Below are 142,448 nucleotides of genomic sequence, written 5' to 3' on the forward strand. Positions count from 1 at the left end.
AACGCTGTGCATTGCAGCTTTTTTGTCAACCAAAAATGCTCTGAGCTGGTTTAGGGGTACTTGGCTGAAAAAGTTATTTGTACGACTATTTTCTAATAGATTATTTGTACATTTTCAAACAAAAATACAATTTGTTTTTGTAGTTTCTGCTTCACAAATGTGAGAATTAGCTGATTTTTCTGAAATAAACTGATTATCTTGTTGAACTTTTGGCTGAACAAAACAATACATTTGATGAGCTCCAGGGAACAGTTGCGTATGATTTAGTATAGTATAATGCAGTGGATGTGAAAAGAGTTAAACTTAAGCACACCTGTAGGTCAAGAGGTGTGTCGGAGAAAACTTTAGGTCAACAATATAGAAGAAAAACACCTATATATTCCCAAAGTATATCTGAAAGGTTGTTGTATTATTAAACATTTCTGACTGCAAGTGAAGAGGACAGTATGCAAGAGTATCTTTGTTCTATTTCATAGAACAAAATGATATAAAAGAGAGAATAGCAGCAGTCTTGAACCAGCAAATATCTGCCCTTTAACGTCTAGCAACTAGATCCACACATTTAACCTAAATCCTGAAGAGATTGTTTAAACTATGTGCCATGCCATTGCGTATAAAGCACACCAGGTTTAGGTTGTCCAGATTGTGTTCCACTCCAATGGAGAAAAGGTCAAAGGTGAGTGATGTGTTACAGAGGTGGTTTGGAATTAAGTCTAAATTTAGTCCTAAATCCTAAGCCACCTCTGGCTATAGAGAGACACTGAGTTAATGAACTGAAGGCCTTGTCTCTTCCTTCTATTCAGGACACACAGTTTTATACAATTAACTCACAGAATACTCAATTGATACAGATTCTAAATAAAACTGAAACTTATAGTCACATCGTAATGATGAAATCTTTATTCTGAAACTTTTATTTAGATATTTTGCTGATCCTTCATTAAGTAGTTGGCTCTCACCCTCATGAGTAGATTTTTAGAATGTGTTATTGAATACATGAATATGTGGAAACCAATAATGGAAACCTTTTTAAGTGTATCCTGGAGCTTTTATTGGATATGATTGAAGAATATGTTCAGGTCTGTTTCAAAGCGCTTACTCTGTTGTGTTGTTACCGGATGTAAACATTTCAACCAAGACCTTGCTGGACCTTGACGGGACCAATTCCCCCTCTCCTCCTTTCCTCTCAAATGGCCTTTCCTTTCTCCCTCCCTCTCACTCCACTCTTTTCACCCTGATTTTAATAATTACTTTTGTTCGTATTTTCTCTGTAAGTTCCTGACTGTAGCACCATTTCTTTGTTTGCCTCTGTCTCCTCCTGCTCCTTCATCTTCCCTCTCCTTATTGCCTTCTCTTTCGAGGAGCTTGTATCTGTTATGGAGATAGCTGGAGCTGAGACATTTTCAGAGTCAACCTTTGCTCCTTGTGTGCCATTCCCCAGCTTCTCTTTGTGCTTTAACATTTCAGCGTTTGTGTTGTATCTAAAACAGCGGGGAGTCGCCCCCCCCTCCTCCGCCGACCCTCATTAGATACGGTTTCTGAGTCTTTCAGGAAACAAGTGTATCACTGGCAGGATGCGTGTCTGCAGAGGCACAGCAAATGTGTGTGCTTGACGCAATTTAAATTCATGGCTGAATACTGCCCACCTGATCTAGAATGTTCCGCGTCTGTTCTTCACACAGCGAGGTCTGACTTGAATCACCTGCAAGTGTGTGAGTGTGTCAGCAGATGGCCAGACATCCAGCAAGTAGACTAATTGAGATAAGCATGCCAACAAGCTGACCAGGCTAACAGAATTATAAGCTTTTGGAAGGAGGGAACGTGGGAAGCCAAATGTAGCTCTGGCTTGTTTATTAGCATTGCTTAAGGATGTAATTCCCTTTTTTTCACATTAGTAGCTGTAAAGATACACGGTTCTAATTTATTATTAAAGGATAGGTTCACATTTATTTTAGTCTGTCATAAACCAACACTCACATGCTCATATGTATATTTAAAAAAAGATCCTATTGGCATCTTCCAAAGTTACAGCACCAATGTACCCTTTTTCCTTGCTAAGTTGCAGTGGAGGGATAATAGAATTTCATATTAACAGAGACTAACACTGAACGATAGCAATTTCATCTGACTAACTCAACACACATTCATTGTTGTTGTTTTTCTTGTGTGTCTTTTCAGGTGTTCTCAAACAGCGATGAAGCGCCAATTAACAAGAAGCTCCCAAAAGAGCTTCTTCTTCGGTAAGATTTTTAATCACACACACGCAAGCATGCACACGCACACCCACCCAACAAGACAGCGTTACACATTAGCTGAAGCAGCCTTGAACAGTTCACTAAGATGAGGTTTTGTAACAATGTGACCTACAGACCAATATTATTGTCCTACAGCAACATTTGCACATGACCCACAAATCTGACACAACACAAGCTCACACGTTTTCATCCTCCACATTGATTTGTGTGTGTGTGTATGTGTGCGTGAGAAGCACCTGCATGTATCTCTGCAGATGATGTGGACTGTTTATTTCTGCACCCTTGTGATTTGCGTGTGTGTGTGAGTGAGAAACACTCCTGGGCCTATGCAAACTGTACGTCTGTCTATGTTTGCTATAAATAGCTCGTCTTAGCTGGTGGGGAATTCCGCAGTGCTGTGCTCTTCTGCATGCCCAGCTGTGCTCCACAGAGACTACCAGTACACCCATTACCACCAGCACTACTTTAACTGGTGGTCAGAGAAACACATACTTGCATGGCTCGCTAGCTGCAACACATGATCTACTGTCACATGTGGTCATGTTGAAACACTTACACAACATCTGATGTGAGTAAGACTCGTTGTTATAATGGTTAATCTTTTAACCATGGAAAGTGGGTTGACCGGAGCCCTTTTGTTTTTGTATTTCTCATTTTGTTATCCCCAGTCACCTGTCTCACAGAAAGGGACATCATCTTGTCCCGAGTTATTTCATATAATGTTTATGGAATATTAAAACCCATGTGGAATATTAGTTCACACCACTTTTATTTCAAATATAGAGTACATTACAGGTTCCCAGCCTAGGGATTGGCACCCCTACAACGTGTTGCAAGATAAATCAAAGTGGTCATCAGATGATTAATTGGACAGGAAAGAAGAAAAATAACGTTCTACTTTTCAAACAGTAGTAGAACATTCCTAGTACATTAACACATAACATAATTATTTTGTTATCATTAATAACAAATTAATCATTTTGTCAATAAAATGAACTGTCGATCAACAGTCTCAAGCCCAGAGATTTGTAGATATGACAAAAAAACAACATAAAACATTTGAGAAGCTGCAACCAACGAGTGTCTGTTACTTTTGCTTGAAACTTAACTTAAAGGATTATTGGATCATTAAAATAGCTGTTGGTATTGTAAAAAGCTGTTGTTATCTTGGCCATTCAGCATGGCTATAAATTGTGAAAACTGTGCCGTGTCATAGAAGAACCTTGTCTGACAGACGAGCCTCAGAGAGTTCACAGTGGTTCAGGGTCCTCTCACTGAGGAGCTCAGCACCTTCCCCCACCAACACTCAAATTCATGTGCGATTGATTGGCGTTACAGGCAACCACGACGAAGACTTGACTCTAATCTTGTCTCCAAATGGGACTCTGCTCCATTAAAATCCCATTATGGACCATGTCAGAAAAAAAGGCGGAATTTGAGGAAGCAATCAAAGGCAACATCCATATTTTCGGTTCTGTCTGTGTTCAGAGGCGACATCAGGGCTTTCTTGTGTGACGTAAAGTAAAACACATTCGTCGGGCATCTGAATTAGCTCTATCATATTACCTGTTGTGAAAAGTGAGTGATACAGCTATAGTCCATCTGTGTTCAGCAGTGAAAAACTATTATGCTTTTATTATCGAGCGCAAACGTCAAACAAGTTAACAGACTGGCTTTCCTCTGAGTATGATTACAGAGTTCTTCTAGTCGGTAAAATGACTGCGCACACATAATGGAAAGTCAGATTGTGTTTGATTAAAACAGTTAGTCAATAATCAGCGTCACAGCCATTAACCAGTTATTAGAAGGAAGATCGATGAGCGCCTACTTGATAGGTTCGCCCCTCGTGTGTGTGTGTGTGTGTGTGTGTGTTGCTTTGTCGATTGTGTGCATGTACTCCCTGAGACAAGACTCTGGTATAGATTATACGGACATGTCCCGACGTGCCCTGGCCCAACGCACATCAAAACACACAGCCTTTGTCCGCGTCTATATGGACGAAACAATGGCGAGCTCCTGTTTCCTAGGGTTAAAAGGACATTCAGACCCCAGCTGCACTCAAAGCTTTGGCACCGTGACAATTATCTGAATACCTCACATTTTCTATAGTTTGGCCCTTTTTAAGGCACCTCTATGAGCAGTAACCACTTATTCGCTGGGAACTCAGACGAGGTATACGCGTTAGCTTTTGTGTACATTCCTCCTTCTGTACATGTATGTACGTCTGTCTGTCTGTCTGTCCCATGCTGTCTGTGGCCCTGCCTTTCTGTGCCAGAGATTACTCATTGGCAGATTAATGGATTGAGCTGACCCAGTAGCCTGCTGCATGCAGCCCTTTGTGGCTGACCGCCCCACAGCTCAAACACTGCCCGTCTGTGGGGCTCTCCTGCTTCCAACCAAACACCACAGGGGATTGTTCGGCTTTCGACAGACACACACAAAAGCACATATCTTAAATCACACTAAAGGAAAGATATTCAAATAACAAGTGAGCGCTTTATCAGAGTGATTGTGGCAAACTCATGCTCTTTTTTTGTGTCCATTTCTAGAATATTCTCCTATCTAGATGTGGTTACACTCTGTAGGTGTGCCCAAGTTTCCAAGGTAAGCACTTCTCTCTCTACACCTCCAAACAACCCACTGTGGACTAACACACATGTAATTCTAAACTATGGTATTGTTGCATTTAAACCAGTTTACCTTTTATTGAATTCTCTAGAAACGTCTATAATATTGTGCCATCTGCTGGTTAAGTGTAGATGGTCCGCTGTTCAGCCAAAGTGCACCACAGCTGATATTTATGAATGATCTGTGAATAAAGGGCATGGCATGTGCACTGTGAATGCAGGGCTGTGGTGGCTGCTTCTCGTACAACAACGTCAACGTGTTTCTTTTAGGAAAGTGTTATTTCTCTGTAGGTCAAGGCTTTTTAATCTTTCAGTTTATCTGTTGGCCGTTGAGCTCCATGCATGTGTTCCTTGTATCGGAATTTTAGATCATTGTTAAAGTTGGTCAGCAGGCTATTTTCTGTCTTGATATGACTATAAAGTATCATACAAAAGTGAAAAATACCCATTAGAATTTCCTAGAGCTGATCATGATGTCTTCCAAATCCCAAATATGATCAGTTAACAATGATCTAAAACAGAAAAGAAACAAATCGTAACCTTAGAGCGGCTATAGATGTTTGTAATATGTGAAAACAGCAGCTTCTGCACCTGCCTCCATGAACAAAGAAGCAGAGTTCATTTATTTCTTCTGCATATTATAACACAGTCCCCACTCACCGCTGACCCACATGTCTGTCTCTGTGAACAACCTGTCTGTCACCCTCTCAGGCGTGGAATGTCCTGGCCCTGGACGGCAGTAACTGGCAGAAGATTGACTTGTTCAACTTCCAGACAGACATAGAGGTGAGGGTTGTGTTTTTGAGAGGGAATAGGAGGAAGAGGAAAGCATGGCCAGTGTTTGAGTGTATGTTGTCTGTGTGTGCGCTTGTTGAGTAGCATTATCCAGCACAAGGCTTAACGCTGGGTTGTTAGGCTTTGGTGCCGACTGTGACGTCACAGCTGATCCTTTGTCCTGTGGCCCAACTCATATTAGTCTCCTACTCTCTTCCCATCTATCTGTCCATCTCTCTCTCTCTGTGTCTCAGGGCCGCGTGGTGGAGAACATTTCGAAGCGTTGCGGAGGCTTCCTGAGGCAGCTGAGCCTCCGGGGCTGCCTGAGTGTGGGAGATGCTTCCATGAAGTGAGATTGTCATTGTCACTCTGGCATACACTCACATAATGTGTGTGCACTTGCTTTGACTTTTACAAAGCGTTCATACGTTCATTCATCTTCTTTCTTTACTCGCTGTTTTTGTTGAAAGTGATTATGTTTATGTGGAATTATTCAACATTTCGGCAGTTTGAGCCTCCTCTGTCTCAGGAGACTGTGATTCCATTTAATCTCACTTTACTGTGTACACACACAATAAAACTAAAGAATAATAGGGGTGAAACTGTTGAACTTCTTAATCTGTTAATTTAAATGGTTTTACTTAAATGTATCTACCACCTCTATAAGTAACTGTTTTTAAAAAGTACAAGCGGTTCTTTAGAGGGTAAGTCTTTTGTAAAAAGGAAAGCTACAGTAGCTGTACAACGACCTCCCAAAGGCCTGTAGATGACTTGGTTAATTAGCTCCTGAGCAACTCCGAGCATCTGACTTCTTATTTATTCAATGAAGCGACTCTTGAGTAATTCCCTTCCTCCCTCGCTGCTGTTTCCCAGGACATTTGCTCAGAACTGCAGAAACATTGAAGTGTTGAACCTGAACGGCTGCACGAAGATCACAGACAGCACCTGTCTCAGCCTCAGCAAATTTTGCTACAAACTCAAGCAGCTCGATCTCACTTCCTGTGTGTCCATCAGCAACCACTCCCTCAAGGCCCTCAGGTATCTCTATTGCCATTCGGCATAACCTTTTATTATTCCTTAAAGAATTTGGTTTTTAATTCCTCCTTAAGCGCTCACACACACAATATGTAATAATATTATATAATACAAGACTTTTTCATTTTATTTTACAGTATTTGATAGAGACAGCATGTTAATGATCATCAGTATAAAAGCGAGTTAGCGAGAATGTCACTTGAAATGTTTCTGCCTAGAGACTATGGATGTTAATTAGCAAAGTACAGATACAAATATATAATACACACATAAAAAAGACAAAATATATTGTCCAACACGCCAAGTTAAAAGTGCTCAGTGTTCTGCTGTTCCTCATGCCATTGAAGCCACATCTTCATTGTCGGATGTCCTGTGTGTTTTTATCTTCACTGTGCGTGGATATTCAGTGACGGCTGCAGAATGCTGGAGATGTTGAACCTGTCATGGTGTGACCAGATCACACGTGATGGCATTGAGGCTCTGGCTAGAGGCTGCACTGGTTTACGAGCTCTGTTCCTCAGAGGCTGCACACAGGTACAATTTATTTGTTCAATTAGCATTTTAGGCTTTCTGTATTGGATATTTATATGGATTTGGGCCATTTCTTTTATACCACGTTCAAATATTTTCTTTGAACTGCTTTACTACTTTTATGTTTCTGCAAATAGCATGAAAGACATCAAATACATATCTAAATTACTATAACTATTGCTTTTCTTTTAACACATGTTGCCCACAAAATACAAAGATTTGTTTACTTGCTTTGAACACCGTTGACTGCAGTTTACTGTAAACAGGGTCTTCTGGTGGTAAAGACAGCTCTAATGCACCATGCTAAAAACAAATCGTAAAATACAGTTAACTTAAAACAAATATAGATATCATCCTATATTATGAGGATAAAAAAGAAACCACATCACACCCCACACTTCTTTTGCACTGTTGAAATATTGAAGCAGGCCATATTGAGGAGAACTTTGCCCTTTTCTCTACTTACTGTTCCCAACAGAGTAAGTTTTCCATCCCATGGATTTTGAGATTTTCTTTTACATAATCTTATTGGTTGGTATTTTGTTGCTGTAGTGGTTTGTGTTAGGCTGGCATTTTCTTTTTCTGCTGCCTCAGTAGGGCCAATATTGTCTCACAGCCATGTGCTCAGTTGTTGTTTTTTTAACCAAAGTCTAGTCTATTTTTCATGCCTGGAAAAATACTAGGAAACCTACATGAATTTTTTTTTTCAGGACTCAGAGAGGACAGTCAGATGTGAATTGATTTAACTCATTTGAAAAAGAAGATGTAATTGATTAATGATTTCTAACACACAAGAATGCAGACACAATTATAATGGATACATCCGGGTGTGCTGTTAACAATACTGTGCATTATTTTAATCTAAACCCAGCTTGAAGATGGAGCATTGAAACACCTCCAGAAACACTGCCCAGAACTCACCACCATCAATATGCAGTCTTGCACAGTAAGATATACATTTGGTTGTGGAATGGGGGGAGGGGCTGATTGATGATAATGCATGACAGATGTGTCCGTATGCTGCCATGTTTTTGTAATTTCTCTTCTACGTCTGTTGCCTCTAACAGATAACTGACGAAGGCCTTGTCAGTCTGTGCCGAGGATGCCACAAGCTACAGATTCTTTGTGTGTCCGGCTGCAGTAACATTACTGATGCCTCCCTTACTGCTATGGGACTCAACTGTCCCAGACTCAAGTGAGAAAAACACACTCCTCCCACCGTCCTTTAAGTAATCCAAAAGCTTTTTTCAGTATCCACAGAACATACTGCTCAGGAAGTGGGACTATTGTCAATTCCCAAAAATGGTATATAATCAACATGAGTATTTGAAATGTTGTGCTTCCAAGCGCTTGTCAACATGAAAGGTCTTGAAAGATGGATGCATTGGAGCGGTCACTTTAGGGCAACGCAAAAGCTTGGAAATGAATAAATCTAAAAAAATCTTATTAAACAGATAAGATTTCGATCTAACAAGATCTGAGATCTCATCATGCTAAAACATAGCATAGCATTCAAACGTTGTGTTATTCTGTGTCTGTGTTCTCAGGATCCTTGAAGCTGCACGTTGCTCCCATGTTACAGATGCCGGGTTCACTGTGCTGGCCAGGGTGAGTTTCATTTTTCTCTCTTTGTCCTGTTTTCTCGTCCGTGAACCTTTTCTTTGGTCACCCATTTCACCTTAATATCTCTGAGTTCAGTTGAATAATTTCTGCTTTGCTTCACAGAATTGTCATGAGCTCGAAAAAATGGACTTAGAAGAATGTATTTTGGTAAGATAATTTGTTGTTTCCTTATTTATCCCCACTATGGTGCTAATGGTATTTATCTATGTTAAACCTGGAATTATTCTTGGCTTTGATCGATTAGTCTGGGTAGAGATTAGATTAAAAAGACACACAGGATTGTGTGCATGGCAGGGGATGTCTCTGAGAGAGAGAGAGAGAGAGAGAGAGAGAGAGAGAGAGAGAGAGAGAGAGAGAGAGAGAGAGAGAGAGAGAGAGAGAGAGAGAGAGAGAGAGAGAGAGAGAGAGAGAGAGAGAGAGAGAGAGAGAGAGAGAGAGAGAGAGAGAGAGAGAGAGAGAGAGAGAGAGAGAGAGAGAGAGCGCAGTCCAATGACTTATTATTTAAATTGTTTTGGACAAACGGCAGAGGGGGAGACAGCAAAGGAGGCACACAGGAGAAAAAGTTTTAAACTGGATACAAAACCAGACACAAACATGCTTTCTTTAGACATGTTGGAACAGTTCGTTAATCAAGCTTGTCCCCACCTCAGGTGACAGATAACACCCTGGTTCAGCTGTCCATCCACTGCCCTCACCTGCAAGCACTGGTAAACATGTACACCTGCAGTTCAGATTTTTCGCCAGTTTCGGCCTCATCCTGTGTTCATACTTGCTTTAATCCATCTATCTGTGTTCCTTCAACCTGGTTTGCTGTGTCCCGGACAGTCTTTGTCCCACTGCGAGCTGATCACAGATGATGGCATCAGAGCTCTGAGCAGCAGTACCTGTGGCCAAGAGCGCCTCACTGTGGTGGAGCTGGATAACTGCCCCCTCATCACTGACGTGACCCTGGAGCACCTGAAGAGCTGCCATCGTCTGGAGCGCATTGAGCTGTACGACTGTCAGCAAGTCACCAGGGCTGGCATCAAACGCATTCGGGTAAATGGAAATCATGGGGGAGGGGAGAAAGGCTGTTTTTCATTACATAGACTCTGCTATTGTTGGGGATTAGATCAGTCTGTTATTTTTTTGCTGTAGTTTCTACTTTATCAACCTTTTGGGAAATACATTTGTACTTTATCAACCTTTTGGGAAATACATTTGTTTGCTTCCTTGCAATAAACTGGATGAGGAGATCGAAACCACTCTCATATACAGTATGAAAATGTGGTATTGATTATCTCATATAACTCTCAACAAGTATGCTAATAAGTGTATTACACAAAACAGTTGACTGGACACAGAAGATAATTGTTATTATATGCTTTCTTCTGTATTTGTATATGTTTTGTATTAAAACACCTCTCTACACAGGCCCACCTCCCAGAGATCAAAGTCCACGCCTACTTTGCCCCAGTGACACCCCCTCCTTCTGTACATGGAGGTGGCCAGCGTCTGTGCCGCTGCTGCATCATCCTCTGACAGTGGAGGGCCAGGGGGGGCCACCTCTGTCTACAGGTCCTGCTGCTCTGATACGGGCTGATGGGATTGGGGGGAGGGGGAGGGACTGGGGTAGGTGTAGGGGTGAGGAGGGGCTGGACCCACTCACTGCTCCTGATCATTGATCAATAGATAGACTGATTGCCCCTGATCAGTTGAACCCGCCCCTCCTCTCTATTCTTGCTCACCAACAAGGATTGCAGCAGCCCCCTGGGTTTGGGCGTGGAGGAGCGGGTGGAAACAACATGGATGGACTCTCTTTCTTCTTCTCTCTATCTCTCTTGCTCTCTCTCTCTCTCACTGTAAAGACAGAAACAGATTATCCACTCAATCTTGCTCCTCCCATCCCTAACCCCCACCTGTGGGTGAAGAGGGCTGCCTCTGGACAGCTGGAGATGGGGTTAGGAGGGTCTGAACAATGGAACTACAATGCATCATGTTCAGGCAAAAAAAAAAAAGACAATGTTGTCATCTTGGACAACAGTTTGCTCTCTGTGGAGTATCATCTCAACCAATCACATGACACCTATGTGACCATCCTGTGATTCATTCTGCTTTGACCAATAAACACGCAGCACGGAGGGAGAGGAGAGCTGGCTTGTAAGTAATGGTGATCTTCAGTGAAGCTTACGAACAGCCAGCTCAACTCTCTAGTGTGGTAGAGAGAAAAAAAAACAGGAAGTACAAAATGGGACATGTGACATATTTGTGCATCTGATCAACTTTTGTTGAGATTTAGATTGTGTTTGTACAGAGAATGTTTTGCAATGGAAAAAATAAGAATAACACTTCTGGCAATTCACTCAAAATTTTGTATTTTCTTTTTTTTTTTTTAGTGCTTATTGTAATTGTCAATGCCTGTCTATCCAGAGAAGGAGATATGTTTGTCATCGTTTTTGCAGTGGAAAAGAGGCAGTGGTTGCTGTTTAACAAAATAAGGACCTATGATTCTGACCCAAAGCGTCTAAAAGTGTTACGTTAACTCTGTATGCTGCTGGGATGAGTGGCCTCTTCTGTGTTCTACGTGTTTATGTTGGCCCTGATCCAATCCTGTCAGTAGCCCTGTGCACTAGCATCTATTTGACCCCTTAAGCATTTGTTTACATCCTGGATTAGGTTAGCACCACAAAAAACTTGTTTACATCAGTAGGTTTCCAGTCTCCCTACTATTCAGAGTGAGTTTAGTAACACTGATACAACTGTGGTATTTGGATATCAATCAGGGATAATGTTGTGCAACCTTGCTTCAAAATGAAATGTGAATTTGCTTTAAGCTGAGATAATAGTTTTTGAAGAATGTGAGAAAAAAGCACCTCAACTTTTTTGACAATCAAATTATTTATGTATTTGACAGTTCATTTAGTGATTTTTGTGCAATTGGCAATTTTCTGATAGAATATAAAGAAATCCACTTGCTTTTTAATAAAGCAGCACATGGGCTAAAACATGAAATTATTTAGAAATGGCATTTAACATAGATCTGCTTTAATCTATTAGATTGATCAATGAAGAATAATCATGTATCTAATTCTACAAAACACATGTCACAACAGGAATACAGTGACTGAAAAGCCCTAGAACCAACAGTTATTCAGTATCTACAGACACTCCCTCGGGCTTCAACAGGATCTCAACAGTATCTGTCTTGCCATGCAGATTAACACGTGTATTGGGCATGCAATACTACTACTCAAAGCACTGAAAATACAAAAAAACTGAAGCAGCTCACATTTTCGTGCTGAACAAGAGACTGGCAAGTGCTGTGTAGTGCCAACTGCTCAAAGACTGGGAAGACTGGCAAAACAATGGATAGAACTGAAAAAATGAGAGCAGTAAAAAGATGAAGAAAGACTCAGATGGATACATGGCTGATGTGACTGGCTGTGATACTAATGCCCTCTCTTTGACAGCTGTTCTAACAGTTTTATGTTTAAGAAAATAAAGAAATTATGAGAAAAATAAACAAATGAATAAATAAAGTGACTAATAGTAAATGTGCTTTGTCTCTCCTGAGTAATATTTTGTGTCCTAACATCTAAAGAGTAATTTATAGTAAACTGCGGCAAACTGAAAACAGGCCACATCGCAGTTAAACCGCGAGATGTCACCCAAGAGCCGCGGAGGCGGCAGACACGCCCACATAGCGAGTGCGGTCTGTTTCATTTATGACTCCTTTACAGAAAACATAGCTACTTTATGTTGCCAGAAGGGATGAAACAAATAGTTCATGTTTGCACTTACTTAGCTAGTGTATCTATGTCCTTATTTAGGCGCAAGTGAGGGCCACAGCACGTCTGGTAATTTGTGATTTTCCATCAGGCATTCTGCTGGCGAGCTGTGCGGCGCCCGAGGACCCATCGGCCCGATCTGGTGAATTGCAGTCACCGGCAGCGCGCAAGCTTTCAGCGCCTCTTAACGGGTTTAGTGGCGGCCGCGATTATTACTGGATTAAAGTGAAACCAGTTACCGCGGGACTGGAGCTGAACCCTCTTTGTGGACAACTGGTGCAACTTTAACGGCCGATGAACCGACGGCTGAAAGCCCAGCAGACTTTTTCGTCCCGTGGTCATGGAATAGAAAGGCGAAGTGGAGCCAGGCGCGAGGCCTGAGGGAAACTAACGTGAGCTAGCTAGCTGACGGGAGCAGTTCATCCTTGTTTGGGTCGCTGTGCTAACTCGCTAGCTGCCGTTTGTGTTAGCATAACAATTAGCCAAGCGGGATTGCTGGCTTGTTTTGATGTTGATACGTTGAAGGAAGCCTCTCCGGGCCACCCGAGTCACACGTTTGCGGAACTTTCTCGCAGTTTTAATTCAACCTTATGAGCTAACGTTGTATAATAAGGAAGCGAGCAAGCTAAGTCTTTGTCGTACAAAGTGGAGTTTTTTTTTTATTTTATCAGAGGGAGATTCCAGCGCTAACGTATTTTTCTATGAGGGATTGCATATTGATGATCAAACATCAGTCAGACACAGTCCAGTCTCTTGACCCCTCATCGGAACTTCATTTAAAACCGCTTTTGGTCAACAACACAGCGTCTCACTGACCACCGTCTCCTGTCTCCGGCCGGCTTCAGTGGCAGGCCACACGGCACTGCGTGCCCAATGGAGGATCATGACAACATGGACTATTTTTACCAGCAGGTAGTGCAGAAAGATGTTACACGTAGGTTGCAGGTCGGCCAGGATCTCGTTCTCTTCATCAATGACCCGGACCGCTCCCCGGACGTGGAGCAGGACAAACCTCGCCTCGATAAAACAATTGACGAGCTGACGGGATGGGTGAACTCCAGTAATTTCAAGGTGAGAGATCATCCTCGTCGGAGGTTATCACAGTGTCACTGCTGCAGTCACCCTCTCAGGCTGCTCATGAATTATTTTCCACCACTTTACCCGTTGAGGGGAGTAATGGGAATTATGTGATACTTGCCAAGAGTTTGGTTTTAATGCGATGAACTTGAGCAGAGAAATGGCTTTTCAAACGAGCTGTCATCACCTAAGTGGTCTAAAGAGGACTATAGGATTTCCCTGACCCAACTGGTAAACCCTTTTCTTATGTGACTAAGCCAATGCAGAATATACACATTTAAATTAGCGGTTTTATGTACAGCACATCTTCTTACCAAACCAAGAAAGAGCTTAAGGTTGTGTGTTTCTTGTAGTGTTTTCCTGGATCACACTAAGCAGACATTTAAATGGCATCCCAGTGATGGAGTAGGACTTTAGCAGGGCATTCCTCTGGGTTGTTATTTTATATAGTTAAATTGGCTGAGACTTAATTTGTCTGTGTTGAGGAGGACCCATTGTCAGGACTGTGGTTTACTGTAGCACTGGATGGGATGGGGGAGGGGTTAGCAGACTCGTTGTACCCTATGCCTTCTCCATCCCTCGCTCTCTCCTTTTCTTTCTCGCGATCACATATACAGACACTCTTTTTTCCATTTCTTATTTTTCTCTCCGGCTTCATGCTTTGTGTGTGTACGTGGAGGCCTCATATCTCAGATATGTTGGAATGTGACATTTTTGCCAAGGTATCACCCCAGACCCAGACCGCAAAGCAAGGCGATCTGAAATGTTTTTCAAGGCGGGCTGAAATTTGAGGCCTGAGTTTTCGGAACTGATTGGACTTGTCTGCACTAATATGCAGGACTCAGTAAGACTGTACCAGTGTGGAAATTGTACATTCAGCATGGAGAACGCATCCTCTCTTAGTCTCTTCCTAGTGGTAGAACATGATAATTTGACTTTTTTGCCTATTTGTTTTCATAAAACTGTCATTAACTAAGATCAACTAATTTCCATTTACACAAAGAGGTAGATAAAGACATGCCAATACTGATATTTCAATTGACGACTGTCATTTCAAACACCAATTCAACTTTATTGAGCATTTGTTTTCTGTCATTAATAAACAAAGACCACCTATTAGGTTTAGCTTTCCACAATTTTCCTCAAAGCATCCTCCCTTTCCTTGATGCTCTGATTTCACACAGAGCCCCATCATAAAAAATGCAAGGTTCCAATAGTTTGTTTTTAAAGTAATTATATACGCTAACCGTAGAAATTCATAGAAACAGGGAAGCAGTTTGCTGTTAAGACTTCATTGATTGAATGATGAATGTGGTTACGTGATGCAGTTTTCCTACATCCTCTCAAATGACTGACCAGACTCCACATGTTTGATGTGAAAAAGTAAACCATCAGCACCTCTTAAATCTACCTCCAAGAATGTCACTTACAGCTGTAACAAGTTAACGTGTGCCTTTGTTCAGATTTGCTCCTTCATGTGGATGATACGTACAGTAACATGAGCTCATTGTCTGGCAGGGAAGAGCGGGTGAGTTGTGACCCCCCAAGGCCTCATTCGGCAGGCTTTTAGTGATGCTGAGTGGCTGCCTATCAGGCCAAAGGACGGAGAAGTTAGCTGTAAACAAGATGCTGAGTCAACACAGAGTGAGGGATGAATAGACATATGATGCAGTTGACAAATGATGGACAAAAAAGGGGGAATCCAGAACGGGAGGATAGATAGAGTGACGGTAGGTGAGTGGAAAACACAAGTCTGGACTCATAAATACATTAAATGTTCGGAAAAGGCAGCCATCGCACTAAAGTTCCTCTTCTAGGAATGAATAAAATACTGCCTTTCGTCTGTTCCATGCCTTCTTCATTGCCACATTTCACTTGTGTGTCCTTGTCTGGGTCTCTTTTTTCTTTTCTTATAATAAGTCATTTTCCTCTTCTTTCCTCGTTTAGTAGGTAGAACATTAGATTCCTCTTCTTCGCTTTGCTTTCGCATCATCCCAGAGATGAAAACAGAGGGCATTAATATTGCATGCTGCATTTATGGACAGCAGAGCCAGACGACTGTACTGATGGAGGTTTGATATTTCCAGGCTGCCCTGACCAGACACTCTGATTTTGGTTTAGATTCAAGCTTGAGTGTCAAATATGCTTCATTATTTTTGACATGCAAACCATTATACACTATTCATCACAATGCAAACTGTGGGATACAGTGCACAAACTCCACCGTGAGCAATTTATCGGTTAAATGTATCCAATACAGCATCAGTATATGGTTTTCCCTTTCTACATTTCTATAACCTGCTCTTCCTGTAGACTAAACTCTTCCTAAAGGTGCTTCACTGTAGAAACATTTTAGTGAAGAGAATTGCTTTATTACATTTTCGGGTGCTTTATTGTGAGCAGATAAGTGTTATCAGTGGTGAGGCAAAGAACTCCAAACTATGGAAGTTTGGTCAAATATCTAATCTCAAATACAGACAATAGTTATGATTTAACTTTCCCTTTCCATCATCCTCATTAATATTGTGCACCACCTGTAGTCATAATTGATAATATGACAAATGGAATCTTGCACCATACCAAACAAATGCATGTTTTGCCATCTCTGTGTATCACAAAATTCAGCGTTACAGCAGTTTGCCTCATGCTTACCAATTGCACAGAGATATGAGAGCCCAACATTTTTATTTTTAACACATAATGGATCAATTAAAGCTGCAGCTTTTCTGTTGATTGTGTTTGTTGTTATAATTCATAATTGTTTAATGTGTTAAATTTCATAAAAGTGACACATGACCATCACAGAGCCTGATATGGAACCTGGTATGACCTCAAATAACTTATTTTCCCCCAGAAACAATCAATTTACATGATCTAAAAGAGATAAAAGTAAAAAATTGAGAGTCTTGAGAACAATAAATGTTTGACTTTTTTTTGGCTCAATCTCTCAAAAGTTTCTGTCTGAACCACGGACTTTTAAGTCACTGAGGGCCCCTCTAAAATCCAGAGTAAACCGTGTATATGGTATGCGTATTAGCAGGCTAAGCCCCCACACGCAACAACCTTTAAGTCATCACAAAGAGCCATTCATGGGCTAAATATCTACAGGTTTCTTTCCTCCAGCAGAACTTAGTCACATTGATGTTTTCACGGTTGTAGTCTAAAGATGCAGCACTGTCCTTCTAGACATCGCTTTGTCCGCATCACTGATGGTTATTATTATTGAGATGATGGAATTTGTTCTTTTCCCTCCCTCTTCGTTCCACCCTCATCCCTGGTCAGACTTTTACCTGAAGGAGAAAATATCCTCCCATCCATTTTCTCCTGTCCAAGGTCGATAACAAGCCTATCTTCTAGCTCTCGTCCTCTATCTTGTCCTCTTCTTCTCTCTCCAAGTGAAAATGACTTACGGTTGTGGGCACCGAGCTTGTTGGGTTGGAGGGGGAAGGCCTCAGGGCTGCTTCCTTCCTGTACAGTTTCTTCTTTCTCCTGCTGTTTTTCCTCCCTCCCTCCCCCTAATTTAGGTCAGTATGAAGGAGTCATCATAGTGACCTAGAGCTCATGTTTCTTCTCAAGGTGATTTTCATTTTCTGTGGTAATGCTTGGCCGTCGTCCCTGTACTTTTCCTCATCTCCCCAATCCTCCCCCTTTTTGTTTATGTGGTTACCTGGCTGTGCTCTTCCTTTTACCAAAAAAGGGAAAAAACTGTAGTCTGACTCCACGCAAGGCAGAGGAGTGTGGAGAATAATGTTTTAATGGATTCTCTGTTTGGACTGCTCAGTTTTACCGCAGCACTGCCAAAACAAGCATTCCAAGAGCACAGCACAGTGTGGGTTGTGATCCTAATCAGAAACACAGTGGAAAACTCAACTTTACCACTTGTCAAAAATCCAGTCTACGGTCCCCTTGCGAGTCATATCACAAGACAGATGTGCGAAATGACAGTGATGATTGACAATAGAGAAGACTTCAGTGTACCGATGTCGACATCTGGAAGGCATTTGACTTTTTAACAAATTTCTAAGAGAATGCCATTATTTGCTGTAATGTAGATGATATGAGGAGGGCACAACGCGGTTACATAATGAAAAAGTGCCACAGCTGTTCACACACAGTAACCTTTGCTACAGTAACTTAAATAGGACATTAGCATCTGCAATGTCTACTTCAGAGAGTCCACTGATTAGGTTTTCTGCACGTAAGGGTCTTCTTTACCAGTGGAAGGAGCTGGTTCGGGTATCACTTACTGATGACGTCGTGACAAGTGAATGTATTTTGGGACAGAGTGGGGATTCAAGGATGATGTCCAGAGGTTAAAACGTTTGTATTGAATTTCTGTTAATTCTATTCAACTCAACAGGTAGATGAAAACATCCCAGCAGCTCAGTGTAAATATTGTACACTGCACATTGCTGCTCATTCAGTCTGCAACCCCATGTCAATAATTTGTCACTATAGCTACTAGAAGCACAATCGATGGAAAACCTCTTAAACCTGCAGAGGGAGTGAAGTGGTAGAAAACAATATACGATTGACTTCATTGTCTGCCTCAGTGGATCTTTGTCTTTGGGTTCTCGGTGTAGAGCAAAGGTAAAAGCAACACACATTACACAGCACACCAATAAAACACTTAACACAATAGTGCAAATGGCTGAATCGTGGAAAATATAAAATAACTCCAACTTGGTCGTCTGGCTTTCAGAATAAAAGTAGAATTATTTTAACTTTACATTCTGCTGTTTTCTACCCAGATTTCCACTAGTATCTTTTATCATTTGTTTATTTTTTTCTCTATGACTCAAGTAGCTCGGTAGTTCAGTTCCTCTTTTACTAAAACTGTCATTTGAGGTTACCAGTCACTGGGGAGTACGGTATTTTTGTCACACAACAAGGCACATCCAGATATCTAGATTTGGGGATTCAATCGGTTTATAAATCGGTTGGCAGACTGACTGGTTTGAATCTTCCTTGAACATGACAAAATTACCCATCACAGCTTTTACTTTTTGCTGAGTCAGGAATCCGCAAAGAAGGTTGGACTTAAAATGTCTTTAAAAAAAACTCTGCAATGATTTAATCCTCAGCTCCTGTGTCTTCCTGTCAACCCTGCGACTCTGTAAGCAGACAGTGACACTCCAACGTTTTCATGAAAAGTACAAGTAGCTGCTATGAAATAACACCTACTGTTTTTCACCCTGTTTCTTAGGTTGCTTTGGTGGGGATAGACATCTGCGGAGCGTTTGTGGACCGTCTGGGAGAGCGTTTCAGAGGATACCTGGGCACAGGTGAGATATCTAATTTATCCCCATCCTGAAGATTCTTTAGGTTACGCTCTGTTTACAGTGAAACTCATTAATTTAGTGTTATGTTGTTCTAAAAGTAAGCTTGGACACAAAGAACTTTGTTATTCCTTGATTAAAAGGATGTCTTCGTTCTTTTTATGAAACTCAAATGTTAATGTCTTCTGCTTCATCCTTCCCTGATCTTAAGCATTGAGTGCTAATAAATATCAGAAATCGTTACTATTTCCCAAATTGTACAAAAATACACCAGTCAATGAAGTATTATGGTTTGTTGTATTAATGACTCTTCAACATTTTCATCTTCCATTTTGTTACTCACTTCCACTTTGTGGTTCCTCTGAGACGAATCGGCAGCACCACTCTAAAGCCGGGCCCCACCCCCTCGCTACGATACATCCTTTAGTCTCTATATTTAGGATCTGAATTGTCCTTCATGCTGCAGCTCGGTTTATTAGAACCCAAAACCACACCTCACATTTATATGACCTCATGCACTGAATCTTGTATCAGATTTCATGGTGTGTGTGTGTGTGTGTGTGTGTGTGTGTGTGTGTGTGTGTGTGTGTGTGTGTGTGTGTGTGTGTGTGTGTGTGTGTGTGTGTGTGTGTGTGTGTGTGTGTGAGAGAGAGAGAGAGAAAGTGAGAGATGTCAGTGCCAACCCTTGTGTGTGCGCCCACTAAAGGTGTCACCAGCTGTCGCTGTCAGCCAGACAGGCTCTTGTCACCAACAAACACACTCAATCCTGCAGCTCTGGGATGACTAGACCTGTCACAGTGCAAAGTCTGCTACCACATACGCCTACACAAATACACATACTGTACACACTGTAAGTCGCTTATGGTCTAGGAGTGTGTGTTTGTTGATGATAAAAACAGTTCTCTGAGCCACCGCTGGCTCTAGAATCTCGCTCCCTCCATCTGATTTAATTTCCATCGCTCCTTTCCTGTCCACTCTCTCTCTCTCACACACACACACACACACGCACACACACACACACACAGGAAGAAGATGAGATCATTGCGCCTGACCGGTTGTATTGATCTACAGGACTGACTCGAGGCTGCTGCCATTATACCGTTTGTGTGTGCACGTTAATACGGTGCTGTTGGTTTTCAAAGAAAAGTCCAGCTGTAAAGTGGAAGTCAAACTAGCAGATCACATAAGTCTGTACTTGAACTTGATAATACTTTTATTGTTTGCAATGTGACAGATCAAATAAAGTGCCGTGATTGGCCCAACAGCTGTGTGCCAGTTCGATCCTCCTTTTGTGTTTGTGCGTGTGTGTGTGTGTGTGTGTGTGTGTGTGTGTGTGTGTTTGTGTGTGTGTGTGTGTGTGTGTGTGTGTGTGTGTGTGTGTGTGTGTGTGTGTGTGTGTGTGTGTGTGTGTGTGTGTGTGTGTGTGTGTGTGTGTGTGTGTGTGTGTGTTATGTTTACTACAGTAGACGACGTTGGGGGCAACAATGTCACCCTGTCATTTTTTCTGTTTGAGGTTATTGTCCTTGTTGCCAAGGCAACCAGCTGTTATGGTAACATTATGTATGTGTGTGCACACACACATACACAGCACAAGAAAAGGGCCGATGACATCACTCCCCATGCTGTAGTCTCAGACAAGGAGTGTGGGTAGGAGTGCGTTTCTCTGCGCTCAGGCCACTCTCTGTCTATTTGTTTTTATCTCATCATGTGAATATCAAAGGGAGGTTTTAAGTTTTATGTAACTCAGAAACTTTTACGTTTTCCATTTGATGGTCAACCAGGGAAAGAATGACCAGATTTTGTCGGGGTTATGTTTTTGGACAAACCCTTTAAACCAGAGTACAGTCTGTTGGGACTTTTTGAGTTAAAGGACACGGCTGGCAACAAATCTTATGAAAAGACCAAAACTGCTAGTTCACGTCAGTACTTTCTGACTCCCCTATCATGCCCACAGCACTCATTCAGAAGCCCATTAGTTCTTCCTGAGCAAATAGAACCAATGTAATAATATCACAAATGTATTTTATTCATTAAATTAATCAAATATTTCTAAAAGCAGGACCGCGTATGTGGGATTTCCTTAAAAGAAACTTCAGTGCTCACATTCATTTTCACTGAGAAACATGTGCAACTTCTTGGATCATTGATGCATTTTAATAGTTTTTGGAAGCATAATGCACATACGAATAAGCTATGTCGGGCTTTGAATAATAAGAACATTTGTTATAGGAACAAATTATTGTCAAATTTTGTCTTTTCGTGGGATATGTTGAACATAATACATCTTCATATCACCAGACTCTCTAAATGATCCCTCCACTGATCATTATTTATTCATTTTGTCACCCACAAATGATGTTTAGTCAAATAACTGTTCATCTAATATTAAATCTGAAAATACACTTAAAGCTGAGGGCCCTCCTGCTAATGCTGTTCCACATTTCACAGAGGATTAGAGTAACCATCTGAAACATTTGAGTAGTGGCCAAAATGCTTATAGTTTACTTGAATGCTGTCATTTAAAGGCCCTCGTTCTTTTTCTGTACAGTGTGCGTCACTGCATTACATAGGCTCTACTGGAGCAGTTGTGTGTTTAATAAAGTGAAACTGACACGAGAGCCTTTGATGATCTTGACATTATTTTAGTCACGGTCCATTTCTTGTCCTCTCTCCAATCAACTCATCAGAGCCGTTGTGTCGATGGTGGTATTGTGAAAGCTTCTACATTGTTGTATCTTTCTCTCTCACACGATACACATATATCTTTGTATAGTTATGTGTTTTAAAAGCCCTCCACTTGGGGCAGTCTTTCTTGTCTTTGGTCTTTAAATCCAGGAATGCTTAATGTCATGTGTTGCTTCATTTGTCCTGTACTTGATATAAAAAAAATTGCACATTAAACTGCATTTTTCGTACATTGACTGTCCTCTCTGTCTCTCTCTCCCGCCATCTTATTTCCTCTCTGTAGTTCTGCCAGCTTTGGTGGACAGGCTGGGCGATGGGAAGGACCAGGTCAGGGACAACAGCCAAGCTGTCATCCTCCGCTGTATGGAGCAGACGGCCTCGCCCATGGTTAGCCACACAAACATACACATGAAGATGTCAGCCTCAGGACCCGACAAACCCTCTTGTAATATGGGTCAGATGGTTAGATGAATTGTGAAAGATACCTGCATATCAGCCAAATTATTATTTTGAGTGATTCTTTTCAAGCACCACATGTAACATGACCAACATCAAAACTAAGGGACAGTTTTTGTCAAATAAAGATCCTTTTAATGTCGAGCTTTAAAATACTTTCAGGTCTGCTGTTGCATTTCAAGTTCAGGCAGTGTTTGTAGATGATATGTTTCTATGTGAAAATAGTGTTGTATTGTGTGAAGCTGTTAGAATATCCAGTACATACAAATAAACTGAAGTAGGTAGCAACCCTCAGATTAACTGTAGTTATTCCATCTAAAATAACAGCAGACAAATCACAGCCACCCCCATATCAAAAAAATAGTCTGGACAGCTGAGGGATGTATTAGTTGGGCTCCCTCTCCTGGGTAGAAAAGGAAGTACACAGGCTACATCTCCACTCTACTTTAAATGATTTACACACACGCACATCTCCACAGATTGTAACCTCATGTGCACTCCATAATCTGCTCAAACCCCTGATGAGTCGCTTGGCGATACCTTCTCCTGCTCGTTTCAACTTACACTGTCTCTCTCCCCCCCCCATCCCTCCTGTTTTTCTCTCTCCTGCATCCAGTATGTTTGGGAAAGGCTACTTCCTGGTTTTAAACACAAGAACTTCCGCAGTCGAGAAGGGATCTGCCTCTGTCTCAGTGCCACGCTCACCACGTGAGTAGCTTCCCCTTCTTCATCTGTGTCACTTTCCGGGTTAAATGTGAAAGAATACTTTGTAAATTATAATGTGTCGGCGTATTTTCTTTCTATTTGTGGGCAGAGGGTCATATTTTAGTCCAGAGAATAAGACTTTCCCTGGACAAAGAAATTATTAGTTGACTAGTACTCATAATTGCCTAATCGATAAGTTGATCCTGTTGACGGATCCAGAAAAATTTTCCAGAAGTAATTGCATGCAAGCACCACTTTTACCATAGATGTGCTCATAGGTTTCTTGGAAATAAGCATGAAAAAAGCATTTAAAATGACTTGTCAATAAAAGAGATCTTAGTTGACAAAGACCAAACTGACAGATTAGTCTTATTTTATTGTATTTACTTTAAACCAATTCATTGATTTATTTCTAACGAAGATTCTGCATCTTAATCCGATACTGACGCCATGAGTCTTTGGTATGAGTTAATCCCCGATCTGCACAAAGAGGGGTTGATCAATCTTTTTTCCATGTGTTTTTATTACTTCTTTCTATGAGCATGCCCATTTAGTTGGCTTAAAAACACACACAGTTTCTGTCTCCAGGGTTAATCTTCTTAACTGTTTGCCAGTATAGACATGGCCTGTGTGCTGTGAATGGCACCACTGTTGTCATGTGACTTTAAAATACTTTAAAACATAGTCGGCTCATTTCTGCTTTCAGAGAGGCTTAAAAATCCGTTCTTAATTCTCTCGGATAGGAAATCTCACATGGTGTCATGCTCAGAAGTCAAGCCTGATGGAGGACTTGCTTGTCAATGTTTAGTTTGTATCAGACTGTATCTTCCTACTGTGTTCCAAAGTAAATATGCCGGTTCGTTTAGAGATGGCAGGTCAAAGGGCACACATCTGGAGAAAGAAAAGAAAAGGAGACCTATGGATATTGGCTTGCTGGATAAACTACACTAGGGGTTGAATTCATAATGAATTGCAGCCCATTACAGCACAAACACTGCCATGATGCTTTGGCTGGCTACAATCAATGTTGCCATAATCACTGGAAAGTCTCGGTGTGACAGCACTTAGAAATGCACCCCAGACAATTACCACAAACTCTCTAGAGACGCCAATACTTTCACTGCGTGTCGCTATTGGCACTGATCTTTGTGAACCTGACTGTTTTGCAATGAGCCTCATTTGCATAGAAAGAGGTCAATTTTGCACTAAATAACATAATAGCAGAGGAGCACTGAGTTTGTTGGTCAGTGCAGTAGGAGTGCTTTCCGATTACATATTTTCTTTTGGTCTATTTTGTGCAGGTCTAGCAGCCACGCAATCCTACATTTTCTCACTGTTTATTATTTCCTCTCAATGTCACAAAATGCACTGCTTTTTTCACATATGAATGAAATAGTTTGTTCTTTTTTCCTCAAAATAGTTGTTAGAGGATTTCCGCTCTTGTAGAATAACGCAGAGTCAGAGATTGTAGAGATACAGCTGTCATGGTAAATTTGCATTTGCAAGCTCATTAAACAATCACACTTATATTCATGTCAACATAAGACTGAACAGGTGCTTGCTTGCTTCTTCTTGTTTGACAGCATCTTGACAGCAGTTCAGAAATATTCAGGTTGCATTTTAATGTATTTTCCACCCTCATGTCACCACACGCAGATGCTAAATGTAGCATCTCTTTGCTAATGGAAAATGACACTACGTTAACTGCAAAGCTGCTACCTGCTTGTAAAGCACAGTTATCCATTGCATAATAAGTAAAACATGGCACAGAAATCTTACGTTTCTGGTTTTTACACATTTATACAGTTATATAACTCCAGATATCACAGTGTGTGACAGCACAACGGAGTGAAACATTACAGAGGGACATGGTAAAAACACAATGAATAGGCCATCTTCATTAACACTTAATATTAAATATAATTTACATAAAAGGGAAGTAAAGATGTGCACTGCAAATACAGATGTGCTGTATGATAAACTGATTTCCACCGTTGTCACTTGTGTACGATGTTGAAAAAGGATGTAACCATGTGAAACTTAGTTTTAATATTCTGATTGCAATATTGGTGGGGACGGTGTATTGCCTTCTTACGTTTGATTTTTCATGTTGCAGTGAGTATAGCTTTCTTGACTACCTTTTAAATAAATACAAATATTATGAATTAAGTACAATTTATGTAGTCGTTTGTGCCAAATATGTTCAGCATATCCTGGGGTTCATAAACCCTACTCACAATGTACACCAGACTTTCTAAAAATTCCCAATCTACATCCTGAGTATATAAGCATTTTCCACATCACTGAAAAATGTATTTAAATGATGGTCAAGTTCATCCTAATAATTTCCATGTCTTTTTGTGGCTCTCTTTCAGGTACGGAGCCCAGCCATTGAGCCTCAGTAAGCTAGTTCCTCATCTCTGCTCTCTGACTGGAGACCAGAACCCACAGGTAAGAGTCACAGCTTTAGCAATATGAGACATGATCGACATGCCTATGTATCGGCTTCCATTGCAGTTTCTGTGTTTGTTAAAGTGGGCAGAGGACCTGTGTTTCGTCCTTGTATCAGTCTGTAGTTGAGCCTGTGGTTTAACTCTCAGCATCAAGAGTGTGTTGGCAGGCATGAAGGCAGCTCTGTGATTATTACTGTTATTAGAGAGGAGATGGGCTCCGAAGACTCTCCCCTCCAGCTCCACTGCTGAATCATGAGCCCCAACACTCAACCATTAACCCACACGGCAGTACCAGCTGAATGTGTGTGAGAGAGGGATAGAGAGAGATTGGTTTTAAGCATCCTGTGGAGTTGCACCCCAAAGCTGAAATCTGCTCCTATCGTCTACCCAATGATTATCTACCCACATAGTGTCCCGACCAATCAAAATCCTCAACAGGCCCGCCCACCCTCAGTGGCAGAGAATCCCTTTACAGGCATCCCACTACCAAATCACAACAGTACCCATGACGTAACTAACAAATCAGTGGTCTCCTATTAGGGGGATGAGTTTGGCCCTGAAGGGGTTGGTTCTCAATGCATTTCCAGTTGCAGGGGTGGGCAATCTGTGTAGAATTATTAAAGTAAATTTACCATAATTGTAACAAAGATACCATTTTGTGCGTGTGTGTGTGTGTGTGTGTGGTCACAGGACTTTTAAATTGATTAATGTCTGCTGTCTGTAGGTACGCGAGGCCTCCATAGCGACATTGGTGGATGTTTATCGTCACGTTGGAGAGAGGGTCCGAGCCGACCTGGGGAAGAGAGGTCTGTCAGCTGCTCGGTGAGTTATTTTCTATGTGGTAGTTATTTAAAAGCTCTCTCTTTGTGAGCATTGTTTATATTTGTGTGTGTGTGTGTGTGCGTGTGTGCGTGTGTGCGTGTGTGTGTGTGTGTGTGTGTGTGTGTGTGTGTGCGTGCGTGTGTGTGTGTGTGTGTGTGCGTGTGTGCGCGCGTGCGTGTTCCTGTTCTGCACAGCAGAGGATGAGTTGTGTGGGGGGCCTGTGGGTCCCGTGGCCTTGGCACTCCGTTTGTCCCAGGCCACACCATGCACCACTCTGCCCTTCACACACACAGAGAGGCACTTTCATCCAGAGCACAATGCTGACTGACTGGGGGAGGAGAGTGGGAGGGGAAAGATGGGGTACAAAGGCGTTGGGGGGAGTAACAGAGTTGTGGAAAAATTGGAGAAAGTGTGTGTGTGTGTTTATGTCATCTAAAGAGGTCCATTGAGTGGTCTCGTTCTCTTTGGTCGTCCTGGTTACATGTGCTGGCTTGAGGGTTATTCTAAGCACACACTGACCCCCCCCCCCCCCCCCCACACACACACACACACACACACACACACACACAAACCCCCCACCCCAGTGTTGTGTGCTGACTGCTCAGTATGAGTCTTGCGTCTGTGAATGCTAGCCATGTGTCATGTGTTGAACACATTAAGCCTGTTTGTCTCTGGTTTAAACACGCTGTCTGTGTATGTGGGATTCATACAGACTGCGTGTGTCTGACAGATACAGAGACTTATGTCTCTGTATCTGTCTCTGCAGCTACAGAAGCTTGTTCCTCTGGAAATGTAATGTGGATAAAGGCATCTTTATACCTATGTTTATCTTTTGGCATTAATTGTTGTGATAAATACAAATATCTGTTTTGTTACTGTATTCACTATTAATATTGTAGCACTGGTGTGCTTGTGTCGGCTAGGTTCTTGCTAAACAGATCATATATATAAACTCTGTAGAGCTAGCGTTTGATTATGGAGAGAAAGGGAGTTTAGTGTTGAGAGTAAGAGGTGGAAAGTTAGAGATGGTATTTGAGGAATACCAGGCTAAAAGTGAGGAGATGACTAGAGGACTGTCTTTTATCATATCCCTGAACATAAGATTACCTGCATCAAATACTTGACATGTCTGGATTACTGTTCAATCATTTTTCAAGGGACAATTTAGATGATATTCGCCCCTTTAATTTGAAAAAGAGCTTGAAATCATATCCAGGTCCAGTGTTAAATCACACACACACACACACACACACACAAAATGTGTTTGTATGAAAAGTTACATTCCTCAACAAATTGGGGCAGCTGTGGCTCATAGGTAGAGTGTCACGGTTCGATCCCTGGTCTCCCCATAGTTCGCATGTCGGATGACATGCGAATGACATCCCTTCAGTAGCGTTCACGTCTCTTGTTTAATGTGGATTCCTAGTAAGAGTTGTACCTTTTTTGAATTGTCATTTGTTATACATATATACACACACACACAAGCAAACTTTTGTTTATGAGTTTTTAAATTGGCTGATTTAGGTTTAAGGGACATCTTTAAATAAAATCAGTGTGTGTCAGGTTGTTAAGTCTCCTGAATTTTACAGCCTTGTAATAAAGGTTAAATATGTAGTTTAAAAACTGTGTCAGTTGAATAAAATGCTATTACCCCCAAAATAGGTTTGTCCCTTAAGAGGTCCCAGACTGTTCAAAATAGGATTGGAAATTAGTTTAATTTCATCATTCAGGTCAGTTAATCTGGTTAGTGTTAAGTACAACACACTACACTGTGTACGTTAGCTAGTGTCGGATGAAATCATTCATCCTACAGTGAACCTGACCCGGGTTAAACCTGCTTTGGCAGTCAGTCCGATTTTGTCAGCGAGAATCATCTAACCCGGCTGTTAAACCCAGCTCGCCCTCTCCTGCATTGAAATCGGGTCAGACTACTTGGATTTATTTCTTTGTGTGTGTTTCTGTTACAGATTATTGTATTGATCAGTATTGTTGTTGAAGTTTAAACATCATTTATATTACTAAAACTAACTAACTTTATAGAAGTATTTCTCTAACTTACTGTAGATGTATTTCTAAAGTCTCGCAGTGATTTGTCTGGAAGTACTGTTCGAGACTTGAGTCCCTGTTAACAGTAAAATGAAGTTAACCTGTAACAACTGTCAACATCCTATAGTTTGGCCAAATCCTGCTTGAATGAGCATTCGGTACACCTGCTTCATGCACACATGTTGAGGTGACCCCCTTTTCAACGACAGTGGATCCACCCCAGGACGAGGGCTCAGCGTAAACGGGGCAGCAGTGCAAACTGTCGATCGCATCCTGGAATTAAGAAATGGGAGATGAGAGTAAGAAAAGGAATAAAAGGAAGGAAGTGAATATAGGCGAGTGGGGTGAGAAGGAGAGACATAGAGGGGGGAGGAGCAGCAGCTTTGCTTTCTGTCTGCCGCTAGCTGTACAGCCCCTCCCCCTCTGACAAGGGTATGTGTGTGTGCGTGTCTGGGAATGGGAGGGAGGTTATGTAAAGGGTAACTGAATCTCTTTGCTGCCTGTCACACAAACTGGCTCATTTATCTCTCTCACACACACACACTCATGCAATGGCCCTACTGAGATTTAACTCTTTGTCCAGTGTGGAGATTTCTGTGCGTGTGCGTGTGCGTGTGCTCAGCATACAATACGTATGTGCGACAGTAGGTGGTGCTTTCATCGTATGCCCATAGCATGCTTTGGTCTTTTGCTGTTTCTCTCTCTCTCTCTTTCTCTCTCTCACGCCCTCCCTCCTTTCTCCCTCCCTCCCTCTCGAAGTCACTGCACCATGTTGGACCGGAGTGTGTCACTAGCATGGGAGCTAAGGCAACGCTGCGCAGCAACCTATTAATCAGTCCACTGGGAAATACTGAGGCAAACGAGTGTAGACGACTTGAGGCTGAGCTGTTTCTGAACTGAATAGGCAAATTAGTATGCTAATGAGAGGAACGGAGCCACGTGAAAGCGCTGCACGGCGGAGCAGCCCATTGCAACGCTGATCGTCGCTTACCAGGAGCTGCTTAGCTGTCTTGTAGTTGTGGGCCAGCACCCAGATACCTAGAGACAGAAAGAGAGACAGACAACGGTGTGTATGACTCGTTTTCTTGTGTGTTCACATCCATGGCTATCCTTTTGGCAAGGAGATATAAGGACACGTTACAGGACGTAGGTCATTGTGTTATTGTTATACCATTCATGCGTAACCAATGTGTATCAACAACGCTCAGTGTGCATGTGATGTTTGAGGCTATTTTTGTTGCGAAAAGGTTTTTTTTTTTGCTGGACTTATTGGGATGGATCTTTGTATTTTCAACATGCAAGACAGTCTTACTTGCACATCACATGGATTGACTGATGCAGATTCTGTCCGTTTTTGTGCATTTGGTGCCAGAAGGACTCTAGTCGTCTGTTGCTGCAGCTTCATGCGTGTGACTGGCGTGATAGGTGACACACCCACCTGACAACAGGCAGACAGACTGAAGTGTCTACATGTTGCTGCTGATGATTCCACTTGTGACACACAACTGTGTCACAAGTGTGTGTGTGTGTGTTCGCACATTTTCTTTGTCAATAAAGATGACTGCAGATATCTTCCTAATTCAGTCTCATGTTGATGCATGCAATTATATGTATTTCATTTGTCTGCTGCTGTGTATGATTTGCTCTAACACTTCTTCTTCTCTCTCCAGGTTACAGGCGTTATTCGCTCGTTTTGATGAAGCCTTGAATTCGGGCAACATGGCTCTCAGCCCGAGTCACGGTCAGTGCCATCTCATTTATTTTGCCACAGTTGTATCGGTATTGGGTGTGTATTTGAAAAGTGTTTTGGTGGGCGCTTGAGTGTGTCTATATCCGCATATCCGCATGTGCTCTGCTAGTTGTGCCAGTTTGTTGCCATGAGCTCCTGTAAGAGGTCCTAACAGGATTAATGCTTTAATCTGCCTGTCTTTGAGTGTGATTCGGGGTGTACTGAGCCAGACCTGACCTGGAGGGTACTGTTTGGCTGTCCAGCAGTAGATCGTATGTGTGTGGGTCTCTTGGTGCCTTAACCAGCATTGTTGTATAACCATTGAAAGTTTTCGTGGTATTGATGTAGTCTCTTACAGCAATATTTCACTTTGGTATTTCCACCCTGGATCAGTAGCCCTTTTTTGATTTACTGACACCTTTATGTATTGGAATTGTGATTTTCACACTTAATGATTAAGTGTATGTGTGAAAAGTGTTCACTGAAATATAATCCACAAAGTCGTCTGTTTTGTTTGCTGGCAAGAGAAGCTGTTGGCTCCTCTTGTTCTGTTTCCACCAACAAATGTATTGTTTGATAAGGATCTACCAATACAACACCATAACTTGTATAGAAATAATTCCAATTGCAGTTAATAAACAGATTATACATTTGAAAATAGTGGTATCGGACCGGTTTGGTATGAGTAGATACCCAGAGTTCAGATACCTGAAATTGCTATCAGGAGAAGAAAAGTTGAGTATTTGTTTTCTGCGGGGTCAATACGGTTTGTTGTTGTCGATGTCATTAACTATGACAGGGCAGCCTAAAGATATCTAACAACAGTTGGAGCCTGGTCGGCTGTTGCACTCTGTTTACTTGGAGGGACAGACGTGGAGCTCAGGGTGTGTGGTTGCCTTGATGCGATCTCTGGTGGCAGCAGAAGGATGGAGGGAGTGTTACTTTTAACTCCCACCTCCCAAGGGTTTAGAGCGAGGGTTTGTTTTTACTCAGTGTTCAAGCCTTCTCTCGTTCGTGTGTGTGTGTGTGTGTGTGTGTGTGTGTGTGTGTGTGTGTGTGTGTGTGTGTGTGTGTGTGTGTGTGTGCGTGCGTGCGTGCGCGCGCGCAAAATTAGTGCATGTTTTGTGTGTGTGTTTTAATTTCAACTGTAACAAACATACAAGTAAAATGGTATTTTGACACATTTTGGATTTAACAAATATTGCAACTCCTGCTTTTTAAAAATGGGAGAAGATCATATTGCAATATGAATACTATTTTGATAATTATGCAGCCATAAATCATTTAAAATAAGAGGATAAATATAATAGGAGTAAACAAGTTAACTGGTGTAGATGGTCAATGAAACATGTCGTGATGCTTGAGAGTCTGCATCCTTCATACCTGAGACACTGACAACTGCTTCTCTGCCTAGAAAGAAACAACCTAAACCACTGCATCTTTTAGGTAAATCCTTTAAAAACTCTTTAAGTAATCTGATTGATGTGTTTATGGCATATCTAAAATCCCTGGGTGCGTGAACTTGGCTGCATGCCTGATGGCGTTGGCGACCACCTCCAGTGGACTTGAGCTTCTCTCTTTCGTAGTTCTTAGCTACTGCAGCGTGTCACGCCGAACTTGTCGAGTCACACAGCTGTTAATTGTTGTTGCAGACCATGCCAATGAAAATAAATACCAAAATTGGTGATGGATGCCCATCACAATCTTCTAAAGCCCAAAGTTTCCACTTCACTTGTTTTGACTGATCGACAGTTCAAAATGAAAGACGGCACATTTTAGAGCTCAAATGATTAGTCGATAAGTTTATCAACAGAAAAGTCATCTGCAACTATTTTTGATAATTAAATGATCCTTTGACAGAAAATGAATCTGCACTTTTACTTAAACGACAAACAGTTTTAGCTTTTAAGTTTGTGTACTTCATATAAATACTTACCATTATACCATCATATAAACTTTGTTGTATAAATAATGGTGGAGTCTGTTTCCCCAACCTGTTCCTGCCCTCGACTTACGTTTGGCACATAACAAATAGTGCAAATCAGAGTCTCACAGTCAACTCTGTTGTCCCAGAAAATCTACCAAAGAGTGTAACTGAAGGTGAGCATGAGCTGGTGTTTTCTTGTAAACAACAGCTCAGAATATTCTCACATCATGCACTTAAACACACACTCACAAATGCGTTAGTATGCTGTAAAAGTGTGAAAGGCATGAGAGGAGGGGGGAGGAAGGGATGGAGGAAGGGAGGGCAAAGGATCGAGGGAGGAAGCTGACAGAGATCTCTTGCAGTAGGCGAGTCACAGCGCTGTGCCTACCACTGCCTCACCCTGATTCATCATGACAGAGACAGAGAGAGATTGAACAAATGAGAGAAAAGGAGATAGAGAAGGAAACAGACAGAAGGAGTGGAGCGAAATCTGACAAAGGCAACCGCAAATTTCGTGTGCGTGCGTTTGTGTCTGTCAATAGCCATAAAGCTGCCCAAACTCATCGAATGCTCAGACTTGATATACATTTTTCTTGTTTAATACACATTATGTCTATTTGGTTTTGTAAGGTTTAGAAATGGCAGAAAACCTTCCTGTTTCCAACTGTAAGTCAGTGGCCTGGCGATTAAGATGAGGTACATTATTGCTCTCTCTCTTTATCTCGACTCCTGCCTTGAAGAGTGGGTTTCCCCACATTAGACCAAAATATCTATCCAAGTGTGACATCACAACAATGCATTTGTTGAGATGGGTGTTAAATTTAGATGGAACATGATTCATTTTGTGTCTCTTCTCTCTGGCTGTTTTGAAAACAACTCCTCCAAGACTTTCACATTGTTCTGCTTCATGTCATCAAGGATGACAGTACCGTTACACGCAAACCAAATAATGTCATTTTTGCACTTGCTTTCAAGTAATAGTTACTTTGTTAGTTTTCATTTTTGTATAGGGTTAGGGTTAGGGTAAGAAAATTTAGCCCATCCTTAAACGGCAGAAAAATCATCATAATGTTTAAATATATGTATACATATATATATATTAAAAATACAACATTTTAAGTATGTTATGCATGCACTCAATATAAAGTTTATTATTATAAGGGGACATTTTTTTCTCTTCTCCAGACGTTACACAGGTACTCAACAAGCTTGAATCTGTGTGAAGAGCATGGTACGTTTTTTGGGCCCATTTTCAACATTGAAACACTAGATGTCATGTGAACACTAGACAAAATAACTGACGTGAGACACAAAACCAAACCAAAATGGAACTGAACAGTTACCTTATCAAACTGTTGACAACTAAATATATTAACTTAATATGATATGTGTATTTACATGGAGGAGTGAAGCTTGTTCCCTGTGGTTGAGTGTAAGAAGGTAAAGAAGCATGTCAGGGCCGTTGGCACCTTACTCAATGTTAGTGTGTGTGTGTGCGTGCGTGTGCGCACAAGCACACACACACACACACACACACACACACACACACACACACACACAAGCCCAGATATATTTGGTGCCTTGCAAACTGACCATCGCTAGCAGCTTTCATTACTTGCATAGCTCAGTGTTGACAAGGACTGACGCACACAAACACAGTTGCTCTCTCTTTCGCAGACACGCTCATTCTGCTTCAGTGCGTCTCGGCTCTGGAAAGGAAAGCGTGACCCCGTTTCCAGGCTAGGCTGGTTGCCATGGCAAAGCTTTCCTCTGAATATTATGGTTTATCCCTCCTTCCAACTTGAAATTTGGGGCTCAAAGTGTGTGTTCGTGTGTAGTTGTGTGTGTGTAGTTGTGTGTGTGTGTGTGTGTGTGTGTGTGTGTGTGTGTGTGTGAGAAACAACTGGGTTGTTGAATGTCAAACATCCTTTCAAAGCAGAACTCGGTGCCATTTAAAGACTAAATAAAACATGTATCCTATAAGATTCCTGTTTGAATACTTTGCTTTTAGTAATCAAGTATTCGGCTTACACTGTTCATTTTGGGGCTTTTTTCCTACTTTTCTCCCTCGATACTTTGCCTCGCAGTAACTGCTGCCAGCTGGCTTCCTGAGGCAAAGATTTTCTCTCAACGAAAAACTTACTCTGCTCGAAGCTTAATGACAACAAGGCACATCAGCAAAATTGTGTAATCTATTCAGCTGAAGCTGCGTTTCAAACAGCTGAGCGGTATTTTAAAACGGTCAATAAGAGGCAGTACATATCAAACGAAGCTGTCATTTTCATTACTTTAAATTCAATGAATAAATAAATGTACAAATGTCAGTTAGATGGTCATATGAGAAATAAAGGAAAATATTGGTTCACATGTGATCACTATAATAGTTTCCACTCTTGCACTTCTTCGTCCGACATGTCGTAACATTTAGTGGGACATGGTGAGTTTCATATTTTAGTTTTCTGTTGACATGCATACCTCCTCTAGTTTACTTTGGAGCCGTTGCAGTCATGATCTTTTGTAACCGCTCTTGCAGAGCTACTTCACTTGCAGTAGTCCTCATCTCTCTCTGTCATCCGGTGAGTGGGACACTGCACACTGTCACATGGTTCTTAGTGGGAATATGTGACACTGCCAGTTCCCCTGTAGATTACAGCAGATCAGCACTAGCACAGGCTCTCTGTGGAGTAAATCTAATTCCTGAGAAGATACTGTTATGCTCTTGGTCGCATGTTAACATTTTCTACTCATCAATTCTGCTGCAACGCTCCAGCGAATGAGATGCATCGGTGAATCTCAAGTTAAGCTTTACTTAGAATAATATTAAAGTTTATATGAACAGAAGCACCATGTTTTTGCTCAAGTGGTTGATTTTAGTTTTGCACATTACCTTGTGACCTTCAACTAACTTATCAGGACATGCGGTGTTGCCTGAGTGATAGGCTTCTTCTACTCAAGATCGTTAGTATCAGGTCAACAAAAGTTGCTTCTAAATTATTATTATCATCACTGTCATTATTAAGCAAGCAAGTTTAACAGTTTTAGGTATGCAGTATTTCTGGTGTTGGTACTTTCTCGGCTTTACCTTGATTTCAGTGTAGTCGATCAGTTTTTATATATAAATGATACATCTATATTCAGGATTCAGAGCAATAAAGTATCAGAAGATAACTATTTGATATGTAGAGGGAAGTACCTGAGCAGAATGAGGTTGTCCTCTCTATTTGTCCTAATCTGCACTTCTCTTTGCTATGTGGACATAAACTGACAGGCCACGCCTTCTTTTAGTGCATGTTTCTGCACGTGAACGTGACCCACTAGCTCGGTCATGACCACTTTTCTGCATTTTTTGTTTATATAATCTATAGAGCATCCTAAAATACAATGTTAATCTCAGGAAGGACTCATTACTGTTGATTTGGGGAAGATGTGAGGTGACTTTTGTATTCTTGGGACACACAAAGACTCTTATTTATTCCCGTCTATGCAGTGGGATGCTGTCTCCCTCTGTGTGTTTTGAGGTTGTTGTTATTTTTGGAACAATTGAAGCATAGAAATAATTTGGTCAGAACAAACACAATGCTGCCACCAAGTGGTAACAGCAGATTAATATTTTGTGCGTTTGTATTTACAGATCTGTTATTTCATTGTATTTTTTTTGTTTGTCATCCTTTTTCCTTTCACCCGTTTCTCTTTAAAGAGGAACCGAGAAACAGGACAATACATTAGTTTCTCTTCCCCATCTACATGCAGATCATATCTGTTGTTTTTTTGAGAAGAACACAAATTGGGGATCGGCATCCTGATTGCATGTTTGCTCTTGGAAACGCCTTCTAATTTCACCACTTGATCATTTCTGGACAGCTATCAGATCTGTGTATTAAAGCTTCGGCTTCTTTTTTTTGATTCGTTTAAAATGGAGAGAGGAGGAATCTCAGCCCATAGTTTCCATGGCAACGCTGACTGGTACGTGATGGAGTGTGTGTATGTATGTATGTATGTTGTATGTTTGTGTGTGTATATATATATATATATATATATATATATATATATATATATATATATATATATATAGATAGATAGATAGATAGATAGATAGATAGATAGATAGATAGATAGATAGATAGATAGATAGATAGATAGATAGATATGTTTGTGTGTGTATATGGACTTGTTTGCATTTTGGGACATTATTTGACAATGTGGTGTATCCTTGGGGACACTATGGTGCTGGTTCCTCCCCAATAAACCAGATTCCTAATTTAATAAACGAACAGAGTCAGTTAATAAACAGCCAATCCAACTGTTCATCAAACTAAACTGGATGTTCGTGTGCAAGTGATTTTTTTCCTCCGTTTGCTGCTCTATCCATATGAGAAGCTGGTCTGCACGGGTCTCCATGGCAACAGCATGTGTGTCGTCTGCTCTCCATCCCTCCCTCCCTCCGTCCCTCACCCTCCTCTCTCTCCCTCTCTCTCTCTCTCTCTCCAGTGTCTTTGCTCTGCCCTTCACCCGGTGGCATTTGCTCCCGTGGGGTCTGGCTACAGACAAAAGAAGGAGATGCTGATCCTGCTCAGTGACGCTCATCAGTGCTCAGAGCGTGATGCGTGACCCAGTGTTGCTCACGGACCCGTGGGTTTTGTTAGAAAGCACTTTAATTCACTAAACCGGTGTCTGATACTGTGAATTCATTCAGTTCTATTAGTGCTGTTGTACTCGGATGTACTTGTACACATCACAGTATTTTCTTCATCATGTTTTGGGGATGTAAGAACCAGCCTCACAATGTTTTCTGTTATGCAGACGAGGCTCTTATAGTCCTCTGGACCCTTGAACTTTGACCCTGATGCTGAACCATAGCAGTTGTTTAGAAGCTGATTGGAGGACCAAACATTATTGAAATGGGATTTTACTGCGTGTGTGTGTGTGTGTGTGTGGTTTCTCTGCTGCTGCATGTGGAGGCCCTCACATTTAACCTGGAAATTGGTTCTTGAACCTCACAACATCATTTTAATCAAGTGTTGTGGACAACAATCAAAACAACCAAATGTCAGTGACTTCACACTGACGGACTATTTTGTGTGTGTGTGGGAGGGTCAAGGCCTCAGATGGAGGGGTGTGGTCTCTTCCCCTCCCCTCTCCTCCCCCCACACTCTCTCCACACAACCTCCTTTTGATCATTGCTCCGTCATCCTTTGTTCTGTTGCGTATGATAAGAGGGAGGCAGTGCATGAATCTCATCTCGGGTAAATGTGGCAACATAAAAACTGTGTTAAGATGTTGTTAATAAGTGTACTTGTGTGTGAGGGAGAGAGAGGGTGTGAAGAACCTGGAGAGTGTGTTGTCAATGGTAATGAGTTTAGGTTTGCTGGTCTGGCAGAGACACAGAGAAGCCCTGTTAATATTCCTGAGGTGTGTGTGTGTGTGTGTGTGTGTGTGTGTGTGTGTGTGTGTGTGTGTGTGTGTGTGTGTGTGTGTGTGTGTGTGTGTGTGTGTGTGTGTGTGTGTGTGTGTGTGTGTGTGTGTGTGTGTGTGTGTGTGTGTGTGTTCCTTCACTCCCATTACACACACTCATGGTCCTGCCTCCGCACTGGCTGCAACACTATGATGTCATCTTTTGTCTCATTGGCTGTGAGGCTGCTGAAGGAAGGAGAGCGAGAGAGGGAGGGAGGGATGGATGGAAGGTAGAGAGTGAGAGAAAATGCCGGCACTTGTGTGGGGGTTTTTGGTCAGTGGTATGATGCGTGTGTGTGTGTGTGTGTGTACACAGCTTTAGCCTAATCATGAAGTGTGTGTGAGGTGTGTGTATGTGTCTTTGGGTACGGCTCGGAGAAGAGGGGGGACCCCGATACCACGCCCTCCCAGGAGCATGAGGCGACTTATCTGCCAGCGGATCTGTGACTGTGAGTGCTGTGATGGACTTGTGTGTGTGTGCGTGTGTGTGTGTATGTGTGGTAAATATTGTTAAACGGCAACAGATGTGTGTGCAGCTTCTTTACATTTCTGCTTAACATTTACTGAGCTTGACAAAAAAAAGGCTCCGCAATCTCACATACACACACGCATGCCTGTCAATTGAGTTTGCACGTCGACTGTGTGCGTTTGTCCGTGTGCGCGTGGGTAAGTTTGATGTACGATTCAAGGTGTAGGGTGGTGGCTTTGGCGCATTTCATAACCGGCTGGTTGTCAGAGCGACCACAGCGCAATTGCATTCCTATGCCAACAGTTTCATCTCCACAGTCGACTTGTGTGTGTGTGTGTGTGTGTGTGTGTGTGTGTGTCCTCACATCTTTTGCTGGTAGATAAACATTCAAAATGATCCATTGTTGTTGCAAGCGTGTCTCAAGTTTCAATGCTAGCTTTCTAGCTAGTATTTTCTCTGATTGCATGCAGATTGAGGGTTTTAGGCTGCAGAGTTTTGCAAGTCACTGGTTGCTTTGGTGGACATCTTGATCATGGTCTGTGTTCCTGGGCTCTCAGAAGTGATCATATATATCTGTGTGGGTTTGTCTTTCTCCTTTTACCAGATAAGTTTGTAATTAGAATTGATTCAGTGATTCCTGACAAAGCACTTTATAGCGCTCAGTGTCTTCAAATGGCCACCAGCTTTTATGCTCAACATAAAAATGGAAATAAAATCCAAGTTGCTTTAAAATATTTTAGAAGGACCTGAGGGTTTGAATAATCCATGTATTTTCATTTAATATTTCAGAAACCAGATTTCAACATACTAATTGTCAAGAATAGAAGTCAATATTATTGTAGAAGACAATCTTTAGGTATAATTATGTTCTGATGGGTAATAATGACTCTCATGCCAGCACTATAAACCTTGTTCCTCTGTGTTTCGACTAGTTATGGCCTGTGCATGACGATAAAAATCAGTAACGGATTTGACTCGATAACAATGTTTTCCAGGACCATACTTTTCCTTTCCTGCAGGACGGATGGTAACACTCTTCTCTCTGTCCTCTCCTTCCAGACCGTAGTTTTGAAGATGATGACAGTGTGGATGGGAATCGTTCTTCCTCAGCCCAGGCTGCCTTCAAGGTCCCAAAAGTTCCCAAGAAGCCTGCAGAGTCCTCAGCTGCACGCAGGCCCAGCGCTACCGGTGGCAAGCTTGGTATTTAACTTCCTCTACATTTACACACAAACAATTAATACAGACTCTGTTTCTGAAATGAGACAGTGAAAAAGTGGGGTTGATGTAATTTATTCATGATGAGTAGACTTATGGCTCCTAATGGCTTCAAGCAAATGGAAATCATCTGTATAATTAAAATTGGCACAATTTAATTTCATTCATGTGGAAGTCTCCATAACCAGTTTCCAGTGTGCATCACATGTCTATAAATTGACAACAGGTCCAAGGCTGTAAAGCATCATTAAGAATGTACCAGTATCCACCTTTTATGAGGATATGAGGGGAAATGATTTTCTTATGTACACGCAGGAAGGTTCTCTAACTGTTTTGGTGGTGACCGCATAGGGACATTGAGGCTGTTAGACGACATCACAGTCCACATTGACCGTCTCTCTGCGCCTCCTCAGAATATGATACACTCTCCTGTTGTTATCAGCGTCATGTCTTTGGTTGACTCCAGCCTGCAGAAACATGCCTCCTCTCTGTCCATCCTCCTTCCTGCTGTAGATGGCTGAACTGTTGTTTGCTTTGTCTTTGCATGTATTGATTTTTACCGTCTCTTTCTCATTGTTGGAAGAAAGCTTCTCACACGGACATGCAGTCAATTTCCTGCTGCCCGCTGATGCATCTGTGTCAGCAATGTCACTAATATGTGCACAGACACGCAGGCATTACACATGTTTTACAAGCAAGCAGTCTGAGTCCTGGTACCTTGCTCTATTTGTTGGAAACACAAGAGTGTGGTCTTTTGTCACTTGGATCATTAAAGTCTTATTGATCGAGGAGCTGCTGTTAGAGGAAGAAGTCAAAGGCATGCTGGGTATTTTTTGCAGGTGAAATCCTTGATCTTGTTAAGTTTATTATGATGAACAGAAAAATGCCTGACTCTACCTTTGCCGAGGATTTTTTCAATTTCTTTCTCTGTGTCAGACTAGTTTCCATGATGGCGGCGCAGAGAGGCCCGTTTGTCTGTATTTGCATTTAGATGACAGTGCACCCACACACACTGGAAACAATCAACTGCAAGACTCAGACAGAAGACAGATATTTCAATTTTGCCATTAACTGGCAGGAAAAAGGTCAAGATCTTGAAAAATATAATCTAAAGCCATAACTGAAAAGATTGAAGTGCCGTGGCATGTTTTGTCTCAAAGGACACGGTGGTTGCTTTATGTCAGCAGTTTTTAATCACAGCAGTACACATTGTTTCTCATAACGAAATTAATTCCACAATAATAATTAAATGAACATTATTATGATTATTGCAGCCATAACTGCTCACCCTTGATCATTTCTATTTCATAAATCTGGCATTAAGAACAATTACAAAATGGTGATGACTGCGGTTAAGTGAGTTTCATGACAAGGCTGCAACCACGTTACTCCCTGAGAATAACAGGATATTGTCTGCAGATAGCCTTCTGGCCGCATCGATGTTCCCTAACTCTCTAAGGGTCATGTACATGGAGAGTTTTGAGAGAACATGTCTTTATGCAACAGCCTGATATTTGAACCAACCCTGGGGAAAAGGAGGAAAGAATATATTGCTCTGCATTGTTTCCACCATGTTTTCCTTCAGCCTCTTCTCCTGTGAATGTCTTCTCTTTGACCAGTGTCACCGAATATAGCAATGAAATATTCTCATCCCCTCAGCTAATCCGCGCTCACTTTTTTCATCTTCTTTTTTCTTCCTCCTTTTTTTCTTCCTTTGTCACGTCTTTCGATCTCCTCTCTGCTTCCTGAGTAAGGAATCGTAGGAGGTGTGGTTTACAGCGCATCCAGCCCCCAGAGAACTATGATTGACATGCCCATTAATGCCAGGAAGTCCATTAGAAACACAGACAGCTCCCACTGACTTGCATGTGTGGGTGTGTGCGTGGGTGTAATTGGAACTGTGCTTGTGTTTTTCTGAGTTAAACCAGAATCGGAAAACCAACCAGAACAGAAAGCTGAAGGCCGACATGCTGTCGTATAAATGCACAAACATACACAGACATATTTATTAATTGACTCTGCTCTAATTTTATAGGATCCAAGGAAAGTGCCGGGGGAGTTGATGAAGAGGACTTCATTAGAGCCTTCACAGATGTTCCCACTGTCCAGGTACACAACACACAGCAGTTTTAATACACATTCATTCCTTCTAAGAACACAACCAGACGGCTATGAAGGCCAGACTGTCTGAAATTTTTATCTTTCCTTCACATATTTGCTCTGCTCCTTCCCTTCTCTCCTGATTTCTATCACCTGCTCGCTGCAGATTTACTCAGCAAGGGATCTTGAAGACAACCTGAATAAGATCCGTGAGATCTGCTCTGATGACAAACACGACTGGGACCAGAGAGCCAACGCTGTCAGTATTTTCACCTTTAACACACATACTTTTTTCACTTGTATTAATAAAATCACTGATGGTAATTGTTGGTGTCTGTTGTTTTTGCTCATTTTTACAGATGAAGAAGGTCCGTTCACTGCTGGTGGCGGGCGCAACTAGTTACGACTGTTTCTACCAGCATCTACGGCTACTGGATGGAGCCTTCAAACTGTCCGCTAAAGACCTGCGCTCACAAGTTGTCAGAGAGGCCTGCATCACTGTGGCGTGAGTGTTGATTACAGATACAGCTGTTGGCCTAATGTGCAGTTTGAGGAAACAAAACCATGAGAACAATCCTGGGCTTTGTCCAACACCAGTTATTCACTCCTCTCTACTCTATTACAGACACTCAGTAGTTTAGTTAATAGAGAACAGTAAGTTGACACTTAATAATTATTGACCTTGATTACAGTTTGGACAGTGGTGTTTATAACACATGGTGTGTTTTTGTAGACATCTTTCATCAGTGCTGGGGAACAAATTTGACCATGGAGCGGAAGCTATTGTTCCCGTCCTGTTCAACCTCATCCCAAACTGTGCCAAAGTCATGGCCACCTCCGGTATGTTGGCTATTCGCATCATCATACGGGTGAGTTTTGCTTAACAAACGTATTATTTCTTTGTGGTCAGTGTTACTGCTGTTGTTTGATTATCGGAGTTACTATTCTCCCTTTCACATCTTTCATGCTCTGCTCTCTCTCTCTCTCTCTCTCTCTCTCTCTCTCTCTCTCTCTCTCTCTCTCTCTCTCTCTTTCTCTCTCTCTCTCTCTGCAGCACACACACGTGCCCAGGCTCATCCCACTGATCACCAGCAACTGCACATGCAAGTCCGTGGCTGTTCGAAGGTGAGAAGAACAAAGGCTCTGAGGTTGACACTACTGTGATGAAAGGCCTTGTTTAGTATTGAGCAGGTCACAATTAACAGCTTTGGGGTCAGCAAACATCTTCATAGTGTTGTTAAGTAATGTGTGTTTTTGTAATGAGATTGATAACAATGAGTCATCTCCAGGCGCTGTTATGATTTCCTGGACCTTCTGCTACAGGAATGGCAAACTCACTCTCTGGAGAGGTGAGCGTTGATTCTAGCAATGTTTTAAACCTGCTTTTCTACTTGTTGAAACTTAATGCATCTTTTTCTGGGACATCTGTGGCTCTCCCTTGCAGGCACACGGCCGTTCTGGTTGAGAGCATCAAGAAGGGATTGCGAGATGCAGACTCGGAGGCTCGAGTGGAGGCTCGCAAGTAAGACACACAGGCATTTCTGAAAATGTACCTCAATGAAAGACAAGTAGTGTGAAATATCTCACTGCCTTCCTTTTCCTTTTTGGTTTCCTTGATTCCTCTCTTTTGCCTCCTCCATTATCATCTTTCTACCTTATTTTTCTCCTACTAACCTTACCTTTGTCTCTACCATCTCTCCTCGTTTGTTTCTCTGTCCACCTTTGTCTCTTTTTCCTTCTTCAACGACTGTCTCTCTCAGGGCCTACTGGGGTCTGAGGAACCACTTTCCAGCGGAGACCGACGCTCTCTACAACTCCTTGGAGCCATCGTACCAGAAGACCCTTCAGTCCTGCCTAAAGAGCTCTGGCAGCGTGGCCTCTCTTCCCCAGAGTGACCGCTCCTCGTCCTCCTCTCAAGAGAGCCTCAAGTAATCAATGCTCAGCTATAATTTATCCTCCATAGTTCACTTTATACATCGAGGTTTACCATAAGACTACTTTTGAAAAAGAAGATGGCCGTAGATTTCCACACAAATTCTGAGAAATGTTTTTCTCAGACTTGTGTGGACCTACTGCTGCACATGGATCAAATCTCCTCAATTAACTTCGCATTTTCTCCTCCAATCTCTCATATTGTCAACTTTTCTGCTACATGCATAGGGCAAAAAAGACAAATTTTCTGTTATAGGAAAAATACATAGACTAAATGATTGATTATAATAATTTAAACCGTGTGGAACAAATGTAAAAATGCTGGCTTCAGGGCACAGAGGACAACATTAATAACCCAGCATTGATTTACATTGGGATTTCGTGTTGTTGTGGACTGACCTCCTTTTTTTCTTCTCTGTCAGTCGGCCTCTGACTTCGAAATGGTCATCAGCTCCAGGCCGAGGTGAGCCAAACACTTAGCAGACACACATGCGGTCTCTCTCAAACACATAATCTCGTGCTGACTCGCTCCTGTGGAAACACGCAGACACTGTGACAAACATCAGCTCCCACAGAGCCATTTCCCATCATTCTCATTTACATCTGCCTGTGTCCATACAGCGACATCCTGTTATGTTGTTTTTATGTTACTGAACACATGTACGCACACACATGCGTATATGTGTCTGGCTGTTTGTGTACTTCTGTATGGTATTAGTATTGGGTAGTGTGGTGCCTGCATGCATTTGTGATGTATCTATACCCTCATCACCTCCCATCCCTTCTCCCACACACTCCTCCTCTCCCTGTCCTATCAGTCCCCGCTGTTTCAAAGGGTGGGCTGTCGTCGGCCTCCCTGCAGCGATCCCGTAGTGACGTGGATGTTAACGCAGCCGCGGTCGCTAAGCACCGGCAAGTCGGACAGACCAGGGTAGTAGGGCGCCTGCCCCCTGGCTCCTACTCCTCACTGGGTAAGGGTCCTCTGTCAGTCAAGTCTTAGGAATCGTCTCGAATCAGCTCAGATGCAGTGCTTCTAAAGCTTCTGACAGGTTCAAGTAAAAGTTATAAGCTAGTCGCATCTTCAGAAGGATGGAGCTACACACTCACACACTCCAGTGCTTGGACTGGCCTCTCTCTCCTCTCCGCTGCTGTTGTCTCCTCTCCTGCTGCCTCCTCATTGCCTGTTGATGTGTCCTGTACATGTTTTGGAATGAATATTGTCTGTGTGCATGTTCTGTTGATGAATATCATCCTCTGTTGTTTTTCTTTGTTTTGATGTTGACCCCGGCATCTGCTCCCTTTTTTACCAGATGCTCTGTAACTAATACAGACTGTGCTCCTCTTTCCTCTTGTCTCTCTTCTCTCGTGTCTGTCTTTCGTTCTGAATACTTTTTTATTATTTTGTGTTTCGTGTATTTACACTTTCTGTTTTTTTGGATTCCCTTTTCCTTTTGTGTCTTTTACTTTTAATAATTGTTTGTATCAATCCTTCCTTTTTTGTTTCCATGTGTTTCTTCCCTTTTCTTTCTTTCACCCTCTCTCTCTCTCCCACTAAAGATGATGCCTCTGATAAAACGGATGGTAAGATCATCTCACTCTGCTTCACCAGCAACAACCTACTTATGCTTTTATGTTTTCTTTCCCTGCTTTTCCCTTTCCTCACTTCATTACAAATCATATCACCTTATTTTGTTGCAGTGTGTGGCCACAGCGCCCCCTGCTGTCAAACCTACATGTCACCCTCATTTGTATCACCTTCCTTCTCATCACATGATGAATCAAATTAATTACACATCTAAGATCATCTTCTGCTTTTGCTACGGTTTAATCTTATCCAGAAAAGGTCTGACCATCATGCTTGTGTTTAACTGTAGCATTCGGTTCTTGAGGCTTTAGGATAGTTAGGGTGCGTAAGGGTAGGTATATTATGCACAAATTAGATCTAACTTTATTGTCATTACAAAGTACAGATACTGAGACAACAAAATGCAGTTTAGCATGCAACCAGAAGTTCAAAGCATACATAGATTGTAAAGGGAAGATATGAATACGCCAAGATATATATACAGTGTGAAATGTGCAGGTGAAGTGTACATTTTACAACCTGCTCCTTCTTTGTCTGTCTGTAGGGACCAGGTCAGACAATGGTAAGATTATGGTTAGGTGTGTGCGTGTGTGTCTGTCGGTGTGTTTTAGGGATGTTCTAGTTGGGAAAGTGGACAAAATTTTGTTTAAGTTCGTTGAAATCTGCAGAGGAATCATCAGGAATCAATATATTGACATTTTTTAAGCGGCACCTTCAATTTAAAATTGGACAAATGTAAAATATAAATCATTTTCTAAATAGTGAAATTTGCAATTACACATCCAACATCGATAGTGCTGATGAACATGAGTTTTATTAGAAGAATGGCTTGCATGAATTGCAGCTTTAAGTTGATTGGATGATGCTCTGCTGTGGCTAAAGTGATGATTTTTATGAACTGTTGCAGTAATATCTCACCTACAAAGTGGGTTGCAGAACATTCGTTGATATCTGCAAATAATCACTCAATACAGGTTACAGTACATTTGAACATGTTTTTGAAGCTGTAAATTAAATGATATGACTACTGTAATAAAACGCACCACTGCTGGTGGTAATATTGACATTTATTACCAAATGTATTAAAATCAGTATTTCATGGGTTGAAAATAGCTGCTGTTTTAGATCAGGCCTGAACGTTTCTGATACAAAGTCATACGCAATTAACAATTAACGCCTTCTAATCAGTCAGAACAACTCCTGCCTCCTTAACCCATCTCGGCCCCTGGCTTAGACATGGGGGTGAACTTACACTTTAAAAAAAAATAAATCTAGTGACGTCTTGCTAATCCACTGAAGCATCCCTGGTGTATGCGTCTGTGTGGTTGAGTGTTTAGTTTAGGATTTGACGCTCGTTCAGCAGCTTTGAGTATTAGTGGCTTTTCTTCAGTTGTAGTGCTTTTAGGTTCTGGGCTTCATTCCGCTCCAAACTAGGTGTGTGTGTGTGTGTGTGTGTGTTTTAAACAGTATTTTTTACCTCTACATAATACAGGCCGTGTACGTACCAAACAGCCCTTGTCCACTGCCAGCAGTGTGTCCAGCCAGGTGGACTCAAGAGGACGCAGCCGCACTAAGATGGTCTCCCAGTCCCAACGTATGTACCTCCTCCCACCGGCACACGGCATGACTTAAACCCAGCTGTGACTGGAACGTTCTGGGTGTCGAGTCCACTTTCCACATCACATACACGCAAACACAGCAACAGCAATGGTGTGAGTGAGCTTCTTGGAGTGTCTGTTTGTAGTTTATCAGCCTCTTATAGTAGAGTATCATTATTTGTTGCCTTCATGGTGACGATAAGCTTTGTGTAAATGTTTTTGTGCCTTCAGGTTCCGACGAATCCGATTGCACACCAGGTATTCTGTTTGTGTGTCAGAGTCGGACCGTGTGTGTCTATCTGTGTACCACAGTGGGAATGGTGGTCCACCTGCTGTCGCTCTCATTCTGATCAAGGTGTTTTGTGTAAAGAGGAGTGTGTGTGTGTGTGTGCGTGTGCGTGTGCGTGTGTGTCTTTTTCTGAGCATGCTGTGTCTCATCACTGAATGTGGTGTGGTGGACGTTTTTTTTTCCACTGCTCTGACTGTCATTTAGGGTATTAAAAATACTCCGACAGACATGAAAGACCAATAGGCACTAGTTAGCTACTATTGCTACACATAAAGTGTGTGCGTGTGTGTTTTCTAAGAATACTTGCAGCTTAAAGCGTAATGGCTTTGGTGCTGGTTTGAAGTTTAAAAGTGGACAGTGATTGTACCACAGCCCCAGTTACATCTGGACATTTTGAGACCAAATGGAAGGTTTCTGATCGGAGCCCAAATCTCAGAACAACAGACAGAAAGGTTACAGTCGGTATTTATTCCGGGTACAACGACTATTTATCGGCTTCATTTCCATGCTGCAGTGATGGAAATTGATTTCTGCCCCTTTACCGCACTAATGCTATACTATCCATGTTGTTTGTAAATATGAAATCTATCAAATCAACAAGGTTTGGACAAATATTATAGTGTATTAAAATATACAAAACACAATTAATATGCTCTACTCAAAGCCACCAGACTCGGTAAACATAGTTCAGTCAAACTTGACAGAAATAAAATAAAAATCATCCAGAGTAGATTTTGGAAAGCCGCAAATAAACTGCATGCTCGTGATCATTTGGATGGGAAACGGTTATCACAGAAACAGACGAAACTGCGGCTGAACAGAGGTTTTCTATGTGTGTGATAGAGTGTATGGACATGTTTTGAGCATATTTTCCTTTGAGGCATTTTATTTTCCTCATTGTGAACAGCCTTTGCTTGATACATATGCCAGCTGTCCCAACATGCACTGCTTTTCCCAGGCTATCATCTGCAGCTGGTTCAGAGTGTGTGTGCGTGTGTGTGTGTTTGTTTTAGTAACATATTTCCAATACTTGTTTCTCTTAAATAAATGAAGTAATTCAGCTTCGCCTTCATTCTTGATGTGGAAACACCAGGATGCGCTCCCATCGTACTCTGTGTTCTGACATCATGACGCTTTTTTTACGCTAACACCCATAATTCATCTGGTTTAATCTGCTGTTCCTTCCCCCTCGCCTCTGCTTTCCCCCCCTCCTCTCAACCAATGGGCTTAATGGCTCAGGATCTCAGTCTGCTACCCCTGTTGGTGGTAAGATTACAACACTACTTCTTTTCCGCTCTTTTTATCTTTACTGCCTCTCCTCTGTTGCCCTGACTTCCCCCTCCTTCACATGCACCCAGAAAGGTCACTTAAAGCTCCTCCCACTCTGGCATGCTGGGATTAGTAACCACAGACTGTTAACATGGCTGTTCTATGATCATGCTAAACACACTGCTTTGGGAGCCTCGTGTTTCTGCACTCTTTGGGTGCCTGGATGTAGTCTAAAGATTGAGAGGACGTGTTTTATGCCCGAAAAAGGGAGAAAAATCTCTTAACTGGAATTCGGTTTCAAAGATATTTATTTTAAGATCTATTTTATCAGTAGTTTCTATAAAATTGGCATTCTTATAATCCACATTAATTAATAATATGATATTTAAGATATGTGTGTATCTGTAAATGTAAAGAGATGAGGGAAGAAAGGAAAAAAGAGTTGACTTTATAATCTAAAATGTTAAGAGGTCAAAGAGAGGTTCAAGTCTTCTTTCCGTGATAAATGTATACATCTGAATGACTATCTCTATGTATCACATAGGACTAAAGTGTATTTATTTAGCTCTTTGTCACTAGGTACATAGAAGTAGTACTATTTAAGTTTTGTGTGTGTGTGTGTGTGTGTGTGTGTGTGTGTGTGTGTGTGTGTGTGTGTGTGTGTGTGTGTGTGACATCAGTTGAGTTCATGTGTTACTGAGCGAGCGAGAGAGTCTGGTCTGCATGTAGAAATCAGTTTGGGTCCAGCTTCATGTGTGGAAGTCCTGCAGTTCGTCCAAAAAGTCTGATCCCACGCTTTACATACAGCACTGCAGAGCAGCTTCTCATAGACTGTTTAATCTTCAGCTTGATAGTAATGTGAGTCTCTGTAGAATTAATCACACTGTGGGCTTTGCCGTTGGAGATGGGATGACATGGGGAGGAGGAATTGAGACCTGTTTCCACATTTTATCTATTTATTTTGGACAAAATAAGGCTGTCAAAATGTCACTTTTACTTTGTTGTAATATATATGTATATATATTGAGACCTGTTATCACATTTTCTCTCTCTCTCTAGATATATAGATATGTAGATAGATATGATAGACTTTGTACAAATGGGTGCTAACACTAAAATGTACTTTCTTTTGGTTTTCAACTCTCCGAGCCCCATCAATCCTCTTTCCAACATCAAACATTGTAAAGTTTGCCATTGAGTTCTGTGTATTTTTTAAAATATTGTAGTTAATGTTATTTACAAAAAAGGTGTTTGGAAACTAGTTCCACTAAGTTACGAGCCATAGCAGCTGTCTGTTGTATGTATACAAAACTATTTGTTGTTTATAAGGTAAGCTCCTCACGTTAGAGGGGGACTGGTTCTGTTTCTCTGCAGCTTTCCTGGTTAAATTTCTCTCGTTGCCGAAGCAAAGCTCTGACTTAATTTCTCCCTGTCTTTATGTTTTGTCCTCTTCTCTCTGCGTCTCTCTGAAGCTGGCAGTCGCAGTGGCTCCCCAGGTCGTGTCCTGACGAGTACGGCCCTGAGCACCATGAGCTCCGGGGCCCACCGGGTGCTGGCGGGGTCCAGCGGGGACAAAAATCGACGCAGCCGTATCCCCCGAAGCCAGGGATGCTCCAGAGACTCGTCCCCCACCCGCCTGTCAGTTGGTCAGTAAACAATTACTGTTGTTTGGTGTTTTTTTTCTGCATCCGTTTTTGACAACAGCTCAAATGCTATATGATGGTTTGGTGATAAAAATCAGTGGTCCCCTAGGAGCAGCACACACAATACTCCACGTACTCTTGGATCTCAACTTTTCCCTCCTCTTGCTCCTTTCTTCTCTTCTTCCTGCCCCTGGTGCTTCTGTCCTGTAGCTCCTTCCAGCATTAGTTCCATCTACAACGGAGCAAGCAGAGGAGGTAAGGCTCCGACCTCGACCAGACCATTCTGCTATCCTTCTGCTTAAAATCATCCCTCATTTATCTCTCATCCTTTACTACAAATCTCAAAATCCCAATCCCACCATCAAGCCTCATAGAGCGATCCTCTCTAACCGGTCTCTGGCTTAATGGCTGCTCTGTTATGGTGATGGGTGCCCATGATCAGCAGATCCTCCTTGTCTCTACTAACCGGTTGTCAGTGGCTGATAAATGAGCCTTCTAGCAGGATCAGCAAAGCTGCTTCAGGGCTTTGTAAACCCCGGGCAGGCTGTGATTAACCCCGATAGGCTGGCTAGATGCTGAAGCTGACGAACATGAACAATGAACAGTGAAGTTGATTGCAATGCTACTGGATGAAAAAGCAGATACTCCCCTCGCTCATCCCTCGATCGCTCTATTCATCTTAAATCACTTCCTTTTCAGTTCTGTGTGTTTGTGTGCAACCTGCAGGGTGATTGCCCGAGTGCATGTGATTATCAGACATTGTTTGTCTCATTTAAACGTGAGTGCAGCGGTCCTGTGCCTCTCTCGGGGGCATCTCAACTAGAGCTGAGACAATTAGTAACTCAACATAAAATTAAACTATAATATTGAACTCAAGTGTAATATGTTACTGTTAGTTGTGCAGATCTATATAAAGACGTTTTGGGGAGATTTTGATGGATGCAGTATTTGTAGACATTTTATAGACGAGCTGAAACAATTGAAAATCCCAAATAGGAAGTGACTGAAATCTGTTGAGATGCTCCCTGGGAGTCGGCCGACCGGCGCTCGTATTCTCTTGTTTCTCTCAGTTGGTCACTTTTGCCTGTTCTGTCTTATTCATGTCTTTATCCATGTACCGTCCCCCCTCTCTCTCTCTCTCTCTCTCTCTCTCTCTCTCTCTCTCTCTCTCTCTCTCTCTTTTGTCACTGCTCATGTTTGTCTTTCTTCTTTGTCTTTTTTTTATGTCTCTTCCCCTTGTCCTCTGTGTTCTTACTACCACTTCTCTTCCCTCCGCTGCTCCTCCTTTCCCTGTTCCCCCCCTCGCCTTTCCCTCTGCTGCGGTGTTGTAACCCGGGTGACCTTAGCTCGGGGCAGTCGTATCCCTCGGCCCAGTATGAGTCAGGGCTGCAGCAGAGAGGCCAGCAGGGAGAGCAGCCGCGACACGAGCCCCGTTCGCTCCTTCACACCGCTTGGTGAGTAGCCAGTTGTAGCCAAAAAACCCAGGAGAGATGATGAGTAGACTCAGAATGATCAAGAGAGACCTTTTTCTATACTTTCAGTTCGTTCAAATAAAGGAAACTTAGGCTTTTATCTACATTCAGTGTCTGATTTAAACTAAATCCCAACAGTATAAAAAAGTTGATGGTGATTTAAAATCCGAAAAACAATCACATGCATGTTTTTCAGCCTTTCTTTCACACTTTGTTCGATCTGTGTTAGGGTCGTGTGTATGTTTGTCTCTTGTGTGTGTGCGTGCGTGAGTGTTAAACTCTGTATGTGTGTTTTAATCTTGGTTGCAGCAACGCGGAGCTACTCTCGCTCCACCGGAGCTCTTCACACACCTGATGTTTTTGGGGCTGCAGGTGAAGGCTGAGTACATACTTCTCCGTACCTCACCCACCCACGTTGCCCTAATTTGTGTTCGTTCGCTCACCTCTTTTCTTTTTGTTCTCTTAAGTGCAAAGCATCGTCTCCTTTGATATTTGTATTTGTTTCTTTTTTTCCATCAGCCTCTTTTTATTTATGTATTTTTATATTCTGCTCCAGGATGTCGAACCTTCCAGTGGAATTGCATGTTTCCGCCTTTTAAGTTTCCAGTTGACAACCATTCTCCCAGTTTTACCATTTTGTTTTCTTTATTTAGCTCCGCCTCTGTCCTGCAAGGCCAACATGTTCCTCCGTGTTTTCTGTCAATCATACTTTCTCCCCCAACAGCACCTGCAATGTCACCTAACAAGTCATCTCATCAACTTATAGGGTTGGCTCATGTGAAATGTAGTGTGTGTGGTTTGAGAGTGGATGATGAGGAGAATGTCAGATCATCAGTGGACGAGTGAGAAAAGGGAGTTGGCAATCTTTAGTCTCAAGTCTTAACATTTATTCTCTTTTACTTCCACTCTTTCTATCCATCTAATTCTCTCCAGGATCAGGTCTTGGCATCAGCCAGTCCAGTCGTCTTTCTTCCTCAGTGAGTGCCATGAGGGTCCTCAACCCAGGATCTGACGTAGAAGAGGCTCTCGCGGATGCTCTGGTATTAAAACACGTACTACACATACACATTAAAACACGTAATAACTCTGCTCACATTTCAGTAAGCTGTCACCATATGCAGCTCACATCTCCTGGAGTTTGTGTGTGTGTGTGTTGACTAACCCTTGGTTCTACCTCTGTTTAACGCTGTCAGCTGTTGGGAGACATGCGGTCCAAGGTCAGCTTCTTCTCCTGCCTCTTACCTGTGTGTGTGTGTGTGTGTTTAGCTGTGTTTGTGCTCGATAAAGCAGGTGTGTGAGTGCATGTTTTCTGCCCGTGCCCGGTACTACTCTTCCCGTCTTCATTTTCAGCTTAATTTCATCTCCTTTGGATTTCTGTCCTCCACCCGCAGAAGAAGCCAGCACGGCGGCGATATGAAAACTACGGCATGTACTCTGATGACGACGCCAACAGCGATGCATCCAGCGCCTGTTCGGAGAGGTCCTACAGCTCCAGGAACGGAGGAGCCATCCCCACCTACATGAGACAGACAGAAGACGTAGCTGAGGTTGGCGGAAACAGCAGTCATGTACAGTCGTTAGGCCAAACAACACGCATCAAAAAGACACGTTCCTAAACTACACAAACAGCATTATAGCACATCTTGTCTCTTATCCAGGCAGATACAAGCACTGTTAAGTTCATTCAGTACGTCTTAATGTTATTGGTTTTTTTTCGTGCCTATATGGAAGTCTCAACAGGTCTTTGTGGTTCTTTCCAGGTGCTGAACCGCTGTGCCAGTACCAACTGGTCAGCGAGGAAGGAAGGGCTCTTGGGTCTACAGGCTCTGCTGAAGAACCAACGCACCCTCAGGTCAGCCACACAACAGGCAGTTGCTTTTTTCCAAGATTAAATTGACTGTTTTTATTCTAACTGTTTGTTTATGATCTGCAGTCGGGTAGAGCTGAAGAGGCTCTGTGAAATCTTCACCAGGATGTTTGCAGACCCTCACAGTAAGGTATGAATGCATACAGTGCAAGTACTCACACAAAAACACACACACTCATTGACAATATCATGCCAAATAGATTCATCATTCACCCACTTTTTGTTTTACTTTGGTATTTTGTTTACCCCCACCAACCTTCACTGTACCGGATTCTGCCAAAACAAACACAAGGATCTCTTTGTTAGCACACAGACACATTTCAACACTCAGATGTTAAATACTTTTTTAAAATAAGTTTAAAAAGGAAGACCGGATAAAAAAGTCAAACTATTTTCTCAGTTGTAGACTCACATGGATATTCACACTCAAACACAATCACAGGCATGCAGAGTGTGTGATGGACTGTTTTCTAACGGCATGTCACGCCTGAGTTTACGTGTGACCTCACATCTCTCCGCCGTCCTGTGGAAGTGCTCTGTCACTGCAGCAGATCCACTGGCTCTGCTCACTGCAATCACTGGTGCTCCCTCTCTTCGCCCTCCCTGCAATCTGAAGCGACGACACTGACCGCACATACACTCAGACGCACTTAAATATATATATATGTATGTATATATATATATCTATATATATAGATATATATATATATCTATATATATATATATATTGGGCTGCCAGCTCCTCTCTCTGACTAACCAGCTGCGTTTCGTCCTCTCTAACATTGCCACTTTTCTTTCGGCGTTTTTGAGTGCCCGTGGCCTCACACATGTCGTAAGGTGTGTGAGCCCCGCCCCATCCCCCTCGTATGACGTTTGACGATTTCATGAATTTCAGCGAGATTCCGGCAGAGTGTACGGCACGGCAGAATCCGGTATAAGCTCAGCCTCCTTCAAGGTACTGCATCTCACCCTGGATCCCTCCCCTGCCTCCATCTATCATCCCACACCATCCTCACTTCTTTCTCATCCTCCTTGATTTTCAACGTCGCTCTGTTATCTTTCCTAGTGTGCACAAAACACCACTTTGCCTATATTTCCGTTTTGCAAAGTGTCGACTGAAAGTCAAGATTTCTAGCGTGCACAGACGCTGAGTTCATTCAGGTATTCTTTGTCAGGATGCTAACTGGTGTGTCTCTCTCTCCCCCATGCCCACCTCACTCTGGCACTCTGTAGAGAGTAAGTTTGGCCAATCAGTGCACTGTATTTATTGTGTTTGGATGAAAATCTCACTCACTAACCTCCCTCATATGCGGTTTCTTGTAACCGCACTTTCCTGGGGACCACAAGCAGTCTGATTGGTGTATGTTGTTTCTTGTTCAGTAAATAACTGTCTCATTTTGGTTGTCTTCTAATATTATTATTAATAATTTGATGATGGTGATTTAAGTTGAATTGGTGATAGGGAATCAAAGTGTGCTGCTGCAATAATCAGTGAATAACCACTAATGGGAACTAATGCTACTCTCACACAATACTTCAGCATAACCTCCTATTGTATCTTGTAATAACACTGTAAATGCAGAATGACTTGGATGCATGCATATGTGCATGAAACGTGTGAATTGTTGAGTGACTGAGACACCGTATGACCCAATCTGTGTGTGTGTGTTTAGGTGTTCAGTATGTTCCTGGAGACGCTGGTAGATTTCATCCAGGTCCATAAGGAAGATCTGCAGGACTGGTTGTTCGTCCTGCTCACGCAGCTGTTGAAGAAGATGGGAGCTGACCTGCTGGGCTCCGTACAGGCCAAAGTTCAGAGAGCCCTGGATGTCACACGGTGAGTGGCACACTATCACAGTTCAGACTGACATTTGGGCATATATAAGTTCTTGACCCATAGGTAACATGAGTACACAAAGAGAAGGAAAGATAACGCAATTCATTGTTTACTCTCACTTTTTGTATTAACACAGTCATTTTACCTATAAGATATGTTTTTCCCCTCTGACAGAGAGTCTTTCCCCAATGACCTTCAGTTCACTATCCTCATGAGGTTCACTGTGGACCAGACACAGACACCCAACCTCAAGGTAAATAGTGTGTGTGTGTGTGTGTGTGTGTGTGTGTGTGTGTGTGTGTGTGTGTGTGTGTGTGTGTGTGTGTGTGTGTGTGTGTGTGTGTGTGTGTGTGTGTGTAAGAGAGAGAGTGAGAGAGTGAGAGCGGAGTGTGTGAAGGCCTGAGTAGAGGAGGGGCCGAGTGGAAAGGATGGGGTTGTAAGGCTGAAAACTGAAGGATTGTGTAACTATGGTAACTGCTGTGCTGATGTAACCTCATGCCTGCTCAAAACCCTGAATCCTGGGCTGTGATTGGACAGCGATTGATCTAGCTTCTCCACCGGCTTTTTACTCCGCGACCGTGTGGACACTCCCCTCAAACTCTCCTCCTCTAACTTCCTATTCATCGTCTTGTACTTTCCTCCTCACTGACCCTTCAGTTGGGGAAGCTTCTCACTTCAGCATCACCACCTTGCCTCCATTACTTACCTTCCTCTCAAGCTTTGCTACTTCATTCCTCCTCCTCGCTATCCTTACCCCTTTATCTCTCTGTCGCTCTGCCTCTTCCTTTGCCCCATCCTCACAAGTTTTTCATTCCTGACCAGTTTTCCTCTTCCTCTGGGCTTGGGCATTGAAAGATATTCACCATCACAATTTCACCCATTGACAGAAATATACATCTTCTTTAAGACTAACACGCTCTTCGTTTGACTCGGCAAAAGGATTCCTGCTGGCTCGCTGTTGCTTTTTATTATTGCTGTCAGCCGTTGTTTTTGGGGTCACAAATTTCATGTAGTCAGAAGAAGTGGTCACTTAAAGCACAGTTTTGGGATCGTAGACCGACTGTGTGACATGAGGAAAGTCCTGATAATAAGTAGTTCTTCAGAAAAAGATCTCAATATGACACAATAAAAAAGCAACACCCTAAAGATACTGCCTCAGGGGACAACATCAAGTCATGTTACAAGTATATTATATAGTATAATGCTGAGCATTTTGGCAGTCATTGTCCATCCTGCAAACTGTTGCATGAAGCTTCATAAACTACTGTTATGTTATTAACAGGCATCACAACTCTTTGCTGCCATCATGTGGCCTGAATGATTACATTGTATATTGAAGATTTTCAGAATAGTATCATACAATTTAAATATCGCCCGAGCCTACTTTCCAATCTTTTTACTCCTCTTAAACTCTTTGCACCCTGCCACCTCCCTCTGCTCCCTTTTCCTCTCTTGTCTGCCCTCCCCTGTCCTCGTCTCCCTTTCTTTCTCTGTTGGTTGACGCGGTGATTCTCCTCTTTCTCTCTGAAGCCTGTACGGAGCTCGTGTTGCGGGCGAGGCAGGGCAGGGTCCGGGGTAAAATTGTTCCCCCCGAGAGCGCGGCGCCACGCCTGCTCTCTAGACGAGCAGGCCGCAGCCTGGAGCCAGTCCTCCCAGGTCAGTGCGCTCCGGGGGGAGCAATTATATGGCGCGTGCAATGCTGCCAAGTGATTTGGAGGAAGTTTCTGGTCCTTGAGGTGCATATGGAAAGAGATGGAAGAAGGGCAGGAGTCAGTTGTTGTGGCTTTTCGGGGCCTGTGGTGAATGTTTGCTTTTATGGGTTCCTTTGTTTTGTCATCGCTTTTTTTTTTGACTGGTTTGTTTTCCCATATGATGCAGCATGACCCTAGCTGTTGTTTGCTCTTCCCTCTCTGATTCATCAAATCATTTGATTTTCAGACCTGCAAGAGATACACAATCTGCAGCGGTTGTTCATGTTGTCTGTGAACATAGGTGCTCATGCGTGTGTGTGTTTGTGGTTTTGTTGTTCCTCTGTTCATGTTTTTGCAGGTAGATGATTGTTGGCCATGCAGTGTCAACTTACTAATGAGTTGTATATTTATACTTTGTTGTATAACAGGTGAAGGTGGCCATTTTGAAGTACATCGACACGCTGACGTTACAGATGGAAGCTCCAGACTTTGTGAACTCCAGTGAGACTCGGCTCGCCATCTCCCGCATCATCACCTGGACGACTGAACCCAAGAGCTCTGACGTCAGAAAGGTGCTGACATACAAACCTCCACCAGCTCAAAACATTATTCCCGTAGTCAGTGTTCGTACAGTCATGAAAAAAACCTGGAAAAGTTCTTTAATAAAATACGAAAGGTTTAGGAAAAGTTATGGAAATGTGATAACGTTCATTTACACTGAGTTTAAAATAATAATAATAATAATAATAATAATTAGATGCTTTTACAAGAAAGACACTGAAAATATAAGCAGGCATATGCTTATTCTCCTAATCAAACTATTGTCTCTCATTCATTTGTGTTATTTAAGGTATACTTTATCATTGTTACTCTAAATACTACATTTTCTCACTTTTTGATGTATAGACCAAGATTTCACAAAATGTTTGGTCATGGAAATTTGGTTTAAAGCCATAAAAATCCATTGGTCAAAATGTGTATGAACCGTGCGTAGTTCATTCTCATGATAGTGGAACGTCACACCACACCCGTTGATTCACTAATGCACACAAACACGGGAAAAGACGCTAGCGATTCCAAGTCTTTCTGACTGAGAGGGATGTTTTTTATGCGCTGCAGGCGGCCCAGTCGGTGTTAATCTCACTGTTCCAGCTCAACACTCCAGAGTTCACAATGCTGCTGGCAGCTCTGCCCAAAACCTTCCAGGACGGAGCCACCAAGCTGCTTCAAAACCATCTGAAGAACACTGGCAACGCTGCACAGGTAACAAAGGGAGTGTTTCAGACACACGTGGTACGCTATGGTTGTGAATCATTATAGTGCAGAATTAATAGTATACTTCTTTCTAACTGAACTTGACATGTGTGTTCTTTGTCACTTCTTCAGGCACCAATGGGCAGCCCTCTGACACGCCACACCCCCCGATCTCCAGCAAGCTGGGCCAGCCCGGTCACATCCCCCACCAACACTTCCCAGAACACCCCCTCACCAAGGTACCACTCACGCACACTTTAACAATAATTGCCATATCAGCATGAACACAGGTCAACATGTACACAGAAGACAAGAGTAAAGTCTACAGATGTGCATATGTATTAAACAACATTAGTTTCAGTGGGCTGTAGGACTGTCACAATATCAGATCTTCACTATACGATTATCACTCCAAGATCATTCCAGATAACAATATTATTTGAAGAATTTCTTTTAAAGGTCAGTTAGTGAAATTTATTTTTTCAATAAACTGTTTATTGAGCTTTTTTCCCTTGAGTGGTGGAGAGAGAGCGTGTAACCGTAACAGTATTATCGAATGAGTATTATTGACATAGTATCTATTACAGTTATCGGCACCTCGTTTATCTCAATAACCCTACGTCACGCCATATGACGCATGTTCCATACGTGAGGGAATCACAGTTTGAAGACTCACTTCAGCTTCAATCGTGCAGCTCTGGTTCAGTGCCCTTTTTCTTTCGTTTGTGTGTATAGTGCATTTGACTACGACACAGAGAACATGAACTCAGAGGACATCTACAGCTCGCTGAAAGGTGTCACTGAGGCGATCCAGAACTTCAGCGTCCGCAGCCAAGAGGACATGAATGAACCGATGCACCGGCGGGATGGAGAGGAGGTGAGTGCAGGATGGATGTCGTTTGTGTTTACGCAAGTGTACTCCGGTATGTGTCCAGACTGATATGGAGCCTAAAGTTGCTTATGTAAAATGTTTTTCTGAAGCAAATCAGTTTTTTTCTGTAATTCTTGGCAACACCTTTTGGTTTACCGTGACATTTTCTTGGGTTGACATTACCTTGAGTGAAAACAAATATGAAACATTTACAGAGGTTTGTGTGAAGCATAGCGGCCAAGATTCACACGCAGCGTGGGTTGAAGAGTAAACGTAAAATTGACCAAGCTGCCAACTTTTAGGAATTCCTTTATGAAACACCACAAAGCTAGTTTCACACTTCATTTTCTGCATGTTATAGAGAAGCCAACTGTTGTCATCCGACAATATTTATTTTTTAAACTTAAGCATACTGCTGCTGTAAACATAATGTTTAGAGGCGTTGTGGAAAGTGGTAGCAATGTTCAGTTCATGGTCTTCATCAGTTCCTGCATTCTGCTGTCAGAATGAGGCTTTTTTCGGGGGAACAATAGCAAAACTATTTTGTCGATACCTTACTTTATTTAAGCCGTTTAATTCTGCCTTGACAAAAGCGTTGCCACAGTGATAGCAATTTGTGAAAGTTATAATTTAAATGGCAAAATGTCTTGATGAATGATTTACTTAATAAGAGGACAGTGCACATCAATAAAAACATTTCTGTTAAATGAGTTAGCCAAGAGGCTATGGTCCATCTGTAGTCCAGAGAGGCAGATGTTAAAAAACTAAAGCAAATCTAAAAACTTAAATAAAACTACATATTTAAGGATTATAAAATGTTGATGCTTTTACAATATGTGCACAACAGTCAAACACAACCCAAAAAAACAATAAAAGACATGCAGGTAGGTGATAGTCGACCGGCAAAGTCAAGACAGATAGACAGCGGACAACAGACAAACAGAGGGAAAGTACAACACTGACAGATTGAGGAAGGCAAAGAGCAGTTATGCTCTAGTGCTGAGAAAGCTGGGCATCAATCAACCATTCATGTAGTTGTGCTTTAAAAGAACTGGATCTCCGTAGACATCAAATAGTCCCTGGAATGGCGTTCCAGACTAATGAAGCTTGTACAGAAAATGCAGACCGAGTGAAAGCCCCTTGCCTGGTCTCATTAACCAATATGTAAACGAGATCTGACAAAGTATTATTCAATGTTAACAGTCATGGGTTTCGATCCTCGTCTTGTTTAGCATGTTTTCCCTGACTTGCGAAAGTGTAAGTAAACACAAACGCACAAACGTAGCTCGCTACATTAACTGTACGTGACCCTGAAACGTGATCTGTTGCACCACTCCCCTGCAGTGTGGGAACTGAGAGACGTACATTAAGTGTTTATGAGACGGATGGCTGTGAACTTAATCCTCTACACCAGGTGTGGGCAATTATTATTTTATTTTATCTACACAGCCACTGATACAAATCACATGTATTGTCTGTTATGATTATGAAAATCACACGGAGAGGTTTTTCTCAACAATAACAAACCCTTTAATGTTTTCACAAGTGCTGAGTTACATTTCTTGCTTAGTTGTTCAGTCCAGATTTGTGACTTTGCAGTCTCTCAGCAACCCCTATCGTGTTAAAGGACACCGTGTACAGAGGTGTGACCCCCTGACTTTTGTCCAATGAGATGCATCTGAAATCTAATCAGCCCGCATTTCATCAGCCTGCTAAACACAGCACACCTGACCACCACTCAGGTCGTGGCATTTAGTGGTTTGAGGGTAAATATCCACACAAAAAAACAAAAGCACAAAGCACCGCACCCTCGTAAACCCTGCACCAGTTCTCAATGCTTCCTTCCGCCTACCCATGTTTTTTTTTAATTTATTTTTTATACATCTCATCTTGAGAACTACATGCTTTCAACAAAGAAAATGTTACCCAAATGTTCCTGGTCATGTACCTTGATGTGATCCAGAGGAATAAATCCAGATCGTTAAACTGAGAGCATGTGTTCCTTTTGTTTTGACGATTGTCATTCTTGACCTGCTGACGCAGCGAGTGGACCAGCATTTTTAGGATGCTTTTACACCAAACCCGTTAAGTGCACATCAAAGGGATTCTGCTTGTCTGTTTTTTCCCCATCGGGTGTGAAAGCTGTCACGTTAACTAACACAGACTAAACAACTCCACAGACGGCTGGGTCACGGTCTGGTTCAGTTTGTTTGCGAATAAGGGCTGCTGTAATCCTGTAATTTCCCCACGGAGGGACTAATAAAGGACTATCTTATCTTTGCCATGAAAGCAAATCAGACCAAATACAGGATTATGTGATAGCAGACATGAATTCAACATGTATTAAACATGTAACTCCTGCCATTTTGGCTGTAGTGAATGTTGTGTTTTTTATTGATTCAAAGCAAAAACAATTTGGACTACAGTGACGATGTTGGACTTTTTCTCATTTTTTTCATCTCTGCAGGGAGACAGCGGGACAGACAGCAGAGTGTCAGACTTTGTGGATGGAGGCCGCATGGCTCTGGACAACAAGACGTCCCTCCTCAACACCCCCCTGCTGTCCTCCAGCCCCCGAGGGGCCCGCGACCACTTCTCAGACTCTCCCTTCAAACACAGCCGCAAAGACACCAGCATGGACGACTCTGAGCAGCTCACTGATGGTACACAAACACATTCTGACAGGACAACACAGACACACTGCACCACTCAAAACAAGTCATATGATCACTGTCTCGTGTTTATTTGTTTTCTTGTCTGTTGTCTCTTAACAGACAGCAGCCTGGACCAATCGGAGCTGGTGGCAGAACTGCTGAAAGAGCTGTCCAACCACAACGAGCGCATTGAGGAGAGGAAGACGGCGCTGTGTGAATTGCTGAAGCTGATTCGCGAGAACACCCTGCAGGTGTGGGACGAACATTTCAAGACCATCCTCTTGCTCCTGCTGGAAACAATGGGTGACAGAGAGGTACACACGCCGGCTTCCTTTTGTAACAACACTGTGCAAATAGGCCACTGCAAATGTCTTTCTTTTAAACTAACATTCTTGTAATTCTTCCAGCATGTGATCCGAACGCTGGCTCTGCGGGTGCTGAGGGAGATTCTCTGCAAGCAGCCCTGGAGGTTCAAAAACTACGCAGAGCTCACCATTATGAAGGCGCTGGAGGCTCATAAAGACCCCCACAAGGAGGTTAGTTTTTATTTATCATGAGGACTTCACGGAGCTGAAGAGATTCTTAATTATACGTTATTCTTTAGCTTATAAATGAATAATCATGTTTAGTAGGATAAAAACATCTGCTACATGATTATGAATTCATCATATTTATTTCAAATGAATAGATAAAATTAGTAAAAATTATATACTGAGTGTGGTCTGTGCCTTAATTATTGTTTAACAGCACCAACACTGATTAGGGAGGTGAAATATTAGAATATTTGTTGCAATGTAATAATTATCACAATACAAAACATATGTTCTCTGTTTGAATAATACAAACGTCTGACAATAGCAAGCACAACTCACCCATCTTTTCAGTGGATACTTCTCTGATCTCGTGCACACAGCTGATGGCCACGTGATCTGTTTACATGACATAACATTATGCTGGCTGTGAAGACGAGTATTAAAATCCCTGCCTCGGTTTTTACTCTGCCATTGTTACAATTGTTGTTGACATTTCTTATTCCTTTAATTAATGAACAAGACATTGTGTGACTCATCAGGCACGCGCGAGGTAGACAGCCGCTGTAGCCCTGCTTTTTTTTCACAGTCAAATATTGATTTTCATATTTAATAGCTTCTTTTTTTTAGTGTTCAAATGTATATTTGAATTAAGACTATTCATTGACCGCTGTAGCATTAATGAGCTTTGTGTGTTCCTGCAGGTGGTACGAGCAGCAGAGGAGACGGCAGCCATGTTGGCCTTGTCCATCAGTCCAGACCAGTGTGTCAAGGTGTTGTGTCCCATTATCCAGTCGGCCGACTACCCCATCAACCTGGCTGCCATCAAAATGCAGACCAAAGTAGTGGAGCGGGTTCCCCGCGAGGGCCTGATGAGCCTCTTGCCTGAGATAGTGCCAGGACTCATACAGGTAGCACACATGCAGACAGAAAGGCATGATCCAGCACTATTAGAAGTACAGTAGTGGGCGTATTAATTATTAAAAGTTATAGAAATTGTTTTTATCTTGGTAAAAGTAATCCACCTCCTGTCCTCAAACACACATTCATACATGATTCCTTTGTTTAGGAGCCAAGTGTCCTGCAGTTTTGTAATCTATTGTGTCTGTTTGAACAGGGTTACGACAACTCTGAGAGCAGTGTAAGGAAAGCCTGTGTCTTCTGCTTGGTGGCCATTTATGCAGTGATCGGAGAGGACCTCAAACCGCACCTCAACCAACTCTCCAGCAGCAAGGTAACCTGACCTGTCAGCGTCCGAGACAAGTACTAAGCACAAGCCAGTTGGCTTAAAATGTGTAGTTTCTCATCCATGTGATCATGCAAGCTTCTTATGTCTTTACCAAGTTGTGACATTTTTAACCGGTTGAAATCCGTTTTGAACACATTAAAATATGAGAGTAAACACCTTTTATGTGTTTTAGTGAGAAACCAGTGTGGTCTTTTGTTGTAATTTCATACAAATTTATAACACTTTATAATGTGTCTATTGAAACAAATATATGAAAAGGTTTTGAGCCAACAGGCTTGTGATTCAGATTTTCACCATTTATGACTTCCTTACTTTTACACACCTGACCTCTGTCTGTTTTTCTGTCCGCAGCTGAAGCTGTTGAATCTATACATCAAGCGCGCCCAGTCTGGCTCAAGCGGCAGTGAACCTCCAACTGAGGGCCTATAGGAGACACAACGCACTCCCACAGAACTCCAACTCTGCCCACTTAACATAAACATCAGTTCATGAACTCACACCCACACAGGCTGAGAACAAACCTGGCATCCTAACACCGACAACGGAGAAAACTTCTTACAACCACGCGGTCGCTGCACTCTGGCCTGCAGACAGACAGACAGACAGACACAGACACACACACACACACACACACACACACACACACACACACACACAGGTACAGAGTCCTCATACATTTCCTACCCCACTTTGTCTGAACATCCCTGAGGATCCACCCTTATCCCAGACTGAGCTTAACCCTTAAATATATACAGAAAACACACATTCAGTCACACCCAGGTTTGTCACTAATCACTCAAGGATGAACATATAAAATGTCTCCATCCCGAACACTACAGTCTCCTCTCTCGTAACATCTTGATGTCAACAAGAAATGCGTTTGCATGGTTCTTATTTTGAGGGGGTACGGTTCACAGAACAGGGCTGAGATGAACGAATGGTGCCGTCTTGTGTCTTTTTTGAACAGTGAGTAACTGGGGCCAGATAGACAGGAATGTAAATTTACATTGTGACATAGTTTGAATTTATTTTACGCGATGAGGTTTTACCGCAGCAGTTTTAAATGTCTGGAGTTTTCTTTCACACACAAACACACACTTTCTCTCTTTCAAAAGGGTGCTGATTAGCCTGAAAGGTACGACCAAGCAACCGTTCCCAGCACTACCGCGAGTCACAGTGGGCCACGCCTGCTCATAGTGAAGACAGTACATGGGTTGATTCCAAAGTGAAGGAGGTGTTTTATGCTTGGCTATGCATGAGACTAAATTAGAAAAATTATGCTTTATTGGAGTGATCGACAGTCCTAATAGTGTGACTGAGGTTTTAAATTAATGTGAACAATGTCCGCCCCTTTCAGAAAAATTCATGGTGTCCTCCGTTTCTCCCAGGTCATCTTGGTTCTCTCCACTTTTGGGCGAAGATGGGTGCGTGCTGCTTACTACATGAAGTATGACAGGACATGGCTTATTATCACATAGTAGATATGTATCTATATATGATATTAAAATGGAATATCCAATAACTGTGTCATTTACGAGAGTTCCCAGGGGGGTGCGCACCTGGGCCAATCTTTGTTTTTATTTTCTCTCTCTCTGTTGCGCTAGCCGTAGTGTCTCTCACGCTTATTTTTTCTCTGCTGAGAATTTGTAGAAATGTATTATTTACAGCTCTGAAAACCTTTCGTCAACCCTTTCTCCTTTTCATCGTGTCTTTCTTTCCTTCCTCTTGTAACATTCTAGTTTTCACTGTTGTGTTTATCCGTGCATTTACAAAGCTGTGCTTACATTACAATAAAGAACTTGTACAGATCATTATGAGCAGTTCCTCTTCCGGTTTTTGCAGTGGAAAAGAGTGCTGTCGAGAACGGGTGGATTGAAATAATTTTGGATGTATACTATTTGTCTCAGTCTTACTGATCTAGGATCCAGGATGAACCCTCTCAAGAATATCTTCTCAGCACCTAGCTGGACCTTAAACCAAGAGACATTTAAAATAAAAACACTTAATACATTTTCCTCCGGGCATTTAAAAAAACATTTAAATGAAACTCTGACAAGGAATGCCCTTTTGGTTAAACTGCTCATAACTCATGCCCATTTTTTCTTTTTGAAATTATTCATTTTGTACATACAATTTCAGAAATAGTTGAAAAATTCATTATGATTTCTTAAACCTCTGAAAATTACTTGTTTTCCCAACTAAACCCAAACATTGAACTACTTTCGTTGTATTTTATGAATGACATGACGTTAATGGCTTATGCAACATTACTCCTGATGAAACCAATGCTGAATTTAATTTATGCGTGTGTTCTCAAAGCTGTAAATTAAGATGCTGCTTAAGAGGATCTCAGATACAGCACCAGTCTGCAATCACCTCTTAACTGTGAATTTCATTCAGTTAACGTGCAGTCTGTCTTTAAAAGTAGCCTACTTTTGTATTTGCATTGTATGTTACTTTAAACTTTTACAAGAGATACATTAACAGCTAGATTTAAAACATTAAAGTTAAATTAAATACAGAACGATGTATAAAAAGCTGATGCACTGTTATAAAGTCCAATGTATATAAATAACTAATTAACACCACTCTCACATAAATACATACTCAATCCAATAACATAATATATGTATGACGTAACAGTCTGCAAGTATTGGTCCATTGTGTTTGGTGTTGACTGTGTTTTACACTGAAATCTGACTATTGTGTGTTGACTATATCCTGAATTGTGTGAGAAGTCAGAAAGGAGGGTGGAGAGAGGGCCCTTCCCACTTGGGCAAAAATAACGCGCGTTCCTTTCTCGGAAAAACTTTACCAAGCATAGACTTGACCGCGCGCCACGTCCAGGGTCCGACTGGTGGATAATTATTGACCAGACAACAATCCTGCAAGCGACTCATGCAAACTTATCTTCAGTACTGACATGAAACAGACAAGAGCTCCTGTTTGGATCTCCTCGGTTCCGGCCTGAGTCGTGTTTGTACTGCAGTGACAGCTGTTCGGGAGACACTATGTTGTTCTGGCAGCATTATACTGAAAACTTCAGAGTCCCGGATCACGGCGGCAGCAGTTACACACGGTACGAACCTCATGGCCCTAAATGCGAAATGTTTATTTACTTTTTGGCTTCGGTCTTAATTATCTATTCTTTTGCCAAAATAGTTATAGTTACCAAAGTGGATATTCGTGAACGTATACCTTTTAAATTAACACGCGTAGGTTAGTTAATAACTGTTTTGTTACTGCTTTTTTACGTGTGGACCAACTTTGTCACCGTGTACGTCCATGGCGTAAGAGGGTTGCATACATCTGCAGCATTACTTTCGAAATCTCTGTGTACATTTAATGTAAATGCATGTATCATACTTTCTGGGAGGTAGACCACAAGTACAGTTGGACACAATGACGGAAGCTCCCAGGTTTCTGATTGGCTAATCCCCCTGCGCTGTACAGAACGCGGCCTCTGATTGGCTGAGCGCCGCCCTCACATCCTTCCTGAAGGCTCGAGGTGGCAGCGGCGTAGGCTTCACGGTCGGAGCGACAGTCCGTACGCCGAGGGAGCCATGTTGATGCCTGGTTTTGTGTCAACCGTTGCACTTTGGATGGTCAAAGGACTGCGTCTCGAGGCGCGGGAGCCTTCGCGGTGATTCCAGCATCGCTATGAGAAGAGGAGAGCGGATTGGGACGGTTCAGGGCGTGCCAGAGGAGACTCTTAGGTCACACGAGTGATTCAAAGGAAGGGAAGTTGATGCTAGTTAGCCGGATAGCTCGGTAGCAACAGCTGTGCGGACACCGAGTGGGATGAGTCGTGTGGACTACAACTAAACCGTCTTTTCTGGTTGTTGCATCTTGTTGTGCTGACGTGAGCTACACTGCTCGGAGACTTTTTAACAGCGGGCTGAAGGGTTCCGCGTAAGCTGCCTTTTGTAAAGCTAGCCACTCGTTAGCTAACATTAGCATGCTGACAATCAGCTCGCACCTTTAGTCACGACTAACATTTGCTGGCTGAGTGGACGTTAACGTGTCGTTACTGCCAGACAGTACTCCAAGTGGAGCACCGTGTTGTGTTGTAAAACGTGCCCCGAGTGGAGATATGGCGATGCACCCGGTCTCTGTGGAAAGCTACCAATTCGCTTGCCCAGCTCGCCCAGCAGCGGCTAACGGGCTAGCGGCATAACTTTCCTATCACGGGTGTCACGCAGAAGCTGCAGAGCCCACTTCCTCGTTAGTAGAGCTCCCGTACCTGCAGCAAGCTGGCGGCCCTCCGAGTAGAAGCCGAGGACAAGGAGCTGGGGCCGATGGCCTGGGTGCTGAAGATGGACGACGCCACCATCGAGTCGGGGCTGGTGCACGACTTTGACGCCAGCCTGTCCGGCATCGGGCAAGAGCTGGGGGCCGGAGCCTACAGCATGAGGTTAGAGTCCGGAGTCAACATGCCAAACCCACCTCGCATTCGCAGGACGGCGGAGAGCAGTGTTAACACTACGTCCCCCTCATGCATGTGTGTCTGTGTGTATCTGTGTGCTGTTCCCTTTGTATATACTGAGTGCGATGGTTTCTCTTTGTTTTGGGATTTGGAGTAGGGCAGTCATCGCCAGGGTGCCACGATCAGGGACAAAGATTAAATCCTCCAAACCTTACCAAAGGAAAATAAGGACACGTGTTTTACTGTGAGGGACAAATGCATTCTATTAGGTCATGTTGTTTCTCAGGTTATGCGTGTTGTCAAAAATGGACCTAAACTTTGTGTACATGTCAAGATAGCGCGAGTGAAGTCTACTGAAATGGCTTGTTTTTGCCCCTCTGACTGGCAGTTATTAGAACTGGTCTATGACTTTGTTTCTAAAGATTAGTGGTGTGAGGAGACAAAAGGTTGTGATGTGTACAATGTGATAATTATGTAAGAGACAAAGTAATTCCGATGTATAATCAATGACTATTACAGTTCAGTTACACTACTATGTATAAACTGCATAATCCATCAGTGTTAACTACCATCAACCTTTTTCCTAAAAATAAAGAATGTAGAAATGTCAGGTCACAAACCTGTCAATCTGACCAAGCATTCAATTTTAACTCTTGACACAGCTCCACAAGAATTGAATAGTTGTTGAGATTTTTCAACATTAAACGAGTCAATGTTAGCACACGGTTCACCGTTAAGTTGCTACTGTAGAGTTTTTGATCCAGTCACACAATCCTCATCAGCAACATGGTCTGTTTAGCTGTCATTGGATTTTAGATGTTAATTTTTCCATTTCACACTCTTTATATATCTATATTCCCCAAGCTATGTTATTGAAATGGGGGTTGTTTTGATTTCACTGTTGACAGTAATAAATAATATTTTAATTTTATGTAGCTCTTTTCTGAATACTCAGAAGCACAGGTTTGTTCTTGGAAAAAACCTTATCTTAAGTTTTTACATGATAACCAGCTCCTGTAGCCACATGGTCTGTGTCACGATGATCAAATGGAGTACATGCCACCAGTTTCAGGTCACTCAGGTGATTCCAACATTTTTCCCTAAATGTGTCATCTTTTGTTGGTCAGCACTATTAATTGATGATGTGTCTATGGGGATGGAAATGTTTCCAGTATTTGTCTTTGTGTAATGAAAATAGGGGAAATAGGGATATTGTTGTAAAACCACCTGTTCAATCAGGAATTTTTGGTATGTATGCACCAAATTATGCACCAAATTGTGTAATGGGTTATGTGGGGTGTTGACATTTAAGCCTCCAGGACCTGCATGTGTCTTATCAGCTGCCACCTCGACCATCTGCTCTAAGTGTGCATTTATCAGTGTGACGCAAGTGTAGGCCCGTCTCTTATGAGGGTCTGCAAGTTTCCCAATACTCGTTTAGTGGCATGTACGTAAGTCATTTATTGAAACTGCGGTGGTGTTGGTGGCTTCAGGAGTAGTGCTATCTGTGGGTTGCAGGGCATGTTTGGAGTCAGCAGCTGGCTGGAACAGAATGTTTCAGTGAAACAAGCTCAGATTTCAGAAAGCAGAGGTAGTTTTCCTGGGTAGCAGTGCCACATCCTGGGTAGCAGTGCTACCCAGGATGTGGCACCCAGGTTGGTTGTATCTGGGCACCAACTCTGCAAAACACAGCAGCAGGTGATTTGAGACCGAATAAATCTTGCACGCTGCTGTTTAAAGGACTCGCAAGGTGCTGCAGGAATGTCTCCAAATTGACACTTATGTTATTTATTTTAAGTTTGGCTTGGGTTTAAAACAGCATCATGACTTGCCAAAAACTTTTCCAGGTTATAAGATGATCTGCATTTGTTTGCATGGATAGGACTTTTTCCTGCACAGCCACTGAGATCCACACGCTCAAGTTCGCTGTGCACCGGTTGACACTTGCAGCATTTGTCAGGGTGAGCCGAGGACGGGCTGGTTGTCTAGCGTGGCTGCCAAGTGTGAGAGATTGTGTGTGTCAGCAGCTCTGGCTATCTCTGGGTGTTTTTTGTTCATTAATCCTGCTGCGGCCTCATGCATATATAATGAGGGCCATTTGATCGATGGAGAGCCTTCATCACGCCTTCTAAAATAAGCCGATCCATTTAATAATTCCACACTATGAGGAGGTAAAGTATTGTCATGCCAAAAGGGGAGCATGCATCGTTGGCACAAACCAATTTTATGTATTTCTACAGATAACTGCAAAATGGGAAACCTCTGCTTTTAAGGGAGGTCACAATGATTGTGTTGCCATCAGCATCGTATTGAACTTTATGTTAACGTTATCTAGTGAGAGGTCAGACGCACACATTAAGCCATTTGTGGACAATTTTTAAGATGTTGTTCTTTCATGTTTTTTTTTCCTCCTTTACTGCATCACATCAAGCTGACTTTGTCTGTTTCTCTCAGCGATGTGCTGGCTCTGCCGATATTCAAGCAGGAGGACTCCAGCCTTCCTCCCGAAAGCGAGACCAAAAATCCCCCATTCCAGTATGTGCTGTGCGCCGCCACCTCGCCTGCCATCAAGCTGCACGACGAGACGCTCACATACCTGAACCAAGGTCAGACTCACAATACATGCACTCAAGAGAAGGCTTTGTACCCAGCCTTGTGTGACTTCTAGTTTTCAACTTGCTTAAAGACTTTGGCATTTTATGTGTGGACTGTAGATACAGTCCACTTTGGGGCCCATTTAATATCAATAAATAATTTCTACATTGATTTATTGCACATACAGTATAATTACTGTAAAATTAAACTGTTGCCACTTAATTGTTGAGCACCACCAATTTGACTATGCTCCATTACTTTATGGTAAATATGGAGATTTACTTCATTTAAAAGCACGAAAAAGGGATTCCCGTAAATGGAGGAACTGCCAATGTCCTCATTTTAACGAGAAGCAGCAACATATGTGAATGTATGTCTTTCTATAGGCTTTACTTTAGCTTTCATGAAATTACAATGAATTTCACTTAATTTATTCTTACAAATGGAATTATGCAGAATTGTTTGTGTAGAAAAAAAATGGCACTTTGGGTGTTTTGTTTGCTGATGCAAAACATTTTCCAAACTGCAGATAGGGGTGTTTAAAAAATGTCATTAGTTCAGAAGTCACTGGAAAATATACATGTATAATATATAGTGGGGAGTCGTTCTGCATGGTCCATTATTGTTGAGCCTTAATTAGATGTGTCAACCTGATTAAAATACTTATGTGTTCACATAAAAACCTTAATGTTATTTCCACATCAAAGTTCATCAACATGACGCTTACCTTTTCTTGTGTGCAAAGAATGTAGTAATTTGTAGTAGATGTACGAGGGCCCGGCCCATGCTGACACCAAACATACCACTATCAGATGGTGCAATGATTACTTCCTCCACAATGTGAATGAAACTAAAACGGACGCAAGAAGAGAGATGGCATCAACATCCGTCATCCTTCTGCAGCACTTTCATATTTTGAAAACACAGTGAAACAATAAACAAGGTTTGCCCTCAGTGCTGGCGCTCCTGTGCATCAAAAAATATTAAGAGAGGAGTGAGAAAAGAGGGCCATATCGAACTGCTGACTTGTTTTCTTAATCGTCTGTCGGGTGACAGTCAATCCAAGACCAAGATTTATCTCCAATTGTCTACTTCTGTCAGGGACAACCCAAAATCACACGGTGCAAAGGGGTTTTCTTGAAAGCAATGCATCGGAAACCTAAAGCTTCATCTTAAGCTCGACAATTTAAAGTCTGCCACAAAAGGCTGCCTTTAAGACATGTAAGTCTTTATCATTATACAATGTCAAACAATATAATGTGCAATAAAACATAAAATGGATGCCACCTTAATTGCCCCAAAACTATCCTTTCTAAGGATACCATTTAAAAAGTTTAATTCACTCCCCTGTCAAATTTTTAGTAGCTCTACCTTTTTTTTTTTTTTTACACTTCCCGAGATTTCTTACTGTGTGGAGTTTGTGATCTCTTTCTCGTTCCCAGGCCAGTCTTACGAGGTGCGTATGTTGGACAACAGGAAGCCAGACGAGCTACCAGAGCTCAACAACAAGATGGTGAAGGTGAGAGGATCCTCACAGCTGGAGGGAAAAAAATCTTTTACCTCTTACGTCAAATACACCCTATACCTAACTCTGTGTGTGTGTGTGTGTGTGTGTGTGTGTGTGTGTGTGTGTGTGTGTGTAGAGCATAGTGCGTGTGGTGTTTCATGACCGTCGGCTACAGTACACAGAGCACCAACAGCTGGAGGGCTGGAAGTGGAATCGTCCTGGCGACCGTCTCCTTGACATCGGTAATGAAGCCTGACGAGAAATGTTTACTTAAACCGTCCCGTGTGTGTGGTTTGGAGTTCAAGTATCTGTGTGTCTGTGTGTGACACAGATATCCCCATGTCAGTGGGCATTGTGGAGCCGAAGACTCACCCCTCCCAGCTCAACGCTGCAGAGTTCCTCTGGGACATGAACAAAAGAACTTCTGTTTTTGTGCAGGTAACACGCACACATACACACCCTTATTCACGCAAGCCACACACACACACACACATCAGCTCTCTTTTGTGCCATCTGTTGGAAGAGCAACTGAATTTCCACATCAAACACATATTTTCATCTCACTTGTGTCCTTGCTGTCTGCAGGTGCACTGCATCAGCACAGAGTTCACTCCGAGGAAGCACGGCGGAGAAAAGGGCGTCCCCTTCAGGATCCAGTTCGACACGTTCGCCATGGGAGAATGTGGAGAGTACATAGAGCACCTCCACTCTGCCTCCTGCCAAATCAAAGTCTTTAAGGTACACAGTCATTCTCTCATCGGGGAACATTTTACACCCCCACATGCGACGTCACTCACGACACAGCTAATTAAATCTGTCTCTGCTTTGCTGTGTCCTGTTTAGCCAAAGGGGGCGGACCGTAAGCAAAAGACCGACCGGGAGAAGATGGAGAAACGCTCTCCTCAAGAGAAGGAAAAGTACCAGGCTTCTTATGATACCACTATCCTGTCAGAGGTCAGTATGCAGCTGCTCTGGACTGTCGAGCCTTAACGGTACATGGCTTTAGCACAAACTAGGCTAAAGTAGCAAGCATCCATATTTTTTTGGTGGATATCATGTTAAAATGTATTCGCCCAAGTAAGTGAAATCTATTTCTGCGAAGCAGCCCACTATGTGTTAGGTAAAAGGCCCTACTGGTGCTCTACATCACTGCCAACCATCTTGTCAAATGTGTATGAATGCTTTAGCTTTTTCTTACCATCCATTGTAGGGCTGAGACTTTACTTTTTCCAAGCTCAGTATGACCTCTTCAAATTGCTTCATAAGTCTATGGAAAAACTTGATTTATATTAAATTCAAATTTTTGTAAAACAGAAAAGAAGCAAATCTTCACATATAATAAGCTGGAACTCGTTTTTGGCATTTGTTTTCATGATAGCGAATTACTGATGATTATCTTTTGTCACCATTGCCATTCATTTTCTGCCAACCAACGATTGGATGAATCCATTGAAGTAAAACAAATACCTTTTTAAAAACCACAGAACAGTCTACCAAATTCAAATGAAAAAGATTTTTTAAAATTCTTTTGCCATTGTTTTCTTTCTTTTATTCCCCCCCCCCCTTTTAGAGCATTTAGCTCTTGAAGTAAATTGCTGTTGCTGATGTTAGATGGGGGTGCTTCTCATGGGCACATCAATAAACCACCACAGCAATCTGCGCTTGAACTGCAGTGCATCAAAATGTGATGATGATACAACTTGACATAACAGTCGGTGACAGATGTGATGAATGACCTGTCTCAAGCAGGTTTGCAGTGTCCTCACATAAATATTTAACTCTGTAGCAACATTAGCAGAAACGATTGGCTGCTTGGAAGATGGTTTGTTGTCTGGTGTGCTTTGAAAAGTGGTTGGCAGGAATGTTAAGATGCAAACCAGGGTTTTACCCAAGTGCTGTTAATCGTTTAGCTAAGGTGGTAAATCACCTTGATCCTGACGCATCTCGTCTCGTGATCAAGTTTGGTTTGTAGAGGTCCAAACACGAGACAGTCTGCTGTTTTTTAGCGCCAGAAGTAAATGTGGTCTTTCTTTCAGTAGAGGAGGCCCTCGTCCACAATACATCAGAGTAAAATACACAGAAATACTACTCCTTTTGATTGGGCTGTTAAGTCTTTAGTGTTCAGTATAGATTACAATATTTTTCTCACGGCGTTTGTGGGTGGAAAATAAAGCATCATTGACGTTTCATATTGTCTACACTTGTATGCCACACTGAGACTGCCCGCAGGTTATTGGTTGTGTTTATGTGTTGGTCGCTGGCTGGCTAACCTCTGCTGTGTGTCTGTATGTAGACGAGGCTTGAACCCATCATAGAGGATGCGGGTGACCACGAGCTGAAAAAGTCCAGCAAACGGACACTTCCCGCTGACTGTGGCGACTCCTTGGCCAAGAGAGGCAGTGTAAGCACCCTGCTCCCCTCCCCATCACTCCATCCACAGTCTGCCCCCCTGTAGACACCTGGCTGCAGCCTGAAGCTGGTAGACCCTCAGCTGCTGGGAAGGAGACAGTTTAATGCCATGTATTTGACATTCGGTGGGGTGGAGGCGGTGCAAAGCTAAATTCCCAATCCACCCTTGACTTTTCCACAACCTTTGTGCCTTTTTTTCTGTTGGGGAGTTGGACTACGGTGTTTATTAAACCAGTGAGTCTAATTTAATTGTGTATTTATATATCTGTGTGTCCCCTCAGTGCTCCCCGTGGCCAGATGCCTATGTCAGCCCCAACCAGGCACCTACTCCCTCCTTTACCTCCACTCCGCTGTCCACCTACACAACCTCCTCAGTACCAGACAGGTAAGTGTGTGTGTGTGTGTGTGTGGCTTTAAACTCAGGTTTGTGTTGGTCGTCTCATAATTATAATTTGATGTGTTCTAGTGACTCGTCCTCACCCAATCACCAGGCAGACCCTGGTAGCCATGGCACCTCGGAGGTTAGCCTCCACTCGTCTCACTTGTATGAAGTGGTGGAATCGGTAAATAATTTACTGTTTTTCAATATAGAACTTGACAGCTGCTTTAATTGTTACATCAGACGGTGGCTAAAGAAACGTATCATAACACTGGTGCGGTATTGTTTGATTCCAAACTCAGATCCAGACGTGGAAGTGTGTTGACATTGTGTTGTCTCTTGTCCTTCTCTGCAGCAGTTGAGCCCCACTGCCTCCATACCGGACGCACAGAAATGGCTGCTGAAAAATCGCTTCAGCTCCTACGCACGGCTCTTCTCTCACTTCTCAGGTACACACACAATATCAAACACACTAAAACAGGGATGTAACTTTGTAACGGCAACGGCGTAAGTGACTTATCTAACGTATTTCACAGGTTCTGATTTGTTGAAGCTAACCCGGGACGACCTGGTCCAGATTTGTGGGCCAGCAGATGGGATCAGACTCTTCAATGCCCTTAAATCCAGGTGTGTGTGCGTGCCTGCGTGAACATTTTGAATGGGGCCCGTCTGTTTCTTTGCATTGATTATCCTGTTTGTGTGTAGGTCAGTGCGTCCCAGGTTGACGGTGTACGTCTGTCAGGAGTCCCCCCAGGAGAGTCCCCTGCTAGAGGGACACGACACCAATGAAAATGGAGAACACAGCATTTCCTCTAGTTTACACGGTAAACGAGCTCTGTGTTTGACAGCAGAGTACCGCTCATGTTCGTCCATGGATCAGTGCTGTGTGTGTGTGTGTGTGTGTGTGTGTGTGTGTGTGTGTGTGTGAGAATATTAACATCTCTTCTGGTCTGTTTCTGTGTAGTGTACCATGCTCTGTATCTAGAGGATCTCACAGCTGCAGAACTGATCCGCAAGATGGCGTGTGTGTGCAGCCTTCCACTTGGAACCATCAACCAGGTGTACCGACAGGGTCCGACCGGCATACACATCCTGCTCAGTGACCAGGTACCAGCGCACAAACACACACAGGCTGTTTGCCGAACTGCTCCTCTTCCCTTTTAATATTTGGAGCATTACACTCTCAACTGTGGAGGGCTCTTTAAGGGTTCGTACGGTCAGTCATGGAAAAAAATTAAATCCCGAAAGTCATGGAAATTTGTTATATTCATATCTACATTGTTGTTCATTTACGCTGAGTTTGAAATAATTTAATATGCTTTTAAAAGAAGGATATAAGCAGACATACACTCTCATACTTACAGTGTGAATTATTCATGATGCGAGTGAACTAACCTTAATAAGTGACATGCCGTCCGCTTCCCTGAGCTACTGTTACTGTAGCAACAGTAGTTTGCTTCGTGAGCGGTCGAGATAATTCACTATGCCGGGGAAGTGTAGCTTCAACAATGCTTGGCTACATATGGAGAAATACACAACAAAGATCCGGGGCAAGCCAAATGTAGGTTGTGTGGAGGAAAATCCTTCGACATTTTGAACATGCGGGAGGCGACATTAACGAGCCACGCTAAAGGGAGCCGACATCGGAGCGCTGCTGCTAGCGGAGCTACAGCAACCCCTATCACCGACCCCTATCGTCAGCTTTTTCGCGACAACGGCCAGGGCAACTGCTACGTCGAGTGCGCTGTTCGCTTCGGCTGACAAGCAGGCGGTGATAACTGATGGCGCTGTAACTAAAAAATGACGTTCTTACTGCGGAGGTAATGTGGGCACTAAAGGTCACTTTTTTCAAGGTTCTATATATGTATATATCGAGATTTCACTAAATGTTAAAAGTCATGGAAATCCATTGGTCAAAATGTGTAAGAACCCTGTCTTTATTAAGAGGGACGTTATAATTAAACAGTTGAACTGTAGGATACATTCAAAACTCTAATCTGTGAGCAGGAAGGGTTATCACTATGGATGCTTATCAACTCTTTGCTTGCTCAGCTATTGAGATGCATTACATGTGGACTGTCAAAAACACAAATTAATAATTGAATAACATCTGCAAAATGTTGCACTTATTAAGATATGATTGGTTGCCTTCCTCTTTTGTTTTTAACTTAACTTTCTGTCGTCTTAATCCTCCAGTCCAACACGCGTTGCCCTTGACGTGCTGAAATTCAATAAAGGCAAATAAATCGGCATCTCGCCCTCTCAAATATTCATTTGGTATCTGCCTAAAATTGTAATATTGGTGCATAGTGGCAAAAGTAAATGGCAGGACTGTGTTTGAGACTCGGTCGCTCTCTACAGAGGAAGAAATACGATGTGCGTCACCATTTTGTGTGGAACAACTGAACTGTCACTTATTTGCATGGGATACACATCTGTGCCATACTGCATCACATTTGCTTTCATGTCAATCGCCACTAAGGTATTATGGAATAACTATTTATTCACACATTTTTTAGCAACATTTTATTGTTTTGTTTTGTTTCCAGATGGTTTACAACTTGCCTGACGAGAGCTGTTTTTTGATCAGCACTGTCAAAGGTGAGCTCAAAATGCATCGGTAGCCTTTAGTCTCTTGGTTTGGCCTCTACCGAGGCTCAGTAGATCCTTTATTGGACATGAAATTAATGTTCTGCTTTGTTCTCAACACTTGTCTTCCTCTCCAGATGAACTGGGCGAAGGACTCCATCTAATCCTGAAGTAGAGAGGAGGACAGATGGCCTCACTAATACTCCACCCTCTGTTTTGGAGCAGAAGCCTCCCTCTCCGCTGGCCTCCACTCTTTCCTCGTACTGCCTCCCGTTCTCTCTGAACACTCGCTTGATGGAAAGCAGTCAGACTGCTGAAGTCATGTAAATGTTAGAATCTGACATGGGTGTGTCCACTGTTTCATATTGAAAACACTATTAATGGAGGAGTTAAGTTAAAAGAGGAGAGACGGGGGGATATGGTGTTAGAGGAAAGATAATGATCTTGTATGTATTTTGATTTTATTTTTTGTCTTTTTATATGGTTTCCATGTGGATAAGGAGGGTGTGGGGGGTGAAGGTGGGGGGGCTCCAGGAGAGAGGGGAGAGTGATGTTCTGGCTGGCAGGAGAAGGAAAGAAAGCAGAGTTTCCTTATTGCTTGTTTTCCCTTCTTACACAATGTGCTCAACCAGCACGAGGCCAGTATTTTGATAACCTTTACTGCTGAACAGCATGCGAGCTCAACCTACTAACCTGCTTAAATGAGAATCCCAAATTTTACTCGGCTTGTTTAACATTCTCGACGGGGTTGGCTTAATAAACCGTTTATTGATCAGCTGAGCTTGGCGACCCCTGAAAATATCCAGGCTAAATTTGTGGAAGTGGCATCATTTGTGCATTTTGACACCAACATTAATAATTTTCTTCTTGGACTTTGTCGGACGGACTGAGTACATTAACTATTGTCACATAGTCGTGTGATTTAGACTTCCTGCCATGTCTCTTTGTCTGTTAACATGACACACTCTTCATGTTCGTCCTGTTCAATCTGCGCCGTTTTACGTTGGTGCTTTGTTTAAGGATCAGCTTGTTTCTAATGCTCTCGTTGAATTTATTTGTTTCTGGTGCCATATTGGCTTTTTAGCTCAATCTTTTACTCACTTTCACAAACACAGTGCACATGCACCTCATCTTTGACTCCTCTGTTTTCTGTGCTGGCTTTAAAACCCCTTGTTTAGAGGAATGCGGTATCTGCCTTCTGGGATTTGGGCCATAAGTATGCAGAAACAGAGGAACAAACCTCAATATAAGACTGACATGCGGAGCATCAACGCCTATCCAAAAACCTTCTGTGATGTGGACCAAACGGGTTTTAGATTGATGGGCTTTTATTGTATTATTTTGTTTGAGGAAAAGCCTCATTGGCTCTGTACATCTTGGTCCTTAGATGCATTAATAGTATTGATCCGATGGAAAATGAAACCCTTGCTTGTGCGCTGCATGTACATAGTAATAAACACTCCCTTCCAGGATCTGCCCTGCGAGAAACCACCCATCACACAGCAGGCTGGTTGAAATGTACCGCAGCGGTAACCTGGGTTTAATAGTCTTATCCTGTAGACTAGAACATCTTGGCAGCTCCATATCCATCTTCAAACTCCTGTTTTGTAATGTAGCTGAACACAGGAAGTGCAGGTCATGTCAAATGACAGGAAATCTCACGCAGGTCCTTAGAGTCGCCGTTGGTACAGTTGACCCCCTTTAATTTTGATACACAACGTCTGGCAGTGTTGCAAGTGCATTCAGTTTCACGCCTCTAAGTGTCAGACTGTGTGTGCATGTGTATCATGTTTTGTTCTTGCAAGGAAAACTTAATTATGTCAATAGTTGTCATGAACTTTTTCCTGTTGGTAAGATGAAACTGTTTTAGCTTGCTGTTTAGTGAAAAGCATGTGGAAGATGGGGAAAGGACGGAGTAGGGGATAATTTGGTTCAGTATAACACCTTGTTTTTCCATGTTAGAGACCAAGTCTGCACTGAGAAATCACAAAACTCAAGCTTGATGTGTAGTCAGTAGTCCTACAGCCACACCCTTTTCTTACCCGACTATAAGAAGGAGGTCAAAAAAAAGAATGTTGAGACTAAAAAGCATCCATGTTTTGTCTCACCGTGCGCCAGAGCCAGGACTGTAGCTCTTGTGGTGTTTACAAGGACACAAGTACCACAGCACAGTAAACTGTGTTCAGTAGAGCGGATGTGATACCACGTCAGGCTAACTCTGGTGAGCAGCGTTGGTCCCCTGAAGGCCTGACCAATCATCTAGTCTGTCTGTGTGACTGAGTGTGTGTGAGAGACTGTGGGCAGGAGAGGTGACCACTGTTCATGTACAGCCTAATGTCAAGGATGCTTCTCATGTGCACAGTATCGTATGCTGGAGATGTACACAACCACATGTGCTGGGAATAAATGATTTCATAACTTTCTCTGGTGTCCTGCTATATTATTTGTCCCTTTTGAACCGTATCATAGTTGTTTTTTTTACCTCAAGAATACAGAGAAAAGGCATAGAACAGAAATATAAATGTAACACTTGTTTATGCTTCTGTCTTTCACAAGTTTACATTTTCTCACAAAAAGCTTGTTTCTCTTAAATTGTGTGCACTTTGTTGTGGAATAACAAGATGCTGTTTAAACAGCATAGTTATTACCAAGCTAAACAATAAAGGGCCACTCTAATCGGATTTGTGCGATTTAAAAAAAAAAAAAAAAAAAAACATTTAAAATTAGTGTCCATTAAAAAATCCTTTAAAAATAGTTATTTAATAAATATTAAATACAATATAAGTAAATTCCAAAACTGAATTGTATATATTCTATATATATCAGACACGGATGGCACAATGCTGTGTATTACATTTTTTTTTCCAACCAATATGCTTTTCACTGGTCAGGGGGTACAAAAAATATTTCACCGGAGGTACATTACTGAAAAAAGGTTGAGAACCACTGCTGTAGACCACCATGTTATTGATTAGCCTGTTGAATATCATCCCCGTGTCGACAATGTCCGTGTGAAGTTGTTGAGTACCGGCAGGAATTGGAACAGGCAGATCCAGAGCATCTTCAACCAGCTTAGTGGATGACATGTTTAAGTACGAAGACCATTGAAGAACTAAGATCGTATAAAGAGGAAACAACTGGGATGTTTTCAGCTTTCAGACATTTCTCACAGATCCTTTCAACATGGGCCGTGCTGAAACGTGATCCGTTGCCTGCAGTGCAGGCGTGTGGCAGGACAATGGGCCTCGGGATCATGTCTTAGTATAAGTGCATTCAAATTACCATCAATAACGAGCACTTTCATTCGCTGCCCGGAATGCAACCCTACAGCGACCATTGGGCACATTTCCCAACTCACAACGCCACAGGTCAAAGGTCATGACCATGCTGAGAAAGAGGCGTGTGCAGACGCCCATCATGGCAGTCATTCCTGCACTTAGCATGCTGATGGACGCCTCTTCAAAACTTGCGACAGGTGCGGTATTGTGTTGTGTGATAAAACTGCACATTTTAGCGTGGCTTTTTATTGTGACCAGCCCGAGGCACACCTGTGTCATAACGATGCTGGTACATCAGCATATTGATATGCCACCTGCGCCTGACGTCGGGATTGATTAACCCAGCAAAGGAAAAGTGCTCCACAACACGTGTGATATCAAATTTGTGAAAAATAAAAGCGGAGAAATAATGTCTTTGTGATTTATTTATTCTGTGTAAAAAAGTAGGAGAAAAAACAAAAGTGTTTGTTTGAAGTTGGATTTTTTGTATAAGATCCTTCTTATCTGAAAAAAAACACCCATGTTTTTCAAACTGCTTATCCCCATTTTGTAAAGTAGGCTTTCTGTTATGTTGTTTCCAAGCCTGGACAATACTGACAACATCTGGATTATTTCCTCAGACTTCAAGAGCTCTTTTTAAGCCATGTTGGACATTAACTTTTTTTCACAGGTTAAGAAGTGTAGCCTCCTCTGACAAAATTGATAAATGGTCAAATTGTCATTTTAAAGGATAGTCCAGATTTACTCTTGTTTATACATCTTTCTGGCCGTTATGCATCTAAATAACCTATTTTTTGTCTTAATAATCCAGGAAAGTATTAATTGGCAATGTAGAAAGGTCAAATTACCCAAAAAGGCACAAAGAACAACAAGTAATGTCTGTTGTGGTACAGCATGATATCAAAGGTGACAGAACAAAACAGTGGCCTTTTGTTGCACTATAATTAGATGACTCATATGGTTTGTTGGGCTAAAAGCAGCTGCCAAAGGTCTCCACCAAAGCAAATGTTTAGGATACAGAATCATGCTAACTTTTCCCCCAGCTATTTTTCAGTAGCTGAATTACATCTGGGATGAGGAGGGAATACTGCTGTTGCATTAATTAGCAAAGTAAAAGTAGCAATTTATCTGCATCCTAGTGGACCGAAAACAGCTGGTAGTTCCTGACTGTCTCAAAGGGCGTGTCATTGAGTGTAACCCATGTGTTGTTTTACAGGTTGCCCACTTGTTTCTGCATTATAGCCTTTTTAATTTGCCATCTGGTTTACCAGTCATACCTACTTTTAATGTATTTTGTGCTTACACACACAGGTTTGCTTTATCCCACAAAATGGGAACTGCCCTGGGACTAGAGGCCCCCAAAGCCCTGGGTTCACTGTGTAGCAAATGGTTTGTAGTAATTTGATCAATTGTTTAGAAAAAAAAAATGTAACACTCTTTGAACATAAAGGATTGTGCACTATTATAGCACAGTATGAACTGACATAATACAACCTTTTGGGGTGGGTTCTGTAAAAAAAATAATTATGTAACTGTTTCAACTGTTGACTATATTGCATATTCTGTCTATATTCATAAATGTATAACATTTTTGATTATTTGTCTGTAAAATCGTGAACACTTTGTACTAAATTTGTTGTGTTCACTCAGATACCCTAGCAGCACAACAGGACCCATGTAATATTGTGGAACATGAATATTGTACACACTACACAAAGATCATGAGGAAAAGGGGTTTATAAGGCCCCTGACAGATTATGTGTGCATTTGGGCCCTTTTGCAGGTGAATCCGGCCTCAGTGTTCAGTCGCAGGATTACAAGATCCTGCGACTGCGCAGTGCGCCTCTCCGGTCCCCATGACGTAATTGGACGTTGCCTGTCAGAATCCAGGAAGTGGGTCGTCTCGCTGTTGTTTGTGTTCGTTGGTCGCTAATCGACTGTTTTTCTGATTCAATATACCGCTTTTTACGGGCCGAAATGGCAACGTTTATTTCAGTCCCGTTAAAAAAGTCAACCGAGGTGGATCTGGTGAAGCCGCTTTCTAAATTCATAACAGTTTCATACCCAGCGGGCGAGGAGCAGGGGGAGTATATCCGCGCGGTGGAGGAGTTGAACAAGCTCCGCAAAAACGCGCTGGGAAGGCCGCTGGACAAACACGAAAGCTCCCTGGAGATCCTGCTCAGGTAGAAAGTCCTTATTTTCTCACATGGGTGAATACGATACCGTGTTATATTTACAGTCGGACCAACCGTCTCACCTGAGTTAGCCCAGTCATCGCCGCACCCTGATGTTAGCTTCCAGCTGCTAACCAGGGAGCTAAAGTTAGTCAGGCTCAGGAGACGTGGGGCATTTCTCACCATGATAATAAACTCACTCGTGTGGTTTCCTTCACACGTCGCATGCTTCTGTCGGACACCTTCAGCAAATAAAATTAACCAGATTATCCGAGCTAGTTATGCGTTAAGCTTTGCCTTATTCATTTAAGTGACTTGAAGTAAAGTGAAACTCTTTATAAGTTTCCACCACATGATAATTAGCGTCACCGTTCAACATAAACTGTATTGTCCCAAAAGGGGAAACGCAGAGCGCAAACAGACGCTAACATCCCACATATTACAATGCTTTAAATATAGTTGTGTAACACGTCACTCACCACAAAAGCTCAAATAAAACTGTATGTCATCACCATTTAACCAAATCATCAATCAACCATCTTCACCTACCAATTAGAAGATTTATCATAAACTGACTCCTGAGTTTAGTGTAGCAAAGCTGACAGGTACTAATAATAACCTGTGAATTACCCAGCAGATCCCTATAGCCAACATACCTATTCCTACATAGGCCTATTCAAACTCAATAGCACGTTTATGTGTAGTGTGAGGAGCCCAGTGACTCTCAGCACAGCAGCTCTCCTGTCACATGCAGGCCGACATTCAGTCCAGCCGAGGCCCTCAGTCCACTGCTCGCCACGTGATCAGACATCCATGGTGGCTCGGAAAGAGAATTACAGCTTTTCACATCGGTAAACAGTAGTGAACTTAATGAAGCATAACAATGGTGTGTCTACGAGATTCAGAAGCAACAGCACGCTTTAAGGAGCAACAGAGGAGGCCTGTATATAATCTGCCAGTGGACTTTATTTTTTAAATAGCGGCTCTATAATACATAGGAAATATTGTCAAGAGCAAGCAAATCTTGGCAACTACTTTGCATGGGGGAGCTGTGACAGAAAAAGGTTTTATGTTTGTTAAACAAAGTTCCTGTGTGTACCATGCTCCATTTACTGTGCATGGCTGTTGTTGACTCTTATCTTGCTCTTATTGAATTACCAGTTAACAGACTGATAATAATTTATTAATTAAGGAGCTCATGCAGAATCCCACAGATGACTATGTTAACCTGCTCCTCATCCACTGTATCATGTACCAACATTTTGGTGTGACTAATAAAACCTACTACATGCATAGGTGACATACAGATGCAGACTTTGCCCTCTCTTATTTCAGTCTTTCTTCTCTATGACTCATTAGTTATTAATGCACAGGGTTTGGCCAGATTACGTCAGCCAGGTATGCACCAGGTATGCAGGGGGCTGTTGTTTGTTTTCCTCACTTGCATAAAAATGAGAATACAGAACCTACACTTTGAGAAAGATAGAACTGGTGTCAGATTTATTGACCTATAACCTCAGTGGATGTATAAAAAGTTATATTTGAAGTCAAATTGTTGGATAGCTGCAACCCCCGTTCATGTCAACGGTTTATATGAAAGTGTTTGAAAGAAAGATTGTCATAAAATCTCAAATGTGATCTATCGCCTGAAAAGGAAATATTTCTCACAGGATCTGAAAGATTTGCCTTTTGTTTTAATCTGCCGATCTAACTAATTAACTAACTAACTTGAAGAGTGATTTTTGTGTGAAGTCAGAGCTGCAGGTTAGTAGATGCATGCTCTTTGCTAGTTGGCCACATGGTTGAAGCTCACATGTCGGTCCCTTGCTGATTGCTGTTGTCTGCTTACCATGTGCCAGGTAGCCAGGGCGACGACAAGCCCTATCCTTTTTAAAGCTGCGCTGACACACGGCTATTGTGTCACCATGAGAAAGATTGTTTGGTCCAGGTTGTCTCTTTTTTTTCTTTAGTTAACCGGTAGACACACCTCATCTCAGCTTTCTTGAGTGTGAGAAAGTAACTATAGAACCAAACTACATTTTTTTTTCTAAATCGAAAGCCAGTCGTTTGATTTAAAGGTTGCATTCCCTGCCTTTCTTGGCAGTGTGAATTTACTGGTAACGTGGGGTTCCTTAACTGGCTCTTCTGCATGTTGTCATTTCTAATAATAGACTGTTTACATTCCACTCACACATACTGATGAAACGAAGTACTGACCAGCCGCGTGTGTGTGTGTGTGTGTGTGTGTGTGTGTGTGTGTGTGTGTGTGTGTGTGTGTCTGTGTCTGTGTCTGTGTCTGCGTGCACACTGCAGTGTTTTTGCCTGTACTGATATTTTTTCCTGACTCATTGTCAACTGTCTCTAAAATGGCAGCGCTTCTTCAGACCTCAGATTTGTGGTTAATATGTCAGGTACTAACGTTGTTTCTTTAACCTAGTTTCACAGTTGTGATTTATTGCTCATTTACAGTTTATCTCCTTTTTATTTTTTTTGCTTCAAGTTCAATGTGAGCAGGTATGTGTGGGTATAGACACCGCATAAGAAAACATTTCTCTCTCTCTCTCTCTCTCTCTCTCTCTCTCTCTCTCTCTCTCTCTCTCTCTCTCTCTCTCTCTCCAGATACTACGACCAACTGTGTGCGGTCGAGCCCAAGTTTCCCTTCTCCGAAAACCAGGTAACTGATCAGACACGTGGGTTAGACTCGGCTCCCAAACAGGAGAACTTGAAAACAAAGCGTCTCTCTGTTTCCACAGCTCTGCTTAACCTTCACTTGGAAGGATGCCTTTGATAAAGGATCGCTGTTTGGTGGCTCAGTCAAGCTCGGTAAGTGTAACCGCAATCGCATATCTGTACATGGGAAAATATCTGCGGATGCTGCATTTTAAAACAAGTTAAAGCCACTGTAGGACTTTGCCTTCAATGGTATGAATCTGTCATAATATCTCTTACTATCTGTCTGTTTGTGTCTGTTATCTGTTGCTTTGTGTGTCTATCTGGCTTTATCTCTCACACACACACACAAAAGCTTTCCCAAATATATTGCTTTTATTTGCATCCAGAAACAGGCCTGTTGAGGTGACTTTTTAGGGTTTGAGTAAAAATCCTCCTCTGAAGTTTGTGTGTAAAAGACAAAAAGACATGCACACATATGTTTGTTACGGCGCTAACAGCAGTAGAAAAAACAAAACCATAAAGAACAAAAAAAAAGAGTACATTTATTCATGTTTATTCTATTCAGATGGTGGGGACGGCAAAAAGGCACTCTCACAAATCATTTGTTTGTCTTTGTGCATTGCAGCTTTGGCCAGTTTGGGCTACGAGAAGACGTGTGTGCTGTTCAACGCAGCAGCCTTGGCCAGTCAGATCGCCTCGGAGCAGAACCTGGACAATGATGAGGGACTGAAGGCCGCAGCCAAGTTTTATCAGGTGGGCAGACAAACCTGGTGAAAAGCACTTTATGAATTATGCTTCTTGTACTCTGTTGTTGTTCAGATGTTCACTGAAAGCAACAAGCTAAGGTTAAGTTTGATAAACAGCTTTTCACATTTCCAATATTGTTTATTGATTTTTCCAAGCATATTGAATATAAATGTGCATTTATGATTGGTATGGTCTTTCAAGCATTTTAATTGTTGTACGCAACACACCATCTAATCTTTATTTAATTGAAAAAAAACTTATAAATATCTAATAATAGCGTCTCAGACTTGAGACTTAAACAAGACAACAAGACAAAAAAGTTTCACTCGATGTAGCTGCACACTGATTTTTTTCTTCTTCTTTCCTTCAATGATGGCTATTTAATGGAGATAAAAACTCTTTATTTCAGACATATAATGCATTTCTTTTTACATTTCAAATATTTTTGGCCCCAAAAGAAGAATTAAATGATTACATTTTGCACTTAGGTGGGGTGAGTGTAACACAGGAGAATACTTTGTAACCATGTTCTCCCAAAATATCCTTTGAGTTTGAATTAATCATTAATTCTACATTCATGTGAATAAGAGGTATTTTTCGGACAATCGTTGTCAGCCTTGGCAGGAGTGTCTCATTTGTCTCTTTGTCTGTGTCACTGTCCAGCTGGCGAGCGGAGCGTTTGGTCACATCAAAGACACGGTGCTGTCAGCGCTCAACAGGGAGCCCACCATGGACATCTCTCCTGAGACTGTGGGCACCTTGAAGCTCATCATGCTGGCCCAAGCCCAGGAGGTCTTCTTCCTCAAAGCCACCTCAGGTACCAAAGGACGAACACCTCAGGGGTCCAAACACACACACACTTGGTCCTCACTTTGAGATTGTTGCATCATAAACTGCTAGAGAGACTTTCAAGCCTTTTCAGTGTATCATTAGGATTTCTGAAAAAGAGAAACACCATCCAGTTTTGAGTCTCTAGTTTTAAGTGTATCACAGACATGAGCCACTTCTTGGTCTTTTGTTTGAAAATGTGTCAAACGAGTTTATGGAAATTGTTACCACAAATCTTCCTGTCTCTGAATAAAAAGCATCTTTAATAATGCATGCTTGTTTGCCTTAAAGTGTATTTCCCAGTTCTCTCCACAGAGTTGCTTATTAGAGTTTCTAAGCACAGTTTAAAAGTTTACATCATAAATTAAACTCCCATTTACAATAAAAAATAGACCTATATATTCTGCTGAAGTAGTGAGTTGTTGTTGAATAGTTTTTACACTTCATAAAATGTTAGCGCAAGTTCATCAGATTTCAACGATTTCAACCATCACGACCTCAAGAGTGTCGAAACACTATCAACATGTGAACTTTCTGACAAATTGCAATGTTGTAGGGATGCATAGTGTATAAAGATACAATGAGCAATACTAATATCATATTTTATCATAGCAATACTATTATCATATTTTATCATAGCAATACTATTATCATATAGCAATACTAGTATCATATTATCATATTTTATCATAGCAATACTATTGTCATATTTTATCTTATCATAGCAATACTATTATCATATTATCATATTTTATCACAGCAATACTATTATCATATTTTATCATATCATAGCAATACTATTATCATATTTGATCATATCAATACTAGTATCATATTATCATATTTTATCATAGCAATACTATTATCATATTTTATCAGAGCAATACTATTATCATATCTTATCATATTTATCATAGCAATACTATTATCATGTTAAAGTGCAATACTGTTGTATCTTTACCTTAAGTTTATTGTAATTCTGCGTTAGGAGGACTGAGCAAAATAAGCTTTTCATTGTAAATAATAACTGTCTGTTATCTGTGCGTATGACAGTAAAAACATCTTGAATCAGGTCGGTGTAGCACCTGCAGAGCGTTCTGAATGTATGACCACATGTCAGTCGGCAGTTAGCGGACCAGATGTTGTGATCAGCTTGTGGTGTTCAAGAATACAATTTATTATCAGGTGTGTATTTTGTTTAATATGTAGTCTTAAAAAATGTCTTGTTCACCTCATAGATAAGATGAAAGATGCTGTCATTGCAAAGCTGGCCAATCAGGCAGCAGATTTCTACGGCGAAGCCTGCAAGCAGTGCCAGTACAAAGACAACCTTCCCAAGGTATGTGAGGGACACAGCTGTGCGTCAGCCATGTGCTCAGTGTGGTGGAGATGCATACGGAGTTTGGATTCTGGTTGATGTGTGTCTGATTGTGCTTTTTGTTTTGTTTGTCTGTATTTCTGAAAAATAGACTTGAAGAGTGTTGAGGACTGTCTAAATTGCATTTTCTCTCTGTTCTCATTGGTCCATTTTCTGTTTTCACTCTTGGTCGGTTACTATCTAATCTTAAGTACTTCTTATCTGAAGTACTTACAATCTTTTTTCTTCTGGGAAACTGAGGGTCATTTCTTACCATTTAAGTGTTTTATTTGACTAGATTTATGAATGATTAGAGGCCACCAGGTAATACCAGTCCTGTGCAAACTAAGGTTACGTGTGATAAACTGCTTGACGACAAATGATTTTCCATTTTGATCTTGTGTTAAAGCTTGTGATGCTACAGTGAGAACAGTTGTTATTGCTTTAAATTTGACTGCTGTAGATGTTTTGTAGCAAACACAGTTTTTCTAGCGAAGAGTAAACATTCTCTTAGGTTTTATTGATACAACCTCATTTAGTACATTTGTTTAAACTCTCTTGTAGTTACTAGGAACATAACACGTAAAATTAGTCATAGATCAATGGACAGTTGGTGTAACGGTTGTCATCCTACAGTCGGATCTCTGTTATAAAGCAACGGCTCGACACACTTGAGCTCTTAGTTTTTCACCTGATAAGAACGAAGATTTCGCTCAGTTTGGACCTAGGAAACAACACTTTTAGTACACACACACACACACACACACACACACACACACACACACACACACACACAGCTATGGGACGTTTAATGAAGGTGTAGCAGCTTTTGATGACAGTTTAAACACTCATGGCCTGTTCTGTTTTCTCTCTCGTTGTCTTCCTTTCTTTCCGCATCCCTCGTGGTGTTGGTGGCAATGGGTGTGTGTGTGTGTGTGTGTGTGTGTGTGTGTGCGCGTGTGTGTGCGCTTGTGCTGTGTTTGCACACCTCTGACTGCTTGTGCCTGTTTGTGATTGGCTTTTGTGATGCAATTTGTGATTTGACCTTGCTGGTGTGCGTCTACCATTTTGTGGTTTGCATTGCCATTGTGTGTGTATGTGTGTGTATGTATATGTGTATATATATAAATCTGTTTGCGTGCCTGCGTGTTGCTCTGTGGTTGCCTCTCCCTGGTCAGTATTTTTATTTTCAGGAAGTGCTGTCGGTGCTGGCGGCCAAGCACACCATCATGCAAGCCAACGCTGAGCTGCACCAGAGCGTCACGTCCAAGCAGAAGAAGCGCTTTGGAGAGGAGATCGCTCGCCTGCAGGTGCACAGCTTTCATATAGATTACTAATTCTTCTGTCACCTTCAAAAGCTGGACGTACATGCCTAGAAATTTCAAATTAAAAAACTAGAAAAACATATTCATGGAGCAGATTTGATCCTCACCATCTGTTCATCCCTCCAGCGCTCCGCAGAGTTGGTGAAGACGGTGGCGTCTGGTTACGATGAATATGTGAGCGTCAAGGATCTGAGTGAGAAGATCAACCGAGCCCTCGTCGCAGCCAAAAAAGACAACGACTTTATCTACCACGACCGCGTGCCTGAGGTCAAGGATCTGGAACACATTGGCAAGGCAGCGCTCGTCAAAGCCACCACCATCACAACTCCACTCAGCCAGAAATTTGCAGGTAAAATACACAAGAAACTCAACACAGTTCTTTTGTTGTAAAAACAATTTGAGTTTATGTAAAGATTATTTTTTATTAAGTGAGCTTTCAAGGTGTTGCACAGAAGATTTTGTGATCTTGAGACAGAGCCAGGCCAGCTGTTTCCTCGTTTCCAGTCTTTGTGCTAAGATAAGATAATGGTTGCTAGCTGTATTTTTAACAGCCAGATGAGAGTAGTATTTTTATATACAAACTTTTCTTTTAATTCAACATAATGAAGTGCAGTGCTGAGATTTTCTGAAGCAAATTCCCATTCAAAGACATTATAGTAAGACGGCAGCGTCGCATTCCATTAAAGTCACCGGCCCTCTTTGTTTTTGCTTAATCTCATCGAAACTTTTAAATTATAATCCCAAACAGTCGTCCCTCGCTATATCGCGGTTCAGCTATTGCGGACTTGCTGTTTCGCGGATTCTTTTTTTTTAAATTTTTTTTTTACAGCGTACAGTATGAACATGCATTGTGTTCTGCGCCCTCATTGAGCTGAGGGACTGTACTGTACACCTTGTCAATCACTCTCCTCCGTGCAGTGTCTCCTGTACAGGACAGAATACGTCCGGATAAAAAGTCAGCTGAGCGGCTCCCGGACAAAGAGGCGTGGTCAAAGGACCTCGTAGATTGATCATTAAAATGAAATTTGTTAAACATGTTCGGGCTTATTTTTTAAATCCGCGAAACTTTGAGAGTGTTTAAATAAGAGAGAAATGTGAGAAAATGCTAATGCCTGTCTGAGAAAAGTGTATAAAAGTGTGTGGTTAGGGGTTTTACGGCCTTAAAACATGTATAATAATGGTAAAAAATAAAGCTCTCGACTTCGCGGATTTCGTCTATCGCGGGTTGTTTTTGGAACGTATCCCCCGCGATAAACGAGGGACCACTGTATAGGGACCAGATGATTTCCAGATGGGGTCTTGACCACAACACCCTCCCCGTCTGGCTTTTTTTTTTTTTCTTTAAATCAGCCGTTTCAGTTGTTCTTATCTCTTCAGACTTGTTTGAGAAGATGGTCCCCATGGTGGTGCAGCAGTCCATGAGCATCTACACCCAGAGGAAGGCTGAGACTGTTAACAGACTGGTGGGAACGATGAGGGAGGCTACCAATCTCTGCAACGGGTACGCTGTCCTGTGTCTATGTGGCTGCATGTCACTGTGCATGTCAGTCACAATGCAGGGGGAATGGTCTTCCTGTGAACATGATGATATAACCTAATGTTGTAATCGGTACCTTTTTTAAAATGTCAATAGAAGTACTTTTCTTTGTACCATAGTTCATATAATAGCAGCACTTGTATCACTCTATTTAACCAGCTTGAGTTTTTTTGTAAGGTGCACAAGACCATAATAACTCACAGATTCTTTGTAACTGTCCATCAGGGTGTTGGCATCCCTAAACCTGCCAGCTGCTCTGGAGGACCTGTCAGGAGATTCTATCCCACAATCCATTGCTGAGAAGGCCCGAGCCATCGTGCAGCTGGGAGGACTGCAGAGCATCGAGCAGCTGATCAGAGACCTGCCTGAGCTTCTGACCCGCAACAGAGAGATCCTGGATGAGGTCAGACACGCATAAACGCTCTGAATTATAGATATGCAACTGATCACATAACCAGTGATCTAACCGTAACCACCAATTTATTAAATAAGTAAAGCAGGCACTTTTAGAGCCTTTGTAACAGCTTGTTTGTCATGTGGCTTTTCTTTCCTGACAAAGACGCACATGAAAGTAATGCTGTTTAGTGGCTTTACTTCCACTACCACCAGAAGAACACATGAATGCTAAAAACTCATAATTGTCTCCAATGGCGCAAATCCCAGATCGGTATCATCACTGAAATATAATCCACTGATCTCTGGGCCAAGGACTGTCTGTCCTACAGCTTCAGCCAACCAATTTATTATTTTTTAAGACATCTTGCTGACAAACAAATAAACAGACGGGAATAAAAACATAAAACACACAAACTGCTTCCAAGTTCGTTGGCAGAGTTGTGAAGTCCAAACCCATAATGTCCTAATTTCCCCCAAAAAATAGTCTGTTGAGTTGACAAAGAGCCATTACCATAAAGTATAATTCTGCTGGACAAAAAGAGATTTGGAAAGACAATTGAACAAACACAGGAAATGATCAACAATTTTGATAAATTTGTAATGCATTGTCAGTTGGTGCGGACATGAAATTATGGTCTTCATAGTTGCATTGAAATGGTTGAAAAGATTTTAAAATACTCCTCAATAATATTTACACAAAAAACAACAAACTGAATAATAACGGTTTAATCATCTGAGGAGTGTGTGTGTGTGTGTGTGTGTGTGTGTGTGTGGTTGTTAAGGCTCTTTGTTTGTTTGTGCTCATCTTCAGTCTCTGAAGATGCTGGATGACGAAGAGACGACAGACAGCGAGCTGAGAACCAAGTTTAACCAGCGCTGGAACAGAACCCCGTCTGGAGACCTCTACAAGCCCCTTCGCGCAGGTACACACACATAATAAATATAGTTCCCAAAATGTAGAACTATTTCTTTAAAAACTAATTCTAAATCTGTAAAATCGAACCTCATCAAAGAGAGCCTTTTGAATAAGAGAGGACAAGCCAACACAGCCTTACTTGCCATCAATTAATCAGTCCTTATGTACTGTACTGATGTACACACACACACACACACACACACCTTGTTTTTGTTCATGAACTTTGTCATCCACTAATGACAATTGCAATACACTCTCTTTTCTTTCTCCTTCTTTCTTGTTGTCTCTAACCCTCCCTCCCTCCGTTCTCTCTACCAGAGGGAGGTAACTTCCGCAACATCTTGGACAAGGCTGTGCAAGCGGACCAGGTCGTGAGGGACCGCTACACCACCCACTGTGACATGATCGCCCTGCTGTGTAAACCTGAGAACGAGCTCAACGCTGCCATCCCCTCCGCCAACCCCACCAAGACCCTGCAGGGCAACGAGGTCCGTCAGCTTGTCTTGATATTTGTGTGTTTGGAGACAGATGATGTCAAGCTTTTTATTGTTATGGCTTGTTTTTGAGCTTGGGATGCATCACCTCAGCCTAAGGAATTGTGTGTTCTACGTAAACACAGAAACACTCAGTGGACATTGTGTGCTTTATGTTCCTGTCCCTTCTCCCCACACTGGCTCCATTTTTCATTGTGTTTGCTGACTTTGCATTGTGTGTCACTGGGGAACTTTAAATAACTAAGCAAGCAGAACTGGGAAAGCGCAAGGAATAAGTGCTAGAAGTCCCTCCACAGCTACACTGTATTCACGGCAAAGTGAAAAACTACAGTACATTGCAGTCATCATAAGGGCGAGAGGTCGGGGATCGATGTACGATAGAAGTCAACATGTATGTGCATGTCCAGTCCACAACTTCGCTCACTGAGTCCTTCCCCTCCCAGGTAGTGAACGTGCTGCGTTCCCAGCTCGCCCAGCTGGACGAGATGAAGAAGGAAAGGGAGACCCTGGAGGTAGAGATCAAGGCTGTGACCTTTGACATGTCTACCAGCTTCCTGACGGCGCTCGCCCATGACGGGGCCATCAATGAGGAGCAGCTGTCACTCTCTCAGCTCGACCAGTTATACGGCGCCTACAACCAGCGGGTGCAGGCCACCCTCCGCACGCAGGAAGAGCTGCTGGGACAAGTGCAGGTATGCAAATACAAACACGCACACACAGTCTCTGAAGAAGAAAAAAAACAATTGAGCCGTATAACAAGTTATTGGGACCATTTCTTGATCAATTTTCTACCGTCCACTCGCTTAAAGAGGCAGCTTTTTATGACGTTTGACCTTCTTGTGAAGTACAGCAAACAAAAAGTTATTTTTGTAAATGTAACGCAAAAGGCATTAGCAGACTGCATAAGTGCAATGTCAAAGTGTGTGTGTGTGTGTGTGTGTGTGTGTGTGTGAAAAGCAAAAATAAATATACCTTTTGCTCTGAGAAGTGTAGTTAATCTCCTCAATCTGTGACCTCCTTCCAGACGTCCCACCAGGAGTTCAGCAGTCTGAAGCAGTCCAACACGGAAGCCAACCAGAGGGACGAGGTCCTGAAGAAGCTGGCTTCAGCCCACGACAGCTACGTTGAGATCAGCAACAACCTGCGTGAAGGCACCAAGGTACCCGCTCAGCACAACACGGCACACATGTCTCTGCAACGATGCACGATACTGCAGTGATGCATATTTAGTCGGAAACTTTTCTACTTTTACTTGTTTTTTGAGTCGAGGTGGTTTGTAACCCAGGTGATTTATGTTTGTCCTCTTTTGTTTCCCCTCCGCAGTTCTACAACGACTTGACAGAAATCCTGCTTAAGTTCCAGAACAAATGCAGCGACATCGTTTTTGCTCGCAAGACAGAGCGCGATGAACTACTTAAGTATGTACTTTTCTATTTTTTTGTGTTTGATTGATGTGTGTGGTAGTTATATCAGGGAGGCCAGGGAGTAGGTAACCTAGGTCACTCACCTGTTTTATTTTTATTTATATATATATATATATATATATATATATATATATATATATATATATATATATATATATATATATATATATATATATATATATATATATAATATAAAGGAAACGTTTCAGCCCGGTCACCGTTTGTGACTCTTGAATTGTTGTTTCAGGGACCTGCAGCAGAGCATCGCCCGCGAGCCCAGCGCTCCATCCTTCAACGTTCCTGCCTATCAGAGCAGCCCGGCTGTCCCTGCTGCTGCTGGTGGCCCAACGCCTGCACCCAGGACCGTTTTTGTAAGCCGCAGCAACAACCAAGCAAACACACAAAGCCAAATTTTAAATACCATCGCAGCATATGTGAGGCTGAAGGTTTGATATTAATCTGTCTTCTTTCTCTCCACTCGCTGGACCCAGCAACCTCAACAACCCCAGGCGAAGCCCATGCCCCCAGCCAGGCCTCCTCCACCGAGCGTCACCACTCAAGCAGCCGCCACCCCTCCCATCAATGCACCACTAACTGGTCCTCCCAACAGCAACCCACCACCTATGGTCCCACCAAACCAGGCCCAGGGACCGCCTTACCCCAGCTATCAAGGCTATCCAGGGTGAGTTCAATCACAGCGTCTCAATTTCTGAGTACAAACTGACCTGACATCCCGAAGTACGTTCATGTCAGGATAGAGTGAACAGGATGTTTTGCTCCTTTGCAGCTCCTTCTTATAAGTACAAGCAAATCCTTTGTCCAATCTAAATCAATTGACCACTAAAAAAACTCATGTCTGTACTTTTTGGTAGCTGTAGCCAGCAGCCTGTTAGCTTAGCATGAAGACTGGCAGCAGGAGGAAAAGGCAAGCACCTTTAAAACTGTTAAATTAGTGAGCTTCACATGTGCTGGTCGGTGGGTTGTTTTAACCTGGAGACGGAGCCAGGCTAGTTCCCCGTACTTATAGACATCAGAGTGGTTTCGATCTTCTTATCTTCCTCTTATAAATATAAAAGCAACCAAGCATATTTTTTTTTATTTGTGGGGCGGCTGTAGCTCAGGGGGATAAGTGGTCGTCCCGTTACCACAAGGTAGCCAGCTCGATCCCCAGTCCCCCCACAGTTCACACATCGAAGTGTCTCTGAGCACGACACCTTACCCCTCGTTGGTCCCCGGGCGCCTCACAGGGCAGCCCACTGCTCCTTCATCAAGGATGGGTCAAATGCAGAGAAGAATTTCCTCGAGGGATTAATAAAAGTGTATGTTTCTTTTTTTCTTATGTTTTATATACTAAAACGTTGAACTGTTTGTTTTCTCTGTCATGATGCCCATGCAGGTACTTCCAGATGCCTGGCTACAATCCCTATGCTTACGGACAGTACAACATGCCCAACATGCCCTACATGGGCTATCAGCAGACTCCAGGACAGGCTGGCTACCCAGCAGCCCCTCCTCCTGGACAGCCCTACCCTGGTTACCCTCAGCAACCTCCTCAGCAGCAGCCCTACTACCCTCAGCAATAACGCCCCTCTCCGTCCTCTCATTCCTTATCTCACCAGTTAACACCAAATAGAGAATACCCCCAGCAATAACACTTCATCTCTGTCAGCTTCCCTCTCCTGTTTAGTTTCATCTCAATAACAGCAGCTATAGAAACCCTCGTGAAAGACGAGCTTAAGAGCTGCTTTGCACTTCTCTCTGAAGCCTTCATTACTTTGCCACCACTCATTTTGACACGCCCCCTTTTTTTCTATCCTCGTTCATGTTTTCTGGGTTCTGACTGCACTTTTCCTAAACTATCTCAACTTTCATCAATGCACTAACCCCCTCTCATGCCTGTAAGTTTTTTTTTTTTTACACAGTCATTTTCTAATGGTTTTTGTTAACTGTTAATTTTAATCCCTAACTGGTTTACATTGTCTGCTGTACAACGCGCATGGAGGCGCTCAAAATCCTAGGATGGCTCTTCGTTTCCTGGTTCGGGTGTATGTATTGGGTGGGCGGATGGGTGGTCATTGCTAGTCATGCCGCTGATGGGAGGGCACGTCCTTACCCAACCACCCACCCAATCAACCCCCAGTGAGTCGACATCCACTATATTCCTATTTTTGTAATGAATACTGATGCCTCGCTGATGTATAAACCTATAAAAACGAATGGCCTGTAGGTTTTCTAATGTAGATGATGACTGTTGAGCGTTCTGCTCGCTTTTTCTTTTGCTATTTTCTCTCTCACCCAGGGAATGTTGGTATATTTCTGTGTTACAATCAGACGCTATACACACGGGAGAAATGGCCTCTATTATATAAATATATGTATAAATAAGACTGTAAGTGGTTAACCGAAACACTCTGTGTGCTGCACTCTCATGCTCTTTGTGTTTTTATTCCTTAGCTCTAATGTGATTAAAAACATCAACAGCCAGCCAGAATTTGTCAGTTTTTACACGTTTCATTTGTGTGTGTGTGTGTGTGTGTGTGTGTGTGTGTGTGTGTGTGTGTTTTTTTTGTCAAACTGGAGATTTGTAAAGCAGCCAGAAGAGGGCAGTCCTGCCACTCACAGAGGGAGCCGCAGCTGAGCGCAGGTTCACCTGCCATTGTCTCTCCTTTCAGCCAATTGGGGAGTGAGTTGTGCCATCTGATGAATCGGACGCCTTTCGACCTCCCGAGCGTTGGGATCAGATCCATTTAGATGACATGCAAATCACGCTTCAGTGAGGTCGTGATCTCATCCAATCATATATTTCCTCGCAGGTGATTTCTCTACAGACATATATTTGTGTGTGTGTGCGTGTGTGTGTGTGTGTGTGTGTGTGGCAGATGGCAGCACAGTGGGATGTCTGGAAGGATGCATGGAGATGTTGGCAGAGAGCTGCTGGTCCCCTGCCTGCATCCATCACTCCACCTCTCTCTATTTTCCCCTCTATTCTTTCAGTCTAATCTGTCTTCTCGAGTTCCTATCTGCTCGAAAACCCACCATATTTCACTTCCCTCTCCCCCAGCGCTCTCCCATCCTTTGTTTCCCTTCCTCTTCATTATATGTTCCTTTGCTTTAAGCCTCTTCTTTCTGTATACCACCTGTCTTTTTATATCCTTAGCCGCTCTACCCTCCATTTATTTCCCCTCTTACCTAGCTCACCTGCATTTGCTCACCATTCGTCTGTCCTTGCTGTACCAAGCCGCGAATCGCTGGCAGTGTCTTCGCTGGTCAGCATCTCTTGGCTCATAAACGTCTTATAACATCACGTCATTCTCCAGCGTGTACCTGTGTGTTTGAGAAGAAAACTCACAGGGAAGAAAACACACTTTTAATCAGATTTTGCAGTTCGCATCTCTTAGTGAAGGTGACAACAACACACACACACACACACACACACACACACCAGTGTTGCTCCTTATCTATCTATCCGGCATGCCGTTGCTGCCAAAGCCAATTGTAGCGCTGGATGTGTTTATCAAAGGTGTCTGTGCGTCTCAGGCGCTTAATTTTAACAAGACGCTCTCCACAAGAGTAGTGTCATATTTTAATTGGTCTGAAACAGAAAAAAGGCAGCGAACAGAGCACTACGCTGACAGGTATTAATTACCTTCTGCCTAATGGCTCCCAAACTCAGCACACTGTTCTTACTCCCCCACTCTTTTCTCTCCTCCTCACCATGTGTTTGTCCGCCATAGAGCTGAATTGAGGGTTTTCTTTGGCTATGATGTTGATAATTACACAGAAGAAGTCTATTAATGAAACATATTCTCTCATACAATGAGTCACTATTAACGTTAGCGCAGGTGCTACTTCTACATCTGCCAGATGGTAAGTGGGAAGATTGTGAAGTACTTTGGCTCAATTTATTAAAGAATATCAATTGTGATTTAAATACCTCACACAAACTGCTGAGTGTTGAAGTTGAGTTTGAAGAAGCATTAGTCTCTGGGAGATGAGTGTCAATGAGTAACGTTGACTAAAAATAACGAATAATCTGTTCAAAAAGAAAAGTACATGTTTAAAATGACTAATTAACTAAAATCGATGAAGAATCCGCTCAGCTAACGTTAGCCATTTAAAAGTAATGTATAGCGTTAGGTAATTAAGCTATAATGATGAATAAAGTATTGCAATATTTATATTACAGCAATGGGGAACCTTAATATTTGAGATAGATACAAAATAATGAATACGTTGTTAAAATAAGCAGCTAAATTAAAAGTAAACGGTTGGAATGGTTGTGTGAGGTTAATGGTTGAATTGGCGAGCTACAGTAAATAATGTTAGCTACTGACTAAAAGTTTGTAATTGTTAATGTTTGCTAAAAGTATGGCTAAATGGCTGAGATAATTGGCTCTCGCTAAAAGTAATAATGTATATAAACAGTTCTGGTATTTCACAGTATTTGAAAGCAGTGGGTAAAGATAAATGTTTGACGGTTTACGTAAGCTGCTAGTAAATATTAAATGTTCTATTTAAATAAAAACAATGGATTTGTGCTTAGAGTTAAGCAGCAAGTAATCTAAATAGAAGCTATGAAACATAAATCCCTACCAAACTGACTAAACATTGAGTCGAGGTGGTTTGCAACCCAGGTGATTTAAGTTTGTCCTCTTTCGTTGTTTTGTTTTTTCATGTATGAAAGTTAATTCAAAGAATACATGTTCAGTACGTTAATGGACATATAGTTAAATATCATCCAGTTTAAAATCAATTGAAATGAAGGAATTAGAAACATAACGGGTGGTGTCAATAAGGGGGCGCTTTATTTCATCTGACAGCTGATCAGCAGACAAAAAAAAGAGAAGCAGCACTGACATACTTTAAATGAATGTATTGTGTGGTACTTTACTGTACGAGGATCGTTCAGTCTTTCTTTGCTGCAGCACAGCGTGCAGCTGCTCTGGCTGTCTATCTGCTTTTAGTCTTCCTTAAAGTGCACTGTGAAGTTAAAAAAAGTGAGAATCTTTAAAAAAAAAAACCTATCAATGACATAGTGCTAAAATATCATTCATGGTGTTAATTTGATCAGTCTATCAGCTTACAAGTTGCCAGTATCAGTGCATGTGCGTTGGCTGATAATTTCTCCTCAGCGGAGCAGCGCTCTGGCCCCGCGATGTGAGGAAGCCTTTTTCTCCATAGAAGCGAGATGCCTGAAATAGCTCTGATTGACAGGTATAGAGATTCAGTTACTATAACAACTACCTCCTGGCTCTCATAAGCACTTCTCTCTCCCTCTCTCTCTCTTCCTCTCCACCCCCCCTCACCTCTTCTCTTTTCATTTTCCTTTACCAGCTCTCCTTTTTACCCCCGTCTCCCTCTCACCCCCTCACTATGTGCATGTGTGGGTGTAGAGGGAAGAGATTATGAAAAAGAACTCGACTGCAATATTCCTTCACACAGGGATGTTTGTGTTGCAGGATATCGAGGCCTGGCACTAGCTACTGGATCTAACCTGTGTGGGTGAGGGTATGCGAGAGTGGGAAGATGAAACATGCTTACACAACACGGGCAAATAGGCCTTTTATATTCTTTTTGTGTTTCTTTTTTTGGTGCTTGTTCCTCTGTCAGGTTGAGCTGCTCTGCTTGTATAATCAAGTCAGTCCAGCCCGCGCTGTGTTCCTTCATGCGTGCGTGTGTGGGTGTGTGGGTGTCTTTGCACGCATGTACGCACTTGTGTCAGCAAGCGGCACAGTGAGGCCACCCGATATGATGAGTGAATTTCAAGCACGATGGAATCTAGTGGGACTGACACCAGAGAGCACAGAGCGGCAGAGAGAAAGTGTGCGAGTTTGTTTGTGTGTGTGTGTGTGTGTGTGTGTGTGTGTGTGTGTGTGTGTGTGTGTGTGTGTGTGTGTGTGTGTGTGTGTGTGTGTGTGTGTGTGTACTGCTGGGAAGAAGACGGACGTCATTGCTGCCACCTGCTTTAGTGGGACAAAGGCCAGACACATACATGCACACTTGCATATGCAGACAGCCGAACAGAGGTCAAAGCAATCTCTTAACATAGCATTAATGATATGATTTACTTAACCTTCTTTTATGCTCAAATTATCTCAGGCCCTCCATCCCCTGCTGTCAGAGTGCACTTCTTCTCCTCCCCCATGTCCCTGCCTCTCCTTTCATCTCCCCGTCTCTGAGTCATCAAACAGGGTGAGAGGTCTGAGCAAAAACAAGCTGCCAGAGTTGGACATGCCATAACAATGCAGCACCTGTCAGAGTGTGTGTTTGTGTGTGTGTACCTGTGTGAGTACATGTGCATGCAGCTGTCTAAGAGTGTCTGTCATTAGGGGAAAGGAAGGAACATTTCCAAGTCTTACTGTAAATACAAAGTCACAGACACTGCGTGTGTGTGTGTGTGTGTGTGTGTGTGTGTGTGTGTGTGTGTGTGTGTGTGTGTGTTCTCTCTCACACCACTGTGGCTTTCTCGAGAAGTTGCTCTGCCGCTTTATTGACTGGTTGTCTCGCTTTGTGGCAGGAAATGAGATGGCGGGTCTCAACACCTGTGTGACCCAGACGCAGAAAGCTCCTCTAATGATCTGAGCTCTGCTGCCTGGGTCTTGTGCCTCAACCGACTCCTCACTTGGCTCAGACCTGATCAATAGCACAACCATCAGCCTCTCCCACCGCACACAAGACAGTTACTCCTCCTGTGTGTGTGTTTTAGATCAAATAATGAGAGCACCTGTAGTGGTCTGCAGTCCATTCTGCTTGTTGCAGAAGTTGACAATCAACAAAAGCTGAGCTGTGCTTCAGGTTGCGTACACAACTGTTTTGATATTGATCTACTTGATGCTGCAAATTGACCAGTGCACATCTTATTTGTGTTTCTGGTGTGAATTTGTGCTGACGCCGTCGGCATGGTGGTAATTTTGAGGGCATTTTTTTTACCGTTCACACAGAGAGGGGCGATAATTCTGAATTAATTAGGCTATGATACACAAGGGAAGGCACAGCCCATAATACGACATTTAAAACAGGATGGGATCTGGTATCCAAGTGCAGGGTATCCATAGAGACCGTTGCTATGGCGGAGAGAAATCTCACCTCATTAGGAACAAATATAAATAGCCTTGCGACTCAGCTTATGGTCATGATGCCTACGGCTGAGGCTCAGAGTCTTCCAGGTCAACGATACAGAATGACAATAAGGATGCAGGAAAAGAGGAAGTGATGAATCTAATAAATTATTTAAGAGAATTAGTAGGAAGGAAGGAGGGAAATGAAGGTTTGGAGGAGTTCCTGAGGATGGAGCAGGATGCATGTGTAGGAAAGAGAGGACAAGAAGATGGACGAGGGAGAGGTTCATAGTTCTCTGATGAAAATCTCTGAAAACGTCAACCTGCTTGTTTTGATACATGAACTAAATATGAATAAGGAGCTTCGTGACCCCAGGTTTTTAGTAACACATGTCGAAATTAAATCAGTGAATTAACATGCAGTGTGCTTCACTATGAAATCAGATCACGAGACAGATCAAGGCCGCATAAAAGCAAGAGAAAGATCAAATCACCAAACAGAAATGCAAGAAAAGCATGATAATAAAAAAGTATATTGAGATGGTGCGAATCATTTGTAGAATTAAGGCAGCTTTCTTTATTTTCTTCATCTCCAAGTACTGACTTCTGCAGAACCAGCGTTTTCTTTTTCCCGGGGACGTACATAATGGGCGAGGAGGGGACAGAAGCGAGGAGAGGACGGCAGGAGTTGTGGGAGGAAAGATGGGAGAGGGGGCTGTGAGAGAGGTTGACAGCCAAGTGGAGAGGAGGCTGATGGGAGCAAAGAGAAAACTTGAGATATCCACCACTGATTGCATCAACAAGTCTGAGCCCCTCCAGGTATGCTGCAGTGCACCACAGTATCACTACAGCGTTGACTCATCCCATTGTTGAACGTCCGGTCGCCCTGTATGGGCTTCATCAGGTTGAATATTGTAAGTCGCTTTGGATAAAAGCGTCAGATAAATGACATGTAATGTATTCTGTCTCACTGGCTCTTGTATTTTACTTTATTTTTCTGTGTGTGTGTGTGTGTGTGTGTGTGTGTGTGTGTGTGTGTGTGTGTGTGTGTGTGTGTGTGTGTGTGTGTGTGTGTGTGCGTGCGTGCGTGTGTGTGTGTGGGAGGCAGAAGCTCAGATTGTGTGTGTTTCTTTGACATTTAGTCATCAAATCTCAATGACAGCTGAAAGTCTGGTTAGTGGCAGAAGACCGAAGGCGCTGTGTGTTCTCCTGGTTTCTGTGTAAATGTGCAATCCTTTTATTCCTTATATGAGAAATATTTTCTTTTTTTGGTTCATTGAAACTTCCTTATCTTCCCTTTCTTCATTAATTGCATTCAATCTGCTGAAATGTAGACCTTTTAAATATGAGATTATATTAAACCGTATAAGACAATCAGGGATCCATTTGCAGTTTGAATGGCCTCACATCAGTGCCCGCTGCGTAGCCTTTCCAATTTTCCGGCAAACTGGTCAATTAAGGCAGAAAAAGCAGAGCGACTCCCTCCTCTCAATGCAAATAAACCTTAAAAGCTTGTGCGGCTTTCTGTTCTTCAAAGCTAAATGTTTTTTTTCTGCCTTTGTTGTGAACAGTGTGTTTTCAACTCGGGAACAAAGGTGTCTGCGACTGAAAGATGAAAACTGCGACAACTGATGAAGATGGTATAGAGTTCAGACGTGCGTTTGTGTGGGCTGTCTAATTGAGGAGATTGTTTGATTCCTCTCCCTCTGCGTTTCTCGCTCTGAAAACCTGTCAAACTCGCAATCAGCGCAAACAACATGCATCGGAGGACTGGAGGAGCGCGAGGGAAAAAGAGCGGAGATGGAAAGCTGGCGTTTAGGAAGAAAAGGAGGGAGTTTACGCCCACCGCCTAAAGAGATGAGAAGACAGGCAGAGGAGGGGAGAATGTGTGGAGGAAGCAGTGTGTGAGTGCCAGAGCTCATCAGCCTGTCAAACATCCGTTATAGACCACAAACCCACACAGCCATCGCACTGCTGAGGTCTATCACTTAACAGGTGCACTTCTTTCACCTTCACAGACACTTTCTTATACACTCTACACTATATACGTGTGTAGGTGGCCACATATGCACACATTTTTGCCTTGTCCACAGAGCACAAACCCATCTTGGATGATTTCCATGCAGTGAGAGGTGAGCCACAGTGAGTCACTCTCATTGATCAGAAAATAAAAATAGTCAGGAGGATTCTTCATACTGATGCTTCCTTCACCCCCACTCTCGAGGTTCTAACTGTTTTAGCTCTGCTGGCACAATCTGTGTGCGCACTCTGGGCCCAACCCACGTTTGAACCCATATTGTTGCTCACGGTGCTCATAGTTTTGTAATTCTGACTGCTGACGCACTGCATCTAAATTCATCATCCACTTTCCCGGGGGGGTTACATCAGGGGTTTGTTACGATTTGTGGTTGTTTTTTTTTTACCTTGTGTATCTCCAAATATGGGTACAGTTTAGACCACAGGAGCCTCATCATGTAAGGTTATTTGTTTCTATTTAGAAATTAAGCATAATCAATCCTCATAAAACATGCATAGAAACCTTCTCAAGGAGTTCTGCCAATATCCTGGACCCTATACATTTTGATCCTTCCTTCTATGTTTCTCAGTCTTCTGTCCCTACAGTGAAATTAACAATTTCAGCAGTTTTAAATTCATGTAAAAGCACATTTTCTCCACATCTTTTCCTCCACATCTGCCTGAATCCTACCAATAAGAACTGTGATGTCTGTGTTACTAATGTAAACACTGTTGTGATGCAGATGTGCGCTCTGGGAAGATTATACACTATTTTAAGATCCTTTCAGAGGATCTTTCACTGTAGGGATGTTATCAGTAAATCCATTAAATCTAAATTACCATGATTTTGTCTTTTTGAATCATAGCAGTAATGATGCTTTATCATAGGATTTACATTTTCTTTTATAAATAATACATAATGCAATATTTTACAAAATAAAAATGTGATTAGATCATATTTAGCGTGTCGTCATTGCACACAGCGCTTCATGCAGGAAGAGATATATGGTTTATAATTTTCCTCATATCCAAGATTTGTTCTTATTTTGAAAATACACATTGATATTTGGGATTCACCAATAAACCAATTTACAAATGGTTAATTATTTTTTACAGTCTACAAATCTTACAACACAAGGAAACAAGTTTAACATTTGAGGAACATAAAACATGCATGAATATCACAAAATAAAATGTTGAATATTATATGTTTTAGAGTAATTAATATGATTAGAATATTAAATTTATGGCTACAGAAACAATATTGGTTCATTGATCCCATTAAGACTTTAAAAACCCTTGACTTGTTTCTAAATGCGTTAGTTGAGTTATGGCATTACTCATGCTCTGGAAAATCACATGTTTACTTTGTTTAGATTTATTTCACAGAATCTTATTTTCACTACTGCAAAGTTCTTCTTTCAGCCTTTTTTGTGCCATCGCTCCAGATCTTGGACATGTGGTGAGTATTTTTAAACGGCACAACATATACACAAAGTGTTTAGGGGGCGTTGCTTATGCCAGTAATAAACACTCGACCACACAGCTCATCAAGTTATGATCAAGTGAGATTCATCATTCAGCACATGATGAGGTTTAGATTCTTGAGAATGGCTTGAGAATTATTTGATCTTATAAAAACGTGTTTGAGAATGTTGCTGCATTAGGCCCAGTAAGTACCAGTACTGTGATATGAGTCTGGTAACGCGATGCCACAGTACAAACAGCAAGCAGGTGTGTAACTTGTACACTGTGGTTTGAGTTAAATACAGCTAATAAAATATAGATAACATAAAGGATGTGCAAATAAAGAAGGCAGTGAGCCTAAGTGAAATGTGGAGTATCCTCATTAACACCACATTTTCAAACTTCTATGTATATTTGTATATTATCCGTATGATTTGGACAGTGTTTTTGAATTAGGAAGCCTCCACTCAGCAGGTTTACCTCATTTGAATAGAGAAGCTGAAAGTCTGTTGCAAAACATCACAAAGACCATTATTCTTATACTGAGCCATAGTTCACATGAAAACAAAATCATGAAAATTATGTATTCTTAATTAGAATTAATGTATGCCTATAAGAAAGGCTACGCTGCTGTGTCTCACTGAGGTTAAGAAGCAAAGGAGGAGGTCTATTTGTCTGTTTCTTGTCTGTGGCTGTCTAGTCACCCAGCCACATGCTCCATCATAGTTTAAATATTCATAGCCCGAACTCTGAATATTCATGAGGCCCCTATTAATATTTATGAGCTTCACTTGTTGAGGTGTCACTCGATCTTTTGTACACACATGCACACACAGACATTTACACACACTGATCAAAGGAGATAGCTGTGTCTACATGGGCAGATTCATAAGCAGTGGTAAGTTACTTTGCAGCAGTGATGTCATGGTAAATAAAAAGTGTGGCCTTCTGTTAGCAAACAAGCAACATCCATGAAACTAATAACTAACTATAGTAACTACGCAGTAAAGTTTTGCAGAGATGGCGATGACAAACATGTTAGTACGTTGTTAGAACGTCGTACTAACGACGTCGGTTAGCTTAGCTTTGACTAGGAATTGGGGAAACAGCTCGCCCGTTATCTTTAGACTGTTTTCCCCTTGACATGCTTTATGCTAAGCTAAGCTAATTGGCTGCAGGCTCCAGGTTTATATTTACAGACATGAGTGAAATCAATCTTCTTATCCAACTCTGAATGAGCAACTATCCTTTTAAATAGCGTACCACGGGAAATAACAATGTGCTTGTTGAATTGGCAAAAGACAACACAGGACAAACTGCATTTAGTTTTCCAAAGGTACTTAGGTTGCTCCACTGTCTGCCATTTTAGCTACTGGGGACAGTAACTGCAAAGATTTTATATTGATATTCTTTGGTAATCGGAGCTAGCTACTGATAGCTGTGGAAAAGAAAAGATCTATCCTCTTTCTATTGTGGTTGTGCAATAGTTGACGGACTTTCTTTGTACTGTAAATCAAGCCTTCCTTTTTTCTGGTAGATCATACCTGATGACAAATTTGCATAGTGAAAGCGAGGCTTATAGGGAACTAATCCAAACACCAATGTTATCATTGTTATATAGCCATTACATTGTTCAATCAACATTTACTTCATAATGATAGGGGATCATGTCTATTGCTACTTTAAATTAATTATAAACTCCCTATTAAGTAACAAAGACACACACACACACGTCTGTACAGCAATGTAACACTGACAGTATACTATTAAGGGTAATGTGTTGGTAAATAAGTGTGTGACATCATATGGATTTATTTCATGTGTCGACCAGAAGAGATAGTGAGTTTACCCTTCACGGTCTTCCTGAGAGGAGAGACACTGTAATCCCAGTTCCAGTAAGGCCATGCAGACATCCCTGCCTGCACTTCAGTGAGGCTCTGATAGAACAGTATCACACACACACACACACACACACACACACACACACACACACACACACACACACACACACACGCACACACACACACACACACACACACACACACACACAGAGTCAGCTGTGCACTCTCTAATGAGGTGTGTTTATGTAACAAGCCACAACAGTAGTGGTATTACTGTGCATTCGCAACGGGAAATGAGCGCCACCGAGTCTCTGTCCTGTGTACACACATACCAATCATAGCCCCAGAAACAGCAGGTGTGTGTGTGCGTGTGTGTGTGTGCGTGCGTGCATGTGCGTGCGTGTGCATGCGTGTGTGTGTTTCATGGGCAGATTTTAGATTATATGCATGGCAGTTGTCTGTGGATGGCTCCAATTTGATTAGCTCCATTTGTTCCTTTTAAGTCAATGAAGTGTCATTCAAACATGACAAACCTAAGTGTGTGTGTGTGTGTGTGTGTGTGTGTGTGTGTATGTGTGTGTGTGTGTGTGTATGTGTCTGTCTGCCTGCTTAGTTGCTGGATGACGCACATCCTGAGACCTGCACTCAATCATCTTTCCTTGTAGGTCATATGTGTGGTATTGCCTGTTGTACAAATATGCAGCAGCATCACAAAAGCAGAAAATAATAATAATAATTGTATTGAATGTGTATTTTAAAATGTTTAAAAGGAAATTAACTAAGAGCATTATTGTGTCAATACAGTATGATAAAAAATACTGTCATTTATCCCCAGGCGTAATGTTAAGCCTTTAAGTGACATATGAGAGAATGCTAAATTTGAAATTTAAAGGACCATAGTTTTTTGAGTACAGTGTATTTTGATTTAATTAATTTAACCATGGGAACTTCCTTTGTCATCCTGTACTTAAGATAAATATTCTTTGTATTGATTAAACAATAAGGGATCATTTGTAGTTCTCTTTTCTTAAGTGTTGAAATCAGTTCTGAGATTCCCAAAACTATTTAAACAGGGTCTGGTTCAATATAGATATTAACTACTTCAGAAAGTTAAGAGCTGTAATTTTCTATCTTGGGACGAGGGGTGAAGCTGTGAAGTCGGCCGCCTCCTCCAGGCTACATTTATCACATATCGGAAAGATCTCCGTGTAATTTTGTCTTTGAATAATGGAGTCTGTGAATGACTTTGAACCGAATGAGACGAGAATTAATGGAACGAGAATGAATTTGCTGTGGACTTGATGCTCCCATATCTCCTCATAGATCTGTGCTTCTAGCTTATTCTCCCATTTGGTCTTTGAAATTATTAAACATCATAAAAATAAAGCAGAAGTTACACACAGATGAAGGTTAATGACAGTATATAACTGTGAGAATGAAATCAATAATAAGGGAAGTGAAACACCATAACCATAACACATTGCATGAGAAGGAATCAGAGATTAACAGTTCATTTTTGCCCCTGGACCCGAGCAGGTTAATCCAGCCCTTCTCCTGTTTAATTATATTTGTAAAGGATCAAGGCGGAAGCTATCAGTGGACTTGGACATATGGCGTCAGTATTTTTAAAATGGAACTGGCTACGATGAAGATATAAAGCGTTGTAACATGCAACAAGATGGCATCCACATAAAATGATATTGTATTACTTGTGTGTTCTGTGGTGAAACCAAAGATAGATGAGACTTGATGATTCAGCTTCAGATGGTGAGTCCAAACAGACATCACCCGTCTGCGGCCCAAGGCTGGAGCAACACTTGGGAAATCGGGCTCTGTTTCTCTGTAATACGTATCACACATGTTGTTTTTAAGGAGCATTCTCATCAGTTTCTGTTTATTCACTTGTTATCCCCAGTGATGAAATGTAAGTACATTTCCTTTAGTACTGTGCTTTAATACAATTTTGAAGTACTTGCATTTTACTTGTGTATTTCCTTTTTAACGACATCATATATTTTGTGCTTTTCGCTCCAGTCCCGTCAATAAAAATAATTGTACTAGTTAAAACCACTGATTAAAGAGATATCTGTATTCTCGTCTGTATTACACTTTATTTGAAGTCTCACATGTAGTTGTATGTTCGTCAGAGCATTCAGGATACAACTATGGACAGGCAGGTAAAAAATAACCAATCATTTTTTGCAGCACACCTGTGCACGCCATGGCGGTAGAAGCTCTATCTCCTGGGAACGGCAACCTTTAGATAAAGTGTACAAATGGAAGCTATTTCACAACACTGAAATTAAATGAAATTGATGTACATATATGCTACATTCTGACAAGAGATACAGTCTGTATGTTGCAGTGTTTGACTCTGGGTCTCTTGTTGTCAATAAATTACTTCATAATAGGCTACCTGTCATATTAAAGTAAACATGAAATGAAAGTTACATTTACATAACATTCACATTTAAATCTAAATGCAGTTATCGATTCCAGGGATTAATGTTTGTTTATTCATCATGGCTTCATTTGATTATAGGAAGCATTGGTGGAGGACTTATTCAGATTGTTTGAAGTCAAATTAACATTACTACCAATTAAAATCTACACTAGAAGTAAAAGATCCTGCATTGAAAATGTCACTTGGGTAAAATTATAAGGTATTATTAGCAAAATTTAGTTAAAGTACCGGGAACAGGTCAATAATAGTCACACTGCATTAAATGGCCCTTGAATTGCTAACAATCTGCAGCAGTTGGAGATGTTCAAGGGGACGCTCGTTTTAACCATCTCGTGCAGCCTATCCCAGTGCAGGTTTTCTGTGTAAATACAAAATGTTTAAAAGGCCATAAAGCTGCTAAATAAACGTAGTGGATTGAAATGAAGACCGCAATTATTTCCAAATAGCACAAAAGTAACATCGCATGCGATACAAGCACTCAACTGAAATACACATTCGCTTCCTGAAGGTAGCCGACAGTAAAATGTGCATTCCACCACTGCGTAAGAAGTATTTATCGTCGTGTCCCCTCAAGTGTTGGATTCAGTTATTGCAGTAATATTGCGGCGGCGAAGAAAATATAATTGAGTTAAAGTGAAATGGAAGACAAAGAGCGACAGACGGGATGAGAGCGACAGACAGGGACAGAGATAGAGATGAGTGGGCCGGTGGAGGGCTGGCTCTCGCGCATTACTCGCGTGTGTGTGGGCGCGTGGCTCAGGGTTCAGAGCTGTCGGCCCTCCTCCTCCTCCTCTTCCTCCTCCACCTCCTCCTCCTCTCCCCCTTGCTCCCCCTGCTCCGACAGAGACAGGCAAAAGACGAAGGAGGAGCAACGGACCCCATAGTCTCGAGACACTGGGTGTACAGCAGTTGGTCGGTCGGCTACACCGGCAGAAGCCCGCGGAGAGAGGAAGACATCGCAACGGTAAGCTAACGGACGTTGTCGCGAGGACATCTCCTCGACTAGCTTGACTAACGGTTACTCCGCTGGTGGACGCTTCTTGCCGTCTTTTGACGCTGTTTTGTCCCCTCTTTATTGTACTTTTATTGAGATTAAGCACACCAGGTGATAGGTGAAGGTGATAAAAGAACCCACTGGGTTGAGAAATAATTTATAATTGAGCAGAAACTCTACTGAGATGACGGTTAAATTAGGGGATTTAACTCGCCATCAGTCGGTCTGTAACGTCAGCGACACTGAATGAATGACCGGTCATTTAGGAGCTAGTAAATCTGTTACATATATATATATATATATATATATATATATATATATATATATATATATATATATATATATATATATATATATATATATATATATATATATATCTTGTTTAGCTTTCTGCTTTGTGTTGTGTTTGAGAGTTTAAAGGCGCTTTAAAGGGCCTATCCCCCTGTGTTTCTGTGAAATTAAAAGTCTCCTTGTGTGTAGTGGCTATAAGTTCACGTCAGTGCCCCTGTTGTGTATCATACGCCCGCCGTCCTCCGCGCTCCACATGCAGCTGACAGCCCGGTGAAGTCCCGGAGCAGGAGGTCCACTCCCTGACCGGGTGTAAAAATAGCCCGGTGTGTCAGCTTAGCCTGGGTCACGGTAATGCGACACACACACACACACACACACACACACACACACACACACACACACACACACACACACACACACACACACACACGCACACGTACGCGCGCGCGCGCACACACACACACACACACGTGCACGTACGCGCGAGCACACACACACACACACAGACACACACACACACACAGACACACACACACACACTCATACGTACGGTTTCCATCGCTTTTCGGCATTCGTCAGAGTTAGAGTCCCATCCCGAGAGTTTATTGGGGCTCGCTTGTCGTCCGTTTTATGGGACTGACGGGAAGCCGCGGAAGTTGGGCGTTAAGTCGACACCTGTTAGTTTTCGCCCGCTTGCCGCATCCTCAGTTTAAACGTGTGACAGTCAAGATGCCGTCGGGTTTAGACCGAGCTATAAAGAGTTGCCAAGCTTAATTTTGTGTGAAGTAGCCCTTTAACAACAGCCCTCGCTTCTGTACTCCCATCTTGAGGTTTTAGTTTAGCTGCAAAGCGACACAGCTGTCGCACCCACAAGTCACTTTGGTAATACAGCTGCTGGCTGTCCAGGTGCAGATGACTCAAAAAAACGACGTAACCTACATTTGTTCTGATGTGTGGCCTACTTTTTTGTTCTTAGCTTGTCATAAAGTGTAGGGGGAAATATTGCATGCCCTGTTTTATTCTACTTAAATTATCAGCTGTATGCAGCAAGGATATAACATTAAACTTGCCTTGTCGGTAAAGAACATAGTTCAGCTACAAATGTAAAAATTACAGCTACCAAAAATCTAAATATGTATATTATACAATAAATGCAAAGTGTAAACTCAATACCTAATAACAAGGAAAATGAATGCAGCCAAATTGCAGACTCCATGGGCAAAACCTGTCCAGATTAAGGATAATTAAAAAAAGACCTGCTAAATGCTTTGAGTTTGCCTCAAAAATCTTAATTTTAAACCAGAGAGACCTATACTCTCTCATTTTTAGTCTCTCGCTGAATTATTTCCTAATGAGCTCTGAGCTGATGGAGAAATTCTCCTGCAACCTATAGAAACAAAACACAATCAACTCTGTGACCATGAGCAGTGAATATTTCTATTTTTCTGTTTGGTTTTCAAGAACTGGGAGGGTGGAAACAAAATAGAAAGCAGAGTATAATGTCCTCTGAGATGAAAAATATGTACAGCTAAATGTTTCCAAGTACCGATGGCCGGATAATAAAGCATACATATATATATGTATATCTTTATTTAAAAGGGACCACGTACAGTTAAAACATAAATGTATTACCATTTAATGCACAGTACCAGATTTTAGCTATCGCTAATTTGCATCTGCAGTCCCTTAATAGACCAGGACAAACATAAAACAAGAACAAATAGTACAGGATAAAATACACTATAAAACATTATATGGGGGAAGAGGGCGCAATACAAGCAATAATACGTAATAAAGCAATAATACGTAATAATACATGGTGCAATGTTTGACTTTAGTTAAATGGTGCAAGTGCCACTGATAATTATAGTCCTTTTATTCAAAGATAGATTTTTCATTACAAACAGGATGGACGTAAGCACTTAATGTAACTTGGTTGAGCTGACAATGGCCAACTAAAGCAGTTTTGGATATTTTCCCATTGGCCTGGCCGTGTGTTGGTGTAGATGAGCCAGGCAGCTTTTGGCTGGAGAAAAAAGGTGTCCTGGTGAGTAGGTGGCTCTGAGGCTGGAGGCTTCGGGTAGAGCAGCAGATGGATGATGATGTAGCGGGTACTGGCGCTCCCTGCCTCCCGCCGCCATCCGTCACGCGCTAATGATCGTGTCACACATTCTCCCCGGGCGGCCGGCCGCTTCTGCAACGCTCAGCTCAAAAACTGGTTGCTCCACTCAAATCCCCGCTTCACGGCCGTCGGCTGAAAAGCCCGGAGACAGGCTGTGCTGCAAGCCTCTCTATCACTAATTCTTCACTTCCCTCTTTCTCCGTCGTCTTCGTACACCCCTCTTCACCTCTAAAGTCCCTGCAGACTGTTTCCTCGTTTCTCTTCATCCTCTGCTTCCCTTACCTCCCATTCATCTTGTTTTCTCTGTAGTACATCTGCTCCACATTCTTCTGCATCTCTTTATTGCTTATTCCATGTTCTCGGTATCTGGTATTGCTCTCATTTCACAGCTTCAGTACAGTTCAATACCAGCTTGCTTTATCTTATTTTGTACACAATTGTTCTTTGACTGTAATGGTTAAAGGAGATGTGCTGTGTTTTCCTCCGCCCTCTCTTCCGTGATGTCTAAGGTCAGGGTCAGTCACAGTGCAGCACGCATGTAGTTGGTCAGCTCAGCAAGAACTACAGCACATTTGGGAGTCTCCCAAGTTATTAAGTCCTTTAGATCAATTATTTTTCGTGGCTGTAAAATGTGCAGAAATACTGAAAAAAGCCCATCATGATTTAAAACAGCCTAAGGGGACATCTTGAAATTGGTTATTTTGTCCAAACAACAGACTAAAATTAAAAAATATTCTGTTTCCTATTACATAAGACAATTAATTTTCTGTTGATCGATTAATCAACCAGTTGTTAAATGTCTAAATGAACAGAATCAAATCTTTTCAATACTTAGACCAATCACCCTTTCTACAATCAATGCAAGGAGTTGTTACATACACAACAAATTTCTCTGGAAAACATCAATCAATATATCAATACAAACATTTAAACTTAATTTACTATTACGTTATCACACTTAATATCTTAAGTACAGTATTATTTTAAACCAACTATACTATTATTGTAATAATTGTTAAGTATCACTTATCGTTTTGATGATATTATGAAATTTTAAACTCACAAACAGATTTTAGGCGCCTCTCTATCTTACTAAGACTATTTTTGTCGGGTGGAATCTCTGCTGTTATGTATTGTGTTTCATTGAAGCAGCATTGGAAGTAAACACCACATTGGTTGCACATGGACTGACAGATGTCTTTTTTTTTAAAGTGCTATTATCTCCAGTCGGGTGTTAAATAACCATGTTATGGGACTGTGCATCCTCTGAGCTCGTTATTTTGTCCCAGGTGTTGTAGGAATAAGTGTCCCCTTGAGCTCTGCATTACAGCGGTATGTGTCCCTGCTGATTGGGATGCTAGAATGCCACTTCCTCGGTGTGTGCGTCTATCTCTATGATCCCGGCAATACTCTCACTACTGGGATCAGAGACTCGGTTTGGCATTGTGGGAATATCAGTACGGGTGGATCGGATGATACTCTTCACAGCTGCTGTTTCTAAGAAAAGCTTGAGGACACACTCATGCACACACAACAGACATGCGTTCACATGAGCTACACACACACACACACACACACACACACACACACACGCACACACACACAAACACACACACACACACACACACACACTCACACACATTGACATGTAAATACACAAGAAAATACCACATCCAAGCGCAGGATTGTTACCGGCACACATGCACACACTTACAGTAATACATTTGAAGCAGCAATTAACTGTCAAGCCAGCAGCACATTTGGGAAGCCTTGACAGAGGTTAACAATCGCATACACACACACAGACCTACACCCACACACCTACACACACACACACACCTACACACAGCCACACAAGCTTAGCTGTTTGATGTCATTTCTAGCAGCTATGCTTTTATGCTCTGGCAACTGTTTGATACGACGGTGTGTGTTTGTGTGAAACCGTGTAGTGGTGTTTCTGTTGTACAATGACCGCTCACACTGTTTTTTCTCCTGTGTTTTTCGATCCCTTCAGGCTATTTTTCTATTGACCAGTAAAAAGGCAGCAGAGAGAGGGAACAGTAGAGAAAGCGAGCACGGGCGGAGAGGATAATTGCATTTCTGACTGCCCTCTGGGAACATGGGATATATGACCTCATCATTCACCTGTGTGTCTCTCCAGTAAACAACTCCAAATAGGTAAGACAAGCGTACACACACACACACACACACACATACAAAAGCAGTCTTTAAAAGCAGTAAAATATGCAAATGTAGAAGTTATGTGGGTAAACGCATAGTATCACAAGTTCATGTTTTGCGTTGTTTAGAAGAATGACTGAAGCGGCCGTAGAAAGTATCGATGTCCTCCTCAAACCCTGTGATGTGACATCATGTGATGTCATCAGCTGCTCCTTCCCTCCGCCATGTCTGTCCCCCAAGCCTCACAATGAGATGGAGGACGAGTGTTACTACGCTTGTAAAAAGCCAGAGCAGCAGGTAAGCTACAAAATATAGTGAACAACATTAATGATGTACCACAACATACCCCCACTTCCAATCTTCACATGCACATTTTATGACAAACAGAAAAACTGTAACCAGGTGCAACCAAAGAAAAAAGTTAAGGTAAGTTAAAAATAATTCTACCTCTCATTATTCATTCTTACTGAAACATCTTTTGCATTATACTCTGTGAATTTATAAAACTGCTTGCTTGTGTGTGCATTTTAGTCCAAAGGAAAGTTAGTGCGGAGTATGGCTGTCTGCGAGGAGTCCTCTCCTTTTGAAGAAACCCAGGTAACACACACACACATACACACACACACACACATACACAAATGTCCCCAGATCATCATCCGCCTTCTCATTAAGCCTGATTAATTAGAGTTTGGTTCATGTTATTTGTAGTTTTGTTCCCGAAAGGGTAAATATAAGTTGTTCAGAAACTAATTTATTTTAAACCGGAAGCTGGTGTCTGTGGTCTTGTAAACTTCTTATATGGTCTTTCAAATAGTTTCAAACCCAAGCACCCCCTCATTCCAATTCAATTCCAATTTCATATAGCTAACTTAACTTCAGTCGAGGGTTGAGGGTGCTACATCAACATCATTACCACACTTAAATTGTTGTATCTTCTTTCCTCTCAGGCATCTACAGTCACAAACATTGCATCTAATTGCCATGACAACGAGATAACTTCCTGTATCGAGGAAGAACAGGAGCGCAGCGCAGATCCAAAGAAAAATTCACTGTCCAAAGGTGTGTGTGATTGATATCTCATAAAAGAGAGACAACGCAAATACAATTTAATAAGATGGGATTCAGTGCTACAATTTAGATGTGGTTCTCTTTGGTGTTTAATGTTTTTTCTATTTCTATTTTCATTGTCTCGTATTATATCCTGCCTGCGTCGCTCTCAGAGTCCAGTGTGGAATACACCGACTCCACCGGCATAGACCTGCAGCAGTTTATTGTCGACACCCTCAACAGCAACCCCCGAGACCGCATGATGCTGCTTAAACTGGAGCAGGACATGACCGACTTCATCACCAGCAATAGGTGTGTGTGTGTGTGTGTGTGTGTGTACCTGTTTAAACAGGCTGAAACTACACTTGTATGCCTGCTAAATCCTATTAAATAGTGAATACGGTTTTATGCTAATTTAAAATATGTTCCCGTGTATATATTATAATTCTGGCCATACAGCTTATTTTGTGTACCGATCAATATATTGAGCCAGTTATGTTCGTGTGGGTGTGTTTGAGCCACTGGGAATTTAATTGAACTAGAGCCAAAAAAATGCAACCAGTCTCAATCTGCCTTCTTCTATTGCCTTCTGTGTCTTTCTTCTTTCCTCCCACTTTCCTTTAATGTTCCCTCGTTCTTTACTTGTTTTCTTCTCTGCCTTCTTTTAACAAATGTTTTCATCCCACCTGTCTTCTCACGTCTCAGTCCCTTTAAGAAGTTCCCTCACATGTCGTCCTACCATCGGATGCTAGTTCATCGGGTAGCGGCCTACTTTGGCATGGAGCACAATGTAGACCAGACAGGCAAGTCTGTCATCATCAACAGGACCAGCAGCACCCGCATGTAAGCTTGCAAATGCTTCTCCGCGTGTAGATCCTTGACTTTTTCCATTTATTGTGAAGTAATGGCAGCTGTTTTCTTTGTTTTCAAGACCGGATCAGTGTTTTCTGGACAAAGTGCATAAGGACAAGAAAGAAGAGATCCACCGGTGGAAAATTATTCTGAAGAGAGACAACAGCTCCGATGAACAGGTCTGTCTGCCCTCCTCTATAGCTAACTCTCTCTGTGGAATTTCCTCTATAATTGACATTGATTGTATTCTATCAGTGTTTTGACCTGTTCTCGCTTGTCTCCCTACAGACACGACTTCACCCCTTACAGGAGAAGCAAAGCAAGTCAATGGAGGAGAGAGAGGAGGAGTACCAACGAGCACGAGACCGAATCTTCAACCAAGAGGTGAGACAGGGAGAAAGAGACAGACTGGCAGATATGACATAGAGATATATAGGAGACTCACTAATTTTTCCGCTGTACTTTTACAGCCGTTCTGCACCCAGGAGAGCGCCCATGCAGAAACCAGGTAACCTTGCCTGCAGTACATTCTCTCCAAGTGCCGTTTCAGCTTTTTATATTTAGATGAGGACATTAATATATGTCTGTGTGTGTGTTCTGTGTGCAGGGCTGTGGAGGAGTACAATCCATCTGCCGAGACCCAGAGGAAAAGGCAGCTCTTCAGGTAGAGCTCCGTCGGCACAGATGCGTAGTCATTTATCATCTTAATCTGGTCAGCCTGGCTACAACAGAGCTTTTTCAGAATCTGCAGTGGAAACAAAATGAAGACCTAGATTTCTTTTTGTGTCAGGGTTTAAGATTCTTGGAAATCTTGCACATACTGGTTGAAGATAACTGAAAGGAAGATTTCAGAGATAATTTATGCCAGCGGATGCATTCACGGCCTTTGTTATGAGTGGCATGTCAGCAGGTGGGGAGGACACTTTTGTCCCCCATTCACATTAACGGTATGCCGTAATAAGATTGTAGGATAATTCTGAATGTGCCTCACAGGGGGAGCCGTGACAGCTCAGGCTCCAGCTGGACAGCCAGCAGCAGGCAAAGTAGCACTGAGACTGATTGTCGCTATAGCAACGACCCTCGACCTTGGAGCAGCACAGACTCTGATTCCTCCTACCAATGGACGAGTCCTGCCCTGAAACCCCACCAAGCTGCCAACCACAGCTGGGACGCACGTGGTTCAGGTGCGTCTTTTTATAAACCTTGAGTCAGAATAACATTTAGAGACTTTTTAACACTTCTCTGTTGCACCTTTGAGGTGTAAATTCAGTCAATCAAGGGAGAGACACTTCACTACCTTTTTGCAAGCTTACACTTATTAGCAGATTGCATCAGCTCACCACACTTGGTAAAAACGCTGTTTATAAATGATGTCTGTTCTTTATTCAGCATCATCTAATTAACAAAAAGCAGTGGAAGTTCTTCTGGTGTGAAAATCTCAATCCACGAACCTTCACACCATAGCTGTAAATTTTCACACAACACCTCCAGTCTTCTTTGCATATTCAGGAAAGGAAGAAAAACACATAATTGCTGAGAGGCTTTAGACAGTATGTTTAAAGTTTAAGTTTATTGTCATACATATTAAAAAGTAAAGTTGTGTATTCAAATGCAATGAAATGCATCTGTCTTGGTTCTCACATCCCTTAAAAAACTATATAATAACAATAAATAAGAGACAACAACAATAAGAATAAATTATACAATGATAAATAAATATTGGATTTATTTTAAAGTGCTTGATGTCTTTGAGGCGACTGGCTGATCTGATGCTCTGTCGATGTTTCCTAAGGGGAAGAAGGAGAACAGTTGCTGGGTGACTGCTGTGTTCCATAATAATCAAGATCTTTCTTTTTCAGTGGGAGAGGTCAATGTCCTAAATCTGTAGCATTAATATTCCAATGACTTTTAACAGATTTTAGCACATGCAGAGGTGGACTCCTTTTTTTTAATTATTATTTCATAGCTTTTTTTTAACAGAATAAAATTTTGAAATGTGAATTTGTTTTGTACTGCTATGGTAATGCTCTTCCCCTACTCTTCCTCTTTATTTTCTAATATTTACTTCTCTTCTACTTTTCTCTCTTTCTATTTCTCACTCTTTCTCTCTCAGGCTCCATCTCACTTATCAGACTGCCGTCCAGTCCTCCCGTCATAGATGAGCCGGCTCCTAACTCTACCTACATCATGGAGAATGGGATCCCGCCGGGAAGCATACTAATGAATCCACATACTGGTACATAACACACACACACACACACACACACACACACACACACACACTCAGACACACACACACACATTACAAAAATTACATACACAACACATACACACTTATCACACTTAATCCTTTGACCTCTTAGGGCAGCCTTTCTTGAACCCTGATGGAAGCCCTGCTGTATACAACCCTCCGGACAGTCAGCAGCCAATCAGGAGCCAGAACCAACTGCAAGGGTCTCCCCCTCAACAGCAGCAGGTAACGCACACACATACACAATCAGCAGGATGCATTTGGCATGCAAGAGATTCTCAGACTGACACGCATAAATGTTGCTGTTTGTGTCTTTATTTCTGTCCCCATATGTGTGTCTCTCTCAGGTGGTTCAGTACTCATCTGTCACATACTCAGCCCCACAGATGTTGCCTGTCACTCCCTCACAGCCATACACCACAGTATGTATCGCTGTACAGTCTGACAACTGCTGCACATACGTGCGTTAACATTCGGCACGTATGGGCGTCCATGTGCTTGCTGACCTCCTTTTTCATGACCGACAGATTGAAGATCTCTCCTCGCAGTTTGCTCATGTGAGCTGTCAGTCTGCTGGTGAAGCTCCACCCATCTACCCTCCCAGTCAGGGTTACATCTATGCAGCTCCTCCTCCTCCCAACCCCCCCAGCTACTGCCAACCTTCACCTCCGGTACGGATACAGATGAACGTTATGTTTTTGATTAAGTTCATGAAACTATTAGTTTCATGTAAGATGTATTCAATATTGATCTGTTAGAAAACATTATAGTATGCACTAAGTAGCTTAAATTCTGGTTATAAAGTGGATTATTTAACTTTTTTAACAGATTTATTCAGTCATTTAAAGGCAGAGTTTCAGGTAAATAACAGTAAGACTAAAGCTAATCTCTTTTATCTGGCTTTCCTATAGTTGCCTGTTTATTACTACGGCCAGTACCCTACCTCAGCTCAGCACCCATGCAGACCTGTCTCACCAAGCCAGCATATCCACAGCCAAGCAGCACAACCAACAGGTACACTATGTGTGTATGTGTGTGTGTGTGTGTATGTGTGTGTGTGTGTGTGTGTGTGTGTGTGTGTGTGTGTTGTGGACAGATGCAGGCCGTGGCAGTAGAGGAGGGGGCCGTTACACTGTCAGAGATGTAGTCTGAGGGTCTCACAGTGAACCGGTCTCTTTTCCTGCTGCTTCTATTCAACACAACGACAAAGACCGGTGGAGGAGGGATACGTTTCAAAGCTGTTGTGTTTTAGAATTTAAAGCATGTTATTGAGTGAATGTATTTGAACCAGCTGCAAACAATCTGTTGACACCTTCCAGGCATCAATGGCCGTTAACAAATGAACAAAAATCAATGTGTATAATTAAAAATAGACTCAAAGCGGCAACATCGGAGCAGATATCCAGATTACTTTATCAATGTATGAATGATGGAAAATAATTGTTTGTATTGCCCAGGTCGTTTTTTTTGTTGCTGTTATTATTTAATGTTGCAAATAAAGATTCAATTGTAAATACTGAACCAATCAATTCAAATGTACCAAAACCAAATCCACCACTACTACTGTATGAATATGATTATTATGTTGATGTTTAAGTTAAATAAAAACTATGACGTATGTTGTTATTAATCTCTCGTATAACTGTGTGTTTGCAGCAGGTTACGCTGTGCAGCAGTCCTCCCACCCCCAGGCCCAGGCAGTGCTGGGTACCTACCCACCAATGGCCTCTCATCAGCGTAGCATAGTTCAGGTAAACACGGAGCACCCAAAGGTCTCGTTCTGCGTCAGCCTCCAATAACTCAACCCCCAAAAGAAGCGCTTAGCAGTTCTGAAAGTGCTTGTGGTTGCAAATTCTTCTCTCCAACTTTCTTTTTTTCTGCAGGGAGGTGTTTCGGTGTCTTATCCCCAAAGTAAAGTTGTGACGGTGGTTGGTGGGGAGCCGGGTTACTGCTGTGTGGTGCCTCCACCCTCCTCACACCACGGCCATCCTCCCAGCTGCACAAACCTCAGTGGCCGGGCCTGGAGCGCACAGTACTGATGGCGCCTCCATGGGTGGAGTGATGAGATTTGAGTTCCTGCGTGAACTCACAAGCAAACGCACATTCTTAACACAAACACCTTTTTTCACACTCCCTCACCTACACCCGCCTTCATCTTGGCGCCGCCTACAGGGTACGCCATTCACACTTATAACAAGCATGTGCACACACACTTTCTCACACACGCACACACACACAACATGTACCCACACTGACATACAGAAATGTACCACTGTACCAAAGCTTAATAGTATTTATCAGAGCTGCTGTATTGAATGCATAATTTATATACACAAATGGAGTTTTATATTGATATTAAATTATATATTGTGTTCCGAGGAAATGCACTGTGTGAATAGAATAAAGTACTGTGGCTGGATTGATGATGTCACATTTCTATATCATCCTGGCTGTTTGTTTCCTATAATGTTGATGATGATCAGGCGTGATGAGATACATACACCAGGAAATGGCGTGCATTATATGAGCACATGCTTTCTGTTCACGACGGTATCACATGATACTCAAAATGATGTGTGCGCTGTGAGAAAGCAGAGATATGAGAGAGGAATTAAATGCCTTATTGTCTAAATAACTAACAATCAAGTGAAAGATTTTGCAATAACGTGATCTTTAAGGCCATTTTTATTGGGGAATTTTGATATTATTAGGAGACTAATGTGCTCACACAGTGGGAGTTACAATGCACTCAAACACACTAATCAAACCACTGACAGATTCTCACTGAGACTTTAGCACTCCCCTCTGCTCAAACGTTGTCAGTGCACTGTCCTCACACAGTGTGCTATCAGTACGGCTGGAGGGCTGCGACTAACAATTGTTTTCCATTCCATTTAATCTGCAAAATATTTTACAATGAACTGCTTAACCGTTTGCAAATACAGCAAGCAATCACAAGCTAAAATAATTTTTTATATTTGAGAAGCTGAAATGCTAAAAAATATTGGTATTTTTGCAATAGAAATGGCCTAAAATAATTCTGCCATTATTACAATGGGCGCCATTTGATTTCATGTTAACCAACTCAATCGTTTCAACTCTTATTTTTACCCGTGGTATAAAATGGTGGACATTCTCTGCATTTTTCCCAGCAGACATTTTAACTAGTCGTAGCAGGAAAAGCACAGGTGTTGCTGATAACATTAACGATGGCTCTGCTCTATTTAAGTGTCCCAGATAGCCGTGACAATGTGACGGAGAGCCAGCATGCAGTGCCAAGACCCTCCAACTGAAGCAGTTCAATGACATTCAGGCGTTCATTTTCTGATGTACACCTCTGCTTTTCCTTCTGGTACTCTCAAAACAGTCTACTCAGATATTCATATCCACTTAAGTTTTTGCCTTTACAAACAGAACCATTGCATTATATAAAATGCTGCGTCTTTTAAGTCTTCAAGCATTTTACACGACCGCAAGCAATAACTGTGAAACCCCTGTGTGTTATTGTTTAGATGTTGTGTAATTCATTTTGTACCGAGTGATTCATATCCTCACCAACAAATTCAATGAAACATATCCATCATCTGCACTAGGCTTTGAAATTAAATTTAGATTTCATAAGTGCGGCATTGAATGCAATATTTATACAGACCCAACGGTTTCAGAAACAAAGCCAGCTCTTTCTTTTTTGTCCCATCTACATTCAGAAACTCACAAAGAACGGCAGTGCAGGTTTCATGATCTTTAATAAAAGGCACATGTACAGCCATAGTGAGATGAGTGAGTCCACTGGCATAGAGACGAAGCATTAAAACACAGAAATACAGGAAGTAGAGGTCAGGAGGAGAGAGATCTATCTGCTTTACAGTAGAGTCTACTTAAGTAACATCTTGTCGTTCTCGTTCAAGTAAGTCTAACACTAATATGTCACCGTGGTGAGGTTAAAAAAAAAGAACCCCCCCACACACACACACACACCATCCATCACCACCGTGAGTCTGATATCCAGAGGAGTCTTCTGCAGAGGGCCATTAAGCTCGGAGCAGACGAAGAAGTCCAGATGGCCCCCAAGACCCAGACGTCGGGTCGATGACTCGTCCTCAAGGGCCCCTGTGGCCTCCAAGTCCATCCATCAAGAGCAGTGCACACGTCTCACACCACTGATGGCCTCTTCCTTATATTTTGCACATAAATACAACCTGTACTCTTCGACTGAAATACAACCTGGTCCTGGTTTTCGGTTTATCAGTTTGTGGTAATTTAATGAAAGAAAAGTACCCCAAAAACTTTCACAGCTGATACTTTTGAGCATTTTGATACTGATCATAATTACTGATACTTTTGAGCATTTTGATCAAATTTATATTTTTTTTAAAAGGCCGCAGTCTTTGTTTCTCCCGTGATGGCAGGAAATTACACATTCAGTGATATTACGACTGTAGCCAGACTGGATCTTTGGGCTGGTATTTTAAAATCTGATTATTAAGGCATAACATAAAAAATCCATCTTGTTACGGGTCCTGTTTTTTTTAAGCAAGATAAACACTCAAGCGGGACTTTTTTTTTCCTGTTGAAACATAAAACGTTTCAGTGCTCATTGTTGGTGGTTTTTTACGTGTACAATGCAATAAGTTAACACTAATTTATAAATCTAGATTTGATGACTACCTTGAAATTAAGAGTGGCTTTGATAAACCGATGCCCGTGCTGTTAAATGAAATAATAAAGGTGCTGGATCTTTAGTTATGCAGGACCCAGTTGTTATTGTACTGAAGGGGTGCAAATTCCCAAATAGATATACAAATAATCAAATTGCCAAAAAGCAGCCGACACACAGTGAACCGGGGTTTTGTTGACGCCGACGATGTCTTTAAGGATTGTTCTGTTTTTCACAGATGGACTTAAATCTCACGGTTATGATCTGTTTACTCGCTTACACAGGCAGCCAGTCACACATTAAAACCCCAAATAAAAATTAAAAAGTTCACAGGTACTTAAATATTTAGTGTTAAAAGAAAAAAAATGGTATTAGTGTTGCAGGTTAAATACAACCACGGCTGAAGGAAGAAGTCAAAGAACTGAAGTTTGCATGCAGCCAGGCCATCTCTCCTCTTGAAAGGTCACTGGGGGTCACTGGGGTCACGCCATCTTTCGTCTGTTCGGGTAAAGCTTGAGATGCAAACTAGACACTTTTGCCAAAACAGAAATAAATCTTTGACTAGACTCAGGCATAAAGTGTGCAGAGGTAAGACACACACACACACACACACACACACACACACACACACACACACACACACACACACACACACACACACACACACACACACACACACACACACACACTTTACATCCATTCTTGTGTCCAAAGAACAGCTCAGTATAGAGTCGATCACTCTATTTTCACATTATCACGTCTTTAGGGCATTTCAACATGAAAGCAGAGTTTGGGCTGCACTTCAGGGTCCGTCACTTCACCCTCTTACCCTCGCTATCTTTCTCTCTCACACACACAAACACACAAGCGCACACACACACACACACACACACACACAGGCAACAAATGCACCCAAAACATCCTGCTTAGTTTGGTGTGTGTGCTACCTTTGGTTGCCGGTGTCAAGGGTGAAAGGTCAGACACAACCTGGCCTCAGAGAGCCTCTACAGGTAAACACCAACCATCTCACACCACCGCTCCATCCCATATCAATGCCCACCCATCTCCATATTAACTCACAGCTCCCCGAGCAAGGGGTCTCACTAACTTGTAAAAGGAGGTAAGTGTAATCAGTGGTGTGTGTGTGTCTTTAGGCGCGTGTACCCTGCGTGAATGTGTGTGTGAGTGTATGTATGTGTGTGTGAGTGTATGTATGTATGTATGTATGTATGTATGTATGTATGTATGTATGTATGTATGTATGTGTGTGTGCGTGTGTGTGTGGGTGTGTGTGTGTAGGTATTAAGAGGTATCAGTGGTTCAGTGGTGTCTCTCTTTAATTTTTAATCACTGCACTCTCTCAGCCCCTCACCCGCCGTCACCCTTCTTCTTCCTTGTCCATTCCATCCTCCTCCTCCTTCTCCTCCTCGTCCCTCACTCTTTATTTTTGGACTTGGAAGATGAACAAGCGCAGGTTGATGTTTTTGGCGGCCAGCAGTTTGTTGCACTCCACTGAATCGGAGATGGGTAGAGGGACGTATTCAGTCTCGTTGGCGTCGTTGCAGAAGGAGTGGTGGTGGATGACCGGCTTGATCCGCACGTCGTCATACGGCCCTTTCAGCAGCAGGAAGGAGCACTCCAGGGCAGAGTTCACCTGCACACGCACAAACACATGCACACACATCTGACTAGGGATTGTGTTTTTACATCTTTGATAAGAATCCTAAACAAAGAAAGCTGTCACTTGTCAGTATTTATCTCGCTCCAATGGGTAATTCCAGTTTCGCTTCATTAACCAAAGTCCTCACCACTACAATGTATTAATAAGATGCTGATCTCAGAAGACTTATTTGGGGGGGTTTTAATTGTTGTTAAGACAAATTATCACAATAGTATTGTTGTTTCCCTCTACTATGAATATTTAACATTTATTGAATGTTCATCCATCCCAGAATAAGTATTCCTCCTCCTCCCTCTTTTTTGTCAATAGACAAGTCTTCCTTATCTCAAATTAAGGGTGAAACATGAAGGGTGTCGTATACTGTCAGGATCGTAAACCCCTATGAGGCACACTATGATTTGGGGTTTTATAAATAAAATGTCTATGACATGAATAAGAGAACGATAACAGAGCTCACACAGAAAGATGAGAGCAGGAAGAATATATTATTTCCGTGTTAAAGCAACTGTGTAAAAACGGACGTGTTAAAAACCATCAGCAGAAAGAAAGAGCTCCTCTTTTCTTATCAAAGCAGTGATGATCATCTTTGACAATCAGGCGACATTCTCCACATTGTCGGTGCTGAAAACACTAAAACAGAAAACACGGACTGACAGCAGTGAGTGTACCTTGCTTTTGAGGATGAGCTGGAAGGAGAGAGTGCGCTTGCAGGACAGGTTGGGGTTGCGCTCGGAGTCGTTGACGCGGGCCTTCAGCACCCACGTCTGGTTGAGGACGGTGAAGCGCGGTGTTTCATAGTACAAACGAGTGATGAAGTCATCCGTGCGGTACGGCCTGAACTGCACCTCTGGATGGACACATAAGGTATAAATGGGAATATTACGTCTCAAGTTAATGTAACCAGTTTCACGAGCACAAGAAGGGTTGCATTAAGGTAATTTCTCCCACTCCACAGACTTGTTAATTCTCTGCTACTATTTGTCTTTACATATTTGTTTTGCATGTACCTGTAAACCCGATCTTTTCGTAGCAGAGCAGGTTGAAGATGGTGTTATAGAGCTGCATGTCTCTGCGGTGGTTCTGGTCCATCTCCCCCAGTATACCCATCAGCTCTGTACCAGTCTTAGTGGGATGGGAGCACTCGCCCTCATGTGCTGGCAGCTCATGGAACGGCCCTTGCCAAGGGCAGCCAATTCTCTTGTACTTACACTGTGTCACCCTGGTGAGCAACATAATGGTGAGTGTGAGTTAAAAAGACAAACTCAAGGAAGGAAAGAAATGGCTTTACACAAACGAGGTACTTTGTGATGAATGCATGTACTTTACTGCTCTGAGCGGAGGGTACTAATGATATCAGAAGGTGCTTATTAACCTCGGTTGTGAACTGAGGCTAATTGATACAACACTAATGATACGTATGAGCTGAGAGGCAACCTCAAGGAAGGAACGGTTTGGAGTTTTATCCTCGACATCCTGGATTTAGACGTGTTTCAATGAATACCGGTTACTTTCTCAACAATAAAAGTGGGGTGTTAATAATGTGAAAGGTGCTTGTTAGCCTTGCTAGTGAACCAAAGATAATTACACATCTCTGATGTAACTCACTTTATGTTGGTTTCGTCGCCTATATAAATATACGTTTGCTTCTTTGTGTACGTTGTGTGCATAATGTACATAGTGTGTATTGTGTACATTGTGTGCAGCACATTTCTCCGTCTGACCGAAAACTTGGTGACTGCCTTGGCTGTTGTCATGGTAACATAAGCACAGACACAGCTGTCCTAAGAGGGTCACCTGTTGCTATAGCAACACCCCATATTGTTTCACGAATGCAAATTTAACCGGCCTGAGCGTCAACACACACACACACGTGCACACACACACACACACACACACACACACACACACACACACACACACGTGCACACACACACACACACGTGCACACACACGCACACACACACACACACACACACACACACACACACACACACACACACACACACACACACAGTCACATCAACTGGTTTTCCTCTCAGAAGTAGATAGTCACAAGTGCCTGTCTTCCCTAAATCAACCCTGTGTCTACTCGTGATATAGTTGTTATGTGTGTGTGTGTGTGTGTGTGTGTGTGTGTGTGTGTGTGTGTGTGTGTGTGTGTCTGTTTGGTATAGACACAGCTTTCATTTTCAAGTTTCTGTTTCATTAGAAATTGTGGTGAAACTGTAAATTAAACCTTTGAGCTGCTTTTCACATTAAGTGTTGTCCGAAACTATGGTAAAAAAAATGTGATTTTCTATTGTGAGAATAAGGCCATTTTTGGGAAGTGAAAACATTTCGACCGGTCCTCACCTCGCATGTTTAAGGTTCAGGTTAGCGTTGGGGCTTATGTTTGGGTAAAGGTCTAGGAATGCATTATGTCAGTGAATGTCCTCACAAAGATGGGGAAGTGTGTGTGTGTGGGTCGGGGTCGGGGGGGGGTATATACCTGTCTTGGCAATCCTCTTTCTTGTGTCTCTCTAAGCTGGAGCGGGGGAACTGTTTTATGCAGAAGGTACATTCAGTCGGCAGCTCGCTGACAGCCTTCTCCACTGCGAGGTTCCTGCAGCACAGGTTCTTGCTGATCTCACACCTACACAAACACATATCATCCTTCAATGCAGCGGGGACATTTTTAGAATGTCAAGAGTGTTCAGACAAGCTTTTTGAACAATGGATGTTATGCTTTTCTCAATTGTTGGTGGTAATTTCAGCACATACATGTCCAGTATGTGGTAAAATTCCTGTACAAAAAAATAAATCTACTTTCCTATACCAATGCATCAATGTATGTTATGCCTCAAATAACGGATGTGTTACTTATTAACTTAACGGTCCAGAGTCATTTTAGGGGGCCTCTTACAGTCTTCACTGCATGTTTATCCTGCTTTTAAAATCCTTCTCATCCTGGTGAAGCTAATTTGTGTTTATGATGCTCTAAATGCCATTAGCCAGCATCGCGTACCCCCTAACTGGCAGAAAACTAAACAATATTGTTTCCCAAGTTGATGGATCAGTTATGGAAGTGGACAAAATTGTATACCATCTACATTATTTGACTGCAAAAGTACGTAGTTTTTCAGACATAAGTGTCTGTGGACAGTATAACTGTTTTGACACACAAGTCTGGGGACGCTCGAAAACAATATCAAATTTAGATATATAAATGTCCAAACAAAATGATGTTAAGCTCTACAATCATTAACTCAAGTAACTAGCTTCTTCTGATGTGGACTGAGTAGCTAGTTCGTATTCCTATATGCACTAGTCAGAAAGTGCTGATGTCACAGGGAGCTCGGTGTACCTGCAGTTGGGACACGTGGCCTGTTCCTCCTTGAGGCGAGAATCAGCCAGGAGGTGGATAAAACAGCCTGTACACATCAGGTGTCCATTTGAACACTGTTGTGGAAAAAATAACGTTGAGACGTCAAAATGGTCAAACTAAGTGTTTATAAAATCATTACTGTGAATCCTGACTGGAAGAGGCACAGGGAGCCTCGTTAGTGCAAGCTGCAAAGGACGAGGTTGGAAAATTGGAATTGCATTTTGTCTTGTCGAATTCAATGACAAACCTGTGAACATTTGTGTGGTATATATGGTTCGCTTAAAGGTTACTTTACTTTTGATTGCTTCAAATAGACGATTGGGAAAAAATAGTGAGGCAGAAACTATTTGTAGGATTGTATGATGTTTTACAAACCAACACAATTTGGTGAAAATGTCATTGTTTGGGAAAGGCTGGACGCATTTAATCGTCTATTTTAATTGAAATGAGGTTATAACATTGGTTTGGCAAAAACAACAATGAGTAACAGCTCCACCGTTGTAAAAATAACCACAAGATTACAACTAAATACATATTTTATACAGAGGAGAATTCTCGATTCATGTCAATAATGAAAAGTGTGATTTATCGAATAACATGCTTAAAGTTATGTACTTGTTGTGCTTCTCTAAGTCAATGTGTTTTAATGTATGTACCTGTGTAAATATGATGTATGGAACAAATGTAATCTTGTGTTTACTCTGTATTGTTAATACATACTAACTGAACAAATATTAATTGCAAACGTGTTCACTTGACATTGAAGTGAGCAATTTGAGGTCATTAAGGAGAATGTTGGGGTAAATTGAAGAGAAGGGCAAAAGATTATTTAGATTTAGCTTTTGGTTGAGTTCTTTTGTGGGATTAGGGGATGTGGCTTTTTCGCTGAGGTTATTTGAGGATATTTCACAGTACAATGTTATAAATTTGCGGCAGCACAGCTGGCCACAAGGACTGGGTGCGTCTGGTCCTTCGCCTCATGGCTCAGCTCGCAGTTTATAGAAACTTGGGGCCTGTGTTGCAGATCTAGTATCCCTAAAAATAAATGGAGCTGCCCAAAATATTCAACAGGTTGGCTCTGGGGATCGGCCGTTGGGACACGTGGGGAGTTTCTAGTATGATGGCCAACTGTTGACGACATGTTTAGGGTTATGAGGGGGAAGGTTCATGATTGACACCACGTTTACCTGGTACACAGACGCCTTGGGTAAGTCTAGGCACACGGTGCAGCACAGCACTGAGTACAGTCTCTCCTCCAGCTTCCCTGACTCTCCCTCGGGCACCCTCACCCTCTTCTTGGGTGGCTCGTCCGGGTGAGGCTCGGGCCCTTCTCGCCGTATCCCGACCTCCTCCTGCATGGCCGCGACCCCGGCGACAGCCTCCACCACAGCCCCCACGGCCCCGACCCCCATGCCGGCCGAGGAGGATCCTGGGGCAGCCACGACGCCCACGTCTCTCTCTTCCAGCGAAGACATGGCGATGACTGGTCTAGAAATGTCTAAACGCCCCTGTCGCGAGCAGGCTGAGTGTTAGCGGGTTAGCTCTGAGCTAACGGTCAGCTGACAGCTCGCTAACGTTAGCTCGGCTGTCAGAAAGGAATGCAGGCTAACGGGAACTTGGTACTAATATTATGAATATTAACACCACTTACGAACGTGGAATTTAACAAGCAAATTGTCGCGTAATAACGAGACCGTGTAAAGTAACTATGACGTAATTAAACGTGAACTAGTGCTGTTGACTTACAGTTAGCTAGCAGACTACGCGGCTAGCTGCGGTGACACAAACACAGCGGTCCTCTCGCTCTGCAGAACAAAAACAACTTGTCTCTCAGCTGTTGTTGTGCTCTCGACGCCGTTATTCGCGCCGACAGCAGATTACAACGATGCCCACCAGCGGCCCGGCTCGGCTGCTCGTCTAACGTCCCTGGTCCGGTACCGGCCGACCGTCCACGGGACCCGCGGGAGCTGTCGGTGATTAAAGTCGCGGCTAGAGACGGTTCTGCTGGGACTCGTCTCTCTGGCTACACAGCCATCTTTGTTTTTTCCTGTCCGTCTCCCCCGACTTCACCCTGCACAGACTCCGGGTCAAATGCGTTATTACTCAGGCAGGTTCCCGATCGTGACCGATAACTCAATTAGCGTATTTAAAAGTCAAAATGTTGCGTGTATCTGTCAGGGCCTCTGGCTGCCAGTGACTACTTCAGTACAGCACTGGCTGACAGCGGAATGTTTTATTGTGGCAGATGACTTGGGGTATTTAAAGAGTTTTTAAAGGCGCATGCGTACTGAGCACCTGCGGGTCGGCGTATATGGCAAGCATTGAAAGGTGACCAAAACCTGATATGCGACAATTTTAGGACAGCAAGGACACACCATTATGTTTATGTTGATGAACCACACCTACACGTTATGACGTGGTAATAACACTATCACTAATCTGTGACATCAAAGACTTTTGACGAAACTTCATGACAAAAAACATGTTGTTCCAGCTGCCATTTTTATGGCCCTGTGATAACAATCTATCAAAGTTGCTCAACTGGTTGTAAGAGGCCCTGTGGTATATGTGTGTTCAGGATGCACAAATAATTCAGTGAAAAAGGGTGATCAAATAAAGCCCTATAACCTTGAATTGAACTGCATTCGTATTGACACAAGATTAACCACTGGCTACTGATACTAGGTCAGATACATTTCTAAACATATTCAACCCTGCAGTCCCCCATATATGTAGCTTAGTAACCTTAAGGACTAGAAGGGGTGAATTTGTGTACACGATGGGGGGCTGCGTGTGTGTCATTAGGGTTAGGTGGGGCAGGATGTTTGAGTCAGCTGTCTGCAATCGGGAGGGACAAAACTAACCCCTCCCATTGGACAGACAGATAAGCCTTTTTTGGGCTGTGTGGAATGGCAGTGGAGCCATACCACCCTCATCTATGCAAACACATAGCCAGTAACAGTATACGGTCACATGCTGTGTCCTGAATGTTGGACAACTGTAACTATTATCCACTGGATCTCATCACACTTTAATTTGTCCAAATATTGCTACAGATTGCTAATTCACTGACTAATAATCATCATGTGTTTACAGTGCCAAGAGTATTCCTTCCAATCAGCAGTAGTTTGTTTTCAAACAAAACCAATACAAAATACTTACAGTAAGCACATTTTCAGAAAGATGGTATTCAAACGTTTAGTAAATATGGCAAACTTTAACCAGAATTAAAATGAAAAGTTCTTGGAACAGATATTTTTAGTTTAGTAAACAAATGTTGCCAGCTAAATATCCTAGCACAGACAGGGAAAGGGTAAAAACAAGGAGGATGGGTTGATGTCATCACACCAGCAATCTAAAATAGTTGCACTGGGAATGGCAGACGCGGTAAAAGTTAAACATGGCTTGCAGGAAAATAAACAAGAAAAACAATTCAGAAATGTACTACAAAAAAAGTATTTTCATGAATACACCCTAACATTATTGACAAACAGCAAATATGGTTACATCCAAATTACATCCTGCTTGATCCACTCTGTTCCATTAATTTTAAGAAAGTGCTTTACTACTTCCCATCCACTTACCGTGGTCATTATTACACATTATCTCATTACCAATTTGTGATTGCAGGATACATGGATTACACACACTATGAGATGTATCTAGCCTCATCAGTCAGACCCTATTCAACCCCAAGAGAGTAAATCAGATCATCTGCCGGTCAGTCAAGGATCAGCTGCCAGGAAATCAGGGGTATTGTCTAGAACAATGACAGTGATGACGCTGTTCTTATCACGCGGTTAAACAGGAGATTGACAGCGAGGTTGAGACTCAGTGGGTTGATGGGTGGTGGTGGTGGTGTAAACGTTCGGCTCCTGGTGTTGGGCTGGGTGGTTTTGGGCGTTGGTTGTGGTCGGGTTGTGAAGGGGAGATGTGAAGCTTTGCTGATAGAGAGATTCAGACGAAGAAGCTGGTGGGTTGGAGGATGGATGGTGTTGCGTTGAGTGACCCACTGTAGTTCTTTGTGCCGTATTGGTGGAAGGCGTTGAATCTAGAGAGGATTGTTGTTGGCTGTTTTCTTTTGATTGTGTCTTAATCTGGGGTGGAAACTCACTCTGGCTCGCTGGGATCCCATAATTCAAGTCTGTGGGACCTGAATCCTGTATTTCTGGCCTGCTGGGCTCCCTACTTGGTGAGCCAGAGTCTGTAGAGGTGCACTCTGGTTCCAGTTGACCAGGTTTGGCCTCTGAAGCTAAGAACATGTTGCGCTGTGGAGATATGGTGTTAACTGTGCTTGTCTCTTTTGAAAGTTGCCCTGGTGGATTGTCTTTATCTTGTCCTCTTCCTGTGTTCATCTCATCATGCCTGGCTAACCCTTTCTGTGTGACCTCTCCCTCACTGCTGGTTTGTGCTGGTGTTTCGTCTGGGACTGTTTTGGCTGCATTGGTCTGAGTAAGTCTCTGGACTAGTCTGGACTTGTCTAGTTCTGCTCCAGTATCTGCTGTGTCCCTCTGAGTTTTGTCTGTGAGCGCCCTCTGCCTGCAAATTGAAGCCATAGCCTTCACCCAGGGATGCATCAAGGTCTGCTCTGCTGTCAGCCTCACTGTGGGATCTGGCTGAAGCAGAGCTCTGACAAGGCCTATGGCTTCTGCACACACACACACACGCACGCACGCACGCACGCACGCACACACGCACACACACACACACACACACACACACACACACACACACACACACACACAATAAGCAACATATTGTTTATTTGTGTTTGTGTGTATAAACATTTGTAGGAGCACACTTTATATGTCTGTACTTCTCACCTTCTGAGATGGGGTCCCAGTAGGGGGACAAGAAGTGGAGTTGCCCCCGTTTTATGAGCTGAAACAGCTCTTCCTGGTCCCGATCACGACTGCGAAATGGCGGAAATCCACACAGCAAGATATAGAGAATGATACCCAGAGCCCAAACATCCACAGCAACACCATAACCTGTTCGATCAAACCACAATTATTATTTAGATTTAGATTGGAAATTAAGCAAATATATTCAATATAAGAAACCTACATATTTAGTGAAATTTAAAAGTAAAAAGGTGATTTATGCAACAAAGAGCACTAACCTGTCTCACAGAGAATCTCTGGGGCTACATACGTGGGTGTGCCACAAACAGTGAAGACAGGTTCAGTCACAACCATGGCAAGACCAAAGTCTCCCAACTTCAGCCTACAGATGCCAGCAGCCACGTGCTCGATCTGAGAGAGAACAAGTAAAACAAGACAGACAGAAACAGAGTCAATCATGGAGGCGTTGAGACTATATTTTTAAAACTAAAATGTCAGCAGGGGCAACCACATGCCTGCCATAGACACTTGTGTTATATCATCAGATATTGATTGTAACTCCAGATTAAGTTAAATATTGATACTATGAGGAACAGTGTGACATGTAAGGTTTTCAACAACGTTGCACTAGTGTATCAAATAATATCTGGCACCCCTTTGTGGCAATATGAAACTATGCTATCCAAATAATTATTAAAGATGCAATATTGATCACAATAATCACATACAAATTTACATGTAATTCTCCAATCACTCTGACACTCACCAGTAGGTTTTCTGGTTTGAGGTCTCGGTGGACGATACTTTTGCAGTGGATGTAGTTCAGTGCTTCGCTCACGTCTGACACCATCAGTCCTGACTCGGCTTCTGGAAACTTCCCTCTCTCACTGATGGCCTCAAATAGATCCCCACCGCTCACTAGTTCCATCACCAGATAGGAGTGAGTGTCTGTGTGGTGGTGCGCTAACAGCCGCACTATGCGTGGGTGACAGAGGCTACCCAGAAGGCTCAGCTCATTCTGCATCATGTGCTCTCGACCGATCAGCTTGGAGCGTTCAACAATCTTCACGGCGAGGGTTTGTTTGTTGTCACGACGGCAACACTCTCGCACTACTGCAAAGTTGCCATCTCCAACCACGCGTCCTATTTCATAGAAACGCTTGATATCTGCCAGAGTGACATTACTGCCATCTGAAGGAAGGTCGAAGGTCGTCCTATGCTGAATCTCCTTGTGTACGTCACCCACATTTGGAAGAGGATTTGAATTGAATTGGGCGACACTCTTCTCGTCATGTCTGTTGATTGGCTGAGGGGGTGGAGGGCTGATGTGAACGTACAATTTCCTCACTTCCTGTTCGGTATATGAACTTCCTTTTTGCTTCCTCGACACAGGAGGAAGTGGAACCCTCCCTGACAGTAGATTGAGCCGCTCTGGTACCTGATGTTTAACTCTCCTTGCTAAGCAGTCTTCACACAGTGTAGGAGACAGTATGTCTACTTCTCTAAGACTTTCCTCAAATTTAAAAGGACCAATGACAGAAGGCTGTCGCGCTCTGACCCCACCCCTAACACGCAGTCTCTGCAGGTGGTTGGGCAAGTGAGCAGGTTTTCTGCATGAATTCTTTTTATGACACTTCCGTGGATCTGACTTGTAATTTTCAGGCTGGTGTGTGTCTAAATAGTGAGGCGGCTGAGTACTTGCATGAGTAGTAGCGTGATTTTTGACATGTGTATTTGTGTCCTGGTGAGTCTCTTGGTTAGTATGAGTCTTGCTACTGTCTGTTCCTTCACTGTATCCACTGTCAGCCTTAGCTGCTTTATCTGGCGCTGGACGAAGTCTTTTCTCCCAGGCCTGGAGTGCATCAGCCCGGTAATGGGAATGTTCTGGAAACAGCTCCTCCAGAGCCTCCTGCACATTATTCAGCTCTGGACGAGCCTTCCCCAGCGCCAGGAAGGCCACCTCTCCCCGAAAGAATTCACATACACCTTTCACCTATGAAAACATAGATAAAAAGGGACAATTTAGGACGGGCATAGCGAACCACATCTGGACCTTATGACAAAATCTTAAGGCCTCAGGGGTTAATGAGGGTATGGTTGAGCCTCACCTCTCTTGCGTGGGTTGTGTACAAGCGTGTGACTCTGGCTCTGTGCCAGCGAGGAAACCCCAACGCCTCAGAGATATCCAAGAGAAGTTGCTCGAAAGACACCACACCTCTACGATTCAACAGGACAGTTACCTTGAAAACACAGAGACACTATTACAGTTAAGTTATGAAAGTTGGCGCGGATCTCAGTTGACATCGGGCCCATTTATTAACAGCTTATTAATAATTATAATTGCAAGCGTATGCAGACTTATCAATGTGTTCCAAACATATATGATTGCAATTTTACTAAAGATAAATGATATAATAAACTCTCCTACCGTCTCAATACAAACATTCCTCTTTTCAACTCTTTATTACTTATCTATGGAATGTATTGACCATTGATAAAGCCATAAGTCACAACCTATAAACCAATCATGAATTTTAAAGTGCAACTGAAAATGGTAAAAAAAAAAAATGTAGTTTACCTTGCGCAGTGTGCTTTGACCACAGGGGCGGATGATGGTGACCAGATGTGGCCTCTCTGCGCTCTCTTCTGCATGGCGTGTGTGGAAGAGAGGGAGCTGAGGAGGAGGGAAGTGGGATCTTAAGACCTGTCGCGTAGGGTGCAGGTGAATAGGCCATGGCTGCGGTGCCCCGATAACACGTTTCAACAACGGGACTGGAGGATCTGAAGCGGGAAGAAAAGAAGAATGGGTGGAAGCACAAACAGACATCAAGAGTTGGATGATTGAAAGTGTAATCAATTACACAGATATCATCTCATTGTTTCTTTTAGACTTGTATTAAAAGGAAAACTCATACGTAACACAGCACCAGTTCCTCATCCTGTGTTAGTGTGTGTGTGTGTGCGTGTGTGTGCGTGTGTGTGTTTGAAAACAAATCCGGCCGATCAGATTTGAGTGTTTTCCATCACATGGAGCGCAAGGGTCATTTGAGATTCTTCAAGCACCGTGCTCCACTGGTTGAATAATTTAGGCTTCCTTAAGTCATGTAAACCCACACACACACACAACTTAACAAAAGCTTGCTTGACCTGGTTAGGGCTCAGCTGCATCTGCATGATTAATGAAGCATTGGAGACACACAGCATCTTTGACGTTTCACTTTCTGGCACTGACGGAGACGGAGAGATGTTTTCTGTCCAGTCAGTGCAGGGGGTTGTTTTTTGGTCTGTTTCCAGATGCAGAACAACAGACAGAAGCACAAGACCCTAAACCTTGAACATAATGCCTTTCTTTTAATGAGACACCAATGGCCCCCGGAGATTGAGAGAACATACAATTAACAAAAAAAGCTTTTCATAGTGAACATAAAACCTCCGTGTCTGTAGGTTTGAACATCTCCTCGGCAGCTGTGGCCAATCAAGAAAGATTGAATCAGACCTTTCTTGGTGGTCTCAGAGGGTCGTGGGGGAGGGGTTAGTCACAATCTTTAAAATCTTTTTTAAAAGTTGGTGTGGGCTGGCAAATGCACAGACAATGTAGTCGTCCAAGTTTAAAAAATGATTATTATTTGTAATAACAAGTCTTTAATTAGTAAAGTTTTTTAAATATTTAAACTGTAGTCGAAATAAAACCCAATCAATCAGGCCATCGACTCACCTGCCATTCTCGCTTGAGTGTCGCGCGCCGCTTCGCTTCCATATCGAGTTCTCTGTGAGGGCGTCATGACTCTCACGAGCTAAAACTACTTAGTTTGTTTCGCTTTTATCCTTGTATTCGTCCACAGGTCGCTGCGGTCACATCTTCGGCTGTTTCTCTCAGTAAAAGGTAACAGGATGCGCGGGGAGAGGACCGGACTTGGCGTAGCGTAGCCACAGTGGTTACCATGGATACACGTCAAGTTAAGAGGCTCGCGAAAGAGAGATACCGGAAGCGGAGCGATTATGGCTAGTAGTTACCAAACTAATTTAGACGTCAAACTAAAAATATTTTTGAATAACTGAATATTGATCTGTGGGTTGAAGAGCAGCATGCTTTTTAAATAAACACGTGGTTGTCATCTATTTTAGAGTCTCATTGAAGTGACTGTGAGAGGACTTTAGGCCGCAGTAAATTCCAAAAGTTTTATTTCGAAGGTTCCGACCGGAACTTTACTGTTTTGTACTGTGAGGAGACCAAATTACCAGAAATGCCTCCTCGTGCACGACGACGAGCAGCCAAACTTTAATTATATTTCCTTACGTTCTAAATGATGTTGGGCTTGAGGGCTGGTTGAAAGACACCTGCACATTTTTAGGTATATGTAAATGCAAAATAAATTGACAGAATTTCATTTAATATATTCGAAATTCCTTTGTTTGTTTGTTTAACCTAAAACAGTCAAATTTAGATCTAAAACTACAACAATAGCAAGCCTGAAGGACCCTGTGGCCAATGGCATCGAGATCGTAAAGATTTACATTATTTTAAGAACTGGTGAACATATGCAAACTGACTATTGACAACGACTTGCAAGTAATCCTTGCTTAAATTTCAAGGGTTACAAGCCTAAAAGCTTGGTAACTCAATTGGGGTTTGAAGTCTTTTGCTGAACATGTAATCACTTATCCCTCTCTCCATCTGTATCCTTTCAGCACTCTATGGAACCATCTAATAGTGACCTATCTAAAGTATCTAAAAGTAAAAATGTCTGAAATTACTGGAAAAAAAATAATAAACCTTACAAACGCATAATTTAGCCTATTATTAATGTGTCTAACAACCTCTAAATTCATAGAAAAGGCTTTACTTCTGTGTCCTCAATTGCAGATACTGCCCTTTTGTGTTTCTTTGTCACCTGGAGAGTTAGTGAAGGATACAAAAAAATCAAGTGTTGTACAAACCCTTTTGTATCCCAATGACTGGAAGAGAAGAAAGTTATGGTGTAAAATCACACTGACATAGGGGGAGAGAAACTGCCAGTCGTAGCGTCAGTTACCATAGTTTCACTGATGGAATCCAATACTCTGCCTCACACACACACACACACACACACACAGTATCCGGTTGATCTTTCAATGCACTGCCCCCCACGGCTCTGTCTCCAAGGATACAGGTAATATTGATTGGGAAGCAACAAATCCGTAGTCATTCATTTAATTTTCCCTTATAGCTTGAGGTGTTCTTTCCCCTGTTTTTAAAGTGTATTCTCAAGGCAATTTCGACATCTTTATTTTTGAGTGATATAGGAAACATGAGAGAGAAAGGTGATGACATGCAATGAAGGTCGACCGGCTGGACTCTGACAGTCATTTTTTTATTTTTTGTTTTGGGGTTGGAATCTTAATACATTTAACTCACATTTCAGTTCAGATTATGTCAGTGGTGTTGATTTTTAAGGTTGCAATATCTTGCCCAAAACTTCCAATACAGTAGCCTACATGTACGAATGGAGCCAAATGTGCTTCTAATGCTCTACTAGTGTCTGGCCAGCAGAGGGCGCACATGTCCCCACTGTGTCCCCACTTCAAGGCAGAAGAGTGAGGTAATTTTTTGGAAGAACTACCCATTTATAAACGTGAGTCCATTTATCTTTTTATTACAGTAGGTTTATGTTTTGAGATTATGTTGTAAAAGGCCATAGTGGCGCGTAGTAGTATGATACAGGTTTGATCCTGACGACTGTATAGAACAAATAGAAATTCCCCAAAAGAAGCAAGGAAATGTGACTAAACCCTTGAATAGTTAAAGAACTAGTCTGTTTTTTCCTTCTTTTTTTACTTGTTGCTGGCTCACCATAAGATTTATAGCACAAGGAATGTAATCTCAGGCCCATCTATGGAGGTAACACAAAACACTACACTGCAGTTGTTCAGTGTGTGCGTGCCAACAAACAACTGCTACCTCAATAAACATTACAATTGTTTTTAAGGCACAGGGTTGTAAGTACCAGCATCATATCACCAAAAGTAAAAGTACTTATATTTGCACAATGGCCAATCGTCCATATATTTTTAATTCCAATTCAACCCGTTGCTGCTCCAGTCACTTAATTATTTCCCTATCTTATGACTTAATAAGCTCTGTTTGGACAAGGGAGTGAAATTATGTGCAGATGAGAGCAGCCAGAGAAATCCAGGGGGAGGTTCTAGAGCGAGTAATTGAACAAATAAGTGTGTGTTAGTAAAGGGAGTGACCCGTCCAGATGTTTATCTAGTTATATTATTCATATAGTCACACACAGATGTGCAAGGAAAGCCTCAAGAAATCTGGAAGAAGTATCAACATTCCTCTGTTAATGGCGCTCCAACTCGTCCTTTAGGTCAAGGATTTAACCCTGTTCCAGGCCTGCCAACAGCTTCCTGCTTATGTCAGCACAATGTATGCTGCAGCCACACACGCTCAGATATACTCACAGATGCCTGCGTGGATAAAGAAGTGCGTGTTAAGGCCAAACACAAGCAGTGCAGGGTTTCTCTGCACAATAAAGGAGCTGATATGGCTTCAGGGCAACATCCTCAAAAGCAGTCCAGCCAGATTGATCGTGTTATTACAGGATTGATCAGACAAGTGTAACTCAATAGAAGATTCTGCACAAACAGGATAAAGAGTCTGCTAATGTGATTGCTATTACAAATGTGACCCTCACTATTGTGATTGATGATGCTTATTTAGAATTAGAGTGCCTGGTCGTATCCAGCCTGGCTAAAGCTTTCACCACGCATGTGTTAGAAGCCTTCAGTATGCAATGACATCTCTCCACTGAAACTGCAGGGAATAAAAATCTGACTCAGTGTTAGTTACAACCACAGAGGCCTCCCAGAACACTTTATCATTGGTTTGCGTAACATCAAACACACACACACACACACACACACACACACACACACACACACACACACACGTTTAATACTCACTTGCTCAACCACAGACAGCTCCTGAGCGTATTTTAGGCCAGTACTAAAAGAGTTCAACCTTTCACCTCCTCTCTCACGCTCTCTCTCTCCTTTTCTCTCTCACACCTGTGTATGTCAAATGTCAGACCCATGCATGCCACAGATTTGTCACACACACATGTGTCCCTTTAGATATGCCAATAGACAAGAGAGAAGGGAGACAACTGGAGGCCAAAAGACAGTGGGACAGAGTGTGTGAAACAGGGGGATGTTACAGTATTCGGTATTGACTAATATTTCCTTGAATCCGTGCTTTTTCAGAACAAGTGTGTACGTGTGTATCTGTCTGTGAGGTGTGACAGGGTGTAAGTCTGAATGTGTGCTTGCTATTACACAACTTCCAGATCATGAGACCATTTACAGACGGTGGGGTGCGGAGGGCGGGATTTCATCAGAGACATGGACGATCAGTGGACATTTGTTCTTCAATCCATGCTGCTGCTGTGTGTGTGTGTGTGTGTGTGTGTGTGTGTGTGTGTGTGTGTGTGTGTGTGTGTGTGTGTGTGTGTGTGTGTCCTCTAGTAATTTCACCCCCCCTGATAGTGAGGGGATTTATAGCAAGCAAGTGTTGGTCTGTCCTCTCTTATTCAAAAGGCTCTCTTTGATGGGACTTGACTTTAGGCATTTAGAATTAGTTTTTAAAAGAAATAGTTTGATGTTTTGGAACTATACTTATTGGCTTTTCTTTCTCTCATATCTGTACACTAAATAAGGAACTCCAGCCAGCAACAAAAAGACTGAAAAGTCACTGAGCCTGGACTAGAAACAGTTTGGCACATAAACCTAAAACAAATAAATGAAATATACAGTGTTAATTAGTAAGCTTTAGAGGTACTGGTCAGTTTCATTACATTTGAACAGAGCAAGCCTCTCTGTCTGCCTCTTTTCAAGTCTTTATGAGTGGTATCAATCTTCTAATACACTCTGCAAGAAAAGGAAAAGTCGTATTTAATGCAATATCCCAATTGGTCCTTATGTATGGTAAAGTGCGCGTGCATGTGTGTTTGTGGAACAGTTCAGCTCCACACCGTCCTGAGTGGTGTTTGTTCTGTGGGTGTGTTTGTCACTAACTATCTCATGTCATTTCAGATCCTGCTTCACTGGTCCTTCACTCTGTCAGTCACTACCTCCTCATTAGCCCTCATTCCCTTCACCTGGTCCTCATGCCCGCCACCTGCAGCTCATTCCCTCGTTAGTCCCTCACTACTTAGGTCCCTGCACTTGTGCTTGTCCTCTGCCAGATTGTTTTGTGTTCTGAATAAGCTCTCCAGTGCCATCCTTGTGTTTTCTGTTTTGATCCTGCCTATTTGAGTAAAGTCATTATCTTCGGTATCTCTGTCTGGAGTGTTGCTTTTGGGTCCTTGATATCACCCGTGACAGTGTGTGTGTGTATGTCACAGTCACCTTCCAAATTGTTATTATTGTTATAAAAAGTTATTAAGAGAATAACAGTCAAAAACTGAGTGAATTAACTTCACCAGGACGGTGCGGTGTGGATTTGATCAGATGCTTGGAATATAAGCTTTGTTGTTTTAACTCCAATGAGAATTGTCTTTTATGGATAAAACATATGTTTCGTCAAGTCCCATAAATAGATTAAAAGCAGCAAGACGTCACAGAAGTTTGTTCTGTGTGAGTTATGTGTTTGTAAGTTAAGTTATTGCTCTTTTGATATTAAATATTACACATTATATATATATATATATATATATATATATATATATATATATATATATATATATATATATATATGTGTGTGTGTGTGTGTGTGTGTGTGTGTGTGTGTGTGTGTGTGTGTGTGTGTGCGTGTGCGCAAAATAAGCAATGTATTAATGAATCAAACTTACCAACACCCTTATCTTGACACTCATGACTGTGGCTCACTCTGCCATCACATGCAAGGGTGCACGTGTTTACACAAACACACTCACACATGCGCGCGCGCACACATACACACACACACACACGCACACACACAGAGTACTTGTCACCCTCTGTGCTCTGGCGGGCCGGACAGAGGTCAGTAAGAGTCAAACAAGAACAAAAGCAGGTGGTGAAAACAGAGCTAGAAAGGTCACAGAAGAGAGTGAAGCATGAATATGTCATATTATTCTCTTCAACTTCAAATCTCCCTGCAAAAATCAATCATGTCCCCTTTTCCCCTCAGGCTCAATCTGTTCTTCTTTTTCTTATACTGGGGGACTTGTTCACCCCCCACCCCCCCACCTCCCATCACCTCCTCCTCCTCCCCCTCTATTTACTCTGCCTTTTATTCTCTTGAGCTTGGTGTCATGACGTGGCCCTGCTCTAACTGATCCGGCCTCTTTTACACTTCCTTAGATATTTAAAAGCCTTACATTTTATCGCCTTGGTTCTAAATAAGTAGTACCACTTGCCACGTGTAGTACATTTACAATGTAGTTGTTATCATTTATAATATAAGAAAATACTACACTCCTGTACACTTGTACTCTGCTGCAGCTACATAGTCATAATAATAATAGTAC

At 42.2% G+C, this 142,448-nt stretch overlaps 7 protein-coding genes across 28 annotated transcripts in view; 5 read left to right on the plus strand and 2 right to left on the minus strand.

Annotated features, from left to right (window-relative positions):
- fbxl2 (F-box and leucine-rich repeat protein 2) overlaps positions 1-10,417 on the plus strand; it is a 13,433-nt gene extending 3,016 nt beyond the window's left edge. Inside the window, exons 2-14 of the mRNA XM_068575497.1 lie at positions 2,179-2,240; positions 4,805-4,859; positions 5,594-5,668; positions 5,911-6,005; positions 6,530-6,694; positions 7,099-7,225; positions 8,094-8,168; positions 8,290-8,417; positions 8,770-8,830; positions 8,948-8,992; positions 9,496-9,552; positions 9,671-9,883; positions 10,259-10,417. Coding sequence (XP_068431598.1) covers positions 2,179-2,240; positions 4,805-4,859; positions 5,594-5,668; positions 5,911-6,005; positions 6,530-6,694; positions 7,099-7,225; positions 8,094-8,168; positions 8,290-8,417; positions 8,770-8,830; positions 8,948-8,992; positions 9,496-9,552; positions 9,671-9,883; positions 10,259-10,366 — 1,266 coding nt within the window. The 3' untranslated portion in view covers positions 10,367-10,417. The remainder of the gene's footprint in view (positions 1-2,178; positions 2,241-4,804; positions 4,860-5,593; positions 5,669-5,910; positions 6,006-6,529; positions 6,695-7,098; positions 7,226-8,093; positions 8,169-8,289; positions 8,418-8,769; positions 8,831-8,947; positions 8,993-9,495; positions 9,553-9,670; positions 9,884-10,258) is intronic.
- A 2,360-nt stretch (positions 10,418-12,777) lies between these two features.
- Positions 12,778-64,581, plus strand: clasp2 (cytoplasmic linker associated protein 2). Of its 17 annotated transcripts, XM_068575244.1 has the most exons (45): positions 12,778-13,683; positions 18,896-18,974; positions 21,937-22,040; positions 22,726-22,817; positions 25,190-25,265; positions 25,992-26,089; positions 29,806-29,876; positions 38,771-38,911; positions 40,962-41,035; positions 41,193-41,285; positions 41,386-41,531; positions 41,760-41,895; positions 42,081-42,151; positions 42,316-42,375; positions 42,471-42,548; positions 42,787-42,954; positions 43,381-43,421; positions 43,777-43,929; positions 44,516-44,539; positions 45,088-45,105; positions 46,036-46,137; positions 46,373-46,399; positions 47,670-47,696; positions 49,172-49,345; positions 49,553-49,597; positions 50,689-50,796; positions 51,124-51,186; positions 51,748-51,854; positions 52,008-52,031; positions 52,206-52,361; positions 52,575-52,666; positions 52,748-52,811; positions 53,577-53,636; positions 54,355-54,518; positions 54,693-54,771; positions 56,638-56,781; positions 57,329-57,472; positions 57,596-57,702; positions 58,199-58,340; positions 60,802-60,997; positions 61,109-61,302; positions 61,396-61,524; positions 62,223-62,429; positions 62,636-62,752; positions 63,119-64,581. In XM_068575244.1, exons 1-45 carry the CDS (start codon positions 13,486-13,488, stop codon positions 63,194-63,196), a joined length of 4,671 nt encoding a protein of 1,556 aa, XP_068431345.1. In that variant the 5' UTR covers positions 12,778-13,485; the 3' UTR covers positions 63,197-64,581. The 17 variants fall into 17 exon arrangements, with proteins under 17 accessions (XP_068431345.1, XP_068431346.1, XP_068431347.1 ...); XM_068575245.1 differs by lacking the exon at positions 53,577-53,636 and having other exon boundaries at positions 12,779-13,683; XM_068575246.1 differs by lacking the exons at positions 52,008-52,031; positions 53,577-53,636 and having other exon boundaries at positions 12,779-13,683.
- Positions 64,582-66,295: 1,714 nt separating this feature from the next.
- Positions 66,296-77,013, plus strand: ubp1 (upstream binding protein 1). Of its 2 annotated transcripts, XM_068575817.1 has the most exons (16): positions 66,296-67,181; positions 69,648-69,799; positions 71,231-71,307; positions 71,432-71,537; positions 71,627-71,733; positions 71,881-72,033; positions 72,139-72,249; positions 73,589-73,696; positions 73,986-74,089; positions 74,171-74,267; positions 74,439-74,532; positions 74,620-74,710; positions 74,789-74,907; positions 75,048-75,190; positions 76,633-76,684; positions 76,810-77,013. In XM_068575817.1, the coding sequence occupies exons 1-16, from the start codon at positions 67,066-67,068 to the stop codon at positions 76,845-76,847; spliced, it is 1,668 nt and encodes a 555-aa protein (XP_068431918.1). In that variant the 5' UTR covers positions 66,296-67,065; the 3' UTR covers positions 76,848-77,013. The 2 variants fall into 2 exon arrangements, with proteins under 2 accessions (XP_068431918.1, XP_068431919.1); XM_068575818.1 differs by lacking the exon at positions 73,589-73,696.
- Positions 77,014-81,834: 4,821 nt separating this feature from the next.
- Positions 81,835-96,305, plus strand: pdcd6ip (programmed cell death 6 interacting protein). Of its 2 annotated transcripts, none has more exons than XM_068575955.1 (18): positions 81,835-82,133; positions 84,744-84,798; positions 84,878-84,947; positions 85,423-85,550; positions 86,208-86,361; positions 87,611-87,711; positions 88,908-89,039; positions 89,181-89,403; positions 90,432-90,555; positions 90,817-90,994; positions 91,799-91,910; positions 92,222-92,391; positions 92,841-93,089; positions 93,422-93,556; positions 93,721-93,815; positions 94,069-94,192; positions 94,313-94,503; positions 95,218-96,305. In XM_068575955.1, exons 1-18 carry the CDS (start codon positions 81,928-81,930, stop codon positions 95,402-95,404), a joined length of 2,634 nt encoding a protein of 877 aa, XP_068432056.1. In that variant the 5' UTR covers positions 81,835-81,927; the 3' UTR covers positions 95,405-96,305. The 2 variants fall into 2 exon arrangements, with proteins under 2 accessions (XP_068432056.1, XP_068432057.1); XM_068575956.1 differs by having other exon boundaries at positions 88,923-89,039.
- A 13,097-nt stretch (positions 96,306-109,402) lies between these two features.
- Positions 109,403-120,849, plus strand: arpp21 (cAMP-regulated phosphoprotein, 21). Of its 4 annotated transcripts, XM_068575392.1 has the most exons (21): positions 109,405-109,631; positions 110,212-110,300; positions 114,089-114,252; positions 114,384-114,552; positions 114,643-114,681; positions 114,787-114,852; positions 115,203-115,314; positions 115,476-115,614; positions 116,008-116,145; positions 116,234-116,333; positions 116,443-116,538; positions 116,625-116,662; positions 116,762-116,818; positions 117,148-117,338; positions 118,268-118,390; positions 118,518-118,630; positions 118,753-118,827; positions 118,933-119,076; positions 119,317-119,419; positions 120,062-120,156; positions 120,289-120,849. In XM_068575392.1, the coding sequence occupies exons 4-21, from the start codon at positions 114,388-114,390 to the stop codon at positions 120,442-120,444; spliced, it is 1,950 nt and encodes a 649-aa protein (XP_068431493.1). In that variant the 5' UTR covers positions 109,405-109,631; positions 110,212-110,300; positions 114,089-114,252; positions 114,384-114,387; the 3' UTR covers positions 120,445-120,849. The 4 variants fall into 4 exon arrangements, with proteins under 4 accessions (XP_068431495.1, XP_068431496.1, XP_068431493.1 ...); XM_068575394.1 differs by lacking the exon at positions 110,212-110,300 and having other exon boundaries at positions 109,403-109,631; positions 120,065-120,156; XM_068575391.1 differs by lacking the exon at positions 110,212-110,300.
- Positions 120,850-122,134: 1,285 nt separating this feature from the next.
- Positions 122,135-130,337, minus strand: zftraf1 (zinc finger TRAF-type containing 1). The gene is made up of 7 exons (XM_068575655.1): positions 129,854-130,337; positions 129,295-129,615; positions 128,087-128,181; positions 127,232-127,375; positions 125,751-125,962; positions 125,412-125,590; positions 122,135-124,716 (listed from the first exon to the last, which is right to left on the minus strand). Exons 2-7 carry the CDS (start codon positions 129,580-129,582, stop codon positions 124,504-124,506), a joined length of 1,131 nt encoding a protein of 376 aa, XP_068431756.1. The 5' UTR covers positions 129,583-129,615; positions 129,854-130,337; the 3' UTR covers positions 122,135-124,503.
- An 827-nt stretch (positions 130,338-131,164) lies between these two features.
- Positions 131,165-136,992, minus strand: dclk3 (doublecortin-like kinase 3). Its single transcript, XM_068574959.1, has 7 exons — positions 136,667-136,992; positions 135,530-135,732; positions 135,060-135,191; positions 133,718-134,944; positions 133,230-133,362; positions 132,931-133,098; positions 131,165-132,755 (listed from the first exon to the last, which is right to left on the minus strand). Exons 1-7 carry the CDS (start codon positions 136,731-136,733, stop codon positions 131,908-131,910), a joined length of 2,778 nt encoding a protein of 925 aa, XP_068431060.1. The 5' UTR covers positions 136,734-136,992; the 3' UTR covers positions 131,165-131,907.
- Between the last annotated feature and the right edge of the window lie 5,456 nt (positions 136,993-142,448).

The sequence above is a fragment of the Clinocottus analis genome, unplaced genomic scaffold (assembly GCF_023055335.1).
Source record: "Clinocottus analis isolate CAN_PGR_092001 unplaced genomic scaffold, fCliAna1.0.p SCAF_14, whole genome shotgun sequence".
Taxonomy (NCBI): domain Eukaryota; kingdom Metazoa; phylum Chordata; class Actinopteri; order Perciformes; family Cottidae; genus Clinocottus; species Clinocottus analis.

Bases quoted from the DNA above. Each gene is read 5' to 3' on its own strand.
- dclk3 (XM_068574959.1), bottom strand. From the start codon at position 136,733: ATGACGCCCTCACAGAGAACTCGATATGGAAGCGAAGCGGCGCGCGAC. The intron at 135,192-135,529 runs GTAAACTACATT...TGTGTTTTCAAG, and splicing joins GTCAAAGCACACTGCGCAAG to GTAACTGTCCTGTTGAATCG. The intron at 133,099-133,229 runs GTTAGTGCTCTT...TTGATCGAACAG, and splicing joins AGAGATTCTCTGTGAGACAG to GTTATGGTGTTGCTGTGGAT.
- ubp1 (XM_068575817.1), top strand. From the start codon at position 67,066: ATGGCCTGGGTGCTGAAGATGGACGACGCCACCATCGAGTCGGGGCTG. The intron at 67,182-69,647 runs GTTAGAGTCCGG...TGTTTCTCTCAG, and splicing joins GCCGGAGCCTACAGCATGAG to CGATGTGCTGGCTCTGCCGA. The intron at 72,250-73,588 runs GTCAGTATGCAG...GTCTGTATGTAG, and splicing joins ATACCACTATCCTGTCAGAG to ACGAGGCTTGAACCCATCAT.
- pdcd6ip (XM_068575955.1), top strand. From the start codon at position 81,928: ATGGCAACGTTTATTTCAGTCCCGTTAAAAAAGTCAACCGAGGTGGAT. The intron at 86,362-87,610 runs GTACCAAAGGAC...TTCACCTCATAG, and splicing joins CTTCCTCAAAGCCACCTCAG to ATAAGATGAAAGATGCTGTC. The intron at 90,556-90,816 runs GTACGCTGTCCT...ACTGTCCATCAG, and splicing joins GCTACCAATCTCTGCAACGG to GGTGTTGGCATCCCTAAACC.
- arpp21 (XM_068575392.1), top strand. From the start codon at position 114,388: ATGACTGAAGCGGCCGTAGAAAGTATCGATGTCCTCCTCAAACCCTGT. The intron at 118,631-118,752 runs GTAACGCACACA...TGTCTCTCTCAG, and splicing joins CTCCCCCTCAACAGCAGCAG to GTGGTTCAGTACTCATCTGT. The intron at 118,828-118,932 runs GTATGTATCGCT...CATGACCGACAG, and splicing joins CCTCACAGCCATACACCACA to ATTGAAGATCTCTCCTCGCA.
- clasp2 (XM_068575244.1), top strand. From the start codon at position 13,486: ATGGAGGATCATGACAACATGGACTATTTTTACCAGCAGGTAGTGCAG. The intron at 62,430-62,635 runs GTAGCACACATG...CTGTTTGAACAG, and splicing joins TAGTGCCAGGACTCATACAG to GGTTACGACAACTCTGAGAG. The intron at 62,753-63,118 runs GTAACCTGACCT...TTCTGTCCGCAG, and splicing joins ACCAACTCTCCAGCAGCAAG to CTGAAGCTGTTGAATCTATA.
- zftraf1 (XM_068575655.1), bottom strand. From the start codon at position 129,582: ATGTCTTCGCTGGAAGAGAGAGACGTGGGCGTCGTGGCTGCCCCAGGA. The intron at 125,591-125,750 runs GTACATGCAAAA...GTGTCCATCCAG, and splicing joins CGAAAAGATCGGGTTTACAG to AGGTGCAGTTCAGGCCGTAC. The intron at 124,717-125,411 runs GTACACTCACTG...GTGCGTGTGCAG, and splicing joins AGCTCATCCTCAAAAGCAAG to GTGAACTCTGCCCTGGAGTG.